The following is a 144179-nucleotide window of genomic DNA, read 5'->3' as shown; positions in this document are numbered from 1 at the left end:
CAGTCACAAACACATAGACAGACAGACAGACAGACACACACACACACACACACACACACACACACACATTACTGTCAGGTCTGGTAGTACAGCATATGGTGAAAGCTAGGGCTGTCTGGGGTCTGTGGGCATGAGAGCTGCTGCCTTACAATCTCTACAAGCCAGCTTTGAACCTGTCATCAATGAACACAGTGTAGGAGGTATTTGAATTCTGAGAAACTGAAGAGGGAGAGGTTTTTGCCCCGAGGCTTGCACTGGGAACTACCAGATGCACTGTGTCTGTTGCCAGACTAGGAAACTTGTGGTGGCTGTACATGTGGAGAGTCTCCTTGATGAGTTCCTTCTCGAGCCGTTTTCGCTATGTCCCATTGGAGCTGCTTATAGCTAATGATTTTGAGATTCTAATCCTTTGGACAAATCTTTTCCTGATGCACAGTTTCTCTCCATGTTTTAGCATTCAACTGTCTGAATGTCATATTGAATCCATTGTAGAAAATGACTACATCAGTCTCTCTCTCCCTCTCTCTCTCTCTCTCTCTCTCTCTCTCTCTATATATATATATATATATATATATATATATATATATATACATGTAACATGTATAGTTCTGAAAATATTTTTAGCTAGAGACCTGCACAGCTCTGGATTAGGGTAGTAAAGTGGATACACCTGGGCCTTCTGAGCCACAGTCATGAGAGACATCTCACAGATCCATATCGTTTATCACTCTACAAATCTCTCTCAGCACAAACTACCTCTGCCAGATCATCTACTTCCCTCTTGCTCATTTTGTCCACGGAGTCCTATCCCAAAACTGGAAATCAAAGAAGAAATAGACATAGTGCAGTTCCCTGCACACAAGTCAGGCTGAGGCTGGACCAGGAAGATGCAATACGCCAGCCTGCATCTTGGCTAGAGCATCACTAAGACTACTTCCAATTTGGAGACGCAGGGACAGTTTTTGAGAGTGGGCTTCAGCCAAGTGTTGCTTCTCAGAGTGGCTAAGACCTAGATGTTCTAAGTGTTACCTTTCCTCAAAAACATAAAATAGCAATGCCACTTGTAAGAAGTATGCATGGGCATGGCTGGTTTGTCTTCAGTGCTCTGGCACTGATTAACACAGGGCCAGAATTTCAGTCCTTTTTTGTCTCTGTCATTCTGTCTCTCTGACTGTCTTTATGTGCCTTCTTCCCTGGGCTCTTACTGGAAGTCAGTGCATGCATCATGAACTCAGTCATCCTGGTGTTGAAATTTTCGTTTCTTTGCCCTTTGCATTATTTAGTCTCCTGCACATGGTGTAGTACAGAGGGGAACTGCGGAAACAGTGTTGCTACTGCAGGTTTAAGGCATATGTCCATTTTGAGCTGCAGCTGTCCAGGCCCTCTATGCTTGACTTCCATTCTCCAGGGCCTTGAGGCTGACACTCAGCCTAAATGAAGCCCTCCTCACCTTCCTGCACAGTGTCCTTGTCCTTATTTCATGAGAGCCCAGGTGAAGAGAAGTGAAACTCTATCCCCCTGGCAAACACATTGTGCTTTCCCTCTATTAAGCCAAATGTAAAGTATCTGTGGTACTGATGGACACACCAGTGTCCAGACTTTCCACGCAAAGCAGAAGCTTCCAGGGTTCAGAAAGAGGGTGTTATGATGGCTGTGAAATGTGTTTTCCAAGTGCCTCATGGGGTTTCAAATCCTTTTGAAACCTGAAGTTCTTTCTTGTATAAGGGAATATTCTCACCTCTGGCCAGAAGGGCTGCCCAACTCAGAGCACAGCTATCCCAGGTCAGGAGGTCTGCCAGCATGCTAGCTCAAGGAGGGATTCCTTAGTATGTCCTTAGGGCCCATGTGGTAACAGGTGTTTCCAATTGCCTTTATTAGCAGCAGCCAGGCCCTCAGGTGAGGTGCGGGGCTCTGATCTCCACTGGAAACTCTGAATTCAGCCAATGGAGGCATCCATCATTCTTTTGTCTGTCCATAGCAAGGGCCCGGGGAGTTTGTGATTCCTGCAAGCAGAGCGACTTTGTATGGGACACTCATGCATGCCTACTTCTGGGAATCTCTCTGAGTGTGATGAGTGGACACCAGTACACCATGATCAGGTATTGTGAGGCCACAGGAACAATTGCCTTAGCCGGACCCAATGGGTAGGTGTAAGGGACCAGGTTCATTCACTATTGCTGGGTCGAACACAGTTCCCATCTATGTTGAAACACAGCTCTTTCTGGGTACTTTCTGTGCTTGTAAACTGCTGCCCTGAGCAGTGGATGAGAGCCTGGAGGCTGACTATGCAGCCAAACATGACTGGACAGGGTCCTGCCCCTGAATTCTGAGGGGTGCCCCAGCTTCCCCCGTTGGCAGTGTTTGGATGATAGATAGTGAGGCATGGGATTGAATAGGGAACTCAGGAGAGCTAGACATGAGAGACCCTTTGCATATGCATTCTTGCTTAGCCAGAATCTGGGCTAGCTGGCTTGCCTTGACCAGCTAAGTTCTCTGTACATAAGTTGCAGGTGAGGCTGGCTACCTTGACACCCATTCTCTGAGACTACTACAGGTGAGCTCTGAGCACACACAGTCAGACAGACAGACAGACACACACACATTACTGTCAGGTCTGGTAGTACAGCATATGATGAAGACTGGGGCTGTCTCGGGTCTGTGGGCATGAGAGCTGCTGCCTTACAATCTCTACAAGCCAGGTTTGATCCTGTCATCAATGAACACATTGTAGGAGGTTTTTGAATTCTGAGACACTGAAGAGGGAGAGGTTTTTGCCCTGAGGCTTGCACTGGGAATTAGCAGCTGCCCTGTGTGTGTTGCCAGACTAGGAAACTTGTGGTTCCTGTCCATGTAGAGAGACTCCTGTATGAGTTCCTTCTGGAGCATTTTTCAATCGGTACCGATGGAGCTGCATATAGCTAATGATTTGGAGATTTTACTCCTTTGGACAATTCTTTTCATAATGCACAGTTTCTCTCCAGGTTTTAGCAATCAATTGTCTGAATGTCATATCGAATCCATTGTAGAAAATGACTACATCAGTCTCTCTCTCTCTCTCTCTCTCTATATATATATATATATATATATATATATATATATATATATAACATGTAGAGGTCTGAAAATATTTTTTCGCTAGAGACCTGCAAAGCTCTGGATTAGTGTAGAAAAGTGCATACACCTGGCCCTTCTGAGCCAGAGTCATGAGAGACATCTCACAGAGCCATTCATATACCTCTTATCACTCTAGAAATCTATCTCAGCACAAATTACAGCTGCCAAATCATCTACTTCCCACTTGCTCTTTTCGTCCACGGAGTCCTATCCCAAAACTGTAAATCAAAGAAGAAATAGACATAGTGCAGTTCCCTGCACACAGGACAGGCTGAGGCTGGAACAGGGAGATGAGATACTCCAGCCTGCATCTTGGCTGGAGCATCACTAAGATTACTTCCAATTTGGAGAGGCGAGGGCAGTTTTGGAGAGTGGGTTGCAGCCGTGTTGTTTCTCAGAGTGGGCTAAGACCTCGATGTTCTAAGTGTAACCTTTCCTCACAAACATAAAATAACAATGTCACTTGTAAGAAGTGTGCATGGGCATGGAGGGTTTGTCTTCAGTGCTCTGGCACTGATCAAAAGCGGGCCAGAATTTCAGTCCATTTCTGTCTCTGTCATTCTGTCTCTCTGACTGTCTCTACGTGCCTTCCTCACTGGGCCCTTACTGGAAGTCAGTGCATACATTGTAGACTCAGTCTTACTGGAGTTGAAATTTTCCATTCTTTGCCATTTTGGATTATTTAGTCTCATGGATATGGCATAGTACAGAGAGGAACTGAGAAGAAAGCGATCCTGCTGCAGGTAACAGGCATATGTCCATCTCCAGCTGCAGCTGTCCAGGCCCTCTGTGCTTGACTTCCATTCTCCAGGGGCCTGAGGCTGACACTCAGCCTAAATATAGCCCTCCTCAATTGCCTGCACCACACTTGTCCTTATTCCATGAGAGCCCAGGTCAAGAGAAGTGAAACTCTATCCACCTGGCACACACATTGTGCTTTCCGTCTATTGGGTCGAATGTAAAGGATCTGTGGTACTGATGGCCACAGCAGTGTCCATATTTTCCACGCAAAACAGAAGCTTTTAGGGTTCAGAAAGAGGTTGTTTTGATGGCTGTGCAATGTCTTTTCCAAGTGCCTCATGGGGTTTCAAAACCTTTTGAAACCTGAAGTTCTTTCTTGTATCTAGGGAATATTCTCGCCTCTGGCCAGAAGGGCTTCCCAACTAGGAGCACACCTATCCCGGGGTCAGGAGGTCTGCCAGCCTGCTAGCTCCTGGAGGGATTCCTGAGTATGTCCTCAGGGCCCAAGTGGTAACAACTGTTTCCAATTGCCTTTATTAGCAGCATCCAGGCCCTCAGATGAGGAGCGGGACTGTTATCTCCACTGGAAACCCTAATTCAGCCAATGGAGGCATCCATCATTCTTTTGTCTCTCCATAGCAAGGGCCCGGGGAGTTTGTGCTTCCTGTAAGCAGAGGGACTTTGTATGGGACACTCATGCATGCCTACTTCTGGGAATCTCTCTGAGTGTGATGAGTGGAAACCAGTACACCATGATCAGGGATTGTGAGGCCACAGGAGCAATTGCCTTAGCCGGACCCAAAGGGTAGGTGTAAGGGACCGGGTTCATTCACTATTGTTTGGTCGAACACAGTTCACATCTATGTTGAAACACAGCTATTTCTGGGTACTTTCTGTGCTTGTAATCTGCTGACATGAGCAGTGGACTGAGAGCCTGGAGGCTGAGTAGGCAGCCAAACATGACTGGACAGGCTCATGCCCCTGAATTCTGAGGGTTGCCCCAGCTTCCCACGTTGGCAGTGTTTGATTAATCGTGAAGCATGGGATTGAACGGGGAACTCAGGAGAGCGAGACATGAGGGCCCCTTTGCTTATGCATTCTTGCTTAGCCAGAGTCTGGGATAGCTGGCTTGCTGTGACCAGCTAGGTTCTCTGTGCATAAGTTGCAGGTGAGGCTGGCTAACTTGACACCCATGCTCTGAGACTACTATAGGTGAGCCCAGAGCACACACAGACACACACAGATAGACAGACAGACACACACACACACACACACACACACATTACTGTCAGGTTTGGTAGTACAGCATATGGTGAAGGCTGGGGCTGTCTGGGGTCTGTGGGCATGAGAGCTGCTGCCTTACAATCTAAAAGCAAGCTTTGAACCTGTCATCAATGAACACAGTGTAGGAGGTTTTTGAATTTGGTCTCTTTCCAAATCATGTATTTATCTTCTCACCTTCTCTAACTCTCACATGCTCTCATACACTCTGTATTCACTCATTTATATTTTACTTATATACATATTTTACTGACAGTCCCAGATATACAAAGAGAGTTACCAGAGCACTGCTGAGCTCTGGTTTGTTGTGTTGGCGATTTCATCTAGGCTACTGGAGCATCAGTTTGTAAGTCTTTCTGACACAATCCCTATGCTGTCTCCTCATTTCCATGCCAGTATCAAACAGAGTTTATAATAACGAGATACATATATATATATATATATATATATATATATATACAGATATATTTATATATCTGTCATTTTTTGAATTGTTGACCTATGTATTTGACCTTAATTTAGAATTACCACATTTATAACAGCCTAGTTTTTCAGAAATAATTGGCCATATAGTTGGAGCAGGATTCAATACAATTATAAATAATAGAACCTTCCAGTAGCATTTCTAATCCTGTTTCTATCAGCATCCTTATTGTAATTATCATAGCCCAGAAATTCCCTCCTTTTTCTAGTTTAACCTTCAATACGTATGTGTTTGTTTTCTTTTTCCGGAAATCTTAATTTCCTTGGACACTGAAGTGTTATGGAATTTTTGAAGCAGCCCTCTGTTTCTCAGCAGATGGTTTCTATGTTTCTGCTGTAATCAGTCTTCTTGTGGTTTTTGTTTTCATTCTTTTTTTATTTTTTCAAGTCCTCCTAAATCATCTCCATTTATTTGCATATTTATTTATTTAGTCAGGTATCACATGAGGGTCATTTCTTCTGCTTGATATATTTTCTCTTATAATTGAAGCGAATTTTGACGCACAATACATTTCCTGGTGTAAATACTACACACATATGGTGAAGGCTGAGGCTGTCTGGGGTCTGTGGGTATTAGAGCTGCTGCCTTACAATCTCTACAACCCAGGTTTGAACCTGTCATGAATGAACACAGTCTAGGGGGTTTTTGGCTTCTGGTCAATTTCCAACTCCTCTATTTCTTTTGTCGCCTTCTCTGTCTCTGACTCTCACAGGCTCTCACTCACTCTGTCTGCACTCAGTAATATTTTAATTATATCCTTATTTTATTGTCTGACCCAGATATACAAAGAGAGTTGCCATAGCACTGCTGAGCTCTGGCTTGTTTTGTTGGTGATTTTACCTAGGCTACTGGAGACTCAGCTTTGTAAGTCTCTCTGACACAAGCCATATTCTGTCTCCTCATATCCATGGCAGTATCTCTCAGACTTTATAATAAAGATATATATCAATATACATATATAAATATACATATATATCTGTCATTTTTAGAATTGTCGACCTATGACCTATGGTCTTCCTGTAGTTTTTATTATTTTTTATGTTTTCAAATCCTAATAGATCATCCCCATATATTTGCATATTCATTTATATATTTATTCCAATATCACATGAGGGGTCATTTCTTCTGCCTGATAGATTTTCTATTATAATTGAAGGGAACTTTGGACACACAATACATTTCCTTTTGCAGATGCTACACACTACTACAACTACTACTGCACTGTTTTTGACAGTGACATCCAATGCACAATGGATTAGTATTGCAAGGCTCTAAATGATGTTTCCTATTTAACGTACAAAGTTTTTACCTCACAAATATTTATTATGTTCTTTCATGGGGGATGAATGGTTTACAGTCAGCAGTTACATGTAATAGTGGCTACAGGGGTAATTTTTACCACTTTCCCTGTATTTCTGTACATCATTAGTGACTTTCCTATTGAGGAGAAGGAAACAGTCATAAATTGAGAGAGCAGGGCCGAAGCAGGAAGAGAGACAGAGAGACAGCTGAACCTCTGATTTGCCACTAGACCAGCTTTTCCCTAATTGTGTAAGTGGTGACCAAGGGCTAAAAATGGGGTCTTGGGCTTCCACATAGTTCTCTGGCATTCTTGCTTAGCCAGAACTTGGCTAGCTGGCTTGCCCTGATCAGATAGGTTCTCTGTACATAAGTTGCAGGTGAGGCTGGCTACCTTGCCACCCATGCTCTGAGACTACTAGGTGAGCTCTGAGCACACACAGACACAGATAGACAGACAGACACACACACACACATTACTGTCAGGTCTGGTAGTACAGCATATGGTGAAGGCTGGGGCTGTCTGGGGTCTGTGGGCATGAGAGATGCTGCCTTACAATCTCTACAAGCCAGCTTTGAACCTGTCATCTATGAACACTGTGTAGGAGGTTTTTGAATTCTCATCTTTCCATCAGAAGTGGCTGGTGGGCGGGCATTCCAGAGGCTGCCCAATGAGCGTGCTGCACGGCCGTGTGGTGGGTGCTCAAGGTTGCTGGCCAATCACTGACTAGGGGCCTTGACACTCCTGGGCAAGTCCTAGCACACTGGCCAATGATATTGCTGGCAGGGGTTCTGGGCGTGGCCGAGACCTCTGGCATATCAGAGCATGGCTGGTACCCTGTCTGTGGGCCTTCTGAAGTAAGCCCGACAATGGGAGCTCAGAGCAAGCCTTAAAAGGCTGGGCGTGCTTGCAGGAAGTGCGAAGCAGGATTCACCCAGGGCCCTGCCTTGCAGAAGCTGTCCAGTGTGCATGTGTATAACTCCATTTGTGCCTGTGCCACTGTGGATGTGTGCTTGTGTGTAACTGTGAGAGTGTGTGTTTGTGTGTGTTTGTGTGTGTGTGAGGGAGGGAGAGAGAGAGCGAACAACAGAATCACTATGGTACAGGTGATTTTGTGCAAAACACTTGGCACATTCTGATTTACAGCTCAATATTGACACCATTGTAGCTCTCCTTGGCCCTTGGTCACTTTTATTCTTTTCAGATGTAAAGACACTGAAGAGGGAAAGGTTTTTGCCCTAAGGCTTGCACTGGGAACTACCAGATGCACTGTGTGTGTTGCCAGACTAGGAAACTTGTGGTGCCTGTCCATGTGGAGAGTCTCCTTGATGAGTTCCTTCTCGAGCCTTTTTCGCCAGGTTCCGTTGGAGCTGCAAATAGCTAATGATTTGGAGATTTTACTCCCTTGGACAATTTTTTTCCTCATGTACAGTTTCTCTCCAGGTTTTAGCAATCAATTGTCTGAATGTCATATCACATCCATTGTAGAAAATGACTACATCAGTGTCTCGCTTTCTCTCTCTCTCTCTCTCTCTCTATATATATATATATATATATATATATATATATATGTAACATGTAGAGATCTGAAAATATATTTTAGCTAGAGACCTGCACAGCTCTGTTTTAGGGTAGTAATGCGGATACACCTTGCACTTCTGAGCCACAGTCATGAGAGACATCTCACAGAGCCATTGTTTACCTCTTGTCACTCTACAAATCTCTCTCAGCACAAACTACAGCAGCCAAATCATCTACTTCCCTCTTGCTCTTATTGTCCACCGATTACTATCCAAAAACTTTAAATCAAGGAAGAAATAGACATAGTGCAGTTCCCTGCACACAGGAAAGGATGAGGCTGGACCGGGGAGATGAAATATGCCAGCCTGGATTTGGCTGGTGCATCACTAAAACTACTTCCAATTTTTAGAGGCGGGGGCAGTTTTGTTGAGTGGGCTGCCAGCCAAGTGTTGCTTCTCAGAGTGGCTAAGACCTAGATTTTCTAAGTATAACCTTTCCTCACAAACATAAAATAGCAATTCCACTTGTAAGAAGTATGCATGGGCATGGAGGGTTTCTCTTCAGTGCTCTGGAACTGATCAACACAGGGCCAGAATTTCTGTCCTTTTCATTCACTGTCATTATGTCTCTCTGACTGTCTCTACGTGCCTTCTTAACTGGACCCTTCGTGGAAGTCAGTGCATGCATCGTGAACTCCGTCTTCCTGGTGTTGAAATTTTCCTTTCTTTGCCCTATGGATTACTTTGTCTCGTGCATATGGCGTAGTACAGAGGGGAACTTAGGAGACAGCGTTCCTGCTGCAGGTAACAGGCATATGTCCATCTCCAGCTGCAGCTGTCCAGGCCCTCTGTGCTTGACTCCCATTCTCCAAGGCCTTGTGGATGACACTCAGCCTAAATGCAGCCCTCCTCAATTTCCTGCACTGCATCCTTGTCCTTATTCCATGAGAGCCCAGTTCAAGAGAAGTGAAATTCTAACACCCTGGCACACACATTGTGCTTTCCCTCTATTGGGCAGAATGTAAAGTATCTGTGGTACTGATGGCCACACCAGTGTCCAGATTTTCCATGCAAAACGGAAGCTTCCAGGGATAGAAAGAGGGTTTTTTCATGGCTGTGAAATGTCTTTTCCCAGTGCCTCCTGGGGTTTCAAATCCTTTTTAAACCTGAAGTTCTATCTTGTATCTAGGGAAGATTCTCACCTCCGGCCCGAAGTCCCTCCCAACTAGGTGTACAGCTATCCCAGGGTCAGGAAGTCTGCCAGCCTGCTAGCTCCTGGAGGGATTCCAGAGTATGTCCTTAGTCCCCAAGTGGTAACAGGTGTTTCCAATTGCCTTTATTAGCAGGATCCAGGCCCTCAGGTGAGGGCCGGGGCTGTGTTCTCCACTGGAAGCAACTAATTCAGCCAATGTAGGCATCCATATTAATTATGTCTCTCCATAGCAAGGGCCCAGGGAGTTTGTGCTTCCTGCAAGCAGAGCGATTTTGTATGGGACACTAATGCATGCCTACTTCTGGGAATCTCTCTGAGTGTGATGTGTGGACACCAGGACCATGATCAGGGATTGTGAGGCCACAGGAGCAATTGCCTTAGCCGGACCCAAAGGGTAGGTGTGAGGGGCCGGGTTCATCCACTATTGTTTGGTCAAACACAGTTCCCATCTTTGTTGAAACACAGCTCTTTCGGGGTTCATTCTGGGCTTGTAATCTGCTGCCCTGAGCAGTGGACTGAAAGTATGGAGGCTGATTAGGCAGCCAAATGTTACTGGACAGGCTCCTGCCCCTGAATTCTGATGGGAGCACCAGCTTACACCGTTGGCAGTGTTTGGATGAAAGTGAGGCATGAGATTGAATCGGGAACTGAGGAGAGGGAGACATGAGAGTCCCTTTGCATGTGCATTCTTGCTTAGCCAGAATCTGGGCTAGCTGGCTTAAACTGACTCATAGTTGAGCTGTAGGCAGTATCTCTTTATTCATGCAGGACGCAGCAAAATCTAAGCCGAGCTAAGCTAAACTCAAGGTAAAGTACAGTACTCTAAAACTCACAATGCTGTCTTTATATATACTTCCCAAGTAGGGTGGAAACAGGATGTGACATAGAGTGGGTAGAGAGAAAAGTGACTGGCGAAAATCAGAGTGTGACAAGGAAGGGGGTGGAGCAGGTGAGAATCCTATCACTGAACCACAAATGCCCTGGAGGGAAGGTGGTACTTGCTAACAGTGGTTATGTAAATAGAATGAAGTGTTATGTAAATAGAATAGTGTTAAGCAGGGGGGATTTAAACCAAATGAAACAGAAGGGGTCTCATGCATACCAACAATTCCCCCTTTCTTTTTAACTAAAGGCCATTGCGGGGTGAACAGAAATGTATATTGTACAGGCATTTTCAAAAGAACTGGCATATGACATGGAAAACAAAATAGGCGAGCAGCAATAACCAGTGTGATGCCAAGTGGAGCTTTTCTTGCCTCAAAGGGCAAGGCCTAGCAGACGAAAGGGCATTTCTTGCCTCTGGGAGTGCTTCATGCCTCTGGGGGCATCTCTTGCCTCAAAGGGCGATTCCTGCCTCTGTGGGCATCTCTTGCCTCTTGGGGCGCTTCATGCCTTTGTGGGCATAACCTAATAAGGAGGGGGAGCTTTCTGCCTCTGGGACAGAGCCTGCAGGCGAGGGGACATGGTCTATAAAGTTTCAAGGCAACTGGCTGAAGTTAGTCTTTGAGAAACACAGCAGTGTGTACCAGTAAGTCCGATGGAGGTGTCAGTCCAAAGTAGCTGACCACAGAAGAAAATGCCGGAGGATGAAACGCTGCACGTCTGTCTCGATGGGGAATGTTGGCCACCAGAATTCTGCTTTTCTGTAGAGAGTGAGCTTTCGAGTCTGTGAATCTGTTTCTTCAGGTCGTGCCAGGTCACATTATTGGTTTCCGGGGGCGATGTCAGAGAACAGGGGTCCAAATGGATTTCCGGGAATTCCATTTGAGTAGATGCTTTTTCATGTGAAGACTTGACAGCTTAAATTCACTTACTTGTCAAACAAAACTTGTAGCAGATTAGAAGTTTACTATCATTGATAACTCCATTATAATTGGAAGTCCTTTCTAGTATCATTTCAAGGTTGTTAAAACACTTTAAACTCAATAAAATGTGGAAAGGTAAACAGAAGAACCACGGTTAAAAGCCTTAGGCATGAGAATAATTAACATAATCGTTGCACTATCTGCCCCACCCATAACTCATACAGTTTTCAGGATTAAACGTTTCAGATTCATGTCAAGACGTAAAAGAGAAATCAAAGGAGGGAAAAAATAATTTTTTGGATTGTTTCTGGATGTCTCTAGAAATAATGGCTGTGTCCAGCATTTTTTTAAGTCAATGTCAAACAAAAATTCAGTCATTCAAATCATTCTCTTATGAAACGCAACTTGAACCAGATTATCAAGATCTCACCATGTAGGATTAAGAATCCCTGGAGGGCGACCTAGTCCAAAAAGGTCCTCGAAATTCCATTTAGGGTGTTTCGGACTGTTCCTGCTGGATTGCTTCAGGCACCCATTTTTCAAAGTGTCTTCCCATCGAAGAAAGAATCCAATCAGGAGAGTAGAACTAACCACGTGTCTCCACACTTGGGAACTGCCAGGGTACTGGAGAATGCTCCTCAAACTAGAGTAGTCCTTCTCCATGGGAAACATTCGAGAAGAAGTCCAGAAAGTCCCAGGGGAAATCCCCATGCATATCCCAAGGTCTACGATCACGGTCATAAAGAACAAAATTATGGCCTGGAGCGAAATGTAGTCCTTTTCCTCGGGAAACATGAGAGAGGGAATCCAGAAAGTCCAAGGAGAAATCTCCGTGCATCTCCCAAGCTCTATGATCCCGGTCATAAGAAACCAAAGTTCCCGGTGAGGGAACCGAAGTGTGGCCCAGAGTAAAATGTTCCAGAGACAGAGAAACTGTCTCATAATGAAACAGTAGAGGCTTTGGCAAACCTCTTCGTAAGTAGAAGAGAAGACCATAGTGCATGGGTAGGCAAAGTCTTCACTTATCTGGGAGTTGCACAGGTCTGATACCACATTGTTGCGCCATATGTCGTTTTCGACGGGTTAGGTTGTTTTCTCCGGGCTGGCTTCACGGGCGGGTAACAGACGACCAGGGACTCATAGTTGAGCTGTAGGCAGTATCTCTTTATTCATGCAGGACTCAGCACAATCTAAGCTGAGCTAAGCTAAACTCAAGGTAAAGTACTCTAAAACTCACAATGCTGTCTTTATATATACTTGCCAAGTAGGGTGGAAACAGGGTGTGACATAGAGAGGGTGGAGAGAAAAGTGACTGGTGACAATCAGAGTGTGACAAGGAGAGGATCAGGGTGTGACAAGGAGGGGGGGTGGAGCAAAAACATATCATGAAACAGTGGGGATTGAACCAATGCCCTGGAGGGAGGTACTTGTTAACAGCGGTTATATAAATAGAATGAAGTGGTTATGTAAATAGAATTGTGTTAAGCAGGGGGGATTTAAACCAAATGAAACAGAAGGGGTCTCATGCATACCAACACCCGTGAAGCCAGCCCGGCGAAAACAACCTAACCCGTCGAAAACGACACAGATAAGTTCTCTGTTCATAAGTTGCAGGTGAGGCTGGCTACCTTCCCACCCATCCTCTGAGACTACTATAGGTGAGCTCTGAGCACACACAGACAGAGACAGACAGACAGACAGACAGACAGACAGACACACACACACACACACATTAATGTCAGGTCTGGTAGTACAGCATCAGGTGAAGGCTGGGACTGTCTGGGGTCTGTGGGCATGAGAGCTGCTGCCTTAGAATCTCTACAAGCCAGCTTTGAACCTGTCATCAAAGAACACAGTGTAGGAGGTTTTTGAATTCTGGTCTCTTTCCAACTCATGTATTTCTCTTCTTGCCTTCTCTGTCTCTAACTCACATGCTATCACACACTGTCTTCACTCATTGATATTTTACTTAATACTTATTTTACTGACAGGCCCAGATATACAAAGAGAGTTACCAGAGCACTGCTGAGCTCTGGCTTGTTTTGTTGGTGATATCACATTGGTTACTGGAGCCACAGCTTTGTAAGTCTCTCTGACACAAGCCATATTCTGTCTCCTCATTTCCATGGCAGTATCTCTCAGACTTTATAATAAACATATACATATATATATACGCATATATATACATATATATATATATCTGTCATTTTTAGAATTGTCGACCTATGTTGATCTTTAGCAGAATTAACACATTTATAACAGCTTCCTTTTTCATTAATAATTGGCCACCTATTGAAGCAGGATTCAATACAATTATAAATAATAGAACCTTAAAGTAGCATTTCTAATAGCATTTCCTTCAGCATCCTTATTGTAACTATCATAGTACAGAACTTGCCTCCTTTCTCTAGTGTAAGCTTCAGTACATATGAGTTTCTTTTCATTCTCCTGAAATCTTAATTTCCCTGGACTCTGAAGTGTCTCGGAATTTTTGAAGCAGCCCTCTGTTTCTCAGCAGATGGTTTCCATTTTCTGCTGTAATCAGATCTTCTTGTGCTTTTTGTTTTTATTTTTCATTTTTTTCAAATCCTCCTACATCATCCCCATTTATTTGCATATTTATTTATTTATTTAGTCCTATATTACATGAGGGGTCATTTCTTCTGCTTGATAGATTTTTTCTTATAATTGAAGGGAAGTTTACACTCACAATACATTTCGTGTCATAAATACTACACACATATGGTGAAGGCTGTGTGGTTTGGGGTCTGTGGACGTGAGACTGCTGCCTTACAATCTTGACAACCCAGGGCCTCAGCTTTGTAAGTCTCTCTGGCACAAGCCATGCTCTGTGTCCTCATAGCCATGCCAGTATCCCTCAGAGTTTACAATAAAGATTCACATACGTAAATGTACATATATATACATATATATCAGTCATTTTTAGAATTTTTGAACTTTTTATTTGATCTTAATGAAGAATTACCACATTTATAACAGCCTACTTATTCATAAATAATTGGTCACATAGTTGGAGCAGGATTCACCACAATTATAAATTATAAGCCTTCCAGGAGCATTTCCATTAGCCTTTCTATCAGTATCCTCATTGTAATTATCATAGCACAGAACTTGCCTCCATTTTCTAGTGTAAGCTTCAATACGTATGCCTTTCTTTTCATTCTCGGGAATTCTTAATTTGCCTGGACCATGCAGTGTCAGGGAAGTTTTGAAGCAGCCCTCTGTTTATCAGCAGACGTTTTCTATATTTCTGCTGTAATCAGGTCTTCCTGTGGTTTTTGTTTTTATTTTTTTCAAATCCTCCTAGATCATCCCCATTCATTTGCATATTTATTTATTTATTTAGTCCCATATCACATGACTGGTCATTTCTTCTGCCTGATAGATTTTCTCTTATAATTGAAGGGAACTTTTGACACACAATAGATTTCCTTTTGCAGATACTACACACTACTAAAACTACTACTGCACTGTTTTTGACAGTGACATCCAATGCACAATGGATTAGTATTGCATGGCTCTAAAGTATGTTCACAATTTAACCTACAATGTTTTTAACCTCACAAATATTTATTCTGTTCTTTCTTTGGGGATGAATGGTTTACCATCAACAGTTACATGTAATAGTGGGCAAGGGGGTAATTTTCCCACTTTCCCTGTATTTCTGTACATCATTTGTAACTTTCTTACTGAGTAGAAGGAAACAGTCATAAATTGAGAGAGCAGGGCCCAAGCAGGAACAGAGACAGAGAAACAGCTGCACTTCTGTCAACTAGCCCAGCTTTTCCCTAGCTGGGTAAGTGGTGAGCAGGGGTTCAAAATGAGGTCCTGGGCTTCCACATAGTTCCCTGGCATCTCCACCAGCTGTGTCTCCAACCCATGCTCCTTTCCTTGTCCATGTAACTATCGATCTGTTCTAGACACTTCTCACCTTCATATTCCAGAAACTTAACATTTCTCCCCTCCACCCATGAAACTTTGACCTTTTAATTGAGTGTTCTTTTCCTGATGCACAGTTTCTCTCCAGGTTTTCACAATCAATTGTCTGAATGTCGTATCGCATCCAATGTAGAAAATGACTACATCAGTGTCTTGCTCTTTAACTCTCTCTCTCTGTCTCTCTCTATGTATATGTATATATATATATATATATATATATATATATATATATATATATATATAAAACATGTAGAGGTCTGAAAATATAGTTTAGCTAGAGACTGCACAGCTCTGGATTTGGGTAGTAATGCGGATACCCGTGGCCCTTCTGAGCCACAGTCATGAGAGACATCTCACAGAGCCATTCGTTTACCTCTTGTCACTCTACAAATCTCTCTCAGCACAAACTACAGTTGCCAAATCATCTACTTCCCTCTTGCTCTTTTGGTCCACCGAGTCCTATCCCAAAACTGTAAATCAAAGAAGAAATAGACATTGTGCAGTTCCCTGTACACAGGACAGGCTGAGGCTGACCAGGGAGATGAAATACACCAGCCTGCATTTGGTTGGAGCATCACTAAAACTACTTCCAATTTGGAGAGGCAAGGACAGTTTTGGAGAGTGGGCTGCAGACCAAGTGTTGTTTCTCAGAGTGGGCTAAGACCTCGATGTTCTAAGTGTACCCTTTCCTCACAAACATAAAATAACAATGCCACTTGTAAGAAGTATGCATGGGCATGGAGGGTTTGTCTTCAGTGCTCTGGCACTGATCAACACAGGGCCAGAATTTCAGTCCATTTCTGTCACAGTCATTCTGTCTCTCAGTCTGTCTCTGTGTGCCTTCTTCCCTGGACCCTTCCTGGAAGTCAGTGCATGAATCGTGAACTCGGTCTTCCCAGTGTTTAAATTTTCCTTTCTTTGCCCTTTGGATTATTTAGTCTCGTGCATATGGCATAGTACAGAGGGGAACTCAGGAGACAGCGTTCCTGCTGCAGGTAACAGGCATATGTCCATCTCCAGCTGCAGCTGTCCAGGCCCTCTGTGCTTGACTCCCATTCTCCAGCGCCCTGGGGCTGACACTCAGCCTAAATGCAGCCCTCCTCAATTTCCTGCACCGCATCCTTGTCCTTATTCCATGAGAGCGCAGGTGAAGAGAAGTGAAACTCTACCACCCTGGCACACACATTGTGCATTCCCTCTATTGGGCAGAATAAAAAGGATCTGTGGTACTGATGGCCACACCAGTGTCCAGATTTTGAATGCAAAACGGAAGCTTCCAGGGTTCAGAAAGAGGGTGTTTTGGTGGCTGTGCCTCCTGTGGTTTCAAATCCTTTTGAAACCTGAAGTTCTTCCTTGTATCTAGGGAATATTCTCACCTCTTGCCTGAAGGCCCTCCCAACTAGTAGCACAGCTATCCCGGGGTCAGGAGGTCTGCCAGCCTGCTAGCTCCTGGAGGGATTCCTGAGTATGTCCTCAGGACCCATGTGGTAACAGGGGTTTCCAATTGCCTTTATTAGCAGCAGTCAGGCCCTCAGGTGAGGGGCTGGGCTGTGATCTCCACTGGAAGCTCCTAAATCAGCCAATGGAGGCATCCATCTTCCTTTTGTCTCTCCATAGCAAGGGCCCAGGGAGTTTGTGCTTCCTGCAAGCAGAGCGGCTTTGTGTGGGACACTCATGCATGCCTACTTCTGGGAATCTCTCTGAGTGTGATGTGTGGACACCAGGACACTATGATCACAGATTGTGAGGCCACAGGAGCAATTGTCTTAGCCAGACCCAAAGGGTAGGTGTAAGGGGCCGGGTTCATTCACTATTATTTGGTCAAACACAGTTCCCATCTATGTTGAAAGACAGCTCTCTCTGGGTTCTTTCAGGGCTTGTTATCTGCTGTCCTGAGCAGTGGCCTGAGATTCAGGATGCTGAGTAGCCAGCCAAACGTGACTGGACAGGCTCATGCCCCTGAATTCTGAGGTGTGTCCCAGCTTACCCAGTTGTCAGTGTTTGGATGATAGTGAGACAAGGGATTGAATGGGGTACTCAGGAGAGGGAGACATGAGAGTCCCTTTGCATATGCATTCTTGATTAGCCAGAAATTGGGCTAGCTGGCTTGCCCTGTCCAGCTAGGTTCTCTGTACATAAGTTGCAGGTGAGGCTGGCTACCTTGACACCCATGGTCTGAGACTACTATAGGAGAGCTCTGAGCACACACAGACACACACAGACAGACAGACAGACACACACTCACACACACATTACTGTCAGGTCTGATAGTACAGCATATGGTGAAGGATGGGGCTGTATGGGGTCTGTGAGCATGAGAGCTGCTGCCTTACAATCTGTACAAGCCAGGTTTGAACCTGTTATCAATGAACACAGTGTAGGAGGTTTTTGACTTCTGGTCACTTTCCAACTCATTTATTTCTTTTCTCTCCTTCTCTGTCTCTGACTCTCACAGGCTCTCACTCATTCTGTCTGCACTCAGTAATATTTTACTTATATCCTTATTTTGTTGACAGGCCCAGATATACAAAGAGAGTTGCCAGAGCACTGCTGAGCTCTGGCTTGTTCTGCTGGTGATTTCACCTAGGCTACTGGAGCCTCAGCTTTGTAAGTCTCTCTGACACAAGCAATATTCTCTCTCTTCATATCCATGGCAGTATCTCTCAGACTTTTTAATAAACATATACATATATATATATATATATATGTTATTTTTAGAATTATCGACCTATGTAATTGATCTTTAGCAGAATTAACACATTTATAACAGCTTCCTTTTTCATTAATAATTGGCCACCTAGTTGGAGCAGGATTCAATACAATTATAATTAATAGAACCTTCCAGTAGCATTTCTAATAGCATTTCTATCAGCATCCTTATTGTAATTATCATAGTACAGAAATTGTCTCCTTTCTCTAGTGCAAGCTTCAGTACATATGAGTTTCTTTTCATTCTCCTGAAATCTTAATTTCCCTGGACTCTGAAGTGTCTCGGAATTTTTTAAGCAGGCCTCTGTTTCTCAGCAGATGGTTTTCATTTTCTGCTGTAATCAGGTCTTCTTGTGCTTTTTGTTTTTATTTTTCATTTTTCTCAAATCCTCCTAGATCATCCCCATTTATTTGCATATTTATGTTTTTATTTACTCCTATATTACATGAGGGGTCATTTCTTCTGCTCGATAGATTTTTCTCTTATAATTGAATGGAAGTTTACAATCACAATACATTTAGTGTGGTAAATACTACAGACATATGGTGAAGGCTGGGGTGGTCTGGGTTCTGTGGACTTGAGACTTCTGCCTTACAATCTCTACAACCCAGGTTTGCACCTCTCATGTATGAACACAGTGTGGGAGGTTCTTGACTTCTGGTCTCTTTCCCACTCTTCTATTTCTCTTCTTGCCTTCTCTGTCTCTGACTCTCACAGGCTCTCACTCACTCTGTCGGCACTCATTAATATTTTACTTATACATTATTTTACTGACAGGCCCAGATATACAAAGGGAATCACCAGGACACTGCTGATCTCTGGCTGTTTTGTTGGCGATTTCATCTAGGTTTCTGGAGCCTCAGCTTTGTAAGTCTCTCTGGCACAAGTCATACTCTGTCTCCTCATAGCCATGCCAGTATCCCTCAGAGTCTATAATAAAGATACACTTACATATATGTTCATATATATATACATATATATATATATTAGTCATTTTTAGAATTGTTGACCTTTTTATCTGATCTTAATGCAGAATTACCACATTTATAACAGCCTCCTTAATCATAAATAATTGGTCACAAGTTGGAGCAGGAGTCACTACAATTATAAATTATAAGCCTTCCAGGAACATTTCCAATAGCCTTTCTATCAGTATCCTCATTGTAATTATCATAGCACAGAACTTGCCTCCATTTTCTAGTGTAAGCTTCAATACATATGCCTTTCTTTTCATTCTCGAGAATTCTTAATTTGCCTGGACCCTGAAGTGTCAGGGAAGTTTTAAAGCAGCCCTCTGTTTATCAGCAGACATTTTCTATATTTCTGCTGTAATCAGGTCTTCCTGTGGTTTTTGTTTTTATTTTTTTCAAATCCTCCTAGATCATCCCCATTCATTTGCATATTTATTTATTTATTTATTCCCATATCGCATGACTGCTCATTTCTTCTGCCTAATAGATTTTCTCTTATAATTGAAAGGAACTTTTGACACACAATAGATTTCCTTTTGCAGATACTACACACTACTAAAACTACTACTGCACTGTTTTTGACAGTGACATCCAATGCACAATGGATTAGTATTGCATGGCTCTAAAGAATGTTCACTATTTAACCTACAATGTTTTTAACCTCACAAATATTTATTCTGTTCTTTCTTGGGGGATGAATGGTTTACCGTCAACAGTTACATGTAATAGTGGGCAAGGGGGTAATTTTCCCATTTTCCCTGTATTTCTGTACATCATTTGTAACTTTTTTACTGAGGATAAGGAAACAGTCATAAATTGAGAGAGCAGGTCCCAAGCAGGAAGAGAGACAGAGAAACAGCTGCAGTTCTGATTTGACACTAGCCCAGCTTTTCCCTAGCTGGGTAAGTGGTGAGCAGGGGCTCAAAACGGGGTCCTAGGCTTCCACATAGTTCCCTGGCATCTCCATCAGCTCTGCCTCCAACCCATGCTTCCTTCGTTGTCCATGTAACTGTTGATCTGCTGTAGGCACTTCTCACCTTCCTATGCCAGAAACTTAACACTTCTCCCCTCCACCCCTGAAACTTTGACCTTTTACTTGAGTGCAAAACAGCAACGCCAATCCACGTTATTTCAGGGAAAAGTGTGTGCGTCTCTGTGGGAGGGTGTGTGTGTGTGTGTGTGTAAGTGTACATAACTGTGTTTCAGTTTGATTACCACTGTTGTTTCTTAATTCCTGACACAGATTCTTAGGAACTGGGTTGTGCTATGACAAAAAAGTTTCCACTGCACAAGTGGTTTTTCAAATATGAATGGCACATTGGATATTCTGGACAATGTTGTGCATTCTACCAGGTGGTCCTCAGATGGGTTCTTTCCTTTGCTATTCCCATTCTCTGTAATTTTCTGTGTAGACTCAAAGAGGAGTGGCAGGTGGAAGCTCAGCTGCATTCTACTGTGTGTCCACAAGGTGGCAGCAAAGCCCATAGTTGAGTGTAGTGATTCTGTGGAATGAGGAGAACTCTGGGATTTGTGGCCCATGGACAGCAAGGTTGAAATTGACGTAGAGTGCACTAGACATCTGTTCTTTTCTGTGGGGTGGGGGGATCCCCTGTTTGGCTTTGCAAGTGGAAGGGGTTTCTCTCTTTTTCTGGGATATCTCTACTGGGAGCTTGTGAATCCCTGTGCTCAGCTGCATTCTGCTGGGTGTCCACAAGAGGGAAGCACCAGTGCGGGACTAAGGCTCCATGGGGCAAGTGCCCTGAGGCACTGGGCTAAGAGAGTGGAGACAGTGTTTCTGGGTGTGCCCCAAGAGCATGGCCAGCCTAGCTCAAGCAGGCAGTGTACTAAGGACGGGACCAGACTGGAGCTGTGTGGGCCGTGTTGGCAGAAACAGGGCCTTCAGAGGATGGCAGACAGTCCCCGTGTGCGGGTCTAAGAGACCGTGCCCTCTGAGCCTGAGGGCAGGGCCCAGTGTGTATTCATAGAGACAGCTGGCCAATTAGAGAAGAACATCACCCTCAGGGGCGTGAACCAAGCGCTGACCAATGAGAACAGAGGAGAATTTGTGAGGGCGGGACTCAGAGAGCAGCCTTCTGAAGGAAGCCCGCCAATGGGAGCTCAGAGCTGGCCTTAAAAGGCTGGGCGTGCTTCCAGGAAGTGCGAAGCAGGGTTCAGCCCAGCCCTGCCTTGCAGAAGCTGTCCAGTGTGCAAGTGTATAACTCCATTTGTGCCTGTGCCTCTGTGGATGTGTGCGTGCGTGGCTGTGAGAGTGTGTGTTTGTGTTTGTTTGTGTGTGTGTATGTGTGTGGTAGGGAGAGAGAGGACAACAGAATCACTGTGGCACAGGTGATTTTGTGCAAAACACTTGGCACATTCTGATTTACAGCTCAATATTGACACCATTGTAGCTCGCCTTGGCCCTTGGACACTTTTTTCTTTTCAGATGTAAAGACACTGAAGAGGGAGAGGTTTTTGGCCTGAGGCTTGCTCTGGGAACTAGCAGCTGCCCTGTGTGTGTTGCCAGACTAGGAAACTTGTGGTGCCTGTCCATGTGGAGAGTCTCCTGGATGAGTTCCTTCTCGATCCTTTTTTGCTAGGTCCCGTTGGAGCTGCATATAGCTAATGATTTGGAGATTTTACTCCTTTGGACAATTCTTTTCCTGATGCATGGTTTCTCTCCAGGTTTTAGCAATCAATTGTCTGAATGTCATATCGCATCCATTGTAGAAAATGACTACATCAGTGTCTTGCTCTCTCTTTCTCTCTCTCTCTCTTTCTCTCTCTCTCACTCTCTCTCTCTCTCTCTCTCTCTCTATATATATATATATATATATATATATATATATATATATATATATATATAAAAGATGTAGAGGTCTGAAACTATATTTTAGCTCGAGACCTGCACAGCTCTGGATTCGGGTGGTAATGCGGATACACCTGGCCCTTCAGAGCCACAGTCATGAGAGACATCTCACAGAACATTCGTTTACCTCTTGTCACTCTACAAATTTCTCTCAGCACAAACTACAGCTGCTAAATCATCTACTTCCCTCTTGCTCTATTTGTCCACAGAGTCCTATCCCAAAACTGTAAATCAAACAAGAAATAGACATTGTGCAGTTCCCTGCACACAGGACAGGCTGAGGCTTGACCAGGGAGATGAAATACTCCAGCCTGCATCTTGGCTGGAACATCACAAAAACTACTTCCAATTTGTAGAGGCAAGGGCAGTTTTGGAAAGTGGGCTGCAGGCCTAGTGTTGCTTCTCAGAGTGGGCTAAGACCTAGATGTTCTAAGTGTAAGCTTTCCTCACAAACATAAAATAACAATGCCACTTGTAAGAAGTATGCATGGGCATGGAGGGTTTGTCTTCGGTGCTCTGGCACTGATCAACACAGGGCCAGAATTTCTGTCCTTTTCCGTCACTGTCATTCTGTCTCTCTGACTGTCTCTGTGAGCCTTCTTCCCTGGACCCTTCGTGGAAGTCAGTGCATGCATAGTGAACTCCGTCTTCCTGGTGTTGCAATTATCCTTTCTTTGCCCTTTGGATTACTTAGTCTTGTGCATATGGCGTAGTACAGAGGGGAACTGAGGAGACAGCTTTCCTGCTGCAGGTAACAGGCATATGACCATCTCCAGCTGCAGCTGTCCAGGCCCTCTTTGCTTTACTCCCATTACCCAGGGCCCTGTGGCTGACAGTCAGCCTAAATGCAGCCCTCCTCAATTTCCTGCACGACATCCTTGTCCTTATTCCATGAGAGCCCAGGTGAAGAGAAGTGAAACTCTATCACCCTGGCACACACATTGTGCTTTCCCTCTATTAAGCCAATGTAAAGGATCTGTGGTACTGTTGGCCACACCAGTGTCCAGATTTTGAATGCAAAACGGAAGCTTCCAGGGTTCTGAAACTGATCAACACAGGGCCAGAATTTCAGTCCTTTTCTGTTGCTGTCATTCTCTCTCTCTGACTGTCTCTACGTGCCTTCTTCACTGGGCCCTTATTGGAAGTCAGTGCATGAATCGTGATCTCGAAATTCCTGGTGTTGAAACTTTCCTTTCTTTGCTCTTTGGATTATTTAGTCTCCTGCATATGGCGTAGTACATTTGGGAACTGAGGAGACAGCGATCCTGCTGCAGGTAACAGGCATATGTCCATCTCCAGCTTCAGCTGTCCAGGCCCTCTGTGCTTGACTCCCATTCTCCAGGGCCCTGAGGCTGACACTCAGCCTAAATGCAGCATTCCTCAATTTCCTGCACCGCATCCTTGTCCTTATTCCATGAGAGCCCAGGTCAAGAGAAGTGAAATTCTATCCCCCTGGCACACACATTGTGCTTTCCCTCTATTGGGCCGAATGTAAAGGATCTGTGGCACTGATGGCCACACCAGTGTCCAGATTTTCCACGCGAAACGGAAGATTCCAGGGTTCTGAAAGAGGGTGTTTTGATGGCTGCGAAAAGTATTTTCCAAGTGCCTCATGGGGCTTCAAATCCTTTTGAAACCTGAAGTTCTTTCTTGTATCTAGGGAATATTCTCACCTCTAGCCAGAAGGCCCTCCCAACTAGGAGGACAGCTATCCCGGTGTCAGGAGGTCTGCCAGCCAGCTAGCTTCTGGAGGGACTCCTGAATATTATGTCCTCTAGTCCAAAGTGGTAACAGGTGTTTCCAATTGCCTTTATTAGCAGCAGCCAGGCCCTCACGTGAGGGGCGGGGCTGTCATCTCCACTGGAAACTCCTAATTCAGCCAATGGAGGCATCCATGTTCCTTTTGTCTCCTCATAGCAAGGGCCCAGGGAGTTTGTGCTACCTGCAAGCAGAGCAACTTTGTATGGGACACTCATTGATGCCTACTTCTGGGAATCTCTCTGAGTGTGATGTGTGGACACCAGGACACCATGATCAGGGATTGTGAGGCCACAGGTGCAATTGCCTTAGCTGGACCCAAAGGGGAGGTGTAACGGGTCGGGTTCAACCACTATTGTTTGGTCAAACTGAGTTCCCATCTATGTAGGAACTCTTTCTGGGTTCTTTCTGGGCTTGTAATCGGCTGCTCTGAGAAGTGGACTAGGATCATGGAGGCTGAGTATGCAACCAAACGTGACTGGACAAGGTCCTTCCCCAGAATACTTAGGGGTGCCCCAGCTTCCCCCGTTGGCAGTGTTTGAATGATAGTGAGGCATGAGATTGAATCGGGAACTCAGGAGAGCAAGACATGAGAGTCCCTTTGCATATGCATTCTTGCTTAGTCAGAATCTGGGCTATCTGGCTTTCCCTAACCAGCTAGGTTCTCTGTACATAAGTTGCAGGTGAGGCTGGCAACCTTGCCACCCATGCTCTGAGACTACTATAACTGAGTTCTGAGCACACACAGACACACAGAGACAGACAGACAGACACAAACACACATTTATTACTGTCAGGTCATGTAGTACAGCATATGGTGAAGGCTGGTGCTGTCTGGGGTCTGTGGCATGAGAGCTGCTGCCTTACATTCTCTACAAGCCAGGTTTGAACCTGTCATCAATGAACACAGTGTAGGAGGTTTTTGAATTCTGGTCTCTTTCCAACTCATCTATTTCTCTTCTCGCCTTCTCTGTCTCTAACTCTCACATGCTCTCACACACTCTGTCTTAACTCATTAATATTTTACTTATATACTTATTTTACTGACAAGCCCAGATATACAAAGAGAGTTACCAGAGCACTGCTGAGCTCTGGCTTGTTGTGTTGGCGATTCCGCCAAGGCTACTGGAGCCTCAGTTTGTAAGTCATTCTGACAAAGGCCCTATTCTGTCTCCTCATTTCCATGCCAGTGTTACTCAGAGTTTATAATAAGGTGATTTTTTGCAAAACACTTGGTACATTCTGATTTACAGCTCAATATTGACACCATTGTAGCTCTCTTTGGCGCTTGGTCACTTTTCTTCTTTTCAAATAAAAAAACACTGAATAGGGAGAGGTTTTTGCCCTGAGGCTTGCACTGGGATCTACCGGATGCACTGTGTCTGTTGCTGGACTAGGAAACTTGTGGTGCCTGTCCATGTGGAGAGTCTCCTTGATGAGTTCCTTCTCAAGTCTTTTTCGCTCTGTCCCATTGGAGCTGCATATAGTTAATGATTTTGAGATTTTACTTCTTTGGACAATTCTTTCATGATGCACAGTTTCTCTCCAGGTTTTAGCAATCAATTGTCTGAATGTCATCAAATCCATTTTAGAAAATGACTACATCTGTCTCTCTCTCTCTCTCTCTCTCTATATATATATATATATATATATATATATATATGTAACATGTAGAGATCTGAAAATATTTTTTAGCAAGAGACCTGCACAGCTCTGGATTAGGGTAGTATGCGGATACACCTGGCCCTTCTGAGCCACTGTCATGAGAAACATCTCACAGAGCCATTTGTATACCTCTATCACTCTACAAATCTCTCTCAGCACAAACTACTGCTACCAAATCATCTACTTCCCTCTTGCTATTTTGTCCACCGAGTCCTATCCCAAAACTTTAAATCAAAGAAGAAATAGACATAGTGGAGTTCCCTGCACACAGGACAGTCTGAGGCTGGACCAGGGAGATGCAATATACCAGCCTGCATCTTGGCAGGAGCAACACTAAGACTACTTCCAAATTGGAGAGGCGAGGGCAGTTTTGGAGAGTGGGCTGCAGGCCAAATGTTGCTTCTCAGAGTGCGCTAAACCTAGATGTTCTAAGCGTAAACTTTCCTCACAAACATAAAATAACAATGCCACTTGTAAGAAGTATGCATGTACATGGAGGGTTTGTCTTCAGTGCTCTGGCACTGATCAACACAGGGCCAGAATATCAGTCCTTTTCTGTCTCTGTCATCCTGTGTCTCTTTGACTGTCTCTACATGCATTCTTCACTGGGCCCTTATGGAAGTCAGTGCATGCATCGTGAACTCGGACTTCCTGTTGTTGAAATTTTCCTTTCTTTGCCCTTTGGATTATTTAGTCTCCTGCATACGGTGTAGTACATTGGGGAACTGAGGAGACAGTGATCCTGCTGCTGGTGAAAGGCATATGTCCATCTCCAGCTGCAGCTGTCCAGGCCCTCTGTGCTTGACTCCCATTCTCCAGGGCCCTGAGGCTGACACTCAGCCTAAATGCAGCCCTCCAAAATTTCCTGCACCGCATCCTTGTCCTTATTCCTTGAGAGCCCAGGTCAAGAAAAGTGAAACTCTATCCACCTGGCACACACATTGTGCTTTCCCTCTATTGGGCCGAATGTAAAGGATCTTTGGTACTTATGGCCACACCAGTTTCCAGATTTTCCACGCAAAATGGAAGCTTCCTAGGTTCTGAAAGAGGGTGTTTGGATAGCAGTGAAAAGTCTTTTCCAAGGGCCTCATGGGGTTTGAAATCCTTTTGAAACCTGAAGTTCTTTCCTGTATCTCGGGAATATTCTCACTTCTGGCCAGAAGGCTCTCCCAACTAGGAGCACAGCTATCCTGGGCTCAGGAGGTCTGCCAACCTGCTAGTTCCTGGAGGGATTCCTGAGTATTATGTCCTCATGTCCCAAGTGGTAACAGATGTTTCCAACTACCTTTATTAGCAGCAGCCAGGCTCTCAGGTGAGGGGCGGGGCTGTGATATCCAATGGAATCTCCTAATTCAGCCAATGGAGGCATCCATCTTCCTTTTGTCTCTCCATAGCAAGGGCCCAGGGAGTTTGTGCTTCCTGCAAGCAGAGCGACTTTGTATGGGACATTCATGGATGCCCACTTCTGGAGCAATTGCCTTAGCAGGACCCAAAGGGTAGGTGTAAAGGGTTGGGTTCATCCACTATTGTTTGGTCAAACACAGTTCCCATCTATGTTGAGACACAGCTCTTTCTGGGTTCTTGCAGGGCTTGTAATCTGCTATCCACCAACAAGTGGACTGGAAGCCTGGAGGCTCAGGATGCAGCCAAACGTGACTGGACAGGGTCCTGCCCCTGAATTCTGAGGGGTACCGCAGCTTCCACATTGGCAGTGTTTGGATGATAGGGAGGCATGAGATTGAATCGGGAACTCAGGAGAGCAAGACATGAGAGTCCCTTTGCATATGCATTCTTGCTTAGCCAGAATCTGGGCTAGCTGGCTTTCCCTAAACAGCTAGGTTCTCTGTACATAAGTTGCAGGTGAGGCTGGCTACCTTGCCACCCATGCTCTGAGACTACTATATGTGAGTTCTGAGCACACACAGACAGACACACACACACACACACACACACACACACACACATACACATTACTGTCAGGTCTGGTAGTACAGCATATGGTGAAGGCTGAGGCTGTCTGGGGTCTGTGGGCATGAGAGCTGCTGCCTTACATTCTCTACAAGCCAGGTTTGAACCTGTCATCAATGAACACAGTGTAGGAGTTTTTGAATTCTGGTCTCTTTCCAACTCATCTATTTCTCTTCTTGCCTTCTCTGTCTCTAACTCTCACATGCTCTCACACTGCCTGTATTCACTCATTAATATTTTACTTATATAATTATTTTACTGACAGGCCCAGATATACAAAGAGAGTTACCAGAGCACTGCTGATCTCTGGCTTGTTGTGTTGGAGATTTCACCTAGGCTACTGGAGCCTCAGTTTGTAAGTCTTTCTGACACAAGACATATTCTGTCTCCTCATTTCCATGCCAGTATCACTCACAGTTTATAATAAAGTGATTTTTTGCAGAACACTTGGTACATTCTGATTTACAGATCAATATTGACACCATTGTAGCTCTCTTTTGCCCTTGGTCAGTTTGCTTCATTTCAGATGTAAAAACACTGAAGAGGGAGAGGTTTTTGCCCTGAGGCTTACACTGTGAACTATCAGCTGCCCTGTGTCTGTTGGCAGAATAGGAAACTTGTGGTGCCTGTCCATGTGGAGAGTCTCCTTGATGAGTTCCTTCTCAAGCGTTTTTTGCTCTGTCCCATTGGAGCTGCATATAGGTAATGATTTTGAGATTTTACTGCTTTGGACAATTATTTTCCTGCTTCACAGATTCTCTCCAGGTTTTAGCAATCAATTGTCTGAATGTCATATCGAATCCATTGTAGAAAATGACTACATCAGTCTTTCTCTCCATATATATATATATATATATATATATATGTAACATGAATTGATTTGAAAATATTTTTTAGCTAGAGACCTGAACAGCTCTGGATTAGGGTAGTAATGAGGATACACCTGGCCCTTCTGAGCCACAGTCATGAGAGACATCTCACAGAGCCATTTGTATACCTCTTATCACTCTACAAATCTCTCTCAGCACAAACTACCACTGCCAAATCATCTACTTCCCTCTTGCTCTTTTTGTCCACCTAGTCCTATCCCAAAACTGTAAATCGAAGAAGAAGTAGACATAGTGCAGATCCCTGCACACAGGACAGTCTGAGCCTGGAGCAGGGAGATGCAATAAACCAGCCTGCATCTTGGCTGGAGCATCACTAAGACTACTTCCAAATTGGAGAGGCGAGAGCAGTTTTGGAGAGTGGGCTGCAGGCCAAGTGTTGCTTCTCAGAGTGGGCTAAGACCTAGATGTTCTAAGTGTAACCTTTCCTCATAAACATAAAATAACAATGCCACTTGTAAGAAGTATGCATGTACATGGAGGGTTTGTCTTCAGTGCTCTGGCACTGATCAACCCGGGGCCAGAATTTCAGACCTTTTCTGTCTCTGTGATCCTGTCTCTCTGACTGTCTCTATGTGTCTTCTTCACTGGGCCCTTATGGAAGTCAGTGCATGCATCGTGAAGTTGGACTTCCTGGTGTTGAAATTTTCCTTTCTTTGCCCTTTGAAAGTATGGTCCACACTGGTTACATCCAGTTCATTCATTCATCCATTCATTCATTCTCCTTACAAAAACACTATCTGTTTCTAGAAAGGACACACCTCCTGCTCTCCATCTCCCCAACTTGTGGTCAGTGGTCATTTCCCCATGAAAAATAAAATAAATGAATAAAAGAAATTTCTTCCACGGGGGAGGGGGAACCAGAGGCTACAGATGCAGCGGAGGCTGAGGAGGCGGAGCCATGAACAAGCTCTTTGCTTCCAGCATTGAAATACTAATGAGGCAAAGATGTCAGTCTGTCATCTATGGCATGGAAGTAACAGACTCTGGGGTTGGGGTCGGGGTCGGTGGGGGGAGTGTTCAGCATTTGGGACATGATGGGAGAGGAGAACCTAGAGGGGGTTGAAGAGTTATGTGGAAAGATAAGACATGTTGTGCATGTACAAACTGTTGTATTTTTCTGTCGACTGTAAACCATTAACAACACCCCCCATGAAGGAAGGAAGGGAGGGAGGAAGGAAGGAAACATAGAAAGAGAGAGAGAGAGAGGTCTCCTGTGAGCCTGCTGCATACCACCATGCCTTTTCTGGCTAGAGACCCCAGCTGTCCCAAGGCAAAGCACACCACTGTCAAACCAGAAAAGACCAGTGTTCCCATCTGCCTATTTCAGTGCCTCCGTTCCTATGATTGAAATATATATATATATATATATATTATATCTATCTTTCTCCTCCTTCTCCTTCTCCTTCTCCTTCTCCTTCTTCTTCTCCTTCTTATCCCTCCAGAGTTATTGCTGGGCTCCGTGCCTGCACCATGAATCCACAGCTCCCGGGGTCCATTTTTCCCCCTTTTGTTGCCCTTGTTTATCCTCCTTCTTGCCCCCCACCCCAGCACTGCTCAACTCTCCTTTATGTTGGGGGGGTGGATAATCGAACCTGGTACTTGGGAGACTCAGGCATGAGAGTCTCTGTGATAAACCTATTCCTTTGTTAATGGTGAAAAGTGTGGAAGAGGGTGACCTTCCAAAAGACAGGCATATACACAACTCTCTCCTCTCTCTCTCTCTCTCTCTCTCTCTCTCTCTCACACACACACACACACACACACACACACACACACACACTTTTTTGTTCTAAGTCGCATCTCTAATAAAATACTTTGGGAGGGCAGGGAGGGAGGGAGGGAGAGAGAGAGAGATGGATGAGAGTAACCCGGAAAAATGCCATTTCTTTGCATATGATCAGAAAAGGTTCAGACTAAAATATCATTTTATATTTAAAATGAGAACATCCAAGAGTGTACGAGACAGCAAGAAAGATGAAAATAGGTGGAACTCCACAGATGTTGGTGCGTGTGTGCACGTGTGTGTGCATGTGTGTATAAAGGCTATTTACACATTGACATCCCCCCACACACACAGGCATACACACACAGAAAAGGTGGAGGGATTAGGCCTCTCCTTTCTTTTCTAAGAATTCACCCCTCTCCCCTTTGAGTTGGGTATATAGTTTCCTAAATACACCTACCCCGAGCCCGGAAAAAAATTGATTTTTGAGTAATTAATTAATTGACTGCCTCACTTTAATTCATTGACTGTTCCCCCCCCTTACTCCTCCTCCTCCTCTATCACCACCACTACCATCCCTTTTTAAATTATTTATTTTCTCACTCTCTCCCTTCTTGCCTTCAGTCCCCTCACCACGTGACACATGCCCTCTGATGGAGGCATCACTAAAACGATCCATTTACATGGTGATAGGGTTCAGGACACAAAGGTTTGTCACTTTATTTTCATTTAATTTTATTTTATTTAAGATTGTACTTATTTCTGAAGCAGAAAGATACGATGGGAGACAGAGAAAGAGCCAGACATCACTCTGGTACATGTGCTGCCAGGGGTCAAACTCAGGACCTCCTCATCGTTGAAAGTCCAATACTTTGTTTATCCACCTCGCAACCTTCTGGACCGCCACAATGTAACTTTTCATTTCATAGGAAGAAATCTAAGAAACCACAGTGAGAACCACTGAGGATGAAAAGAGATGGAACTGGGAGTCGGGCTGTAGAGCAGTGGGTTAAGCGCAGGTGGCGCAAAGCACAAGGACCTGCATAAGGATCCCGGTTAGAATCCCGGCTCCCCACCTGCAGGGGAGTCACTTCACAGGCTTCACAGGTGGTGAAGCAGGTCTGCAGGTGTCTATCTTTCTCTCCTCCTCTCTGTCTTCCCCATCCTCTCTCCATTTCCCTCTGTCCTATCCAACAACGACAACAACAATAATAACTACAACAATAAAAAAACAAGGGCAACAAAAGGGAATAAATAAAATAAATATTAAAAAAAAGAAAAGAGATGGAACTCCAAAGGCAGTGGTGTGTTGTTTTCATGTCTTTCTCACACCCTGTACTCTGTCTCTGTCTCTCTCTGTCTCTCTGTCTCTGTCTCTCTCTCTCTCTGGAAATAATGGAGGGACTGGGGAGGCCCGGGTGGTAGTGCAGAGGGTTAAGTACACATGGCAGGGAGCAGACCTGCAGACCCGCTTCACCGCTTATTCGAGCCTCCCCCCACCCCCACCACCATGCGAGAGGCTCTCAACCTGGAATGCCCACCCTGGTCCTTGCACTTTGTACCATGAGCTCCCAAATCACAGCGCTACAGTCTAGCCCCCTCCCAACCCCCACCCCAAGGTGTCTATCTTTCTCTCCCCCTCTCTGTCTTCCCCTCCTCTCCGGATTTCTCTCTGTCCTATCTGACAACAAGGACAGCAATAATAACAAAGGTAATGATGAACAACCATGGCCATACAAAGTGGGGGGGTGGGGATGGCCTCTAGGAGCAGTGGATTCGTACTGTAGGCATGGAACCACAGACATAAACCTGGGTGCGGGGCGGGGGGGAGAGGAAGGATGCTTAGGTCTACTTTTCCTTTCCTAGAACACTCCCCCTGCACTGCTGTTGCTGTTGCTGTTGTTGCCATTCTAGGAGGGTGTTCACCACCTGTGAAGTGACTCCCCTGCAGGTGGGGATCCTGGGGCTCGAACCGGGATTCTTCCTCCCATCCTTGAGCTTTGCATCAAGCGTGCTTAACGTGCTGCGCTATTGCCGGACTCCCACTAATGTTATGTTTTAATTTTTACCAGAGCACTGCTGAGCTCTTGTTTTCTTTACTTTTCTCTTTCTTGTTTTTTTTTTTCTTCTTTTTTTGCCTGTTTGTTTGTATTATGGCTGGCGCTCAGTGCCTGCTTGCACTACAAATCCACTGCTCCTGGAGGTTGTTTTTTTCCTTTTTTTGCCCTTGTTGTTACCGTTGTTGTTGTTGTTAATGTTATTCTTGTCAATGCTGTCTCAGCTCTTGTTGTTTTATGGAAAAAATAAGACCCTGGTGGGGGGGAGAAGGAAAGGGGGGGCAGTGGTGGGGGTTTGGTTTATACAAAAGAAGTTGTATAACATTTGTTATACAAAAGACCTTCACTTTTTCCCCTGACGCCTCAAAGTGCCAGCCAGATTCATTCCACAATAGGCCACAAACCAGAGCTGAGTAGTGCTCTGGTTGGTCTCTGTATGTAGATTTCTCTCTCTCTCTCTCTCTCTCTCTCTCTCAATCTCTCTCTGTCACCAGATGGTGGTTGGGGGGGATATGGTGTCCAGTCATTGAACCTGAAACTTTTGAAACCTCAGGCATGAGAGTCTCTTTCTATAACCATTATGCTATTTATTCCCACCCCGGCCCTGTAGATTTCTCCTTTCTAACAAATACATAATTTCTTAATGCCAGGAGCCATTTCTCTGCTTTATAGATGATAAGCTTTGAGACAAGGGAACCCCTCAAGACAAATGTTAATTCCCCCCTGGGCAGACCATTTCCCCTTAGGTAAACCATTTATCAGTAATCAAGTGAGTTAACACAACTGAGTCAACACACAGTTTGGTTCCTGCCATATGTTGCAAGGAACATTCCTCTTTGAAGTTTGCTCCCCCTTCCCCTCCTCCAGCATTCCCTCTCCTTCCCCAAAGCTGTATAATGCCTGTATTCTCAATAAAAATTTACAGCTTGATCAGAAACTTGACTTGCTGTCGTTCTTCATGTCTCTTGTCCCTATCATTTCAGGTCTCATTGGGTTCCTATCCGCTGTTCACCGCCCTGCTGGTCGGGGCATTCTGGCGCCTGGAACGTGGGGCAAAGAAGCCTTCTGGACCTAGAAACTCCGCTGATAGAGAGGGTAGGCCTACCCGAATTCACTGAGTCACCACTGCCCGAGGGGGGTAACGCAAAGACTCGCATAGATTGCCATGGAAATACCCGACCATGAGACGCATCTGGAGGAGAGTGTCACAGCGGCTGAGGTAAGCAATACCATGGGACATGAATTCAGCAAACTATTTATTCATTGAAGGACTCAAGGAGTCAATCAAGACACGAAGAAATAGGGTTAAAAAAAGAATTAAAGAAGTTTTTAGATTATATTAAAAATATTTGCCCCTGGTTCCCCCAGGAAGGCACTATAGATGAGAAGCATTGGAGGAGAATTGTTGATTGTCTTAATGATCACTATCAGTCTTTTGGTCCTGAACGTGTACCTGTTTCTGCCTTTTGTTACTGGAATTTAATTAATGATATCTTAAAAATCTATAATAATCACCCTGATATTAAAAACCTTATTACAGAGGGTGAAAAGGTCCTCTGGCAACTTTGTAGTCCACCGTCCAGGACAAAGTCCCCATCCCCATGCCCTTCTGTGATTATTGATCTTGATCCCCCAGTACCCAGTCAAAATAAAAGCCTACCAGCACCCATTGAAAGTAAAAGCCCTGTTCCCCTCCCTACAGGTCCCACTGCACTTACTAAAGTTCCCTTCATTGACCCTCCTATTGCTAATTCACATGAGAATGAAACCCAGCATTCTTTCCCCCAGCCTCTATCCAGTTTTACAAAACCCTCCCTCTCCTGAAGCACTTCCCGTGGAGAATGAGGCTTTGCTAGAAAAAGAGGCTGCCAGATACTACAATCCCGATTGGTGTCCTCCTGCCTTTAATTCCCCTCCCTATATCCGTGCCCCTGCTCTCCAGCCTGACCCTCTCCTTGACAATCCCTCTGTCAGGCGGGCATGCTCAGGAGCCCTTACAGGAATTTCCACCCTCCGCAAGGTCCTTACTGACCGGAGAGAGCAGCTTCAATTAATGAAAGAAATAGCTGCAGTTACAGAAGAGCTTACATTTTTAGCCTCACCAAAAAACCTAAACCCAATCCCTAAAATTAAGACTAAACCATCCAAATCAAACCCGGTTTTGGCTTTCCCTGTTACTTGGAGCCAGACTCAAACTGGCTAACCCTAACCCCTATGCTCTTCCTTGTCCAGACTGCCTCCCTACACCACCGCCCCTCCGTTTTGTGCTGCGGTCCTTGACTTGGCCAATAATACTGATTAGACCACTTTCTTTAAAACTGTAAAATGTACCTTAGCCCAGAAAAAGAATTCCAAAGATTTTTCTCTGCAAGGCAGCAGTAAACTAAGCCCACCTGTTCTGCCCGCACAGCCAATCACGGCACAGAACCCCTGCTCCACAGATGGCAGACTGCAGTCAGTCATTCCCCTGAGTCACAAAGGCCCCTCCTTGGGGGGGGAATAGAGAGTCTGTGAATTAAGAATCCAAAATCCAAAGCGGTTTTTCAAAGGGAAAATTTTCCTTTCACCAAGAATGTATGTTTTAAGTCTGTGCTAACCTTGTTTTCATTAATGTGTGTTAACCCCTAAGTAACTAAAGTTTGTTTTAAGTTTTAAATAATATTTAGTTAAGATAAATGTGGTTTTAAAGATCCAGACTCATAGAGTTGTCACACCTTTACCAGAGTAAAATATAGGACAATTTCGTCCTTCTGATAGCTAATATCAACATCAATTCATTAGTTAAAAAGATTTTCTGAGATATCTAGGCATGGTAAAATGCCTCTGAAGTCTCTCTCACTCTTGTGAAAATTGTAGATATTACCAGAACCTCAATACCAACTGCCACTGTTTGTTAATTTAATTCCATCCTTGAACTGACTTTCTAATAACCCAGTCAGTGTAGAGCAGTGGCCTTGCCAAGAAAAAAAGGGATAAACGTGATATTCCTGGCCTGATTAAAAAAAAATTATTCAACAGATTTGATTCAACAAAATTATTTAGTGTAAAATGGTCATCTAAAAGAAATGTTAACAGTAAAAATTTATTTTAACATTTCAGCTATAAGGTTTATCTTAGCTTTTTAAGTTACCTATCCAAATCAAAGTGAAAGATCAATTAAGTTGTGTACCCACCCTTGTTCATAGCTGCCCTAAGGGTGTGATAGCTTTGTGATAAACAAAGATCCTAACAAAGTTTAACATTTTACTTAAAATCGTTTAAGTGATTTCAAAAAAAAAAAAAAGCTTTTAAAATACTTTCTCAACTAAACAGGCAAAACTGGCTTGGGTTAGTAAAAGATAACACAATGGTTATGTTAATTATTTACATGCCAGAGGCTTTTGCTCTGGTTTTCCTCTTTATATCTTTCTGCTTTTAAAAATTATCTGGTTTGTTTTAAGAGACTGCCAGAGGTTTATTCTTGATAAATTAAGGTAATACATTGTGTTTTTGGTCTGATAGAAGATTTGTTTTGGCAAATCCTGATTTAACAAAATTAATATTTTGAATATTTAAACTATGAGGTTTTATTTTACCCTTTTAAGTTGCCATATTAGAGTTCTAAGGAACAAAATCTATTAAGAGTTTTATATCTATGCTTACTCATGATAGCCTTGTGATGAGTAAAGATCTTAGTAAACTAAAGGCATAATAGTGTGCTTAAACTGTCTAATCAGTTTAAAATAATGCTAAAATGGTAAACATTTTATCATGTCAATACATTAGGTATTGACTTTCTATAACATATTGTTATATTCTAATAAAGAGCATTCTAAAATCATAGAAAAAACATCAAGTCAATTCTAATCATTAGATCATCAATTAACTTGGTACAAGTTCTCTCCCTAAGTAAATAATTATAGGCACATCTGCACATGAAGAACTGACTGCTCATATGGTAAGATTTAAAATTAAACATTTTTAATTTTTTATTTATGGGTGTGTGATGACTCCTAAAGTCACTCATATCCTAAATTTTTTTTATCATTTTTTACAAGCCTCTTAAAAAATTTTAACGTTTGACCTGCCATAGTGAGAGCACTTTACTGGCTCCTGCATTATTTAATTAAGATCTTGCTATTCAGACTTTTAAGATTCATCTCCATTGATAAAAGCCAATGCTCTCTGATAGATTGATGTAATTCACCTGCCCATGTTTAGTAAACAAAAAAAACTTTTTTCTCAGTTGATATTTTTTCTAAATTTATGTGGGCTACAGCTCAAACAAGAAAAACTAAAACCCTTAAGCTTAATTAATAATAAAAAAGGAAGGGAAATGCACCCCCCAGTATTCAGTTGGCTAAAGTGTCAATGAAGTAACATACTAAATCTTTTTAATATTTACAAAAATTCGAATTGTCCATTTATTGTATCTCATTGACAAAGCCACCCACTTTTCCAGTCACAGAGACATATTTCCTTTTTCTCTTTTTTCAACACTGGGTTTCCATGTTTGTTTTCCTTTTATTATGGTGGATGACATTGCTCTTGCAAAATCCACAGAGTCCCTGTTGGCAAGTCCTTACCACAAAGGACGCCATGACAGTATATACTCCAGCTAACCTCACCAGCTTATCAAAGTCTTCTCTTTCTGCTGACCTACCACTGCTGACTTCATCTTTGCATGCTTATTGACTGCTCACTTTTCTCAAAATGTTCCTTGATGTTCAAGGAACCTCACCTTGACTTCTAATGTGTATGTACCTCCTCTGTGTTTTGATAAACACCATCCTATATTTTCATGTCAATTCTTCTCTACCTGGTCCTTGCCTCCTAGTTTTGCTTGTTCCACAGCTGACCAGAAGAAGAAAATTTCATCAGTTGGCACTGACCGGACCAGACGTGCTGTGTTTCTTCCCCTGGACATCACATCCACTGACTGCTTCCCTTAGACTTGCTGGTGGCATGCTAGGACACTCTATATATTCCTCCCAGAAATTTTCTGACAAATTAAAACAGGTTATAGACTCCACCACAAATAGTCTTGAGTCACTACAGAGCCCCTTATGAGACCCTTATTAGTCTTTTGTTAATGGTTACCTTAGGACCCTTTATTTTTAATAAGATTACTGATTTTATAAAATGGCAGATTGACTCCTTGGCATCAAAACCTTTGCAAATACATTATCACAGACTTGATTTGACTGACAGAGGCCTGGCTGAACCTGAGGATGACAGACCCCCTTTTCGGATGGCATAAAACTCAGAATTATGCATCGAGACATCCAACCTTGGCAGGGCAAGGACACCAGTAAGGGGTGCAAGGCAAAGCACTGCAGGGGGAGGACCCTATTGTCCACCTCTGAGTCCCCAGTGAAGCAAACCTGATTTGCATGGAGGTTGGTGTCAGCAACAAAAATTGTTTTCCTAGAAACTGTGGCTCTGCCTCCCCTCCCCAAAAAGGCACCGAGAGCCTTATAAGATGCAGGAAGGTTGGTTTTGCACCCACCCCGTGGGAGGAATCAGGTCAATACTTCCCTCCTCTGGTAATGCCCACCAAACCTGCTGTTAGGGTCTCTGCTCCTCACCCACATTGCCTGCCTCAATTTTAAAATTATAACAAAGGGAGGATATGCCAGGAGCCATTTCTCTGCTTTATAGATGATAAGCTTTGAGACAATGGAACCCCTCAAGACAAATGTTAATTCCCCCCTGGGCAGGCCATTTCCCCTTAGGTAAACCATTTATCAGTAATCAAGTGAGTCAACACAAGTGAATCAACACACAGTTTGGTTCCTGCCATTTGTTGCAAGGAGCATTTCGCTTTGAAGTTTGCTCCCCCTTCCCCTCCTCCAGCATTCCATCTCCTTCCCCAAAGCCTTATAATGCCTGTATTCTCAATAAAAATTTACAGCTTGATCAGAAACTTGACTTGCTATCATTCTTAGTGTCTCTTGTCCCTATCATTTCAGGTCTCATAGGGTTCCTAGCCCCTGTTCACCGCCCTGCTGGTCGGGGCATCTTAAGTTTTATTTATAAAATGGAATAAATATAATTTTTAAAAGCATTTATTTTTGATTGATTGACTGACTTTTTTAAAATATATATAAACAAGGGTAACGAAACTGAGAGGGGGAAGAAAAAAAAGGCCTCCAGGAGCAGTGGAATCCTGGTGCAGGCACCGAGCCCCAGCAATAATTTGGGAGGGGAATATGTATGTGTGTGTGTGTGTGTATTTTTTTTCCCATTGCATACTATGTGTTCCTAACCCAGTGTGCCACGCCACCACCCAACCCCCACCTCTATCTATATATCTATCTATCTATCATATATTTTCATTTGAGAGAGGGAGCTGAGGTCTCAGGTGGGATCCCCACAGACCAAGACCAGTTGCCAGAACTCAGCAATATTCTGGACTGTCCCTCCTGCCTTCCCCCCTCCTTTTTTTTAAATCTAATCTTCAATATAACAATCCGGATACATTGTAAGGGGTTCATCATAAACCATAACTTTTCCTTTAAAAGAAAGAAATCCAATAAACCATAGGGAAGTGAAGGGTGAAGGGTGGCAGTGAGCAGAGTGTTGGGGTTTCCTCAGAGAAAGGGTACCTGGTAGGTAGCCACTGCCCCCAATTTCCTTTCCCTCACCCCCCGCCATTTTTTATTCACTGGATTTATATATCTATATGGAGCAGAAAAGAAATGTCTGTATATAAAATGTATCATGTCTGTCCAAGACCACACACATATTCCTTTAGAAAATAAAACTGGGGGAGGGGAACTACACACATTGCTTGCTTGCTTGCTTGCTTGCTGAATGTATGAATGAATAAAGATGGGGGTTGTGTGTCACAAAGCCTTATTTCTGCTGTTGTTCATCTCAAGAGCTACTGAGGAACAGGATTCCTGTCTTGCACCTACAGGTTTTGTGAAGGCACCAGGGACTGACTGAAGTTGTAACCTCAGAGGAGTCCAATACATGAAAGTCTTTTGCATAATCTTGGTATCACTGGGGTCCCTTTCTCTTGTGTCTGATTCTATTTTAGTATATTCATTGTCTATTACATGCCTGAGAGAGCTTAACAGATTGTTTGTGTGTGTGTGTGTTTGTTGGGGGGGTGGGGAATCAGGGGAGAAGAGAAGGCTGTGCATCTCTCTCTCTCTCAAGATAAACAAATTATCTTTTAAAAATATTTTATTTATTTACTTATTTATGCCCTTTTGTTGTCTTTGGTTTATTTTTGTCGCCATTGTTGGATAGGACAGAGAGGAGGGGAAGACAGAGAGAAAGATAGACATCTGCAGACAGCCCTGCTTCACTGCTGCTTGCTTGTGAATCAACTAACTCCCCTGCAGGTGGGGAGCCAGGTGCTTGAACCTGGATCCTCACACTGGTGGTCCTTGCCCTTTGTGCCAAGTGCATGCTTGACCTGCTGTGCTCACGCCCTACTCACTCCCTTATTTATTTATTTATTTATTTATTTATTTATTTATTTATGAGAATGACAGGAGGAGACAGAAAGAACCAGACATCACACTGGTACATATGTTACTGGGGAGTTGAACTCGGGGGCCTCATGCTTGAGAGTTCAGTGCTCTATCCATCACGCCACCTCCCCGATCACTAAATTATCTTTATGTCTTGGATAGAGATAGCCAGAAATTGAGAGGGAAGGGGTGTGGGGAGTGGGGGAGAGAAAGAGAGACTCCTGCAGCCCTGCTTCACTACTTGTGAAAGAAGAGGAAAGAATACAGAAAGTAGGGTGTGTCCTTCTCCAACTTCTCCTTCACCTCCTCCTCCTCTCCTCCTCCTCCTCCTCCTTCTCCTTCTCCTTCTCCCAACAGCACTGCTCAGCTGTGGCTTATGGTGGTGTGGGGGCTGAAACCTGGGACCTTGGAGTCTCAGTGCTTGAGTCTGTTTGCATAAACATTATGCTCTTTCACTCACCCTTTCTTTGCTTGCTTGCTTGCTTGCTTTCTCTTTTAATTTTTCCTTCTCCTCCCTCTACAAACACCCACCCCCCACTAAATTTCATGCTGGACTACTTTGGCCTCAGGAAAACAGTTCGAGCTACCTCAACTTGAAAACAACAACAAAACAAAACAAAACAAAAAAGAAAGAAAAGAAAAAAGAAAGCACATTTCATTCCCCCCTCCCCCCTCTCTCTGCAGCTTGGAAACAACAACAACAACTGTTGAGTGTTGAGCCAAGATAAAAAAGACCATCAGCCCCAAAGCTGGGACTATCTGCATCTGAATGAAGCCTTTAAGGATGGTCCACACTGGAGAGATTCAGTTCTTTCATTCATTCTCCTTACAAAAACAATGTTTCTAGAAAGGACACACCTCCTGCTCTCCATCTCCCCAACTTGTGGTCAGTGGTCATTTCCCCATGAAAAATAAAATAAATGAATAAAAGAAATTTCTTCCGCGGGGGAGGGGGAACCCAAGGCTACAGACACAGGCAGAGGCGGAGGAGGCGGAGCCATGAACAAGCTCTTTGCTTCCAGCATTGAAATACTAATGAGAAAAAGATGTCAGTCTGTCATCTATGGCAAGGAAGTAACAGACTCTGGGGTGGGGGTCGGGGTCGGGGGGGGGGTGGAGTGTTCAGCTCTTGGGACATGATGGGAGAGGAGGACCTAGAGGGGGTTGAAGAGTTATGTGGAAAGATAAGACATGTTGTGCATGTACAAACTGCTGTATTTTTCTGTGGACTGTAAACCATTAACAACACCCCCCATGAAGGAAGGAAGGAAGGAAGGAAGGAAGGAAACAGAGAAAGAGAGAGAGAGAGAAAGGTCTCCTGTAAGCCTGCTGCATACCACCATGCCTTTTCTGGCTAGAGGCCCCAGATGTCCCAAGGCAAAGCACACCACTGTCAAACCAGAAAAGACCAGTGTTCCCATCTGCCTATTTCAGTGCCTCCGTTCCTATGATTGAAATATATATATATATATGATATCTATTTATCTTTCTCCTCCTCCTTCTCCTCCTCCTCCTCCTCCTCCTCCTCCTCCTCCTTCTTCTTCTTCTTCTTCTTCTTATCCCTCCAGGGTTATTGCTGGGCTCCATGCCTGCACCATGAATCCACTGCTCCCTGGGGCCATTTTTCCCCCTTTTGTTGCCCTTGTTTATCCTCCTTCTTGCCCCCCACCCCAGCACTGCTCAACTCTACTTTATGTTGGGGTGGGTGGAGAATCGAACCTGGTACTTGGGAGACTCAGGCATGAGAGTCTCTGTGATAAACCTATTCCTTTGTTAATGTTGAAAAGTGTGGAAGAGGGTGACCTACCAAAAGACAGGCATATACACAACTCTCCTCTCTCTCTCTCTCTCTCTCTCTCACACACACACACACACACACACACACACACACACACACACACACACTTTTTTGTTCTAAGTCCCATCTCTAATAAAATACTTTGGGGGGGCAGGGAGGGAGAGAGAGAGAGAGATGGATGAGAGTAACCCGGAAAAATGCCATTTCTTTGCATGTGATCAGAAAAGGTTCAGACTAAAATATCATTTTATATTCAAAATGAGAACATCCAAGAGTGTATGAGACAGCAACAAAGATGAAAATAGGTGGAACTCCACAGATGTTGGTGCGTGTGTGCACGTGTGTTTGCATGTGTGTATAAAGGCCATTTACACATTGACATCCCCCTACACACATAGGCATACACACACAGAAAAGGTGGAGGGATTAGGCCTCTTCTTTCTTTTCTAAGAATTCACCCCTCTCCCCTTTGGGAGGGGTATATAGTTTCCTAAATACACCTACCCCGAGCTCGGAAAAAAATTGATTTTTGAGTAATTAATTAATTGACTGCCTCACTTTAATTCATTGACTGGGCGCCCCTTCCTCCTCCTGCTCCTCCACCTCCTCCTCCACCACCACCACTACCATCCCTTTATAAATTATTTATTTTCTCACTCTCTCCCTTCTTGCCTTCAGTCCCCTCACCATGTGACACATGCCCTCTGATGGAGGCATCACTAAAACTATCCATTTACATGGTGATAGGGTTCAGGACACAAAGGTTTGTCACTTTATTTTCATTTAATTTAATTTTTTTTAAGATTGTACTTATTTCTGAAGCAGAAAGATATGACGGGAGACAGAGAAAGAGTCAGACATCACTCTGGTACATGTGCTGCCAGGGGTCAAACTCAGGACCTCCTCGTCTTTGAAAGTCCAATACTTTATTTATCCACCGCACAACCTTCTGGACCGCCACAATGTAACTTTTCATTTCATAGGAAGAAATCTAAGAAACCACAGTGAGAACCACTGAGGATGAAAAGAGATGGAACTCCAAAGGCAGTGGTGTGTTGTTTTCATGTCTTTCTCACACCCTGTACTCTGTCTCTGTCTCTCTCTCTGGAAAGAATGGAGGGACTGGGGAGGCCCGGGTGGTAGTGCAGAGGGTTAAGTACACATGGCAGGGAGCAGACCTGCAGACCTGCTTCACTGCTTCTTTGAGCCTCCCCCCACCCCCACCCACCACACCAGAGGCTCTCCACCTGGGATGCCCACCCTGGTCCTTGCACTTTGTACCATGAGCTCCCAAACCACAGCGCTACAGTCAAGCTCCCCCCCAAACCCTCATCTTTCTCTCTCCCCATCCTTCTCCTCCTCTCAGGATTTCTCTCTGTCCTATCTGACAACAATGACAGCAATAATAACAATGGTAATGATGAACAACTAGGGCCATACAAAGCGGGGGGGGGAGGGGAGATGGCCTCTAGGATTAGTACTGTAGGCATGGAACCACAGACATAAACCTGGGTGGGGGGCGGGGGGGGGGAGAGGAAGGATACTTAGGTCTACTTTTCCTTTCCTAGAACACTCCCCCTGTGCTGCTGTTGCTGTTGTTGCTGTTGCCATTCTAGGAGGGTGTTCACAGCCTGTGAAGTGACTACCCTGCAGGTGGGGATCTGTAGGCTGGAACCGGGATCCTTGGAACCAGGGTCCGCAGGTCCTTGAGCTTTGCATCAAGCGCGCTTAACCCGCTGTGCTACTGCTGGACTCCCACTAATGTTATGTTTTGATTTTTACCAGAGCACTGCTCAGCTCTTGTTTTCTTTACTTTTCTCTTTTTCTTTTTTTTTTCTTCTTTTGCCTGTTTGTTTGTATTATGGCTGGCGCTCAGTGCCTGCTTGCACTACAAATCCACTGCTCCTGGATCTTGTTTTTCCCATTTATTTGCCCTTGTTGTTACCGTCGTTGTTGTTGTTAATGTTATTCTTGTCAATGCTGTCTCAGCTCTTGTTGTTTTATGGAAAAAACAAGACCCTGATGGGGGGGAGAAGAAAAGGGGGGCAGGGGTGTGGGTTTGGTTTATACAAAAGAAGTTGTATTATCTTTGATTGTACAAAAGACCTTCACTTTTTCCCCTGAGGCCTCAAAGTGCCAGTCAGATTCATTCCACAACAGGCCACAAACCAGAGCTGAGTAGTGCTCTGGTTGGTCTCTGTGTGTAGATTTCTCTCTCTCTCTCTATCTCTCTCTCTTTCACCAGTTGGTGGCTGGGGGGGTTATGGTGTCGAGTGATTGAACCTGAGACTTTTGAAACCTCAGGCATGAGAGTCTCTTTCTATAACCATTATGCTATTTACCCCCACCCCAGCCCTGTAGATTTCTCCTTTCTCACAAATACATAATTTCTTAAGTTTTATTTATAAAATGGAATAAATACAATTTTTAAAAGCATTTATTTTTGATTGATTGACTGACTTTTCTTTTTTTAAAAAAATATATATGAACAAGGGCAACAAAACTGAGAGGGGGGAAGAAAAAAAAGGCCTCCAGGAGCAGTGGAATCCCGGTGCAGGCACCAAGCCCCAGCAATAACTCGGGAGGGGAATATGTGTGTGTGTGTGTGTGTGTGTGTGTGTGTGTGTGTGTATTTTTTTCCATTGCATACTATGTGTGCCTAACCCAGTGTGCCAAGCCACCACCCAACCCCCGACTCTATCTATCTATCTATTTTCATTTGAGAGAGGGAGCTGAGGTCTCAGGTGGGATCCCCACAGACCAAGACCAGTTGCCAGAACTCAGCAATATTCTGGACTGTCCCTCCTGCCTTCCCCCCTCCTTTTTGTTTTTTAAATCTACTCTTCAATATAACAATCTGGATACATTGTAAGGGGTTCAGCATAAACTGTAACTTTTCATTTAAAAGAAAGAAATCCAATAAACCATAGGGATCTCCAAAGGTGTCCTTCCCACACCCCTCTTCTCTCTCTTTCTCTCTCTCCATAGAGGGACTAACTACCTAGACCCCCCCAACACTTACTGTTCCCTCTCCCCCAAACACACTTTAGGGGTAGGGATGTACAGTTTTCTAAATACACCTCCCCCTAGTTCAGAAAGAAAGATTGGGGGGCCTGGTGTCGGTGCACCCGGTTAAGCACACAGAGAAAGAAATGCAAGGAGCCAGGTTCCTGCCTGGGTCCTGCCACCACTGCCCTCACCGCTGCTTTAGTCACTAACCTTTGCTCCTGGACTCCCTCCCACCTGGGTCCCTCCCTCCCTCCTCCCCCGTTTCCCTGCCCTCCATGCACTCCCTCCCTCTGTCACTCAGTCACGCACTCAGGAATGCATTTCCGGCTTGGTCGTGTGTGTGTGTGTGTGTGTGTGTGTGTGTGTGTGTGTGTGTGTGTGTGTGAGTGTGTGTGTGTGTGCGCGCGCGCGCCCTGATCGTGCCGGGGGCCGCCGTCTCGGCGATCCTCCCGGGTTCCGGCTTGGCCGTGTGTGTGTGTGTGTGTGTGTGCGCGCGCGCGTCCTGATCCTGCCGGGGGCCGCCGTCTCAGCGATCCTGCCGGGGTCCGCGGGCTTCCTCCGCCGCCGCCGCCGCGGGCGGCCTTTCACTTTCTCGGCTCAAGGGGATGAGTGTAGGGTGCCCCCTGGCAGCCGCTTCTATATTGCCGCCGCCTCCTCTCGAGTTCCGGCTGCAGAGGCAGAGGGGAGAGATCTGGCTGCGCTTGGCCGGGCGAGAGTTCCAGGAGCCAGGCTGTCGAGCCTGCCTGTCGCGCCCCCGGTGGCCTGTGCGCATACCACTCTCTGGACGCATGCCATAGTGCAGTTTACTAGGGGAGTGAGTGTTGCCGGCCTGGCGACACCGCCGCGGCGCTGCCTGGGCAGGCGCGCGGGCGGGCGTCTTGATGCCAGCCGGTCAGGCCTGCCGGAGCCTCCGCCCGCGGAAGTGGTTCTGGTCTGGTCTGGGCCGGGCCGGGCCGTGCCGGGCCGGGCCGAGCCGCGGGGCTACCCGGGCAGGCGCGCGGGCGGGCAGCTTGAGGCCAGCCGGTCGACCGGTCGGTCGCCGCTGCCGCCGCGGCCGCGCGTTCGGGACCGTGGCCCGGTGCGGATAGCCGCTCGTCCTGGGAAGCGGGGCGCGGCCGGAAAGGCGGCCGCCCCCTCGCCTGTCATGCACCGCATGTTCGTGGGGAACCTGGTGCTAAACCATTCGTAGACGACCTGCTTCTGGGACAGTGTTTCATAAGTAGCAGAGCAGCTCCCTCGCTGAGATCTATTGAAAGTCAGCCCTTGACACAAGGGTTTGTCTCGCTCTAGCTCTCTCCCACCCTCTGGGGGGGGAGGTGCAGGGGCGGGGTCGGTCCATCCATCCATCCCGTCCGGCCCCTGCCCTGCCCTACCTTCTCCCATCCATCTTTGCCTGGGTGTCAGGGCTCAGGAGGAGGGGGGGAGACGCGGCGCACTCCACGAGTGCGGCGACTCGTTCGCGGGAACGCCCGCCGCCGGGCCCTCGCCGGCGCTCTTGCCCGCCCGCCCACCCTCTGCCCCGGAGGCGGGTGTGGGGGGGTGGCAAAGCGCCTCGAGTCTTCGGCGCGGTGCTCGCGCCCTTCCTCCCAGACCGGCCGTGGGGTCGACCAGCAGCCCGCTCCCGAGATGGCGGCAGAGTCCGCTGTCGCAGCGCGGCCACCAGATGGATCATCGGGCCGCGGTTGTGGAGGTGGCGGGTCGACCAGCAGTCCCTTGGGACTTGGTCGCTGACGCAGCGGCTCGAGGGTCCACCGTGCTTCTGGATGAAGTCCGCCGTGGCACCCCCGGACACCGGACACCGGACCCCGGACCGCCTTCGTTGTGGAGCCGGTGGGTCGACCATCAGTCCCTTGGGACTTGGTCGCTGGCAGAGCGGCTCGCGGGTCGACCAGCACTCTCTTGGGACTTGGTCGCTGGTGGAGCGAGCCGCGGATCAACAGGGCATCTGGATGAAGTCCGCCGTGGCACCCCTGGATCCCGAATCTCAGACTGCCTTCGTTGTGGAGCCGGCGGGTCGACCAGAACTCCCTTGGGACTTAATCGCTGGATGAAGTCCGCCTTAGGATCCCGCCACCGTGCCACACCGCCACCCCGCCACCCGTTTCCTGGACTGCAGCTTTGTGGAGCAGGCGGGTCGACCAGCACTCCCCTGGGACTTAGTCTCTGGCAGAAGAATTTGTGAGTTGGAACAGAAGTCTGAATGATGTTGCACTCTGGCTCCTTGAATCTCCACAGGCTTCCTGGCCATGGTTGTTGAGCCTCAGGAATGAGGGTCTCTTAGCATAACCATTATCCTCTCTACCCCTGCTAGGCAACACTTTGTATCTTTCTGGCCATAAATTTGCATTGTAAATGAGTGGGTGGGTTGCGGTGGAGTGGAGTGAAGTGAAGGGTGAAGGGTGGTGGTGAGCAGAGTGTTGGGGATTCCTCAGAGAAAGGGTACCTGGTAGGTAGCCACCGCCCCCAATTTCCTTTCCCTCACCCCCGCCATTTTTTATTCACTGGATTTATATATCTATATATTTTTATATATGAGCAGAAAAGAAATGTCTGTATATAATATGTATCATGTCTGTCCAAGACCACACACACATTCCTTTAGAAAATAAAACTGGGGGAGGGGAACAACACACATTGCTTGCTTGCTTGCTTGCTTGCTGAATGTATGAATAAATAAAGCTGGGGGTTGTGTGTCACAAAGCCTTATTTCTGCTGTTGTTCATCTCAAGAGCTACTGAGGAACAGGATTCCCTGTCTTGCACCTACAGGTTTTGTGAAGGCACCAGGGACTGACTGAAGTTGTAACCTCAGAGGAGTCCAATACATGAAAGTCTTTTGCATAATCTTGCTATCACCGGGGTCCCTTTCTCTTGTGTCTGATTGTATTTTAGTATATTCATTGTCTATTAAACGCCTGAGAGAGATTAACAGATAGTGTGTGTGTGTGTGTGTTGGGGGGTGGGGTGTCAGGGGAGAAGAGAAGGCTGTGCATCTCTCTCTCTCTCTCAAGATAAACAAATTATCTTTTAAAAATATTTTATTTATTTACTTATTTATTCCCTTTTGTTGTCTTTGGTTTATTTTCGTCGCCATTGTTGGATAGTACAGAGAGGAGGGGAAGACAGAGAGAAAGATAGACATCTGCAGACAGACCTGCTTCACCACTGCTTGCTTGTGAAGCAACTAACTCCCCTGCAGGTGGGGAGCCAGGTGCTTGAACCGGGATCCTCACACTGGTGGTCCTTGCCCTTTGTGCCACGTGCACGCTTGACCTGCTGTGCTCATGCCCGACTGACTCCTTTATTTATTTATTTATTTATTTATTTATTTATTAGAATGACAGGAGGAGACAGAAAGAACCAGATATCACCCTGGTACATATGTTACTGGGGGGTTGAACTCGGGGGCCTCATGCTCTATCCATCAGGCCACCTCCCAGATCACTTAATTATCTTTATGTCTTGGATAGAGATAGCCAGAAATTGAGAGGGAAGGGGTGGGGGAGTGGGGGAGAGAAAGAGAGACACCTGAAGCCCTGCTTCACTACTTATAAAAGAAGAGGAAATAATACAGAAAGCAGGGTGTGTCCTTCTCCTCCTCCTCCTACTCCTCCTCCTTTTCCCAACAGCACTGCTCAGCTGTGTCTTATGGTGGTGTGGGGGCTGGAACCTGGGACCTTGGAGTCTCAGTGCTTGAGTCTGTTTGCATAAACATTATGCTCTTTCACTCACCCTTTCTTTGCTTGCTTGCTTGCTTGCTTACTTTCTCTTTTAATTTTTCTTCTCCTCCCTCTACAAACACCCACCCCCCACTAAATTTCATGCTGGACTACTTTGGCTGCAGGAAAACAGTTCGCGCTACCTCAACTTGAAAACAACAACAAAACAAACAAACAAACAAAAAACAAAAAAAAGAAAGAAAAGAAAAAAGAAAGCACATTTCATCCCCCCTCTCTCTGCAGCTTGGAAACAACAACAACAACAACAGTTGAGTGTTGAGGGAAGATAAAAAACACCATCCCACCCCAAAGCTGGGACTATCTGTATCTGAATGAAGCCTTTGAAAGGATGGTCCACACTGGTGAGATCCAGTTCCTTCCTTCCTTCCTTCCTTCCTTCCTTCCTTCCTTCCTTCCTTCATTCATTCATTCTCCTTACAAAAACACTATCTGTTTCTAGAAAGGACACACCTCCTGCTCTCCATCTCCCCAACTTGTGGTCAGTGGTCATTTCCCCATGAAAAATAAAATAAATGAATAAAAGAAATTTCTTCCGCAGGGGAGGGGAAACCAGAGGCTACAGATGCAGGCGGAGGCAGAGGCGGAGGCGGAGGAGGCGGAGCCATGAACAAGCTCTTTGCTTCCAGCATTGAAATACTAATGAGAGAAATATGTCAGTCTGTCATCTATGGCAGGGAAGTAACAGACTCTGGGGGAGGTCGGGGTCGGGGGGGCAGTCTTCAGCTCTTGGGACATGATGGGAGAGGAGAACCTAGAGGGGGTTGAAGAGTTATGTGGAAAGATGAGACATGTTGTGCATGTACAAACTGTTGTATTTTTCTATCGACTGTAAACCATTAACAACACCCCCCATGAAGGAAGGAAGGAAGGGAGGAAGGAAGGAAACAGAGAAAGAGAGAGAGAGAGAGAGAGAGAGAGAGAAAGGTCTCCTGTGAGCCTGCTGCATACCACCATGCCTTTTCTGGCTAGAGGCCCCAGATGTCCCAAGGCAAAGCACACCACTGTCAAACCAGAAAAGACCAGTGTTCCCATCTGCCTATTTCAGTGCCTCCGTTCCTATGATTGAAATGAAATATATATATATATATATATATATATATATATATATATATATATATTATATCTATTTATCTTTCTCCTCCTTCTCCTTCTCCTCCTCCTCCTTCTCCTTCTCCTTCTCCTTCTCCTCCTTCTCCTTCTCCTTCTTATCCCTCCAGGGTTATTGCTGGGCTCCTTGCCTGCACCATGAATCTCTGCTCCCGGGGCCCATTTTTCCCCCTTTTGTTGCCCTTGTTTATCCTCCTTCTTGCCCCCCACCCCAGCACTGTTCAACTCTCCTTTATGTTGGGGTGGGTGGAGAATCGAACCTGGTACTTGGGAGACTCAGGCATGAGAGTCTCTGTGATAAACCTATTCCTTTGTTAATGGTGAAAAGTGTGGAAGACATGTATATACACAACTCTCTCTTCTCTCTCTCTCTCTCTCTCTCTCTCTCTCTCACACACACACACACACACACACACACTTTTTTGTTCTAAGTCCCATCTCTAATAAAATACTTTGGGGGGGCAGGGAGGGAGAGAGAGAGATGGATGAGAGTAACCCGGAAAAATGCCATTTCTTTGCATGTGTTCAGAAAAGGCTCAGACTAAAATATCATTTTATATTTAAAATGAGAACATCCAAGAGTGTATGAGACAGCAACAAAGATGAAAATAGGTGGAACTCCACAGATGTTGGTGCGTGTATGTGCATGTGTGTATAAAGGCCATTTACACATTGACATCCCCCCCCAAACACAGGCATACACACACATAAAAGGTGGAGGGATTAGGCCTCTCCTTTCTTTTCTAAGAATTCACCCCTCTCCCCTTTGGGAGGGGTATATAGTTTCCTAAATACACCTACCCCGTGCCCGGAAAAAAATTGATTTTTGAGAAATTAATTAATTGACTGCCTCACTTTAATTCATTGACTGGGCCCCCCCCTTCCTCCTCCTTCTCCTCCTCCTCTACCACCACCACTACCATCCCTTTTTAAATTATTTATTTTCTCACTCTCTCCCTTCTTGCCTTCAGTCCCCTCACCACGTGACACATGCCCTCTGATGGAGGCATCACTAAAACTATCCATTTACATGGTGATAGGGTTCAGGACACAAAGGTTTGTCACTTTATTTTCATTTAATTTTTTTTTTTTTAAGATTGTACTTATTTCTGAAGCAGAAAGATACGACGGGAGACAGAGAAAGAGCCAGACATCACTCTGGTACATGTGCTGCCAGGGGTCAAACTCAGGACCTCCTCGTCGTTGAAAGTCCAATACTTTATCCACCTCGCAACCTTCTGGACTGCCACAATGTAACTTTTCATTTCATAGGAAGAAATCTAAGAAACCACAGTGAGAACCACTGAGGATGAAAAGAGATGGAACTGGGAGTCGGGCTGTAGCGCAGTGGGTTAAGCACAGGTGGCGCAAAGCACAAGGACCTGCATAAGGATCCCGGTTCGAACCCTGGCTCCCCACCTGCAGGCGAGTCTCTTCACAGGAGGTGAAGCAGGTCTGCAGGTTTCTATCTTTCTCTCCTCCTCTCTGTCTTCCCCTCCTCTCTCCATTTCCCTCTGTCCTATCCAACAACGACAACAACAATAATAACTACAACAATAAAACAACAAGAGCAACAAAAGGGAATAAATAAATAAAATAAATATTAAAAAAAAAAAAAAGAGATGGAACTCCAAAGGCAGTGGCGTGTTGTTTTCATGTCTTTCTCACACCCTGTACTCGTCTCTATCTCTCTCTGTCTCTCTGTCTCTGTCTCTGTCTCTTTCTCTCTCTGGAAAGAATGGAGGGACTGGGGAGGCCCGGGTGGTAGTGCAGAGGGTTAAGTACACATGGCAGGGAGCAGACCTGCAGACCCGCTTCACCGCTTATTCGAGCCTCCCCCCACCCCCACCGCCAAGTGAGAGGCTCTCGACCTGGGATGCCCACCCTGGTCCTTGCACTTTGTACCATGTGCTCCCAAACCACAGCGCTACAGTCAAGCCCCCTCCCAACCCCTACCCCAACATGTCTATCTTTCTCTCCCCATCTCTGTCTTCCCCTCCTCTCCGGATTTCTCTCTGTCCTATCCGACAACAATGACAGCATTAATAACAATGGTAATGAAGAACAATCAGGGCCATACAAAGTGGGGGGGGGCGGGGATGGCCTCTAGGAGCAGTGGATTCATACTGTAGGCACGGAACCACAGGCATAAACCTGGGTGGGGGGGTGGGGGGGGGAGAGAAAGGACGCTTAGGTCTACTTTTCCTTTCCTAGAACACTCCCCCTGCACTGCTGTTGCTGTTGCTGTTGCTGTTGTTGCCATTCTAGGAGGGTGTTCACTGCCTGTGAAGCGACTCCCCTGCAGGTGGGGATCTGGGGGCTCGAACCGGCATCCTTCCTCCCGTCCTTGAGCTTTGCATCAAGCACGCTTAACTTGCTACGCTATTGCCGGACTCCCACTAATGTTATGTTTTAATTTTTACCAGAGCACTGCTCAGCTCTTGTTTTCTTTACTTTTCTCTTTTTCTTTTTTTTTCTTCTTTTTTTGCCTATTTGTTTGTATTATGGCTGGCGCTCAGTGCCTGCTTGCACTACATATCCACTGCTCCTGGAGGTTGTTTTTCCCATTTTTTGCCCTTGTTGTTACCGTTGTTGTTGTTAATGTTATTCTTGTCAATGTTGTCTCAGCTCTTGTTGTTTTATGGAAAAAACAAGACCCTGATGGGGGGAGAAGGAAAGGGGGGGCCGGGGTGGCGGTTTGGTTTATACAAAAGAAGTTGTATAACATTTGGTTATACAAAAGACCTTCACTTTTTCCCCTGAGGCCTCAAATTGCCAGCCAGATTCATTCTACAAGGCCACAAACCAGAGCTGAGTAGTGCTCTGGTTAGTCTCTGTGTGTAGATTTCTCTCTCTCTCTCTCTCTCTCTCTCTCTCTCAATCTCTCTCTGTCACCGGATGGTGGTTGGGGGGGATATGGTGTCGAGTGATTGAACCTGAGACTTTTGAAACCTCAGGCATGAGAGTCTCTTTCTATAAAAATTATGCTATTTACCCCCACCTCGGCCCTGTAGATTTCTCCTTTCTTGGTGGTGCCACACCCAGTTAAGCACTCATGTTACAAAGCTGGATGACTGGGCTTCAAGAACCTGGTACCCACATGCCAGGGGAAATCTTTACAAGTGGTGCAGAAGTGCTGCAGGTGTCTCTCTCTGTGTCTCAAACTCTCTATCCCTCACTTCCCTCTAAATTCCTGTATATTTATTCCAATAAATAATCAAGAAAATAGAAAGTCAAAAAAGAAAAAGGAAAAGGAAATATTCCACTACTTCAAAGGGGCTACTCAGGACAATGCTTTCCTTGTTAAGATCCTCACAGCATACCAAATGTAGAAAGGCAAAGACGCCATGTATTTTTTAACCAGGTTTTTATATTTATTTATTTATTTATGTGCTTATTCATTTTTGTTATTGATGAATTCATGTTTTACATTTGACATAGACTATGACTCTGACACCAGCAGTCTGAAGTACCCCTAGATGGTACTCTGCCTCTACAAAACCAATCCATTGACCTGTCCATCCATCCATCCACCCATCCAACTATCCATCCAGCTATCCATCCAGCTATCCATCCAGCTATCCATCCATCCATCCATCCATCCACCAGTCAACCAAGCTAAGTACAAAAGGAGATTGCTCCTAGAATGATGAAGACAAACAATGATGCATAGGTAGGTTGCAAAGGGGCCAGTTTGGCTGAATAGGGCAGAGAGGCTGAACCAGGGAATGTGTTGGTGGGTGTGGGTGTGGGTGGGGTAAGCAGGAGACCCTGTGAGCTGGGTCACGTCAAGGGCAGGGAGGGGGTGGAAGGGGTTGCGAACAGCTGTCACTGGAGAACCATCACAAGTGCTGGAGCTGTTGAGCAGGGCACCCAGAAGAGAGGACAGAGAAAGGAGAGAAGCAAAGTGCAGAGGAGAGGAGAGGGGAGTGGATGGTGAGGACAGGAGAGGACAGGAGAGGACAGGAGTGGAGGGGACGTGACAAACCTACCTGGACAAAGGCAGCATACAGACATCCAGGAAGGCAGGCAGGCATGCAGGCAGCTCTGGCCTGGGCTCCCTGGATCCCGGGCAAACCTCCACCTGTCTTCTCTTGGCTGCCAGAGGTCCCTGAGGTCCCTCGTCGGTCAGCACTGTCTTCCCATCCTTACGTCCCTCTGTGCCAGGGCCTAGGCGTCTGGGCCCTGCTGGCTGACCTAGTGGCAGAGCAGTTGGGCTGCCCAGTGCCAGTGTGGCCAGCACAGAATGCCAGGGGCTAGGACATCACAGAGGGCTCCTGTGGTTGCTAGGCCACGGGGACCCTGCCCATCCAGTTGACCAGCAGCCATGACCCCCACCCTGAACTTGACCTGAGGGGTGGTGGCCAGCCACCAGAGCCAGAGCCCCAGGCCAAAGCAGGTGCTGGTCGGCCGGGCCAAGGGGCTATGGGCAGATTGGTGTGTGTCTGGGCATGGGGCTGGCATCTGACAGTCCAGGGCGGGGGACCAAGGTCCGCCAGGCCCCTGTCCCACCATGTGCACTGACACACCGTCTTGCTGACTGACTGACAGTCCCCGCCCCAGAGATACCCACACCAGGTCCCTGGGTGCCCTGAGCTGCCCCTGAGGGTTGGTGGGTGCCTGCCTGGACACATGCCTCCGTAATGGAGGCCTCTATTAATCCCGTTGCCTACTGACAGCTGCTCTCCTGCTCCTCCTCCTCCTCTTCTGCCTCCTCCTCTTGCTCCTCCTCCTACTCCAACCCCTCCACCTCCTCCTCCTCTTCCGCATCCTCAGAGGGACTCACTCAGGGCCCTTGGCCTAGGCAAGCCAGGGCTGCTGCTCTGGCTACTGCAGCTTCTATACAGTGGGTGGGTGCAGGAATCTGTTCCTGTCAGTCCCTGGTTCCTGGGACCTTCCATGCCTCCAGCTCCCCCCACTCTCTAGTCCAGACCCCTCCTCAAGGATGCCCCCTTTCCCCTTGCCCTCTGTCCCCCAGCTCCCCAACTAACATCTACTGTGTGCCTCCCTGCGCTACTTTACTGCCACCCTGCTTCTGCCCTTCAGCCCTGGGGGCCCAGGGCCAGCCCAGCTGCCATCTCACCATCCAGTAGAAGGACCTGCCCTAACCCCCTGCCACCAAACCCACACAGAGCCCTGCACACACTCACGGGCTCCCCTGCCTGCAGCTTGCCTCTCAAACAGTCTCCTTCTGCCCCCTATCCCCCTTACAGCCTCTGCCACGGACCCCACAGACACCTGGGATTGAGCAGCGCAGACATGCTACCAGCTCCCCTCGCCACCACTCCATTTGCTTCAAGGTTGTCAAGAGTCTTTTTTTCATGCTGTATGGGAGGGAGTTGATGCAGTCCAATGTCCTGGGGAGCAAGAACTGCAAACAGTCCATCTACAATGTAACATTTGGGTCTCAAGCCGCCCAATCCCTAGTGCGCTGTGCAGACCTTTGACTGGCAAAAACACCACATCGGAGCGTGAGATCTGGCTGGGCTAGTGGCTCTTTCTGTGGACTAGGACACAGACAGACAGAGTTTTCAGGTTCAAAACCTGTACTTCCCAGAAGATGGTCATTCACTATGGTTAAAAAGAAAAAAAAAGAGCTTTTTATTTATTTTTTCCCCTGCCTGGGTAACCTGTCTGCTGCCTGTTTCTCAGTGAAAAAAGGTTTCCCGCCCAGGTTTCAGCTCTGCCTGAGGTTTCTGCGTCCCTGAACCCGCCCCCGGCCCAGGTTTCAGCTCTGACTGAGGTTTCTGCATCCCTGAACCCGCCCCCAGCCCCTGTCTCCCCGGTTTCAGTTTCCCCTGAGGTTTCTGCCTCCCTGAACCCCCCCTGGCCCCTGTCTCCCCGGTTTCAGCTCCGCCTGCAGCTTCCGTTTTCCTCACCCTGCCCCCGGCCCCTGCTGCCGCGGTTTCAGCTCCACCTGAGGTTTCTGCGACCCTGAACCCCCCTGCCTCCCCGGTTTCAGCTCTGCCTGTAGCTTCCATGTTCCTGACCCTGCCCCTAGCCCATGCCACCCTTGTTTCAGTTCTGCCTGAGGCTTCCTCGTCCCTGACCCCGCCCCCTCTTGATACGTCACTATTAAGGGACCTAGTGGCTGAGATACGAGAGCTAAAGGATATTTTTTCAGCATTTAAGGATTTGAAACAATGTGCAGTCCACCCTGGGAGCTCTGTACCCGTAGATATGCGTTTATTCTCCCCTGCAGCCACTACAGCAGTTTCTACGGCACTTTCCACTTCTGTAGCACCCTCTCCCGCACCATCGGATCAAATCCACACATTCCAGGTAAACTTGGCCCCTTCTAAACAAAATCCTCAGCCATGGCAGCCATATTCCTCTAAAAACTTTGCAACACTCAGAAAAGCAGTCAGGGAGGACGGAATGCAATCTCCATGGACCTAGTCCGTCTTGAGGAGTTTTTACCAACATTTAAATACACCACAAGACTGGAAATATCTGGCTCGTGCTGCACTCCCAGACCCACTCTATCTTCAGTGGCAGGCATGCTTCCGCGATGATTGCTCTAGGCAATCGCAGGAAAATAGTAACAAACAGGTAGAATGGAATTCTGATGCTTTGTTTGGAGCAGGAGCTTATGAATCTGGAGCTCAGCAGGCAGAAGCCAGGTTTCCAACCGGTTATTTTGAACAGGTACGAATCTGTGCAACACAAGCATGGGAAAGGGTTTCCACACCAGATGTAGATCCGTCAGCTCCCATTAACTCTTTTCATCAAGGCTCTGATGAATCATTGGCAAGCTTCATCTCAAGGGTGAAGAGAAGCTTAGAGACAAAGGTTTATAATCCTGACGTCCGCACACTACTCCTGCGCTCTATTGTCTGGGAAGGCATGACACCGCAGTTCCGTCAGGTATGCCTTAATCTTAAACACCTACACCCAGATAATTGTATTCTAGCGACACAGGAACTTACATCAGGCAATTATGGGGCACCCGCTATGAAGCAGGTCTATGCAGTTGCCCCACGTAAGCAAAACGGGGCCTGCTTTCAGGGCGGTCGCCAAGGACATTGGTGTAACCAATGTCCTGATAAGTTGCTACCACGCCTCCAGTCAGGGAAACCACGCCTCCAGCCAGAGCATCCCCCTTTCACTCAGGGAGCCAGATACCACGTACTGTTTGTCCAAAATGTCGTAAGGGGTTTCATTGGAAGAGAGATTGTTGGTCCCAATTTCATAAAGATGGTTCGCCCCTGAATGTTACAAATTCGGGGCCTGAGATTTTGTGGACCACTCCTGTTTTAGAACAAGGTCACCCTTCTATGAGAGTAAAGATTGGCAATATTCCTTTTAAATTTTTGATTGACATGGGGGCAGCAAAGACGATTTTAAGGCAAGAAGAGGTTCCCCAAGATTGGGAACTCATCCCTTGATCCAGTTTATATGGAATAGGAGGGATGACAAGAGCATTTTGCACACGAGACTCCCTTATGTGGGAAGACCCAGAAGGTTCTACTGGACACTTCCAGCATTTGGTAGCTAACATTAGCACCAACTTACTGGGCAGGGATCTTCTGGAATGTCTTAATGTTAGGATATCCACAGACGCCTCTGCAGAGCGTAAAACTCATTCCCGCGATACCAGGTCTATTCAGCACGCCCAATACTAAATGCCACTGTTCGTAGCCAAACACCCCGCTTAAGCTGGCTTTCTAATGAGCCTGTCTGGGTGGAACAGTGGCCTTTACCTAGGGATAAGCTAAAAATTTTAAAAGAGCTCGTCCGAGAGCAGTTGTCCTTGGGACACATTCGTCATTCTGGAAGCCCATTGAATACTCCTGTCTTTGTGATTAAAAAGCACTCAGAAAAATGGCGCCTCCTTCAAGATCTCCATGCAGTAAATAAAACCATGCTGGTCTGGGGCTCCCCCCAAAGGGGTTTGCCTCTTGCTTCTGCAATTCCCACGGGAATTCCAGTCATAGCTATTGATATACAAGATTGTTTTTTCTCTATCCCCTTGCATCCGCGAGATTGTAAATGTTTTGCCTTCTCTGTTCCGTCTATTAGTAATGCCAGCCCTGTTGATAGATTTGAATGGGTGGTGCTGCCCCGGGGTATGGCCAATAGTCCTACAATTTGTCAGGAGGTTGTTAAATCTGCCCTTGTCCCATATATTCATAAGGGCCTTAATATTTTTCATTATACAGATGATATTTTAATATGGGGAAACTCAGATACAGATCTCTATGCCTTACGTGATTTTCTCACTCCTGCATTAAAGAAAAGCGGCCTTAATGTAGCCCCTGCGAAGATACAGCTAATCCCTCCAATATACTTCCTAGGTTCAGAGATTTCTCTAACGCAAATTCGTCCCTTAAAACCTAATGTTACCTTCCCTTCTAACCTTGCTCTTGCTTCTTTACAAAGTTTTCTAGGAAATTTAAATTGGCTTAGGCAGTATCTCTATCTGCCCACAAGCTGTCTCCAACCACTGTTTGACCTGTTGAAAGTAAGCAAACAGCCCTCTTCAAAACATAAGTTAACTCCTGAGGGCTCCTTGGCACTGGAAAGGGTTAACCAGGCCCTCCAGGACATGCACCTTGTTCGATTCTCCCCTCCTCTCCAGTAAACCTTCTAATCTTCAACTCCACCCCCACAATAGTAGGGGCACTGTGGCAAGACCATGGGGTTCTCGAATGGCTTCACACACCAGTAGGAGGAGCTCCAAGACTCCTCACTGAGATAGACGCATTAGCATTCATGGTTCGCAAAGGGAGAAATAGGTTTGTGCAGGTCTTAGGGAAAGAACCGGATTTAATCATTCTGCCCTTTTCTCTCACAAAATCAGAGTGGCTTATATGCCATCATTCCCGCTTTGCCATAAGCTTCATGGGGTTTCCAGGAGAAATAGATAACCATTTTCCTTCTAATAAATTGATAGCTTCTTTACCTCTTCTGCCTCTACTAGCACCTAAACTTTTCTCTCAGGATCCCATTCCCTCTGCTCCTACAATCTTTACTGATGGCGGAAAAAGGGGAGCTGCTGCCCTTATATATTACCCAGACAAACAATCTCCTAAACCTCTCTTTACTGAGCTTCCTGATAATTCCCCTCAGTACAAAGAACTTTATGCTGTTTTTCTTGCACTAAAAGCTGTACCAGAATCCTTCAACCTTTTTTCTGACAGTGTGTATAATGTTAACTTACTTCCATGGCTTGCTCGTTCTTATGTGAAAATTGATGACAACCCACTTTCCCCTCTTTTGATTCAAATCGCCTCTATGCTCTGTTCTCAACCCAACCACTGTATATTCAACACCTTTGTTCCCACAGCCCTCTTCCTGGTTCCCTGTCCGAAGGGAATGCTGCAGTTGATTGCCTTGCCTCCATGGGAACTTTCCCAGTCTCTGTCTCTGATCCTGCTAATTTTCATTCTCTAACCCATGTTAATCTTAAAGGCCTTCGAGCTCCATTCCCTGATGTTCCTGTACCACAGTTAAAACATATCCTCGCTACATGCTCTTCTTGTGCAAGTCTCATAAAGACACCTGCTATCCAGACCCTTGGGGTTAACCCCCGAGGTTTAAAAGCTAATGCTATTTGGCAAATTGATGTCACCCACATACCAAACTTTGGCAAACAAAAATATGTGTTTGTCTCAATTGATACCTTTTCTAAATTTATGTGGGCTACACCTCAGACAGGAGAAAGTGCTAAAAAGCTTGTAAGCCATATGCTCTCTTGTTTTGCCGTTATGGGGGTCCAATTATTTTTGAAAACAGGCAATGCACCTATGTTTACAAGCAAACAATTTAAATATTTTTGTTCCCTCTGGAATATTACTCATACCACGGGCATTCCCTACAATCCACAGGGACAAGGCATTGTCGAGAGGGCCCATCAAACTCTGAAGGCTCAACTAAAGAAAGATAAAGGATGAACATATCCCCCCAATATCCAGCTAGCAAAAGTCTTAACTACGTTAAATCTGTTTTATATTTACAATAACTCGGCCTTAGCCCCTATTATTCTTCACTGGCAAACACCATCTACCCTCCCATCTATTAAGGTCAAATGGAGAGACCCACTCGATAAAATTTGGAAAGGGCCTGACCCATTATTGACCATGGGAAGGGGTTTTGCATGCATTTTTCCTCAAAATTTCTCTAAACCTGTCTGGGTTCCTGCCCGCCATGTCCGACTATACCCGCAGGATGGCACTGTTATTTCTGAAGAACAAGAAATACTACAAGAGGACCAGATGCAGGATACATCCCAGGACCCGTAATACGACATGGCAGAACCTAGAAAATCTGGCTCACAGAGACCTCTCTCCTACCCTTTCCCTGTATGTCTTATGTTATTACTGGCCAGTTGTTTTTGTGAGTGAGTGTGTTTAATGACAAAAAAACCCACTTTTTTTTTTGCATGACCCATCTGCTTGGAGTACTCTAAAAGGTAATTGGCTTTATATAAAAATGCTGGATGCAGCCAAAGTTTCTGGAGACGTCCAGAAACATTCCAAAAATTTTTTTTTCTTTCTCCCTCTTTTGAATTTTATATATAGTTTTGGTATATATGTAAGTGTTTAGTCTAAAACTGTGTGACTAATGACAGATTTAAATTTGTTTTTAAATAATGTGTTTTTATAACAAAAGTTCTTTTTCCTCCAGTTTGTTATAACTAAATGTTCATGGGTATGTCTCATGTTTGGTAACACTATATTAACGGTCCAAAGTGTAACCCTACAGCTACACTTTTACCAGACAAGGTAAAAATTAATTTGTTAAGTAACTTACTATTTAGGTAAAAGTCTAAATGTTCAATGTGACTATTCATTCCCAAAACTAAACTATATAAATTTTATATACAGGACACCTTTGAAGGGCCCCGAAGGTGCCCTGTAAACTGTCTTTTGGAAATTAATCCACAACAGATCTGGCATCAATCTGGCACTGTAAACGTTAAAATCATTGTCACGAATATGTGTTAACACTTTAAGCAATTTGAGTCTGTTTAAAATACATATTTTAGCTAAAATTGGTCTCAAGATCCTGCGGTAGAGGCTGCAACAGGAAGTCACATTAGATGACCTTTAAATAAAATCATAAAGAGATTCTAAATCAATTATAAACATCAAGGTATAAACAATAACAAACCTATAACTTGTTACAAGTTCAAATTAACCACGAGAAGCAGATTGTTTGTGTTTCTTTCTCAGGAATCCCGAAAAAACCATCCGAACCCCTGCACATCCTGACGTCACCCACTAGATGGCACAACTACCGTTGTACACCCCCCGAAACCCTAGATGTCAGTCAACGTTATCTGAAGAACCTGATACACAGACTCCAAGGACAGAACTTTCTTCATGCCTGGTTACCGTTCCTGCTCCTGACCTGCTTGTCACGTGTTGGCAGTTCCAGCTGGGTATCTACAGAAAAGCAACATTCCAGCGGCTGACCTCCCTCATGCAGTGGTGCATCCCCTGCCAATTCTTTCCCTAGCCATCTACTTCGGACTGAGACTTGTGTCGGACATTCTGACATACCCTATATACATTTTACACAATTTTGAAGCAGCTTATTTCCCTTCACGCTGCTGGTTTTTCATAGACTGATCCTGAGTAATTCATAGACTTTACTGACTATTGCCTTGAGGACTATACAATGCCAAATACCCCCTCTGTTTGGTGGGTCATGCCTCCCGCCTCCCCCTCATTATGTGCCCTTGCCCCTATCCCCACCCAAGCAGGGAATGTTCCTTTACACACCAATCCTTCCCTTCACATCACACTGCCTTTTACTACTCCCCTACTTGTCCCTTCCTATTTTGTTATATCATTTAGGCTTATGCCCAAAAGGTTTCTGCCCGATGATAGTCTTTTACAGACTTTGTACATCTTATGCAATGACTAGATAGAAAGATAGAAAAGATGTAGAGATATTGTGAAGAGATGGTTGAGCAGGGTGCACTTAAACCTATGAGATGAGTCTCTCCAGGTAAGTCTCTCTCTCTAAAGAGGGGTTGAGCACAGGAGGACGCATAAATCTCACAAGGTTTGCAGCCATTTAAGCCTTCCCTCCTCCACAGAAAGTCCTACATCTTCCCACCTGAGCATGGCGTTCCTCTAAAACATTTAAGCCTGCTCCATTCCATTTTTCTTTACTGTGTCCATTTAGATATAAAGGGATAGGAGGAGATGTTGCTGAGGAGTTATTCTGATGCAGTCTCCGCCCCCAGGTTTTTCTACGCCCCGCAAACTCGTAGAGTGCCCCCTTTCAACCAATCCTGGCCCTAAACGTCACCCCTGATTGTCGCCCAATAAAAAGCCCCCTCACCCCCCATCTCTCTCTGGGCTCTCAGCTCTCCCTCTCTGAGGTCTGGCTCCTGCTCTCCCCCCCCGTGGTCAGATAGTGGTCACGGCCATTGTCGGCTGGCTCCATGTGGTCTGAACCAAAACCCCCCCATCCTATAATAAAGATTTGTGTACCCATTTGCTCTGGACGTCAGCTCTCTTATCCGCAGTGCAGCAGGAAAACAGACCACCACAAATATAATTTATTTAGTCCGATATCACATATATATTTAGTCCAATATCACATAAGGGGTCATTTCTTCTGCCTGATAGATTTTATTTTATAATTGAAGGGAACTTTGGACACACAATACATTTCCTTTTGCAAATACTACACACTACTACAACTACTACTGCACTGTTTTTGACAGTGACATCCAATGCACAATGGATTAGTATTGCATGGCTCAAAGAATGTTCCCTATTTAACCTACAATGTTTTTAACCTAACAAATATTTATTCTGTTCTTTCTTGGGGGATGAATGATTTACAGTCAACAGTTACATGTAATAGTGGCTATGGGGGTAATTTTTCACACTTTCCCTGTATTTCTGTATGTCATTTGTAACTTTCCTATTAAGGAGGAGGAAACAGTCATAAATTGAGAGAGCAGGGCCCAAGCAGGAAAAGAGATAGAGAGACAGCTGCAGCTCTGATTTGCCACTAGCCCAGCTATTCCCTAATTGGGTAAGTGGAGACCAGGGGCTCAAAATGGGTTCTTGGGCTTCCACATAGTTTTCTGGCATTCTTGCTTAGCCAGAAAATGGGCTAGCTGGCTTGCCCTGACCAGCGAGGTTTTCTGTACATAAGTTGCAGGTGAGGCTGGCTACCTTGACACCCATGCTCTGATACTACTACAGGTGAGTTCTGAGCACACACAGACACACACAGACAGACACACACACACACACACACACACATTATTGTCAGGTCTGGTAGTACAGTATATGGTGAAGACTGGAGCTGTCTGGTGTCTGTAGGCATGACAGCTGCTGCCTTACAATCTGTACAAGCCAGGTTTGAACCTGTCATCAATGAACACAGTGTAGGAGGTTTTAGAATTCTGGTCTCTTTCCAATTCATCTACTTCTCTTCTCACCTTCTCTAACTCTCACATTCTCTGGCTGGCTGGGGGCGTGTCCCTGGGACAAAAAGCCAATCAGACTCGAGCTGATGTGGCTCTGGGCGGGCCTTCCAGAGGCTGCCCAATGAGCATACTCCAAGGCAGTGGTGGTGGTGCTCAAGGCCGCTGTCCAATCAATCACTAGGAGCGCAGACCCTCCTGGGCGTGTCCAAGCACACTGGTCAATGAGATTGCTGGCAGGGATTCTGGATGTGGCCTAGGCCTCTGGCCTATGAAAGCATGACTGGCGCCCTGTGGGCGGGCCTTTTGAAGGAAGCCCAACTATGGGAGCTCAGAGCTGGCCTTTAAAGGCTGGGCGTGCTTCCAGGAAGTGCGAAGCAGGGTTCAGCCCAGGGCCTGCCTTGCAGAAGCTGTCCAGTGTGCATGTGTATAACTCCCTTTGTGCCTGTGCATCTGTGGATGTGTGCGTGTGTGTGACTGTGAGAGTGTGTGTTTGTGTGTGTGTGTGAGGGAGGGAGAGACAGAGAACAACAGAATCACTGTGGCACAGGTGATTTTGTGCAAAACACTTGGCACATTCTGATTTACAGCTCAGTATTGACACCAATGTAGCTCTCCTTGGCCCTTTGTCACTTTTCTTATTTTCAGATGTAAAGACACTGAAGAGGGAGAGGTTTTTGCACTGAGGCTTGCACTGAGTACTAGCAGCTGCCCTGTGTGTGTGCCAGACTAGGAAACTTGTGGTGCCTGTCCATGTGGAGAGTCTCCTGGATGAGTTCTTTCTCGAGCCTATTTCGCTTGGTACACTTGGAACTGCATATAGCTAATGATTTGGAAATTTTACTCCTTTGGACAATTCTTTTCCTGATGCACAGTTTCTCTCCAGGTTTTAGCAATCAATTGTTTGAATGTCATATCGAATCTATTATAGAAAATAAATACATCAGTCTCTCTCTCTCTCTCTCTCTCTCTCTCTCTCTATATATATATATATATATATATATATATGTAGAGGTCTGAAAATATTTTTAGCTAGAGACCTGAACCACCTCTGGATTACTGTGAGTATTCGGATACACCTGGCCCTTCTGAGCCACAGTCATGAGAGACATCTCACAGAGCCATTCCTATATGTATTATCAGTCTACAAATCTCTTCCAGCACAAACGACCGCTGCCAAATGATCTACTTCCCTCTTGCTCTTTTTCTCCACCGAGTCCTATCCCAAAACTGTAAGTCAAAGAAGAAATAAACATAGTGCAGTTCCCTGCACACAGGACAGGCTGAGGCTGGACCAGAGAGATGCAATACGCCAGCCTGCTTCTTGGCTGAAGCCTCACTAAGGCTACTTCCAATTTGGAGAGGTGAGGGCAGTTTTGGAGAGTTGCCTGCAGGCCAAATGTTGCTTCTCAGAGTGGGGTAAGACCTAGATGTTCTAAGTGTAACCTTTCCTCACAAACATAAAATAACAATGCCACTTGTAAGAAGTATGCATGGGCATGGAGGATTTGTCTTCAGTGCTCTGGCACTGATCAACACAGGTCCAGAATTTCTATACTTTTCTGTCACTGTCATTCTGTCTCTCTGACTGTCTCTATATGCGTTCTTCACTGGGACCTTACTGGAAGTCAGTGCATGCATCATTAACTCGGTCTTCCTGGTGTTGAAATTTTCCTTTCTTTGCCCTTTGGATTATTTAATCTCGTGCATATGGCGTAGTACAGTGGGTAACTGTGGAGGCAGCAATCCTACTGCAGGTAACAGGCATGTGTCCATCACCAGCTGCAGCTATCCAGGCCCTCTGTGCTTGACTCCCATTCTCCAGGGCCCTGAGGCTGACACTCAGCCTAAAGGCAGCCCTCTTCACCTTCCTGCACAGCATCCTAGTCCTTATTCCATGAGAGCCCAGGTTAAGAGAATTGAAACTCTATCCTGCTGGCACACACATTGTGCTTTCCCTCTATTGGGCCGAATATAAAGGATGTGTGGTAGTGATGGCCACACCAGTGTCCAGATTTTCCACGCAAAACGGAAGCTTCCAGGGTTTTTTAAGTGGGTGTTTTGATGGCTGTGAAATGTCTTTTCCAAGTGCCTCATGGGGTTTTCAAATCCTTTTGAAACCTGAAGTTCTTTCTTGTATCTAGGGAATATTCTCACCTCTGGCCAGAAGGGCCGCCCAACTCGGAGCACAACTATCCCGGGGTCAGGAGGTCTGCCAGCCTGCTAGCTCCTGGAGGGATTCCTGAGTATTTCCTCAGGCCCCAAGTGGTAACAGGTGTTTCCAATTGCCTGTATTAGCAGCAGCCGGGTCCTCAGGTGAGGTTTGGGGCTGTGATCTCCACTGGAAGCTCCGAATTCAGCCAATGGAGGCATCCATCTTTCTTTTGTCTGTCCATAGCAAGTACCCAGGGATTTTGTGCTTCCAGCAATCAGAGCTACATTGTATGGGACACTCATGCATGCCTACTTCTGGGAATCTCTATGAGTGTGATGTGTGGACACCAGGACACCATGATCAGTGATGTGAGGCCACAGGAGCAATTGCCTTAGCAGGACCCAAAGGGTAGGTATAAGGGTCCGGGTTCATCCACTAATGTTTGGTCTAACACAGTTCCCATATATGTTGAAACACAGCTATTTCTGGGTTCTTTCTGTGCTTGTAATCTGCTGCCCTGAGAAGTGGACTGAGAGCCTGGAGGCTGAGGAGGCAGCCAAACGTGACTGGACAGGCTCATGACCCTGAATTCTGAGGAGTTCCCCAGCTTCCCCCGGTGGCAGTGTTTGGATGATAGATAGTGAGACATGGGATTGAATAGGGAACTCAGGAGATTTAGACATGAGAGTCCCTTTGCATATGCATTCTTGCTTAGCCAGAATCTGGGCTAGCTGGCTTGTCCTGACCAGTTGGTTCTCTGTACATCAGTAGTAGTTGAGGTTGGCTACCTTGACACCCATGCTCTGAGACTACTACAGTGAGCTCTAAGCACACACAACACAAACAGTCAGACAGAAAGACAGACACACACACATTACTGTCAGGACTTTTAGTACAGCATATGGTGAAGGCTGGGGCTGTCTGGGGTCTGTGGGCATGAGAGCTGCTGCCTTACAATCTCTACAAGCCAGGTTTGATCCTGTCATCAATGAATACAGTGTAGGAGGTTTTTGAATTCTGAGACACTGAAGAGGGAGAGGTTTCTGCCCTGAGGCTTGCACTGGGAACTAGCAGCTGCCCTGTGTGTGTGGCCAGACTAGGAAACTAGTGGTGCCTGTCCATGTGGAGAGTCTCCTGGATGAATTCCTCCTCGAGCCTTTTTCGATCTGTCCCGTTGGAGCTGCATATAGCTAATGATTTGGAGTTTTTACTCCTTTGGACAATTCTTTTCCTGACACACAGTTTCTCTCCAGGTTTTAGCAATCAATTGTCAGAATGTCATATCGAATCCATTGTAGAAAATGGCTACAATGACTATATTAGTGCCTCTCTCTCTCTCTCTCTCTCTCTATATATATATATATATATATATATATATATATATATATATATATGTAACTTGTAGAAGTCTTAAAATATTTTTTAGCTAGAGACCTGCACAGCTCTGTATTAGGGTAGTAAAGTGGATACACCTGGCCATTCTGAGCCACAGTAATGAGAGACATCTCACAGAGCCATGTCATTTATCACTCTACAAATCTCTCTCAGCACAAACTACAGCCACCAAATCATCTACTTTCCTCTTGCTCGTTTTGTCCACGGAGTCCTATCCCAAAACTGTAAATCAAAGAAGAAATAGACATAGTGCAGTTCCCTGTACACAAGACAGGATGATGCTGGACCAAGGAGATGCAATAAGCCAGCCTGCATCTTGGCTGGAGCATCACTAAGACTACTTCCATATTCGAGAGGAAGGGGCAGTTTTGGAGAGTGGGCTGCCGGCCAAGTGTTGCTTCTCAGAGTGGCTAAGACCTAGATGTTCTAAGTGTTACCTTTCCTCAAAAACATAAAATAGCAATGCCACTTGTAAGAAGTATGCATAGGCATGGGGTGTTTGTCTTCAGTGCTCTGGCACTGATCAACACAGGACCAGAATTTCAGTCCTTTTCTGTCTCTGTCATTCTGTCTCTCTGACTGTCTCTATGTGCCTCCTTCCCTGGGCCCTTACTAGAAGTCAGTGCATGCATCGTGAACTCAGTCATCCTGGTGTTGAAATTTTCCTTTCTTTGCCCATTGGATTATTTAGTCTCCTGCACATGTTGCAGTACAGAGGGGAACTGAGGAAACAGCGTCCTACTTCAGGTTCAAGGCATATGTCCATCTGCAGCTGCAGCTGTCCAGGCCCTCTGTGCTTGACTCCAATACTCCAGGGCCCTGAGGCTGACACTCAGCCTAAATGCAGCCCTCCTCACCTTCCTGCACAGCGTCCTTGTCCTTATTCCATGAGAGCTCAGGTGAAGAGAAGTGAAACTCTATCCCCCTGGTACACATATTGTGCTTTCCCTCTATTAAGCCGAATATAAAGGATGTGTGGTACTGATGGCCACACCAGTTTCCAGATTTTCCATGCAAAACGGAAGCTTCCAGGGTTCTGAAAGAGGGTGTTTTGATGGTTGTGAAATGTCTTTTCCAAGTGCCTCATGGGGTTTTCAAATCCTTTTGAAACCTGAAGTTCTTTCTTGTATCTAGGGAATATTCTCACCTCTGGCCAGAAGTGCCACCCAACTCAGAGCACACCTATCCCGGGGTCAGGAGGTCTGCCAGCCTGCTAGCTCCTGGAGGGATTCCTGAGTATGTCCTCAGGCCCCAAGTGGTAACAGGTGTTTCCAATTGCCTGTATTAGCTGCAGCCAGGCCCTCAGGTGAGGGGCAGGGCTGTGATCTCCACTGGAATCTCTGAATTCAGCCAATGGAGGCATCCATCTTTCTTTTGTCTGTCCATAGCAAGGGCCCGGGGAGTTTGTGCTTCCTGCAAGCAGAGAGACATTGTATAGGACACTCATGCATGCCTACTTGTGGGAATATCTCTGGGTGTGATGTGTGGACACCAGGACACCATGATCAGGGATGTGAGGCCACAGGAGCAATTGCCTTAGCCGGACCCAAAGGGTATGTTTAAGGGACCGGGTTCATCCACTATTGTTTGGTCGAACACAGTTCCCATCTGTGTTGAAACACAGCTCTTTCTGGGTACTTACTGTGCTTGTAATCTGCTGCCCTGAGAAGTGGACTGAGAGCCTGGAGGTTGAGTAGGCAGCCAAATGTGACTGGACAGTCTCATGCCCCTGAGTTCTGAGGGGTGCCCCAGCTTCCCCTGTTGGCAGTATTTGGATGATAGATAGTGAGGCATGGGATTGAATAGTGAACTCAGGAGATTTAGACATGAGAGTCCCTTTGCATATGCATTTTTGCTTAGCCAGAATCCGGGCTAGCTGGCTTGCCCTGACCAGCTATGTTCTCAGTACATAAGTTGCAGGTGAGGCTGGCTACCTTGCCACCCATGCTCTGAGACTACTACAGGTGAGTTCTGAGCACACACAGACACACAAAGTCAGAAAGACAGACAGACAGACAGACAGACAAACACACACACACACACATTACTGTCAGGTCTGGTAGTACAGCATATGGTGAAGGCTGGGGCTGTCTGGGTCTGTGGGCATGAGAGCTGCTGCCTTACAATCTCTACAACCCAGGTTTGATCCTGTCATCAATGAACACAGTGTAGGAGGTTTTTGAATTCTGAGACACTGAAGAGGGAGAGGTTTTTGCCCTGAGGCTTGCACTGGGAACCAGCAGCTGCCCTGTGTGTGTTGCCAGACTAGGAAACTTGTGGTTCCTGTCCATGTGGAGAGTCTCCTGGATGAGTTCCTTCTCGAGCCTTTTTCAATCAGTCCCACTGAGCTGCATATAGCTAATGTATTGGAGATTTTACTCCTTTGGACAATTCTTTTCCTGACACACAGTTTCTCTCCAGGTTTTAGCAATCAATTGTCTGAATGTCATATCTAATCCATTGTAGGAAATGACTACATCAGTGTCTCTCTCTCTATCTCTCTCTCTATATATATGTAACTTGTATATGTCTGAAAATATTTTTTAGCTAGAGACCTGCACAGCTCTGGATTAGTGTAGTAAAGTGGATACACTTGGCCCTTCTGAGCCACAGTCATTAGAGACATCTCACAGAGCTATATCGTTTATCACTCTACAAATCTCTCTCAGCACAAACTACTGCTGCCAAACCATCTACTTCCCTCTTGATCATTTTGTCCACCGAGTCCTATCCCAAAACTGTAAATCAAGAAGAAATAGACATAGTGCAGTTCCCTGCACACAGGATAGGCGGAAGCTGGACCAGGGAGATGAAAGACGCCAGCCTGCATCTTGGATGGAGCATCACTAAGACTACTTCCAATTTGGAGAGGCTGGGGTAGTTTTGGAGATTGGGCTGCCGGCCAAGTGTTGCTTCTCAGAGTGGCTAAGACCTAGATGTTCTAAGTGTTACCTTTCCTCACAAAAATTAAATAACAATGCCACTTGTTAGAAGTATTCATGGGAATGGAGGTTTTGTCTTCAGTGCTCTGGCACTCATCAACACAGGGCCAGAATTTCAGTCCTTTTCTGTCTCTGTCATCCTGTCTCTCTGACTGTCTCTATGTGCCTTCTTCACTGGGCCATTATGGAAGTCAGTGCCTGCATCATGAACTCGGACTTCCTGGTGTTGAAATTTTTCTTTCTTTGCCCTTTGGATTATTCAGTCTCCTGCATATGGCGTAGTACATTGGGCAACTGAGGAGACAGTCATCCTGCTGCAGGTAACAGGCATATGTCCATCTCCAGCTCTAGCTGTCTAGGACCTCTCTGCTTGACTCCCATTCTCCAGGGCCCTGAGGGTGACACTCTGCCTAAATGCAGCCCTCCTCAATTTTCTGCACCGCATCCTTGTCCTTATTCCATGAGAGCTCAGGTCAAGAGAAGTGAAAGTCTATCCCCCTGGCACACATATTGTGCTTTCCCTCTATTGGGCCGAATGTAAAGGATGTGGGGTACTGATGGCCACACCAGTGTCCAGATTTTCCATGCAAAACGGAAGCTTCCAGGGTTCAGATAAAGGGTTTTTTGATGGCTGTGAAATGTCTTTTCCAAGTGCCTCATGGGGTTTCAAATCCTTTTGAAACCTAAAGTTCTTTCTTGTATCTAGGGAATATTCTCACCTCTGGCCAGAATGCCCTCCCAACTAGGAGCACAGCTATCCTGGGGTCAGGAGGTCTGCCAGCCTGCTATCTACTGAGTATGTCCTCAGGTCCCAACTGGTAACAGGTGTTTCCAATTGCTTGTATTAGCAGCAGACAAGCCCTCTGGTGAGGGGCGGGGCTGTGATCTCCACTGGAAACTCCTAATTCAGCCAATGGAGGAATCCATCTAACTTTTGTCTCTCCATAGCAAGGGCCCAGGGAGTTTGTGCTTCCTGCAAGCAGAGCGACTTTGTATGGGACACTCATAGATGCTTACTTCTGGGAATCTCTCTGAGTGTGATGTGTGGACACCAGGACACCATGATCAGGGATTGTGAGGCCACAGGAGCAATTCCCTTAGCTGGACCCAAAGGGGAGGCGTAAGGGGCTGGGTTCATCCACTATTATTTTGTCAAACACAGTTCCCATCTATGTTGGAACTCTTTCTAGGTTCTTTCTGGGCTTGTAATCTGCTGCCCTGAGAACTGGACTGGGAGCCTGGAGGCTGAGTATGCAGACAAATGTGACTGGACAGGGTCCTGCCCCTGAATTCTGAGTGGTTCCCCAGCTTCCCCCATTGGCAGTGTTTGGATGATAGTGAGGCATGAGACTGAATAGGGAACTCAGGAGAGCAAGACATGAGAGTCCCTTTGCATATGCATTCTTTCTTAGCCAGAATCTGGGCTAGCTGGCTTTCCCTAACCAGCTAGGTTCTCTGTACATAAGTTGCAGGTGAGGCTGGCTGCCTTGCCACCGATGCTCTGAGACTACTATAGGTGAGTTCTGAGCATACACAGAAACACACTGACAGACAGACAGACAGACACACACACACACATACACACACACACATTAGTGTCAGTTCTGGTAGTACAGCATATGGTGAAGGCTGGGGCTGTCTGGGGTATGAGAGCTGCTGCCTTACAATCTCTACAAGCCAGGTTTGAACCTGTCATCAATGAACACAGTGTAGGAGGTTTTTGAATTCTGGTCTCTTTCCAACTCATCTATTTCTCTTCTCGCCTTCTCTGTCTCTAACTCTCACATGCTCTCACACACTCTGTCTTCACTCATTAATATTTTACTTATATACTTATTTTACTGACAGGCCCAGATATACAAAGAGAGTTACCAGAGCACTGCTGACCTCTGGCTTTTTGTGTTGGCGATTTCACCGAGGCTACTGGAGCCTCAGTTTGTAAGTCTTTCTGATACAAGCCATATTCTGTCTCCTCATTTCCATGCCAGTATCACTTACAGTTTATAATAAAGTGATTTTTTTGTGAAACACATGGTACATTCTGATTTACAGCTCAATATTGACACCATTGTAGCTCTCTTTGGACCTTGTTCACTTTGCTTCTTTTCAGATGTAAAAACACTGAAGAGGGAGAGGTTTTTACCCTGAGGCTTGCACTGGGAACTACCAGCTGCCCTGTGTCTGTTGCCAGACTAGGAAACTTGTGGTGCCTGTCCATGTGGAGAGTCTCCTTGATGAGTTCCTTCTCAAGCCTTTTTCGCTCTGTCCCGTTGGAGCTGCATATAGCTAATGATTTGGAGATTTTACTCCTTTGGACAATTCTTTTCTTGATGCACAGTTTCTCTCCAGGTTTTAGCAATCAATTGTCTGAATGTCATATCAAATCCATTCTAGAAAATGACTACATCAGCGTCTCTCTCTCTCTCTCTCTCTCTGTCTATATATATATATATATATATATATATATATATATATATGTAACATGTAGAGGTCTGAAAATATTTGTTAGCTAGAGACCTGCTCAGCTCTGGATTAGGGTAAGAATGCGGATACATTTGGCCCTTCTGAGCCACAGTCATGGGAGACATCTCACAGAGCCATTCGTATACCTCTTATCACTCTACAAATCTCTCTCAGCACAAACTACCACTGCCAAATCATCTACTTCCCTCTTGCTCTTTTTGTCCACCGAGTCCTATAACAAAACTGTAAATCAAAGAAGAAATAGATACAGTTCAGTTCCCTGCACACAGCACAGTCTGAGGCTGGACCAGGGAGATGCAATACACCAGCCTGCATCTTGGCTGGACCATCACTAAGACTATTTCCAAATGGAGAGGCGAGGGCAGTTTTGGAGATTGGCCTACAGGCCAACTGTTGCTTCTCAGAGTGGGCTAAGACCTAGATGTTCTAAGTGTAACCTTTCCTCACAAATATAAAATAACAATGCCACTTGTAATAAGTATGCATGGGCATGGAAGGTTTGTCTTCAGTGCTCTGGCTCTGATCAACACAGGGCCAGAATTTCAGTCCTTTTCTGTCACTGTCATTCTGTCTCTCTGACTGTCTCTATGTGCCTTCTTCACTGGGCCCTTATTGGAAGTCATAGCATGCATCGTGATCTCGGACTTCCTGGTGTTGAAATTTTTCTTTCTTTGCCCTTTGGATTATTCAGTCTCCTGCATATGGTGTAGTACATTGGGCAACTGAGGAGACAGTGATCCTGCTGCAGGTAAAAGGCATATGTCCATCTCCAGCTCTAGCTGTCTAGGACCTCTCTGCTTGACTCCCATTCTCCAGGGCCCTGAGGGTGACACTCTGCCTAAATGCAGCCCTCCTCAATTTCCTGCACCGCATCCTTGTCCTTATTCCATGAGAGCGCAGGTCAAGAGAAGTGAAAGTCTATCCCCCTGGCACACATATTGTGCTTTCCCTCTATTGGGCCGAATGTAAAGGATGTGGGGTACTGATGGCCACACCAGTGTCCAGATTTTCCATGCAAAACGGAAGCTTCCAGGGTTCAGATAAAGGGTTTTTTGATGGCTGTGAAATGTCTTTTCCAAGTGCCTCATGGGGTTTCAAATCCTTTTGAAACCTGAAGTTCTTTCTTGTATCTAGGGAATATTCTCACCTCTGGCCAGAATGCTCTCCCAACTAGGAGCACAGCTATCCTGGGGTCAGGAGGTCTGCCAGCCTGCTATCTCCTGGAGGGATTCCTGAGTATGTACTCAGGTCCCAACTGGTAACAGGTGTTTCCAATTGCTTGTATTAGCAGCAGACAGGCCCTCTGGTGAGGGGCGGGGCTGTGATCTCCACTGGAAACTCCTAATTCAGCCAATGGAGGAATCCATCTAACTTTTGTCTCTCCATAGCAAGGGCCCGGGGAGTTTGTGCTTCCTGCAAGCAGAGCGACTTTGTATGGGACACACATGGATGCCTACTTCTGGGAATCTCTCTGAGTGTCATGTGCGGACACCAGGACACCGTGATCAGGGATTCTGAGGCCACAGAAGCAATTGCCTTAGCAGGACCCAAAGGGGGAGGTGTAAGGGCCGGGTTCATCCACAATTATTTGGTCGAAAACAGTTCCCATACATGTTGAGACACAGTTCTTTCTGGGCTTGTAATCTGCTGTCCACTGAGAAGTAGACTGGGAACTTGGAGGCTGAGTATGCAGCCAAACGTGACTGGACACGGTCCTGCCCCTGAATTCTGAGGGGTGCCCCAGCTTCCCCCATTGGCAGTATTTGGATGAGAGTGAGGCATGAGATTGAATCGGGAACTTAGGAGAGCAAGACATGAGAGTCCCTTTGCATATGCATTCTTTCTTAGCCAGAATCTGGGCTAGCTGGCTTTCCCTAACCAGCTAGGTTCTCTGTACATAAGTTGCAGGTGAGGCTGGTGCCTTGCCACCCATGCTCTGAGACTACAATAGGTGAGTTCTGAGCACACGCAGACACACACAGACAGACAGACCGACACACACACACACACACACACACACACACACACATATTACTGTCAGGTCTGGTAGTAGAGCATATGGTGAAGGCTGGGGCTGTTTCCCAGCAGATGGTTTCTATGTTTCTGCAGTAATCAGGTCTTCTTGTGGTTTTGGTTTCCTTTTTTATTTTCTCAAGTCCTCCTAGATCATCCCCATTGATTTGCATATTTATTTATTTATTCGGGTATCACATGAGGGGTCATTTCTTCTGCTTGATAGATTTTCTCTTATAATTGAAGGGAACTTTTGACACACAATACATTTCCTTGGGCAAATACTACACACATATGGTGAAGGCTGGGGTTGTCTGGGTTCTGTGGGCATGAGAGCTGTTGCCTTACAATCTCTACAACCCAGGTTTGAACCTGTCATGAATGAACACAGTCTAGGGGTTTTTTGACTTCTGGTCTATTTCCAACTCTTATATTTCTCTTCTCGCCTTCTCTGTCTCTGACTCTCACAGGCTCTCACTCACTCTGTCTGCACTAATTAATATTTTACCTATTTATTATTTTACTGACAGGCCCAGATATACAAAGAGAGTCACTAGGGTACTGCTGAGCTCTGGCTTGTTTTGTTGGCGATGTCACCTATGTTTCTGGAGCCTCAGCTTTGTAAGTCTCTCTGGCACAAGCCATACTCTGTCTCCTCATAGCCATGCCAGTATATCTCATAGTTTATAATAAAGAAACACATACATATATGTATATATATATATATATATATATATCAGTCATTTTTAGAATTGTTGACCTTTTATTTGGTCTTAATGCAGAATTACCACATTATAACAGCCTCCTTATTCATAAATAATTGGTCATATAGTTGGAGCAGGATTCACTACAATTATAAATTATAAACCTTCCAGGAGCATTTCCAATATCCTTTCTATCAGTATCCTTATTGTAATTATCATAGCACAGAACTTGCCACCATTTTCTAGTGTAAGCTTCAATATGTATGTGTTTCTTTTCTTTCACAGGGATTCTTAATTTGCCTGGACCCTGAACTATCAAGGAATATTTGAAGCAGCCCTCTGTTTCTCAGCAGACGTTTTCTAAATTTCTGCTGTAATCAGGTCTTCCTGTGGTTTTTGTTTTTATTTTTTATTTTTTTCAAATACTCCTAGATCATCTCCATATATTTGCATATTTATTTATATATTTTCTCCGATATCACATGAGGGGTCATTTCTTCTGCCTGATAGATTTTTCTCTTATAATTGAAGGGAACTTCTGACGCACAATACATTTTTTTTTGCAGATACTAAACACTTCTGCAGCTACTACTACACTGTTTTTGACAGTGACATCCAATGCACAATGGATTAGTATTGCATGGCTCTAAAGAGTGTTCCCTATTTAACTTACAGTGGTTTAACCTCACAAATATTTATTCTGTTCTTTCTTGGCGGATGAATGATTTACAGTCAACAGTTACATGTAATAGTGCCTAAGGGGGTAATTTTTCCCACGTTACCTGTATTTCTTTACATCATTTGTAACTTTCCTATTGAGGAGAAGGAAACAGTCATGAATTGAGAGAGCAGGGCCCAAGCAGGAAGAGAGACAGAGAGACAGCTGCAGCTCTGATTTGCCACTAGCCCAGATTTTCTCTAGCTGGGTAAGTGGTTACTAGGGGCTCAAAATGGGGTCCTGGGCTTCCACATAGTTCTCTGGCATTCTTGCTTAGCCAGAATCTGGGCTACTCGCTTTCCCTGACCAGCTAGGTTCTCTATACATAAGTTGCAGATGAGGCTGGCTACCTTGACACCCATGCTCTGAGACTATTACAGGTGAGCTCTGAGCACACACAGACACACACATACAGACAGACACACACACACACACACACACACACACACACATACACATTATTGTCAGGTCTTGTAGTACAGCATATGGTGAAGGCTGGGGATGTCTGGGGTCTGTGGGCATGAGAGCTGCTGCCTTACAATCTCAACAAGCCAGGTTTGAACCTTTCATCAATGAACACAGTGTAGGAGGTTTTTGAATTCTGGTCTCTTTCCAAATCATTTGGAGATTTTACTCCTTGGGACAATTCTTTTATTGATGCACAGTTTCTCTCCAGGTTTTAGCAATCAATTGTCTGAATGTCATATTGAATCCATTGTCGAAAATGACTACATCAGTGTCTCTCTCTCTTTATCTCTGTCTCACTCTCTCTCTCTCTCTCTCTCATGAGAGACATCTCACAGAGCCATTTGTATACCTCTTATCACTCTACAAATCTCTCTTAGCACAAACTACCACTGCCAAATCATCTACTTCCCTCTTGCACTATTTGTCCACCGAGTCCTATCCCAAAATTGTAATTCAAAGAAAAAATAGACAGTGCACTTCCCTGCACACAGGACAGTCTGAGGCTGGACCAGGGAGATGCATTACGCCAGCCTTCATCTTGGCTGGAGCATCACTATGTCTACTTCCAAATTGGAGAGGCAAGGGCAGTTTTGGAGAGTAGGCTGCAGGCCAAGTGTTGCTTCTCAGAGTGGGCTAACACCTAGATGTTCTAAGTGTAATCTTTCCTCACAAACATAAAATAGCAATGCCACTTTTAAGAAGTATGCATGGGCATGGAGGGCCAAAATTTCTGTCCTTTTCAGTCACTGTCATTCATCTTTCTGACTGTCTCTACATGCCTTCTTCACTGGGACCTTATTGGAAGTCAGTGCATGCATCATGAACTCGGTCTTCCTGATGTTGAAAATTTTCTTTCTTTGCCCTTTGGATTATATGGTCTCGTGCATATGGCTTAGTACAGAGGGGAACTGAGGAGACAGCGATCCTGATGCAGGTAATAGTCATATGTCCATCCCCAACTGCAGCTGTCCAGGCCCTCTGTGCTTGACTCCCATTCTCCAGGGCCCTGAGGCTGACACTCAGCCTAAATGCAGCCTTCCTCAATTTCCTGCACCACATCCTTGTCCTTATTCCATGATAGCCTAGGTCAAGAGTAGTGAAACTCTATCCTCCTGGCACACACATTGTTTTTTCCCTCTAATGGGCCGAATGTAAGGGATCTGTGGTACTGATGGCCACACCAGTGTCCAGATTTTCCATGCAAAACGGAAGCTTCCAGGGTTCAGAAAGAGGGTGTTTTGATGGCTGTGAAATGTCTTTTCCAAGTGCCTCATGGGGTTTCATATCCTTTAGAAATCTGAAGTTCTTTCTTGTATCTAGGGAATATTCTCACCTCTGGCCAGAAGGCCCTCCCAACTAGGAGCACAGATATCCTGGCGTCAGGAGGTCTGCCAGCCTGCTAGCTCCTGGAGGGATTCCTGAATATTATGTCCTCAGGTCCCAAGTGATAACAGGTGTTTCCAATTGCCTGTATTAGCAGCATCCAGGCCCTCATGTGAGGGGCGGGGATGTGATCTCCACTGGAAACTCCTAATTCAGCCAATGGAGGCATCCATCTTCCTTTTGTCTCTCCATAGCAAGGGCCCGGGGAGTTTGTGCTTCCTGCAAGCAGAGCGACTTTGTATGGGACACTCATGGATGCCTACTTCTGGGAATCTCTCTGATTATGATGTGTGGACACCAGGACACCATGATCAGGGATTGTGAGACCACAGGAGCAATTGCCTTAGTCGGACCCAAAGGGTAGGTGTAAGGGCCTGGGTTCATCCACTATTGCTTGGTCAAACACAGTTCCCATCTATGATGAAACACAGCTCTTTCTGGGTTCTTTCTGGGCTTGTAACCTGCTGCCCTGAGCAGTGGACTGAGAGCCTGGAGGCTGAGTAGGTAGCCAAATGTGATTGTACAGCGTCCTGCCCCTGAATTCTGAGGGGTGCGCAGCTTCCTCCGTTGGCAGTGTTTGGATGATAGCGAGGCATGAGATTGAATCTGGAACTCAGGAGAGCGGGAAATGCGAGTCCCTTTGCATATGCATTCTTGCTTAGCCAGAATATGGGCTAGCTGGCTGGCCCTGACCAGGTAGTTTTTCTGTAAATAAGTTGCAGGTGAGGATGGCTACCTTGTCACCCTTTCTCTGAGACTACTATAGGAGCTCTGAGCACACACAGACACACACAGACAGACAGACAGACAAACACACACACATTACTGTCAGGTCTGGTAGTACAGCATATGGTAAAGGCTGGGGCTGTCTGGGGTCTCTGGGCATGAGAGCTGCTGCCTTACAATCTCTACAAACCAGGTTTGAACTTTTCATCAATGAACACAGTGTAGGAGGTTTTTGAATTCTGGTCTCTTTCCAACTAATCTATTCCTCTTATAGCATTCTTTGTCTCTAACTCTCACATGCTCTCACACACTCTGTCTTCACTCATTAATATTTTACTTACATACTTATTTTACTGACAGGCCCAGATATACAAAGAGAGATACCAGAGCACTGCTGAGCTCTGGCTTTCTGGGTTGGCGATTTCACCTATGCTACTGGAGCCTCAGTTTGTAAGTCTTTCTGACACAAGCCATATTCTGTCTCCTCATTTACATGCCAGTATCACTCAGAGTTTATAATAAAGTGATTTTTTGCAAAACACTTGGTACATTCTGATATACAGATCAATATTGACACCATTGTAGCTCTCTTTGGCCCTTGGTCACTTTTCTTCTTTTCAGATGTAAAAACACTGAAGAGAGAGAGGTTTTTGCCCTGAGGCTTGAACTGGGAACTAGCAGCTGCCCTGTGTGTGTTTCCAGACTCGGAAACTTGTGGTGCCTGTCTATCTGGAGAGTCTCCTTGATGAGTTCCTTCTCAAGCCTTTTTCGCTCTGTCCCGTTGGAGCTGCATATAGCTAATGATTTGGAGATTTTACTCCTTTGCAAAATCTCTTCCTGATGCACAGTTTCTCTCCAGGTTTTAGCAATCAATTCTTTGAGTGTCCTATAGAATCCATTGTAGAAAATGACTACATCAGTGTCTTACACTCTCTCTATATATATATGTAACATGTAGAGGTCTCAAAATATTTTTTATCTAGAGACCTGCACAAATCTGGATTAGGGTAGTAATGCGGATACACCTGGCCCTTTTGAACCACAGTCATGAGAGACATCACACAGAGCCATTCCTATACCTCTTATCACTCTACAAATCTCTCTCAGCACAAACTACAGCTGCCAAAACATCTACTTCCCTCTTGCTCTTTTTGTCCACCAAGTCCTATCCCAAATCTGTAAATCAAAGAAGTAATAGAAATTGTGTAGTTCCCTGCAGACAGGACAGGTAAGGGTGGACCAGGGAGATGCAATACGCCAGCCTGCATCTTGGCTGGAGCATCACTAAGACTACTTCCAAATTGGAGAGGCGACGGAAGTTTTGGAGAGTGGGCTGCCAGTCAAGTGTTGCTTCTCAGAGTGCCTAAATCCTAGATGTCCTAAGTGTTACCTTTCCTCACAAACATAAAATAGCAATGCCACTTGTAAGAAGTATGCATGGGCATGGAGGGTTTGTCTTTAGTGCTCTGGCACTGATCAACACAGGGCCAGAATTTCAGTCCTTTTCTGTCTCTGTCATCCTGTCTCTCTGACTGTCTCTATGTGACTTCTTCACTGGACCCTTACTGGAAGAAGTCAATGCATGCATCCTGAACTCAGACTTTCTGGTGTTGAAATTTTCCTTTCTTTGCCCTTTGGATTATTCAGTCTCCTGCATATGGCTTAGTATAGAGGGGAACTGAGGAGACAGCGATCCTGATGCAGGTAAAAGTCATATGTCCATCTCCAGCTGCAGCTGTCCAGGCCCTCTGTGCTTGACTCCCATTCTCCAGGGCCCTGAGGCTGACACTCAGCCTAAATGCAGCCCTCCTCAATTTCCTGCACCACATCCTTGTCCTTATTCCATGAGAGCCCAGATCAAGAGAAGTGAAACTCTATCCCCCTGGCACACACATTTTGCTTTCCCTCTATTGGGCCAAATGTAAAGGATCTGTGGTACTGATGTCCACACCAGTGTCCAGATTTTCCACGCAAAATGGAAGCTTCCAGTGTTCAGAAAGAGGGTGTTTTGATGGCTGTGAAATGTCTTTTCCAAGGGCCTCATGGGGTTTCAAATCCTTTTGAAACCTGAAGTTCTTTCTTGTATCTAGGGAATATTCTCATCTTGAACCAGAAGGGCCACCCAACTAGGAGCACATCTATGCTTGGGTCAGGAGGTCTGCCAGCCTGCTAGCTCCTGGAGGGATTCCTGAGTATGTTCTCAGGGCCCAAGTGGTAACAGGTGTTTCCAATTGCCTGTATTAGAAGCAGCCAGGCCCTCAGGTGAGGGGCGGGGCTGTGATCTCCACTGGAAGCTCCTAATTCAGCCAATGGAGGCATCCATCTTCCTTTTGTCTCTGCATAGCAAGGGCCCGGGAGTTTGTGCTTCCTGCAAGCAGAGCAACTTTGTATGGGACAATCATGGATGCCTACTTCTGGGAATCTCTCTGAGTGTGATGTGTGGACACCAGGACACCATCATCAGGGATGTGAGGCAACAGGAGCAATTGCCTTATCTGGACCCAAAGGGTAGTTGTAAGGGGCCGGGTTCATTCACTAATGTTTGGTCGAACACAGTTCCCATCTATGTTGAAACACAGCTCTGGGTACTTTCTGGGCTTGTAGTCTTCTTCTCTGAGCACTGGACTGAGAACCTGGAGGCTGAGTAGGCAGCGAAATGTGACTGGACAGGTTCATGCGCCTGAATTATGATGGGTGCCCCAGCTTCTCCCCTTGGCAGTGTTTGGATGATAGTGGGTCATGGGATTGAATCTGGAACTCAGGAGAGCAAGACATGAGAGTCCCTTTGCATATGCATTCTTGCTTAGCCAGAATCTGGGCTATCTGGCTTTCCCTGGCCAGCTAGGTTCTCTTTACATAAGTTGCTTGTGAGGCTGGCTACCTTGACACCCATGCTCTGAGACTAATACAGGTGAGCTCTGAGCACGCACAGACACACACAGACAGACAGACACACACACACACATTACTCTCAGGTCTGGTAGTACAGCAAATGGTGAAGGCTGGGGCTGTCTGGGGTCTGTGGGAATGAGAGCTGCTGCCTTACAATCTCTACAAGCCAGATTAGAACCTGTTATCAATGAACACAGTGTAGGAGGTTTTTGAATTCTGGTCTCTTTCCAACTCATCTATTTCTCTTCTTGCCTTCTCTGTCCCTAACTCTCACATGGTCTCACACACTCTGTCTTCACTCATTAATATTTTACTCATATACTTATTTTACTGACAGGCCCACAAATACAAAGAGAGTTACCAGAGCACTGCTGAGCTCTGGATTGTTGTGTTGGTGATTTCCCCTAGGCTAATGGAGTTTCAGTTTGTAAGTCTTTCTGACACAAGCCATATTCTGTCTCCTTATTTACATGCCAGTATCACTCAGAGTTTATAATAAAGATATACATATATATATATACATATATATTTATATATCTGTCATTTTTAGAATTGTCGACCTATGTATTTGACCTTAATTCAGAATTACCACATTTATAACAGCCTAGTTTTTAAGAAATAATTGGCCATATAGTTGGAGCAGCATTAAATACAAATATAAATAATAGAACCTTTCAGTAGCATTTCTTTCTTTTAGTTTTTTAATTAAGAAAGGATTAATGAACAAAAACATAAGGTAGGAGGGGTACAACTCCACACAATTCCCACCACCCAATCCCCATAATCCCCCCCATGGTAGCTTTCCCATTCTCTAGCCCTCTGGGAGCATGGACCCAGGGTCATTGAGGGTTGCAGAAGGTAGAAGTTCTGGCTTCTGTAATTGCTTCCCCACTGAACATGGGCATTGACTGGTCAGTCCATACTCCCAGTCTGCCTTTCTCTTTCCCTAGTAAGGTGTGTCTCTGGGGAAGCAGAGCTCCAGGACACATTGGTGGGGTCTTCAATCCAGGGAAGCCTGGCCAGCATCCTGGTCGCTTCTGGAACCTGGTGATTGAAAAGAGAGTTAACATACGAAGCCAAACAGTTTGTTGAGCAATCATTGATCCCAAGCTTGGAATAGTGGAGAGGAAGTGTTATGGAGGTACTCACTGCAAACTCTAGTGTACTTCTGCTTTCAGGTATATATTTTGCAGTAGTTTATGGATACGTGTTCACATAAGCTCTCTCTCACAGAAACTGGTGTATATCTAGGTTATGGGACTTTTTTAGAAAGTGAACTACCTGAGATGAAATTAGAGTGTACTATAAAAGGAAAGCTCTCACCCGAGTAATGAAGCTGAAGGGTTGTCATTCCACACGTGAATTCTCTGGATACAGTCTGAGGTGAAGCATGTTGAGGTGTCAATCATTGCGTTGGTTAGGTTGTGATCGGCGGATGCAATATTATTTGATTTTGATTGGGAGATGAATACGGTAAAGTGGGCCCTATCCAAGGGTTCCAGGACTGGGGGAATTAGGGGCTCTATAGTGGAGATGTGAGGTTCCTGCTGTCTTAGGGTTCAAAAGGACAATCAATAGTTAATATTATCATCACATTATTTGTTAATTGGGTTAACTTTGAAAAGTCCCTTTGTTAGGGTTTGCTGTACAGTATCCAGTATCTTGTATATAGCTGTGCTATTGGATGCTTCTCATCTACTTGGTCTAGGCTTTTGAGAGAGTCCGCATATCAAATACATAGCCTATATATTAAAAAGATTCAGTTTGTCTTTTGAGAAACTTTGAGACATACAATTGATTTCCCCCGTCATATTAATTAACTACTGATTTATATGTCTACATTTTGCTAGGAGTGTACATAAACACCATTCCCACCACCAAAGGACTGTGACCCATACCTCCCGCCCACTCCCACCCCCCACTGGCCCAGGAAGCTGCATGTCTACCCCTCACCACTGGGTTTTTACTTTGGTGCCCTACTTACAATTTGATCAGGTCCTGCTTTTAGTTTCCCTTTCAGATATTCTTAGTCAGCTTCTGTTGATGAGTGGGATCATCCCATACTCATCTTTATCTTTCTGACTTAGTTCACTTAACATAATTCCTTCTAGCTCTGTCCAAGATGGGTCAGAGAAGGTGGGTTCATTGTTTTTTATAGCTGCATAGTATTCCATTGTGTATATATACCACAGTTTTCTCAGCCACTCATCTGTTCTTGGGCACCTGGGTTGCTTCCAGGTTTTAGCTATTATGAATTGTGCTGCTATGAACATAGGAGTACACACCTCTTTTTGGTTGGGTGTTATGGAGTCCTTGGGGTATAACCCCAGGAGAGGAATTGCTGGATCATATGGAAGGTCCATGTCTAGCCTTCTGAGAGTTTTCCAGACTGCTCTCCACAGAGGCTGTACCAATTTACATTCCCACCAGCAATGTAAAAGGGTTCCTCTGTCCCCACATCCTCTCCAGCATTTGTTGCTGCTGTCCTTTTTGATGTATGCCATTCTTACAGGAGTGAGGTGGTATCTTAGTGTTGTCTTAATTTGCATTTCTCTGACAATTAGTGACCTAGAGCAGTTTTTCATATGTTTGTTAGCCTTTTGGATCTCCTCTGAGGTGAATGTTTTGTTCATTTCCTCTGCCCATTTTTGGATGGGGTCATTTGCTTTTTTGCGGCTAAGTTTGCTGAGCTCTTTATATATTTTGGTTATTAGTTTCTTGTCAGATGTCTGGCATGTGAAGATATTCTCACATTCTGTGAGGGGTCTCTCTGTTTGTTTAGTACTTTCTTTGGATGTGCAGAAGCTTTTCAATTTGATGTAGTCCCATTGGTTTTTTTTCTGCGTTAGTCTTCCTTGCAATTGGGTTTGATTCATCAAAGATGTCTTTGAGGTGTATGTGGGAAAGTGTTTTACCAATGTTTTCCTCTAAGTATTGGATTGTTTCTGGTCTGACATCTAGGTCTTTGATCCATTTGGAGTTGATTTTTGTTTCTGGTGAGATAAAGGGGTTCAATTCCATTCTTCTCCATATTTCAACCCAGTTTTCCCAGCACCATTTATTGAAGAGAGCCTTTCTATCAGTATCCTTATTTTAATTATCAGAGCACAGAACTTGCCTCCAATTTCTAGTGTAAGCTTCAATACGTATGCGTTTCTTTTCATTCTCAGGAATTCTTAATTTGCCAGGATCCTGAAGTGTCAGGGAATTTTTGAAGCAGCCCTCTGTTTCTCAGCAGACGTTTTTCTATATTTCTGCTGTAATCAGGTCTTCCTGTGGTTTTTGTTTTCATTTTTTATTTTTTTCAAATCCTCCTAGATCATCCCCATATATTTGCATATTTATTTATATATTTAGTGTGATATCACATGAGGGGTCATTTCTTCTGCCTGATAGATTTTCTCTTATAATTGAAGGGAATTTTGGACACACAATACATTTCCTTTTGCAGATACTACACACTACTACAACTACTACTGCACTGTTTTTGACAGTGACATCCAATGCACAATGGTTTAGTATTGCATGGCTCTAAAGAATGTTCCCTATGTAACCTACAATGTTTTTAACGTCACAAATATTTATTCTGTTATTTCTTGCGGGGTGAATGGTTTACAGTCAACAGTTACATGTAATAGTTGCTACGGGGGTAATTTTTCCCACTTTCGCTGTATTTCTTTACATCATTTGTAACTTTCTTATTGAGGAGAAGGAAACAGTCATAAATTGAGAGAGCAGGGCCCAAGCAGGAAGAGAGACGGAGAGACAGCTGCAGCTCTGATTTGCCACTAGCCCAGCTTTTCCCTAGCTGGGTAAGTGGTGACCAGGGTTCAAAACGGGGTCCTGGGCTTCCACAGAGTTCTCTGGAATTCTTGCTTAGCCAGAATCTGGGCTAGCTGGCTTGCCCTGACGGCTAGGTTCTCTGTACATAAGTTGCAGGTGAGGCTGGCTACCTTGACACCCATGCTCTGAGACAACTACAGGTGAGCTCTGAGCACACACAGACACACACAGACAGACAGACACACACAAGCACACACACACACACACACACACACACACACACACACACATTACTGTCAGGTCTGGTAGTACAGCATATGCTGAAGGCTGGGGAGGTCTGGGGTGTGTGGGCATGAGAGCTGCTGCCTTACAATCTCTACAACCCAAGTTTTAACCTGTCATGAATGAACACAGTGTAGGAGGTTTTTGAATTCTGGTCTCTTTCCAACTCCTCTATTTCTCTTCTCGCCTTCTCTGTCCCTAACTCTCACATGCTCTCACACACTCTGTCTTCACTCATTAATATTTTACTTATATACTTATTTTACTGACAGGCCCAGATATACAAAGAGAGTTACCAGAGCACTGCTGAGCTGTGGCTTGTTGTGTTGGCGATTTCACCTAGGCTACTGGAGCCTCAGTTTGTAAGTCTTTCTGACACAAGCCATATTCTGTCTCCTCATACCCGTGGCAGTATCTCTCAGACTTTATAAAAAATATATGTATCCATATACATATATAAATATACATATATAAATATACATATATACATATCTGTCATTTTTGGAATTGTCAACCTATGTAATTGATCTTAATCCGAATTAACACATTTATAACAGCTTCCTTTTTCATTAATAATTGGCCACATAGCTGGAGCAGGATTCAATATAATTATAAATAATAGAACCTTCCAGTAGCATTTCTAATAGCATTTCTATCAGCATCCTTATTGTAATTATCATAGTACAGAACTTGCCTCCTTTCTCTAGTGTAAGCTTCAATACATATGAGTTTCTTTTCATTCTCCTGAAATATTAATTTCCCTTGACTCTGAAGTGTCTCAGAATTTTTGAAGCAGCCCTCTGTTTCTCAGCAGATGGTTTCTATGTTTCTGCTGTAATCAGGTCTTCTTGTGCTTTTTGTTTTTATTTTTTATTTTTTTTCAAATCCTCCTAGATCATCCCCATTTATTTGCATATTTATTTATTTATTTAGTTCTATATTCCATGAGGGGTCATTTCTTCCGCATGATAGAATTTTCTCTTATAATTGAAGGGAAGCTTACACTCACAATACATTTCCTGTCATAAATACTACACACATATGTTGAAGGCTGGGGTTGTCTGGGGTCTGTGGACATGAGACTGCTGCCTTACAATCTCTACAACCCAGGTTTGAACCTGTCATGAATGAACACCGTCTAGGGGGGTTTTGACTTCTGGTCTATTTCCAACTATTCTATTTCTCTTCTTGCCTTCTCTGTCTCTGACTCTCACAGGCTCTCACTCACTCTATCTGCACTCAATATTTTACTTATATATTATTTTAATGACAGACCCAGATATACACAGAGAGTCACCCGGGCGCTGCTGAGCTCTGGCTTGTTTTGTTGGCGATTTCAGCTAGGTTTCTGGAGCCTCAGCTTTGTATGTCTCTCTGGCACAAGCCATACTCAGTCTCCTCATAGCCATGCCAGTATACCTCATAGTTTATAATAAAGAAACACATACATATATGTAAATATATAATATATATATCAGTCATTTTTAGAATTGTTGACCTTTTATTTGATCTTAATGCAGAATTACCACATTTATAACAGCCTCCTTATTCATAAATAATTGGTCACATAGTTGGAGCAGGATTCAGTATAATTATAAATTATAAACCTTCCAGAAGCATTTCCAATAGCCTTTCTATCAGTATCCTTATTGTAATTATCATAGCACAGATCTTGCCTCCATTTTCTAGTGTAAGCTTCAATAGGTATGCATTTCTTTTCATTCTTGGGAATTCTTAATTTGCCTGGACCCTGAAGTGTCAGGGAATTTTTGAAGCAGCCCTCTGTTTCTCAGCACACGTTTTCTATATTTCTGCTGTAATCAGGTCTTCCTGTGGTTTCTGTTTTTATTTTTTCAAATCCTCCTAGATCATCCCCATATATTTGCATATTTATTTATATATTTAGTGTGATATCACATGAGGGGTCATTTCTTCTGCCTGATAGATTTTCTCTTATAATTGAAGGGACTTTTTGACACACAATACATTTCCTTTTGCAGATACTACACACTACTACAACTACTACTGCACTGTTTTTGACAATGACATTCAATGCACAATGGATTAGTATTGCATGGCTCTAAAGAGTGTTCCCTATTTAACCTACAGTGTTTTTAACCTCACAAATATTTATTATGTTCTTTCTTGGGGGGATGAATGGTTTACAGTCAACAGTTATATGTAATAGTGGCTACGGGGGTGATTTTCCCACTTTCCCTGTATTTCTGTACATCATTTGTAACTTTCTTATTGAGGAGAAGGAAACAGTAATGAGGAAACAGTCTGAGAGTTCTCCATACTGTTCTCTGCAGAGGTTGGACCAATTGACATTCCCACCAGCAGTGTAGGCGGGTTCCTTTGACCCCACACCCTCTCCAGCATTTGCTGCTGTTACCTTTTCTGATGTGTGACATTCTCACAGGAGTGAAGTGATATCTCATTGTTGTCTTGATTTGCATTTCTCTGACAATCAGAGACTTGGAGCATTTTTTCATGTGTTTCTCGGCCTTTTGGATCTCTTCTGTGGTGAATATTCTGTCCAAGTCCTCCCCCCATTTTTGGATGGGGTTATTTGTTGTCTTGTTGTTGAGTCTGGCAAGCTCTTTATATATGTTGGTTATTAAACTCTTATCTGATGTATGGCATGTAAAGATCTTCTCCCATTATGTGAGGGGTCTCTTGATTTGGGTAGTGGTTTCTTTTGTTGTGAAGAAGCTTTTTAATTTGATGTAGTCCCATAGGTTTATACTTGCCTTAGTCTTCCTTGTAATTGTATTCGTTTCATTGAAAATGTCTTTAAAATTTATGCGGAAAAAAGTTCTTCCAATATTTTCCTCTAAGTATCTGATAGTTTCTGGTCTAACATCCAAGTCCTTGATCCACTTGGAATTTACTTTTGTATTTGGTGAAATATAGTGATTCAGTTTCATTCTTCTGCATGTTTCAACCCATTGTTTCCAACACCATTTGTTGAAGAGACTCTGCTTCCCCCATATAATAGTCTGGGCCCCTTTGTCAAAGATTACATGTCCTTACATGTGGGGCCTCATTTCTGGGCTCTCAGTTCTATTCCACTGTCTCAATTCTAGCCCTGACTAGTACCTGATCTGAGGGGAAATGCTTCCAGTTTTTCACCATTGAGTATGATGTTGGCTGTAGGTTTGCTATATATAGACTCCACTATCTTCAGGAATTTTCCATCTATTCCTATTTTTGTAGTGTTTTGATCATAAAGGGATGTTGTATTTTGTCAAAGGCTTTCTCTGCATCTATTGATATGACCATGCGGTTTTTGGTCTTGCTTTTGTTGATGTGGTGGATCACATTGATTGATTTACGTATATTAAACCAACCTTGCATGCCTGGGATAAACCCCACTTGGTCATGATGAACATTTTTTTTTGATATACTGCTGTATCCGGTTGGCTAGAATTTTGTTCAATATTTTTGCATCTATGTTCTTCAGAGATATTGGTCTGTAGTTTTCTTTTTTGGTTGTGTCCCTGTCTGCTTTTGGTATCAGGGTGATGTTGGCTTCATAGAAGCTGGCAGGGAGTATTCCAGTGTCTTCAATCTTCTGGAAGACTTTTAAAAGTAGAGGTATTAGTTCTTCTTTGAAAGTTTTGTAGAATTCATTTGTAAAACCATCTGGTCCAGGACTTTTATTTTTGGGAAGATTTTTGATAACTGTTTCAATTTCATTAGCTGTGATGGGCCTGTTCATTTTATCCACTTCCTTTTTACTTAGTTTTGGAAGTTGGTAGGTATCTAGGAAATCATTCATTTGTTGGTGAAAACACCAACAAAACAAGCCAGAGCTCAGCAGTGCTCTGGCAACTCTTTTAGTATATCTGGGTCTATCAATAAAATAAGGATATAAGTAAAATATTACTGAGTGCAGACAGAGTGAGTGAGAGCCTGTGAGAGTCAGAGACAGAGAACGCTAGAAGAGAAATAGAAGAGTTGGAAATAGACCAGAAGTAAAAAAACCCCTAGACTGTGTTCATTCATGACAGGTTCAAACCTGGGTTGTGAAGATTGTAAGGCAGCAGTTCTCATGCCCACAGACCCCAGACAGCCCCAGCATTCACGATATGCTGTACTACCAGACCTGACACTAATGTGTGTGTGTGCCTGTGTGTGTGTGTGTGTGTGTGTGTGTCTGTCTGTCTGTGTGTGCTCAGAGATCACCTGTAGTAGTCTCAGAGCATGGGTGTCAAGGTAGCCAGCCTCACCTGAAACTTATATACAGAGAACCTAGCTGGTCAGGGCAAGCCAGCTATCCCAGATTCTGGCTAAGCAAGAATGCCAGAGAACTATGTGGAAGCCCAAGACCCAATTTTGAGCCCCTGGTCACCATTTACCCAGCTAGGGAAAAGCTGGGCTAGTGGCAAATCAGAGCTGCAGCTGTCTCTCTGTCTCTCTTCCTGCTTGGGCCCTGCTCTCTCAATTTATGACTGTTTCCTTCTCCTCAATAAGAAAGTTACAAATGATGTACAGAAATACAGGGAAAGTGGGAAAAATCACCCCGTAGCCACTATTACATGTAACTGTTGACTGTAAACCATTCATCCCCCAAGAAAGAACAGAATAAATATTTGTGAGGTTAAAAACACTGTAGGTTAAATAGGGAACATTTATTAGAGCAATGCAATACTAATCCATTGTGCATTGGATGTCACTGTCAAAAACAGTGCAGTAGTAGTTGTAGTAGTGTGTAGTATCTGCAAAAGGAAATGTATTGTGTGTCCAAAGTTCCCTTCAATTATAAGAGAAAATCTATCAGGCAGAAGAAATGACCCCTCATGTGATATCAGACTAAATATATAAATAAATATTCAAATATATGGGGATGATCTAGGAGGATTTGAAAAAAATAAAAAATAAAAACAAAAACCACAGGAAGACCTGATTACAGCAGAAATATAGAAAACGTCTGCTGAGAAACAGAGGGCTGCTTCAAAAATTCCCTGACAATTCAGGGTCCAGGCAAATTAAGAATTCCCGTGAATGAAAAGAAACACATACATATTGAAACTTACACTAGAAATTGGAGGCAAGTTCTGTGCTATGATAATTACAATAAGGATTCTGATAGAAAGGCTATTGGAAATGCTCCTGGAAGGTTTATAATTTATAATTCTATTGAAACCTGATCCAACTATCTGACCAACTATTTATAAATAATTAGACTGTTATAAATGTGGTAATTCTGCATTAAGATCAAATAAAAAGGTCAACAATTCAAAAATGACTGATATATATATATATGTATTTATGTACATATATGTATGTGTTTCTTTATTATAAACTATGAGGTATACTGGCATGGCTATGAGGAGACAGAGTATGGCTTGTGCCAGAGAGACTTACAAAGCTGAGACTCCAGAAACCTAGGTGAAATCGCCAACACAACAAGCCAGAGCTCATCAGTGCCCTGGTGACTCTCTTTGTATATCTGGGCCTGTCAGTAAAATAATATATAAGTAAAATATTAATGAGTGCAGACAAGAGTGAGAGCCTGTAAGAGTCAGAGACAGAGAAGGCAAGAAGAGAAATAGAAGAGTTGGAAAGAGACCAGAAGTCCAATACCTCCCACACTGTGTTCATACATGACAGGTTCAAACCTGGGTTGTAAAGATTGTAAGGAAGCAGTCTCATGTCCATAGACCCCAGACAACCCCAGCCTTCACCATATGTGTGTAGTATTTACCACAGGAAATGTATTGTGAGTGTAAACTTCCCTTCAATTATAAGAGAAAAATCTATCAAACAAAATAAATGACCCCTCATGTAATATAGGACTAAATAAATAAATAAATATGCAAATAAATTTGGATGATCTAGGAGGATTTGAAAAAAATGAAAAATAAATACAAAAAGCACAAGAAGACCTGATTAGAGCAGAAACATAGAAACCATCTGCTGAGAAACAGAGGGCTGCTTCAAAAATTCCGAGACACTTCAGAGTCCAGGGAAATAAAGACTTCAGGAGATTGAAAAGAAACTCATATGTACAAAAGCTTACACTAGAGAAAGGAGGCAAGTTCTGTACTATAATAAGTATAATAAGGATGCTGATAGAAATTCTATTAGAAATGCTACTGAAGGTTCTATTATTTATAATTGTATTGAATCCTGCTTCAACTATGTGGCCAATTATTAATGAAAAAGGAAGATGTTATAAATGTGTTAATTCTGATTAAGATCAATTACATAGGTTGACAATTCCAAAAATGACGGATATATATATATATATATATGTATATTTATATATGTATATATATGTATATGGATTTATATCTTTATTATAAAGTTTGAGACATACTGCCATGGATATGAGGAGACAGAATATGGCTTTTGTCAGAGAGACTTACAAAGCTGAGGCTCCAGTAGCCTAGGTGAAATCACCAACAAAACAAGCCAGAGCTCAGCGGTGCCCTGGAAACTCTCTTTGTATATCTGGGCCTGTCAATAAAATAAGGATATAAGTAAAATACTACTGAGTGCAGACAGAGTGAGAGAGAGCCTGTGAGTGTCAGAGACAGAGATGGCGAGAAGAGAAACAGATGAGTTGGAAAGAGCCAAGAAGACAAACCCCCCCTAGACTGTGTTCATTCATGACAGGTTCAAACCTGGGTTGTAGAGATTGTAAGGCAGCACCTCTAATGTCCACAGACCCCAGACAACCCCAGCCTTCACCATATGTGTGTAATATTTTCCCCAGGAAATGTATTGTGCGTCAAATCTTCCCTTCAATTATAAGAGAAAATTTATCAAGCAGAAGAAATGACCCCTCATGTGATACCTGACCAAATAAATAAATATGCAAATAAATGGGGATGATCTAGGAGGACTTCAAAAAATTAAAAAAATGAAAACAAAAACCACAAGAAGACCTGATTACAGCAGAAACATAGAAACCATCTGTTGAGAAACAGAGGGCTGCTTCAAAAATTCCCTAACACTTCAGGATCCAGGGAAATTAAGATTTCCAGAAAAAGAAAACAAACAGATATGTATTGAGGCTTACACTAGAAAAAGAAGGGAAGTTCTGGGCTATGATAATTACAATAAGGATGCTGATAGAAACACTATTAGAAATGCTACTGGAAGGTTCTATTATAATATTTATATTGAATGCTGCTCCAACTATATGGCCAAATATTTCTGAAAAACTAGGCTGTTATAAATGTGGTATTTCTGAATTAAGGTCAAATACATATGTCAACAATTCTAAAAATGAAAGATATATAAATATATATGTATATATATTTATAAATGTATACATATATCTTTAATATAAACTCTGAGTGATACTTGCATGGAAATGAGGAGACAGAATATGGCTTGTGTCAGAAAGACTTACAAACTGAGGCTCCAGTAGCCTCAGTGAAATCGCCAACACAAAAAGCCAGAGGTCAGCAGTGCTCTGGTAACTCTTTGTATATCTGGGCCTGTCAGAAAAATAAGTATATAAGTAAAATATTAATGAGAGAAGACAGAGTGTGTGAGAGCATGTGAGAGTTAGAGACAGAGAAGGCAAGAAGAGGAATAGATGAGTTGGAAAGAGACCAGAATTCAAAAACCTCCTACATTGTGTTCATTGATGACAGGTTCAAACCTGGATTGTAGAGATTGTAAAGCAGCAGCTCTCATGTCCATAGACCCCAGATGCCCCAGCCTTCACCATATGCTGAACTACCAGAACTGACAGTAATGTGTGTGTGTGTGTGTGTGTGTGTGTGTGTGTGTCTGTCTGTCTGTCTGTCTGTGTGTGTCTGTGTTTTCTCAGAACTCACCTATAGTAGTCGTGGAAAATTTGGACACTGGTGTGGCCATCAGTACCACAGATCCTTTACATTTGGCCCAATAGAGGGAAAGAACAATGTGTGTGCCAGGGGGATAGAGTTTCACTTCTCTTGACCTGGGCTCTCATGGAATAAGGACAAGGATGCAGTGCAGAAAATTGAGGAGGGCTGCATTTAGGCTGAGTGTCAGCCTCAGGGCCCTGGAGAATGGGATTCAAGCACAGAGGGCCAGGACAGCTGCAGCTGGAGATGGACATATTCCTGTTACCTGCGGCAGGATCGCTGTCTCCTCAGTTCCCCAATGTACTAGGACATATGCAGGAGACGGAATAATCCAAAGGGCAAAGAAAGGAAAATTTCAACACCAGGAAGTCCGAGATCCCGATGCATGCTCTGACTTCCAATAAGGGCCCAGTGAAGAATGCACATAGAGACAGTCAGAGAGACAGAATGACAGTGACAGAAAAGGACTGAAATTCTGGCCCTGTGTTGATCAGAGCCAGAGCACTGAAGACAAACCCTCCATGCCCATGCATACTTCTTACAAGTGGCATTGTTATTTTATGTTTTTGAGGAAAGGTTACACTTAGAACATCTAGGTCTTAGCCCACTCTGAGAAGCAACACCTTGCCTGCAGCCCAGTCTGCAAAACTTCCCTCGCCTCTCCAATTTGGAAGTAGTCTTAGTGATGCTCCAGCCAAGATGCAGGCTGGCGTATTACATATCCCTGGTCCAGCCTCAGCCTTTCCTGTGTGGAGGGAACTGCACTATGTTTATTTCTTCTTTGATTTACAGTTTTGGGACAGGACTCGGTGGCAAAAAAGAGCAAGAGGGAAATATATCATTTGGCAGCGGTAGTTTGTGCGGAGAGAGATTTGTAGACTGATAAGAGGTATAGGAATGCTGTTTTGATTATGATGGCTTTATAATATTGTTTAAGGTCTGGGAGTGTGATGCCTCCATTTCTGTTTCTTTTCCTTAATATGGTTTTGGTAATTCTAGGTGTTTTCAGGTTCCAGATAAATGATTGTAGTGTCTGTTCTATTCTCTTAAAGATGCTTGGTGGAACTTTGATGGGTATTGCATTAAATTTGTATATGGCTCTGGGGAGAATATTCATTTTGATGATATTTATTCTTCCAATCCATGAGCATGGGATATCTTTCCATTTCTTGGTATCAGTTTCTATTTTCTTGAGTAGCGACTCATAGTTTTCAGTACACAAGTCTTTCACTTCTTTGGTCAACTTTATTCCTAGGTATTTGATTGATTTTGCTGAAACAGTAAATGGGAGTGATTTCTGGATGTCTTCTTCTTCAGATTTAGTGTTTGCATAAAGAAATGCCGCTGATTTTTGTACATTGATTTTGTAACATGATACCTTGCTATATTGCCTAATAACTTCCAGTAATTTTTGCCAGGAGCCATTTCTCTGCTTCATAGATGATAAGCTTTGAGACAACAGAACCCCTCAAGACAAATGTTAATTCCCCCCTGTTCAGGCCATTTCCCCTTAGGTAAACCATTTATCAGTAATCAAGTGAGTCAACACAAGTGAGTCAACACACAGTTTGGTTCCTGCCATTTGTTGCAAGGAACATTCTGCTTTGAAGTCTGCTCCCCCTTTCCCTCCTCCAGCATCCCCTCTCCTTCCCCAAAGGCTTATAATGCCTGTATTCAAAATAAAATTTTACAGCTTGATCAGAAACTTAACTTGCTGTCATTCTTCGTGTCTCATGTTCCTTAATTTCAGGTCTCATTGGGTTCCTAGCCCCTGTTCACCGCCCTGCTGGTCGGGGCATTCTGGTACCCAGAACTTGGGGTGAATAAGCCTTCTGGACCTAGAAACTCCGCTGATCAAGAGGGTAGGCCTACCCGAATTCACTGAGTCACTGCGGCCCGAGGGGGTAACGCAAAGACTCGCATAGATCGCCACGGAGATGCCCGACCATGAGTCGCATCTGGAGAAGAGTGTCACAGAGGCTGAGGTAAGCAATACCATGGGACATGAATTCAGCAAACTATTTATTCATTAAAGGACTCAAGGAGTCACTCCGGACACGAAGAAATAGTGTTAAAATGAAAGAATTAAAGAAGTTTTTAGATTATATTGGAAATATTTGCCCCTGGTTTCCCCAGGAAGGCACTATAGATGAGAAGCGTTGGAGGAGAATTGGTGACTGTCTTAAGGATCACTATCAGTCTTTTGGTCCTGAACGTGTACCTGTTTCTGCCTTTTGATACTGGAATTTAATTAATGATATCTTAAAAATCTATAATAACCACCCTGATATTAAAAACCTTATTACAGAGGGTGAAAAGGTCCTCCGGCAACTTTCTAGTCTGCTGTCCAGGACAAAGTCCCCATCCCCATGCCCTTCTGTGATTATTGATCTTGATCCCCCAGTACCCAGTCAAAATAAAAGCCTCCCAGCACCCATTGAAAGTAAAATCCCTGTTACCCACCCTACAGGTTCCACCTCACTCACTAAAGTTCCCTCCATTGACCCTCCTATTGCTAATTCAAATGAGAATGAAACCCAGCATTCTTTCCCCCGCCTCTATCCAGTTTTACAAAAACCCACCTCTTCTGAAACACTTCCCATGGAGAATGAGGCTTTGCTAGAAAAAGAGGCTGCCAGATACTACAATCCTGATTGGTGTCCTCCTCCCTTTAATTCCCCTCCCTATATCCATGCCCCTGCACTCCAGCCTGACCCTCTCCTTGACAATCCTTCTGTCAGGTGGGCACGCTCAGGAGCCCTTACAGGAATTTCCACCCTCTGCAAGGTCCTTGCTGACTGGAGAGAGCAGCTTCAATTAATGAAAGAAATAGCTGCAGTTACAGAAGAGCTTACATTTTTAGCCTCACCAAAAAACCTAAACCCAATCCCTAAAATTAAGACTAAACCATCCAAATCAAACCCGGTTTTGGCTTTCCCTGTTACTTGGAGCCAGACTCAAACTGGCTAACCCTAACCCTTATGCTCTTCCTTGTCCAGACTGCCTCCCTACACCACCGCCCCTCCGTTTTGTGCTGCGGTCCTTGACTTGGCCAATAATACTGATTAGACCACTTTCTTTAAAACTGTAAAATGTACCTTAGCCCAGAAAAAAATTTTCAAATATTTTTCTCTGCGTGGCGATGCAGCGGTAAACTAAGCCTGCCTGTACCACCCTCACAGCCAATCACGGCACAGAGCCCCTGCTCCACAGATTGGCAAAGAGTGCAGTCAATCATTCCCTAGCCACTAACGCCCCTCCTGCATAGATAGGCTGTGAGTTAGGAATCCAAAAACCAAAGCGGTTTTTCAAAGGGAAAATTTTTCTCTTCACCAAAAATGTATGTTTTAGGTCTGTGCTAACCTTGTTTTCATTAATGTGTGTTAACCCCTAAGTAACTAAAGGTTGTTTTAAGTTTTAAATAAGATTTAGTTAAGCTAAATGTGGTTTTAAATATCCAGACTCATAGAGTTGGCACACCTTTACCAGAGTAAAATATAGGAGAGTTTTGTCCTTCTGATAGCTAATATCAGCATCAATTCATTAGTTTAAAAGATTTTCTGAGATATCTAGGCATGGTAAAATGCCTCTGTAGTCTCTCTCACTCTTGTGAAAATTGTAGATATTACCAGCACCCCAATATCAACTGCCACTGTTTGTTAATTTAATTCCATGCTTGAACTGACTTTCTAATAACCCAGTCAGTGTAGAGCAGTGGCCTTGCCAGGAAAAAAAGGGTTAAACGTGCTATTCCTGGTCTGATAAAAAAATTTTTACTCAACAGATGTGATTCAACAAAATTATTTAGTGTAAAATGGTCATCTAAAAAAATGTTAACAGTAAAAATTTATTTTAACATTTCAGCTATAAGGTTTATCTTAGCTTTTTAAGTTACCTATCCAAATCAAAGTGAAAGATCAATTAAGTTGTGTACCCACCCTTGTTCATAGCTGCCCTAAGGGTGTGATAGATTTGTGATAAACACAGGTCCTAGCAAACAAAGTATAACATTTTACTTAAAATTGTTATTAAGACTGGCTTGGGTTAGTAAAAGATAACACATAGTTATGTTAATCATTTACATGCCAGAGGCTCTTGTGCTGGTTTTCCTCTTTATATCTTTCTGCTTTTAAAAATTATCTGGTTTGTTTTAAGACACTGCCAGAGGTTTATTCTTGATAAATTAAGGTAATACATTGTGTTTTTGGTCTGTTAGAAGATTTGTTTTGGCAAATCCTGATTTAACAAAATTAAAATTTTGAACATTTAAACTATGAGGTTATATTTTAGCCTTTTAAGTTGCCATATTAGAGTTCTAAAGAGTAAAATCTATTTAGATCTATGCTTACTCATGATAGCCTTGTGATGAGTAAAGATCTTAATAAACTAAAGGTATAATAGTGTGCTTAAACTGTCTAATCAGTTTAAAATAACGCCAAAAAACAGGTAAACATTTCATCATGTCAACACATTAGGTATAGACTTTCTATAACATATTGGTATATTCTAATAAAGAGCCTTCTAAAATCATAGAAAAAAAACAAGTCAATTCTAACCATTAGATCATCAATTAACTTGGTACAAGTTCTCTCCCTAAGTAAATAATTATAGGTACATCTGCACATGAAGAACTGACTGCTCATATTTTAAGATTTAAAACTAAACATTTTTAATTTTTTATTTATGGGTGTGTGATGACTCCTAAAGTCACTCATATCCTAACATTTTTCTCATTTTTTTACAAGCCTCTTAAAATTTTTATGCTTGACCTTCCATAGTGAGAGCACTTTACTGGCTCCTGCATTATTTAATTAAGATCTTGCTATTCAGACTTTTAAGATTCATCTCCATTGATAAAAGCCAATGCTCTCTGACAGATTGATGTAATTCACCTGCCCATGTTTAGTAAACAAAAACTTTTTTTTCTCTCAGTTGATATTTTTTCTAAATTTATGTGGGCTACAGCTCAAACAAGAAAAACTAAAACCCTTAAGCTTAATTAATTAAAAAAGGGGGGAATGCACCCCCCAGTATTCAGTTGGCTAAAGTGTCAATGAAGTAACATACTAAACCTTTTTAATATTTACAAAAATTCCAATTGTCCATTTATTATATCTCATTGACAAAGCCACCCACTTTTACAGTTAGAGACATATTTCTCTTTCCTCTTTTTTCAACACTGGATGTTCATGTTTGTTTTCCTTTTACTACGGTGGATGACATTGCTCTTGCAAAATCCACAGAGTTCCTGTTGGTAAGTCCTTACCACAAAGTATGCCACACAGTATATAGTCCAGCTAACCTCACCAGATTATCCAAGTCTTCTCTTTATGCTGACCTACCACTGCTGACTTCATCTTTGCATGTTTATTGACTGCTCACTTTTCTCAAAATATTCCTCGATGTTCAAGGAACCTCACCTTGACTTCTAATGTGTATGTACCTCCTCTGTGTTTTGGTACAAAACCATCCTATATTTTCATGTCAATTCTTCTCTACCTGGTCCTTGCCTCCTAGTTTTGCTTGTTCCACAGCTGACCCTCTATGAAGAAGAAAAATTTCATCAGTTGGCGCTGACCAGAAGACCAGACGTGCTGTGTTTCTTCCCCTGGACATCACATCCACTGACTGCTTCCCTTAGACTTGCTGGTGGCATGCTAGGACACTCTATATATTCATCCCATGAATTTTTTGACAGATCACAACAGGTTATAGACTCCACCACAAATAGTCTTGAGTCACTACAGAGCCCCTTATGAGACCCTTATTAGTATTTTGTTAATGATTACCTTAAGACCCTTTATTTTTAATAAGATTACTGATTTTATATAACGGCAGATTGACTCCTTGGCATCAAAACCTTTGCAAATACATTATCACAGACTTGATTTGGCTGACAGAGGCCTGGCTGAACCTGAGGATGACAGACCCCCTTTTCGGATGGCATAAAACTCAGAATTATGCATTGATACATCCAACCTTGGCAGGGCAAGGACACCAGTAAGGGGTGCAAGGCAAAGCACTGCAGTGAGAGGACCCTATCGTCCGCCTCTAAGTCCCCCGTGAAGCAAACCTGATTTGCATGGAGGTTGGTGTCAGCAACAAAAATTGTTTCCCTAGAAACTGTGGCTCTGCCTCCCCTCCCCAAAAAGACAACAAAAACCCTTATAAGATGCGGAAATGTTGGTTTTCCACCCACTCCGCAGGAGGAATCAGGTCAATACATCCCTCCTCTGGTTACTCCCACCAAACCTGCTGTTAGGGTCTCTGCTCCTCACCCCCATTGCCTGCCTACATTTAAAATTATAACAAAGGGAGGATATGCCAGGAGCCATTTCTCTGTTTGATAGATGATAAGCTTTGAAACAATGGAACCCCTCAAGACAAGTGTTAATTGACCCCTGGGCAGGCCATTTCCCCTTAGGTAAACCATTTATCAGTAATCAAGTGAGTCAACACAAGTGAGTCAACACACAGTTTGGTTCCTGCCATTTGTTGCAAGGAACATTCCTCTTTGAAGTTTGCTACCCCTCCCCGCTCCTCCAGCATGCCCTCTCCTTCCCCAAAGAATTATAATGCCTGTATTCACAATAAAATCTTACAGCTTGATCAGAAACTTGACTTGCTTTCATTCTTCATGTCTCATGTTCCTTTATTTCAGGTCTCATTGGGTTCCTAACCCATGTTCACCGCCCTGCTGGTCGGGGCACATCGTGATCTCGGACTTCCTGGTGTTGAAATTTTCCTTTCTTTGCCCTTTGAATTATTTAGTATCCTGCATATGGCGTAGTACATTGGGGAACTGACGAGACAGCGATCCTGCTGCATATAACAGGCATATGTCCACCTCCAGCTGTAGCTGTCCAGGCCCTCTGTACTTGACTCCCATTCTCCAGGGCCCTGAGGCTGACACTCAGCCTAAATGCAGCCCTCCTCAATTTCCTGCACCGCATACTTGTCCTTATTCCATGAGATCCCAGGTCAAGAGAAGTGAAACTATCCCACTGGCACACACATTGTGCTTTCCCTCTATTGGGCCGAATTTAAAGGATCTGTGGTACTGATGGCCACATCAGAGTCCAGATTTTCGAAGCAAAACGGAAACTTCCAGGGTTCTGAAAGAGGGTGTTTGATGGCTGTGAAAAACCTTTTCCAAGTGCCTCATGGGGTTTCAAATTCTTTTGAAACCTGAAGTTCTTTCTTGTATCTATGGAATATTCTCACTTCTGGCCAAAGGCCCGCCCAAAAGGAGCACGGCTATCCTGGGGTCAGGACATCTGCCAGCCTGCTAGCTCCTGGAGTGATTCCTGAGAATTATGTCCTCAGGTCCCAAGTTGTAACAAGTGTTTCCAATTGCCTTTATTAGAGCATCCAGGCCCTCAGGTGAGGGGCGGGGATGTGATCTCCACTGGAAACTCCTAATTCAGCCAATGGAGGCATCCATCTTCCTTTTGTCTCTCCATAGCAAGGGCCCGGGGAGTTTGTGCTTCCTGCAAGCAGAGCGACTTTGTATGGGACACTCATGGATGCCTACTTCTGGGAATCTCTCTGAGTGTGATGTGTGGACACCAGGACACCGTGATCAGGGATTGTGAGGCCACAGGAGCAATTGCCTTAACCAGAACCAAAGGGAAGGTGTAAGGGGCCGGGTTCATCCACTATTGTTTGGTCAAACACAGTCCCCATCTATGTTGGAACACTTTCTGGGTTCTTACTGGGCTTGTAATCTGCTGCCCTGAGAAGTGGACTGGGAGGCTGGAGGCTGAGTATGCAGCCAAACGTGACTGGGCAGGGTCCTGCCCCTGAATTCTGAGGGGGTGCCCCAGCATCCCCTGTTGGCAGTGTTTGGATGATAGTGAGGCATGAGATTGAATCTGGAACTCAGGAGAGCGAGCCATGAGAGTCTCTTTGCATATGCATTCTTGTTGAGCCAGAATCTGGGCTAGCTGGCTTTCCCTAACCAGCTAGGTTCTCTGTAGACAAGTTGCAGGTGAGGCTGGCTACCTTGCCACCCATGCTCTGAGACTACTATAGGTGAGTTATGAGCACACACAGACACACACTGACAGACACACACACACACACACACACACACAAACACACATTACTGTCAGGTCTGGTAGTACAGCATATGGTGAAGGCTCAGGCTGCCTGGGGTCTGTGGGAATGAGAGTTGCTGCCTTACAATCTCTAAAGCCAGGTTTGAACCTGTCATCAATGAACACAGTGTAGGAGGTTTTTGAATTCTGGTCTCTTTCCAACTCATCTATTTCTCTTCTCGCCTTCTCTGTCTCTAACTCTCACATGCTCTCACACACTCTGTCTTCAATCATTCATATTTTACTTATATACTTATTTTACTGACAGGCAAATATATACAAAGAGAGTTACCAGAGCACTGCTGAGCTCTGGCTTGTTGTTTTGGCGATTTCACCTAGGCTACTGGAGCCTCAGTTTGTAAGTCTTTCTGACACAAGCCATATTCTGCCTCCTCATTTCCATGCCAGTATCACTCACAGTTTATAATAAAGTGATTTTTTTTTAAAACACTTGGTACATTCTGAATTACAACTCCATATTGACACCAATGTAGCTCTCTTTGGCCCTTGGTCACTTTGCTTCTTTTCAGACGTAAAAACACTGAAGAGGAATAGGTTTTTGCCCTGAGGCTTGCACTGGGAACTACCAGATGCACTGTGTCTGTTGCCAGACTAGGAAACTTGTGGGGCCTTTCTTGTGGAGTCTCCTGGATGAGTTCCTTCTCAAGCCTTTTTCGCACTGTCCTGTTGGAGCTGCATATAGCTAATGATTTTGAGATTTTACTCCTTTGGACAATTCTTTTCTTGATGCACAGTTTCTCTCCAGGTTTTAGCAATCAATTGTCTGAATGTCATATCGAATCCATTGTAGAAAATGACTACATCAGTCTCTCTCTCTCTCTCTCTCTCTCTCTCTCTCTCTCTCTCTATATATATATATATATATATATATATATATATATGTAACATGTAGAGATCTGAAAATATTTTTTATCTAGATACCTGCACAGCTCTGGATTAGGGTAGTAATGAGGATAAACCTGGCCCTCTGAGCCACAGTCATGAGAGACGTCTCACAGAGCCATTCATATACCTCTTATCACTCTACAAAACTTTCTCAGCACAAACTACCGCTGGCAAATCATCTATATCCCTTGTACTCTTTTTGTCCACAGAGTCCATTCCCAAAACTGTAAATCAAAGAAGAAATAGACATAGTGCAGTTCCCTGCACACAGGACAGTCTGAGGTTGGACCAGGGAGATGCAATATGCCAGCCTGCATCTTGGCTGGAGCATCACTAAGACTACTTCCAAATTGGAGAGGCGAGGGCAGTTTTGGAGAGTGGGCTGCAGGCCAAGTGTTGCTTCTTAGAGTGGGCGAAGACCTAGATGTTCTAAGTGTAACCTTTCCTCACAAACATAAAATAACAATGCCACTTGTTATAAGTATGCATGGGCATGGAGGGTTTGTCTTCAGGGCTCTGGCACTGATCAACACAGGGCCAGAATTTGTCCTTTTCAGTCACTGTCATTCTGTCTCTCTGACTGTCTCTACGTGCCTTCTTCCATGGACCCTTCGTGGAAGTCAGTGCATGCATCGTGAACTTGGTCTTCCTGGTGATGAAATTTTCCTTTCTTTGCCCTTTGGTTTAGTTCGTTTCGTGCATATGGTGTAGTACAGAGGAGAACTTAGGAGACAGCATTCCTGCTGCAGCTAACAGGCATATGTCCAACTCCACCTGCAGCAGTTCAGGCCCTCTGTGCTTGACTCCCATTCTCCAGGGCCCTGTGGCTGACACTCAGCCTAAATGCAGCACTCCTCAATTTCTTGCACCACATCCTTGTCCTTATTCCATGAGAGCCCAGGTCAAAGAAGTGTAACTCTACCACCCTGGCACACACATTGTGCTTTCCCTCTATTGGGCCTAATGTAAAGGATCTGTGGTACTGATGGCCACACCAGTGTTCAGATTTTCCACGCAAAACGGAAGCTTCCAGGGTTCAGAAAGAGGGTGTTTTGATGGCTGTGAAATGTCTTTTCCAGGTGCCTCCTGGGGTTTCAAATCCTTTTGAAACCTGAAGTTCTTTCTTGTATCTAGGGAATATTCTCACTTCTGTCCAGAAGGCCCTCCCAACTAGGAGCACAACTATCCTGGGTTCAGGATGTCTGCCAGCCTGCTAGGTCCTGGAGGGATTCCTGAGTATGTCCTCAGGCCCCAAGTGGTAACAGGTGTTTCCAATTGCCTTTATTAGCAGCAGCCAGGCCCTCAGTTGAGGTACGGGTCTGTGATCTCCACTGGAATCTCCTAATTCAGCCAATGGAGGCATCCATCCTCTAGGAGTAGTGGATTCGTACTGTAGGCATGGAACCACAGACATAAACCTGGGTGGGGGGCGGGGGGGAGAGGAAGGATGCTTAGGTCTACTTTTCCTTTCCTAGAACACTCCCCCTGCAATGATGTTGCTGTTGCTGTTGCTGTTGTTGCCATTCTAGGAGGGTGTTCACCGCCTGTGAAGCGACTCCCCTGTAGGTGGGGATCCGCGGGCTCGAACCAGGGTCATTCCTCCCGTCCTTGAGCTTTGCATCAAGCGCGCTTAACCTGCTGTGCTATTGTCGGACTCCCACTAATGTTATGTTTTAATCTTTACCAGAGCACTGCTCAGCTCTTGTTTTCTTTACTTTTCTCTTTATTCTTTTTTTCTTCTTTTTTTGCCTGTTTGTTTGTATTATGGCTGGCGCTCAGTGCCTGCTTGCACTACAAATCCACTGCTCCTGAGGGTTGTTTTTCCCATTTTCTGCCCTTGTTGTTACCGTTGTTGCTGTTGTTAATGTTATTCTTGTCAATGCTGTCTCAGCTCTTGTTGTTTTATGGAAAAAACAAGACCCTGATGGGGGGGGAGAAGGAAAGGGGAGGCAGGGGTGGGGTTCGGTTTATACAAAATAAGTTGTATAACCTTTGGTTATACAAAATACCTTCACTTTTTCCCCTAAGGCCTCAAATTGCCAGCCAGATTCATTCCACAATAGGCCACAAACCAGAGCTGAGTAGTGCTCTGGTTGGTCTCTGTGTGTAGATTTCTCTCTCTCTCTCTCTCTCAATCTCTCTCTGTCACCAGATGGTGGTTGGGGGGGATATGGTGTTGAGTGTTTGAACCTGAGACTTTTGAAACCTCAGGCATGAGAGTCTCTTTCAATAACCATTATGCTATTTACCCCCACCACGGCCCTGTAGATTTCTCCTTTCTTGTTGGTGCCACACCCAGTTAAGCACTCATGTTACAATGCAGGAGGACTGGGCTTCAAGACGCTGGTCCCCACCTGCCGGGAGAAATCTTTAAAGTGTGCAGAAGTGAAAGAGGTGTCTCTCTCTGAGTCTCAAACTCTCTATCCCTCCCTTCCTCTCAATTCCTGTCTATTTATTCCAGTAAATAATCAAGAAAATAGAAAGTCAATCCCATCACCTATGGGCATCTAATCTTTGATAAGGGGGCCCAAAGGATTAAATGGAAAAAGGAGGCTCTCTTTAATAAATGGTGCTGGGAAAACTGGGTTGAAACATACAGAAGAATGAAATTGAACCACTTTATCTCACCAGAAACAAAAATCAACTCCAAATGGATCAAAGACCTAGATGTCAGACCAGAAACAATCAAATACTTAGAGGAAAACATTGGTAAAACACTTTCCCACATACACCTCAAGGACATCTTTGATGAATCAAACCCAATTGCAAAGAAGACCAAAGCAGAAACAAACCAATGGGACTATATCAAATTGAAAAGCTTCTGCACATCCAAAGAAACTATTAAACAAACAGAGAGACCCCTCACAGAATGGGAGAAGATCTTCACATGCCAGACATCAGACAAGAAACTAATCACCAAAATATATAAAGAGCTCAGCAAACTTAGCCGCAAAAAAGCAAATGACCCCATCCAAAAATGGGCAGAGGAAATGAACAAAACATTCACCACAGAGGAGATCCAAAAGGCTAACAAACATATGAAAAACTGCTCTAGGTCACTGATTATCAGAGAAATGCAAATCAAGACAACACTAAGATACCACCTCACTCCTGTAAGAATGGCATACATCAAAAAGGACAGCAGCAACAAATGCTGGAGAGGATGTGGGGAAAGAGGAACCCTTTTACATTGCTGGTGGGAATGTAAATTGGTACAGCCTCTGTGGAGAGCAGTCTGGAAAACTCTCAGAAGGCTAGACATGGACCTTCCATATGACCCAATAATTCCTCTCCTGGGGTTATACCCCAAGGACTCCATAACACCCAACCAAAAAGAGGTGTGTACTCCTATGTTCATAGCAGCACAATTCATAATAACTAAAACCTGGAAGCAACCCAGGTGCCCAACACCAGATGAGTGGCTGAGAAAGCTGTGGTATATATACACAATGGAATACTATGCAGCTATCAAGAACAATGAACCCACCTTCTCTGACCCATCTTGGACAGAGCTAGAAGGAATTATGTTAAGTGAACTAAGTCAGAAAGATAAAGATGAGTATGGGATGATCCCACTCATCAACAGAAGCTGACTAAGAATATCTGAAAGGGAAACTAAAAGCAGGACCTGATCAAATTGTAAGTAGGGCACCAAAGTAAAAACCCAGTGGTGAGGGGTAGGCATGTAGCTTCCTGGGCCAGTGGGGGGTGGGAGTGGGCGGGAGGGGTGGGTCACAGTCCTTTGGTGGTGGGAATGGTGTTTATGTACACTCCTAGAAAAATGTAGACATATAAATCAGTAGCTAATTAATATGAGAGGGGGAAATCAATTGTATGTCTCAAAATTTCTCAAAAGACAAACTGAATCTTTTTAATATATAGGCTATGTATTTGATATGCGGACTCTCTCAAAAGCCTAGACCAAGTAGATTAGAAGCTTCCAATAGCATAGCTATATACAAGATACTGGGTACTGTCCAGCAAACCATAACAAAGGGACTTTTCAAAGTTAACCCAATTAACAAATAATGTGATGATAATATTAACTATTGATTGTCCTTTTGAACCCTAAGACAGCAGGAACCTCACATATTCACTATAGAGCCCCTACTTCCCCCAGTCCTGGAACCCTTGGATAGGGCCCACTTTCCCGTATGCATCTCCCAATCCAAACCAAATAACATTGCATCTGCCGATCACAACCTAACCAAAGCAATGATTGCTACCTCAACATGCTTCACCTCAGAATGTATCCAGAGACTTCACGTGTGGAATGACAACCCTTCAGCTTCATTACTCAGGTGAGACCTTTCCTTTAATAGTACACTCTAATTTCATCTCAGGTAGTTCACTTTCCAACAAAGTCCCATAACCTAGATATACACCAGTTTCTGTGAGAGAGAGCTTATGTGCACACGTATCCATAAACTACTGCAAAATATATACCTGAAAGCAGAAATACACTAGAGTTTGCAGTGAGTACCTCCCTAACACTTCCTCTCCACTATTCCAAGCTTGGGATCCATGATTGCTCAACAAACTGTTTGGCCTCATATGTTAACTCTCTTTTCAATCACCAGGTTCCAGATGCCACCAGGATGCTGGCTAGGCTTCCCTGGATTGAAGACCCCACCTATGTGTCCTGGAGCTCAGCTTCCCCAGAGTCACACCCTAATAGGGAAAGAGAGAGGCAGACTGGGGGTATGTATCGAGCAGTCAACGCCCATGTTCAGCGGGGAAGCAATTACAGAAGCCAGACCTTCTACCTTCTGCAACCCTCAAAGACCCTGGGTCCATGATCCCAGAGGGATAGAGAATGGGAAAGCTACCATGGGAGGGGGTGGGTTATGGGGATTGGGTGTTGGGAATTTTGTGGAGTTGTACCCCTCCTACCTTATGCTTTTGTTCACTAATCATTTCTTAAATAAAAAATTAAAATAAAAAAAAAGAAAATAGAAAGTCAAAAAAGAAAAAGGAAAATGAAATATTCTACTACTTCAAAGGGGCTACTCAGGACAATGCTTTCCTTGTTAAGATCCTCACAGCATACCATATGCAGAAAGGCAAAGACGGCATGTATTTTTTAACCAGGTTTTTATATTTATTTATTTATTTATTTATTTATTTAGGTGCTTATTCATTTTTGTTAATGATGAATTCATGTTTTCCATTTGACATAGACTAGGGCTCTGAGAGCAGCGGTCTCAAGTACCCCTAGATGGTACTCTGCCTCTACAAAACCAATCCATTGACCTATCCATCCATCCAGCTATCCATCCAGCTATCCATCCATCCATCGATCCATCCATCCACCAGTCAACCAAGCTAAGTACAAAAGGAGATATCTCCTTGAATGGTGAAGACAAACCAGGATGCATAGGTAGGTTGCAAAGGGGCCAGTTCGGCTGAATAGGGCATAGGGGCTGAACCAGGGAATGTGTTGGGGGGTGTGGGTGTGGGTGGGAGAGCCGGAGACCCTGTGAGCTGGGTCACATCAGGGGCAGGGAGGGGGTGGAAGGGGTTGCGAACAGCTGTCACTGGAGAACCATCACAAGTGCTGGAGCTGTTGAGCAGGGCACCTGGAAGAGAGGACAGAAAAAGGAGAGAAGCAAAGTGCAGAGGAGAGGAGAGGGGAGTGGATGGTGAAGACAGGAGAGGACAGGAGAGGACAGGAGGGGAGGGGACCTGAGAAACCTACCTGGACAAAGGCAGCATACAGACATCCAGGAATGCAGGCAGGCATGCAGGCAGCTCTGGACTGGGCTCCCTGGATCCTGGGCACACCTCCACCTGTCTTCTCTTGGCTGCCAGCCCTGAGATCCCTCTTCGGTCAGCACTGTCTTCCCATCCTTCTGTCCCTCTGTTCAAGGGCCCAGGCGTTGGCCCAGCTGGCTGACCGAGTGGCAGGGCAGTTGGGCTGCCAAGTGTCAGTGTGGCCAGCACAGAATGCCAGGGGCTATGACATCACAGAGGACTCCTGTGGTTGCTAGGCCACGGGGACCCCGCCCATCCAGTTGACCAGCAGCCATGACCCCCACGCTGAACTTGACCTGAGGGGTGGTGGCCAGCCACCAGAGCTAGAGCCCCAGGCCAAAGCAGGTGCTGGTCGGCCGGGCCAAGGGGCTATGGGCAGATTGGTGTGTGTCTGGGCAAGGGGCTGGCATCTGACAGCCCAGGGCTGGGGACCAAGTTCCGCCAGGCCCCTGTCCCACCATGTGCACTGACACACAGTCTTGCTGACTGACTGACAGTGCCTGCCCTGAGATACCCACACCAGGTTCCTGGGTGCCCTGAGCTGCCCGTGAGGGTTGGTGGGTGCCTGCCTAAACACATGCCTCTGTAATGGGGGCCTCTATTAATCCCATTGCCTACTGAATGCTACCCTCCTGCCCCTCCTCCTACTCCTCCTCCTCTTCTTCCTCCTCCTCCTCCTACTCCTCTTCCTCCACCTCCTACTCCTCTTCCTCATCCTCAGAAGGACTCACTCAAGGCCCTTGGCCTAGGCAAGCCAGGGCTGCTGCTCTGGCTGTTGCAGCTTCTATCCAGTGGGTGGGTGAAGGAATCTGTTCCTGTCAGTCCCTGGTTCCTGGGACTTTCCATGCCTCCAGTTCCCCCCACTCTCTAGTCCAGACCTGTCCTCAAGGATGCCCCCTTTCCCCTTGCCTTCTGTCCCCCAGCTCCCCAACTAACATCTACTGTGTGCCTCCCTGTGATACTTTACTGCTATCCTGATTCTGCCCTTCAGCCCTGGGTGCCCAGGGCCAGCCCAGCTGCCATCTCACCATCCAGCAGGAGGACCTGCCCTAACCCCCTGCCACCACACCCACACACACAGCCCTGCACACACTCACGGGATCCCCTGCCTGCAGCCTGCCTCTCAAACAGTCTCCTTCTGGCCGCTAGCCCCCTTAAAGCCTCTGCTACGGCCCCCCACAGATACCTGGGCTTGAGCAGCACAGACATGCAACCAGCATGAGGGGTCATTTCTTCTGCTTGATAGATTTTTCTCTTATAATTGAAGGGAAGTTTACACTCACAATGCATTTCTTGTGGTAAATACTACACACATATGGTGAAGGCTGGGGTTGTCTGGGGTCTGTGGACATGAGACTGCTGCCTTACAATCTCTACAACCCAGGATTGAACCTGTCATGTATGAAAACAGTGTGAGAGGTTTTGGACTTCTGGTCTGCTGGGATAGCCTGAGGGTACTTCTTCCCGAGCTAGTGCTCTCTGGGTTGGAGAGAACTCAACTGGAGCTGATATAGGCTGCTGTGTGGGAGAGGGATCAGGAACTCGTGCTGCACCAACTTCCGCAGGAGATACACTCTGGAACTCTTGGAGCCGGAAAGCAATTTCCAAGTGTCTTTAATCAGAAGAGCAGCTGTTTTTATACTCTCCAAGTAGGGTGGAAACAGGATGTGATATAGAGAGGGTGGAGAGAAAGTGACTGGTGAAAATCAGAGTGTGATGAAGAAGGGATCAGTGTGTGACAAGGAGGGGGTGGAGCAGGAGAGAATCCTATCATAGAACCACCAATGCCCTGGAGTGCTTTATGTAAAAGTGATTTATGTAAATAGACCAAAGCTTTGGATCAGTAAAATCCCTATATAGGCATATGGTTAAGCAGAAGCCAGGGGGAGGTGGCAACTACCCAACATCTCCCCCTTTCTTTTTAACTTTTTGCCATAGTATCAGGAGTGCGGGGCTCTTTGTGAAGCAGGGAGACTGATAAGAGGCACACCTTTTTTGGGGGTTCTACTGTCCCTCCTTGCTCAACCTCTCCGTGGAGAGAGAGACTAACAGGATTGACACACCCCTCAGGCTCAAGCCCTTCCAAGCTCAACCATATCCTCACAATTCCCCAACATCTTCCTCTTACTTAATGGCCATATATAACTGGGTCAATGTCTGTAAAAGGCTTCATCTCTGTCAGGGGAATAGCAGTGTAGGGGTGAATGGAAACCTGTTGGGAAGAAAGCAGAATGATAGTGTGTAAGTGTCTTCAAAAAGAACTAGCACAAGACAGGGAGGGATAAGTAAGAGTAGCAAGAGACAGAGTGAGCCTGATGGGTGGAGGAGTGGAGGCCTGATAAGCCGAGGGGCTAGAGGGGTGATCTGGCATTGCAAAATCCTGAGTCAGCTGGCGGTAAGTTCTATGAACTGCTACAGTCATTCTTCAAGAAGTCCAGCAGTATAAAAGGAGTGTCCAGCAAGTTCTATAGAAGCATCAGTCCAATGTCAAAGGCCAGGAAATAAATGCCACACGTCTATCTTGATGGAGGAGGACGGCCACTGGAACTTTTCTTCTCTGTAGAGAGTGACCTGGAACCGCCAAAACATGATGGGCGAAACAGAAGCAGGAAGAGCAGACACCAATGGTTGAGAGAAAGCCAGTAGGAAAGTCTTGTCCTTCGGAGTCTGTGAATCAGGTTCTCTAGATCGTGTCAGGTCACATCATGGGTTTCGGGGGATGGCTGTAACTGTGGGTGATGTCAGAGGTCAGGGGTCCAAGATGGATTTCTGGGGATTCTATATGAGCAGATGCTTCTTTATGCGAAGGCTTGTCATAGCTGTAGTCAATTACTTATGAAAAAACTTTGTAACAAATTAGAAGTTTACTACAATTGATAACTCAATGATTATAACTGGTTTAGGTATCTTTATAATTTCGTGTAAAGGTCATCATACGTGACCTCATGTAGCAGTCTTTATATAGCAAAGTTTTCATACCGAATTTAAGTTACATATATTGATTCTTAACTATTTTTACATTGGGTTTTTAAGCAAACTCGGGTTACTAGAGTTAACACATTTTAGTGACAATTTTTTTTGGTACATTTACAATATCAGATTGATGCCAAATTTTGTGGATTAATTTCCACAAGATAGCTTACAGGACATTTTTGGGGGCCCTCCAAAAATGTCCTGTATAGAGAATCTGTATTTTAACTTAGGAGATGATGAATTGTCACATTGAATATTTAGAGTTTTACCTTAAACACTCAGTTACTTAAATGAATTGATTTTACCTCTTCTCGTAAAAATGTAGCTTCGAAGTTACAATTTAACTGTTAAGTTAATGTTTACCAAACTTGAAACACGCATATTAAACATATAGTTTATAACACACAGGTGGAGAAAAACTTGTAAATAAGATATATCATTTCAAATGTGAATTTAGAACTACTGTCATAGTTGAACCATCTTTACTCACACAGTTTAAGACTAAACATTTCATATTGATATCAAGACTTAAAAAAGAAATCAAAAGGGGGAATGAACAGTTTTTGGACTGTTTCTGGACGTCTCCAGAAACCATGGCTGCGGCCAGTCGTATTATATAAAGTCAGTTAACTTTCAGAGTACTCTGAGCACAATGTGTCATACAAAAATTTTGGTCACTCAACTCACTCAATTTTTTTTTCACTCACTCACTCACTCACAAAACACAACTGGCCAGTCATAGCATAAGACATTCATTCAGGGGGGGGAAAGTTCTGTGAAACAGATTTTTTTTTTGATTCTGCCATGCTGTATTATGGATCCTGGGATGCATCCTGTAGCCAGTCCTCTTGCAGCCAGTCTTCTTGCAGTGTTTCTTGTTCTTCAGGGATATCAGCGCCATCATGTGGGTATTGCCGGACATGGCGGGCAGGAACCCAAACAGGCTTGGAGTAATTTTGTGGAAAAATACATGCAAAACCCCTCCCCATAGTCAACAGGGGGTCAGGTCCTTTCCAAATTTTATCAAGTGGGTCTTTCCATTTGACTTTAATAGCTGGGAGGGTGGGTGGTGTTTGCCAATGAAGAATTATAGGAGGTTGGTCAGAGTTTTTGTAAATATTAAAGAGATTTAATGTAGTTAAGGCTTTTGCCAGCTGGATATTAGGGGGGTACATTTCCCCTTTTTCTTTATTTAATTGAGCCTTAAGAGTTTGATGGGCCCTCTCAACAATGCCTTGTCCCTGTGGATTATACGGAATGCCTGTAGTATGAGTAATGTTCCAGAGGGAACAAAAATCTTTAAATTGTTTGCTGGTAAAAGCAGGTCCATTATCCGTTTTAAGTTGAAGAGTTAAGCCCATTACAGCAAAACAGGAGAGCATATGGCTTATAAGCTTTTTTGAGTTTTCTCCAGTCTGAGCTGTAGCCCACATAAACTTAGAGAAGGTATCAATTGAGACGAACACATATTTTTGTTTGCCAAAGTTAGGTATGTGGGTAACGTCAATTTGCCAAAGAGCGTTGGCTTTTAAACCTCAAGGATTAACCCCTAGAGTCTGAATAGCAGGTGTTTTGATTAGACCTGCATAGGAGGAACATGCAGCAAGAATACGTTTTAACTGTGGCAGAGGAATATCAGGACATCGAGCTCGAAGACCTTTAAGATTAACATGGGTTAGGGAATTAAAGTCAGCAGGATTAGAGACAGAGTCTAGGAGAATTCCTGTGGAGGCAAGGCGGTCAGCTGCAGCATTCCCTTCGGACAGGGGACCAGGAAGAGGGCTGTGGGAACGTAGGTGCTGAACATACAGTGGATGGGTTCGAGAACAGAGCATAGAGGCAATTTGAATTAAAAGAGGAGAAAGTGGGTTGTCATCAATTCTTACATAAGATCGAGCAAGCCATGGAAGTAAGTTAACAGTATACACACTGTCAGAAAAAAGGTTGAAGGATTCTGGTACAGCTTTTAATGCAAGGAAAACAGCATAAAGTTCTTTGTACTGAGGGGAATTATCAGGTAGTTCAGTAAAGAGAGGTTTGGGGTATTGCTGGTCTGGATAATATATAAGGGCAGCAGCTCCCTTTTTTCCACCATCAGTGAACACTGTAGGAGCATAGGGGATGGGATCTCGAGAGAAAAGTTTAGGTACTAGTAGAGGCAACAGAGGTAAAGAAGCTATCAAATTATTAGAGGGAAAATGATTATCTAATTGTCCTGGAAAACCCATTAAACTTATGGCAAAACGAGAATGGTGGCGTATGAGCCATTCTGTATCTGTGAGAGAAAAGGGAAGAATGATTGAATCTGGTTCCCTTCCTAAGACCTGAACCGATCTGTTTCTTCCTTGGCCAACCACAAATGCTAAGGCATCAATCTCGGTAAGGAGTCTTGGAGCTCCACCTACTGGCGTATGAAGCCATTCGAGAACGCCATGTTTCTGCCACAATGCCCCCACTACCGTGGGGGTGGAGTTAAATATTAGAAGATTTACTGGAGAGGAGGGGGAGAACCGAACGAGGTGCATGTCCTGGAGAGCCTGGTTAACTTTTTCCAGAGCCAAGGATGCTTCGGGGGTTAACATACGCTTTGAGGAGGGCTGTTTGTTTCCTTTTAACAGATCGAACAGTGGTTGCAGACAGCTTGTAGGCATATACTGCCTAAGCCAATTCAAATTTCCAAGAAAACTTTGTAAAGAAGCAAGAGTGAGATTAGAAGGAAAAGTAACACAAGGTTTTAAAGGACGAATCTGTGTTAGGGAAATCTCTGAGCCTAAGAAAGATATTGGAGGGATTAGCTGTATCTATCTTCTCAGGAGCTACATTAAGTCCACTTCTCTTTAAGGCAGGGATTAGAAAATCACGTAGGGCAGAGAGATCTGTATCTAATTCTCCCCATATTAACACGTCATCCATATAATGAAAAACCTTAAGGCCCTTATGAATATATGGAAAAAGGGCAGATTTAACAACCTCTTGACAAATAGTAGGACTATTAGCCATGCCCTGGGGCAGTACCACCCATTCAAATCTATCGGCAGGGCTGGCATTATTAATAGAAGGAACAGAGAAAGCAAAACGTTTACAATCTTGTGGGTGTAAGGGAATAGAGAAAAAACAATCCTGTATATCAATAGCTATGATTGGAATTCCTGTGGGAATTGCGGAAGCAAGAGGCAAACCCCTTTGGGGGGAGCCCCAAACCTGCATGGTTTTATTAACTGCACGAAGATCTTGGAGGAGGCGCCATTTTCCTGAGCGCTTTTTAATTACAAAGACTGGAGTATTCCATGGGCTCCAAGAATGACGAATGACGAATGTGTCCCAAAGATAACTGCTCTTGGACGAGTTTTTTTTTAAAATTTCTAGCTTCTCCCTAGGCAAAGGCCACTGTTCCACCCAGACAGGCTCATTAGAAAGCCAATCTAAGCGGGGAGTTCTGTTACGAACAGTGGCAGTTTTGTATTGGGGGTGCTGGTTGGGTCTAGCACTCTCACAGGAGTGAGTGTGGTGTCCTGCAGAGGTGTCTGAGGATATCACTACATCTAAAGATTCCAGCAAGTCTCTTCCCAATAAATTGGTGCTTATATCATCTATTAAAGGCTGAAAGCGTCCGGTAGTCCCTTCTGGATCTTCCCACACAAGGGAATCTAGTGTGCGGAATGCCTGAGTCAATCCTCCAACACCATGTAAGCGTGGTCCTGGGAGGAGTTACCAACTCTGGGGAACCTCTGCTTGTCTTAATATTGTCTTATCTGCTCCCGTGTCAATCAAACACTTGGAATATTACCAATCTTTACTGTCATAGTTGGGTGACCCCTTTCTAAAACAGGGTGGTCCATAAAATCTCAGGCTCCGAATTCGAGCTGTTCTCTTGCTCCAGCCGGTTATTTCTATGCTGGAAGTTCCTACATACCACGGGTTCCTCCTTCTGCTCACCCTCTGTTATTGTTACTTGACATGGTGGGTATAGCGACGGATAGGGTCCCAAGCTGGGCTTCTGTTTGTGGAAGAAGGGCACAGCACCAAGCGGGCGACCTGCTTCCTTCCCTCTTGGGGGCGGGGCTAAGGGAAGCCCCACACCTAGTTTAAATCCCTGTTTACATTTGGCAGAGGCGTGCCGTTCCTATGGAACCTTGACCAACAATCTCTCCTCCAGTGAAATCCTTTCTGGCATCTGGGACAAGGCATTCGTGGTCTCTGATTCCCTGTCTGGAGGCGGGGTTGCCCTGATTGGAGGTGGGGTCTCCCTGACTGGAGGTGGGGTCGCCCTGACTGGAGGCAGGGTCGCGGTCTATTTTCTGGACATTGGTTACGCCAATGCCCTTGGCGACCGCACTGAAAGCAAGCTCCTTTTTGCTTATGTAAGGTAGCTGCATAGGCCTGTAACATAGGTCCTTGAAAAGAGCTTGATCTGAGATCCTGTGTAGCTAGAATCCAAGTATCTGGGTGTTCGTTTTTAAGAGTGATACAGGCCTGTCGAAAATGCGGAAGCATTCCATCCCAGACTATGGATCGCAGGAGAAAACGAGCGTCAGGATTATAAATCTTCCTTTCCAAACTCGACTGGACCCTGGCAATGAATTTAGCGAAGGATTCATCAGGTTCTTGTTGCAGGGAGAGAATGGGGGCTGAGGCTTCTCCCATGGGTGGTGTTAATCGCTCCCATGCTTTTAATGCACACAGGCGTACTTGATCAAAATACCCCGCTGGAAACTTGGCTTCCGCCTGTTGAATCCCTGTTTCTAATTGGCCTGTTCCAAACAATGCATCAAAATTACCCTCTGGCTGATTTTTAATATTTTTCCGCGATTGTTGTAAACATTCGTCGCGAAAGAATGCCTCCCATTGCAGGAAGAGGGGGCCTGGGAGCGTAGCACGAGTCACATCTCTCCAATCTTGAGGGGTATTAAGGTTCTGAAGCAGGCCTTGTAAAATGGACCTGGTCCATGGGGCATGAACACCGTCATCTTTGATAGCCTGGCGTAGTTCCTTCAGGTCTGTGGTGGAATATGGATACCAGGCCTGAGGTTTTTTGTCTATTGGGGGCAACATTGACCAGAAATGTGTGGACTTGCTCTGATAAGTGTGTAGCGGTAGGAGGAGTCATCGAAGTGGAAGCTTCTGGACAAGTAGCCGAAGAAGTGGTTTTGGAGGCTACAGGAGAATTCGGACATGTGTCTATCAAAACAGGGGTGGGTGAAGAAGCAGCCGTGGAGGCAGCAGGAGGTTCCGGACACGTTTCTGCCAAAATGGGGGTGGAAAAGAAGTGGCTGTGGAGTCCAAAGGAGAATTCGGACACGTGTCTGACAAAATAGGGGCCTCAGGGCAAGATGCCAAAATAGGGGCCTCAGGGCAAGATGCAGAGGAATTAGGGTGGGTCAAGATCACGACAGGCCTTTGCTTCTTCTTGTTTTTAAGGTGCTGGTTAAGTTCTATGATTACTTCCTTTATCTCTTGGACCTCAGCCTCTAGGTCCTTAAGCCTTTTGAGAGGTTGCCCTATATATCCCTTAAAAGCTGCTATGATGATCAACAGGATATAAGGTGAAGCCCCGAGAAAAATGTCCCAGATATATAAAAATTGTATACTGGAAAAAGAATGCAGGATTTGGAAAAGATTTTCCATGGTGGAGAGATCTCAGGAAAACAATAAGAAAGAAAAAAAATCACAGTGCCTTAACACAATATTGCAGATACCCAAAAGGTGTGTACTTATCTAAGATGTCTTCTTGTAAATCTGCTGCTTACATGTCCCTGTTCCGGGCGCCAGATGCCGGATAGCCTGAGGGTACTTCTTCCCGAGCTAGTGCTCTCTGGGTTGGAGAGAACTCAACTGGAGCTGATCTAGGCTGCTGTGTGGGAGAGGTATCAGGTACTCGTGCTGCACCAACTTCCGCAGGAGATACACTCTGGAACTCTCGGAGCCGGAAAGCAATTTCCAAGTGTCTTTAATCAGAAGAGCAGCTGTTTTTATACTCTCCAAGTAGGGTGGAAACAGGATGTGATATAGAGAGGGTGGAGAGAAAAGTGACTGGTGAAAATCAGAGTGTGACAAAGAAGGGATCAGTGTGTGACAAGGAAGGGATGGAGCAGGAGAGAATCCTATCATAGAACCACCAATGCCCTGGAGTGCTTTATGTAAAAGTGATTTATGTAAATAGACCAAAGCTTTGGATCAGTAAAATCCCTATATAGGCATATGGTTAAGCAGAAGCCAGGGGGAGGTGGCAACTACCCAACACTGGTCTCTTTCCAACTCTTCTATTTCTCTTCTTGCCTTCTCTGTCTCTGACTCTCACAGGCTCTCACTCACTCTGTCTGCACTCATTAATATTTTACTTATATATTATTTTACTGACAGGCCCAGATATACAAAGGGAGTCACCAGGGCACTGCTGAGCTCTGTCTTGTTTTGTTGGCGATTTCACCTAGGTTTCTGGAGCCTCAGCTTTGTAAGTCTCTCTGGCACAAGCCATACTCTGTCTCCTCATAGCCATGCCAGTATCCCTCATAGTTGATAATAAAGATACACATACATATATGTACATATATATATATACATATATATATATCAGTTATTTTTAAAATTGTTGACCTTTTTATTTGATCTTAACGCAGAATTACCACATTTATAACAGCCTCCTTATTCATAAATAATTGGCCACATATTTGGAGCAGGATTTACTACAATTTTAAATTAGAATCCTTCCAGGATCCTTTCAGGATCAGTATCCTTATTGTAATTATCATAGCACAGAACTTGCCTCCATTTTCTAGTGTAAGCTTCAATAAGTATGCATTTCTTTACATTCTTGGGAATTCTTAATATGCCTGGACCCTGAAGTGTCAGGGAAGTTTTGAAGCAGCCCTCTGTTTCTCAGGAGACGTTTTCTATATTTCTCCTGTAATCAGGTCTTCCTGTGGTCTTTGTTTTTATTTTTTTTTTAAATCCTACTAGATCATCCCCATTTATTTGCATATTTATTTATTTATTTAGTCCAATATCACATAAGGGGTCATTTCTTCTGCCTGATAGATTTATAATTGAAGGGAACTTCTGACACACAATACACTTCCTTTTGCAGAAACTACAAACTACTACAACTACTACTGCACTGTTTTTGACAGTGACACCCAATGCACAATGGATTAGTATTGCATGGCTCTAGAGAATGCTCACTATTTAACCTACAATGTTTCTAACCTCGCAAATATTTATTCTGTTGTTTCTTGGGGGATGAATGGTTTACAGTCAACAGTTACATGTAATAGTGGGCAAGGGGGGTGATTTTTCCCACTTTCCCTGTATTTCTGTACATCACTTGTAACTTTCTTATTGAGGAGAAGGAAACAGTCGTAAATTGAGAGAGCAGGGCCCAAGCAGGAAGAGAGACAGAGAGACAGCTGCAGCTCAGATTTTCCACTAGCCGAGCTTTTCCCTAGCTGGGAAAGTGGTGACCAGGGGCTCAAAATGGGGTCCTGGGCTTCCACATAATTCTCTGGCATTCTTGCTTAGCCAGAATCTGGGCTATCTTGCTTGCCATGACCAGCTAGTTTCTCTGTATATAAGTTGCAGTTGGTGTTGGCTACCTTGACACCCATGCTTGAGACTACTACAGGTGAGCTCTGAACACACACAGACACACACAGAGAGAGAGACCGACACACACACACACACACACACACACACACACATTACTGTCAGATCTGGTAGTACAGCATAAGGTGAAAGCTGGGGCTTTTGGGGTCTGTGGGCATGAGAGCTGCTGCCTTACAATCTGACAAGCCTGGTTTGAACCTGTCATCAATGAACACAGTGTAGGAGGTTTTTGAATTCTGGTCTCTTTCCAACTCTTCTATTTCTCTTCTTGCCTTCTCTGTCCCTAACTCTCACATGCTCTCAGACACTCTGTCTTCTCTCATGGTACTCAAAGCTGCTGGCCTATCACTGATTAGGGGCCCTGACCCTCCTGGGCGTGTCCAAGCACACTGGCCAATGAGATTGCTGGCAGGGGTTCTGGGCGTGGCCTAGGACTCTGGCCTATCAGAGCATGGCTGGCGCCCTGTGTGGGGGCCTTCTGATGGAAGCCCGCCTATGAGAGCTCAGAGATGGCCTTAAAAGGCTGGGCATGCTTCCAGTAAGTGCGATGCAGGGTTCAGCCCAGTGCCCTGCCTTGCAGAAGCTGTCCAGTGTGCATGTGTATAACTCCGTTTGTGCCTGCGCCTCTGTGGATGTGTGCGTGTGTGTGACTGTGAGAGTGTGTGTTTGTGTGTGTGTGAGGGAGGGAGAGAGAGAGAACAACAGAATCATGTGGCACAGGTGATTTTGTGCAAAACAGTTGGCACATTCTGATTTACAGCTCAATATGACACCATTATAGCTCTCCTTGGCAATTGGCCACTTTTCTTCTGTTCAGATGTGAAGACACTGAAGAGGGAGAGGTTTTTCCCTGTGGCTTGCACTGGGAACTAGCAGCTGCCCTGTGTGTGTTGCCAGAGTAGGAAACTTGTGAGCTTGTCCATGTGGAGTGTCTCCTGGATGAGTTCCTACTCGAGCCTTTTTTCCTCAGTCCCTTTGGAGCTGCATATAGCTAATGATTTGGAGATTTTACTTCTTTGGACAATTCTTTTCCTGATGCACAGTTTCCCTCCAGGTTTTAGCAATCAATTGTTTGAATGTCATATCGAATCCATTGTAGAAAATGACTACATCAGTATCTCACTCTCTCTATATATATGTAACATGTAGAGGTCTGAAAATATATTTTAGCTAGAGACATGCAGAGCTCTGGATTAGGGTAGTAATGTGGAAACCCCTAGCCCTTCTGAGCCACAGTCATGAGATACATCTCGCAGAGCCATTTGTATACCTCTTATCACTCTAAAAATCTCTCTCAGCACAAACTACATCTGCCAAATAATCTATTCCCTCTTGCTCTTTTTGTCCACTGAATCCTATCCCAAAACTGTAAATCAAAGTACTAATAAACATAGTGCAGCTTTCTGCACACAGAACAGGCTGAGGCTGGACAAAGGAGATGCAATAGGTCAGCCTGCATCTTGGCTGGAGCATCACTAAGACTACTAATTTGGAGAGGCAAGGGCAGTTTTGGAGAGTGGGCTGCAGGCCAAGTGTTGCTTCTCAGAGTGGCTAAGATCTAGATGTTCTAAGTGTTACTTTCCTCACAAACATAAAATAGCAATGCCACTTGTAAGAAGTATGCATGGGCATGGAGGGTTTGTCTTCAGAGCTCTGGCACTGATCAACACAGGGCCAGAATTTAAGTCCTTTTCTGTTTCTGTCATTCTGTCTCTCTGACTGTCTCTACGTGCCTTCTTCACTGGGCCCTTACTGGAAGTCAGTGCATGCATCGTGAACTCCGTCTTCCTGCTGTTGAAATTTTCCTTTCTTTGCCCTTTGGATTATTGAGTCTAGTGCATATGGTGTAAAACAGAGGGGAACTGCGGAGACAGCGATCCTGCTGCAGGTAACAGGCATATGACCATCTCCGGCTGCAACTGTCCAGGCCCTCTGTGCTTGCCACCCATTCTACAGGGCCCTAAGGCTGACACTCAGCCTAAATGCAGCCCTCCTCACCTCCTGAACTGCATCCTTGCCCTTATTCCATGAGAGGTCAGGTCAAGAGAAGTGAAACTCTATCCCCCTGGCACACACTTTGTGCTTTCCCTCTATTCGCCCAAATATAAAGGATCTGTCGTACCAATGGCCACACCAATGTTCATGGAAAATGGAAGATTCCAGGGTTCAGTCAGAGGATGTTTTGATTGCTGTGAAATCTCTTTTCGAAGTGCCTCATTGGGTTTCAAATCCTTTTGAAACCTGAAGTTTTTTCTTGTATCTAGGGAATATTCTCACCTCTGGGCAGAAGGCCCGCCCAACTAGGAGCACAGCTATCCAGGGGTCAGGAGGTCTGCCAGCCTGCTAGCTCCTTGAGGGATTTCTGAGTTTGTCCTCAGAGCTCAAGTGGTAACAGGTGTTTCCAATTGCCTTTATTAGCAGCAGCCAGGCCTAGAGGTGAGGGGCTAGGCTGTGATCTCCACTGGAAGCTCCTAATTCAGCCAATGGAGGCATCCATCTTCCTTTTGTCTCTCCATAGCAAGGGCCCAGGGAGTTTGTGCTTCCTGCAAGCAGAGCGACTTTGTATGGGACACTCATGCTTGCCTACTTCTGGGAATCTCTCTGAGTGTTATGTGTGGACACCAGGACACCATGATCAGGGATTGAGAGGCCAAAGAAGCAATTGCCTTAGCCGGACCCCAAGGGTAGGTGTAAGATGCCGGGTTCATTCACCATTGTTTAGTCGACACAGTTCCCATCTATGTTGAAACACAGCTCTTTCTGGGTTCATTATGGGCTTGTAATCTGCTGCCCTGAGCACTGGACTAAGAGCCTGGAGGCTGAGTAGGCAGCCAAACGTGACTGGAAAGGCTCATGCCCATGAATAGTGAGGGATGCCCCAGCATCCCCCATTGGCAGTGTTAGGATGATAGTGAGGCATGGGACTGAATGGGGAACTCAGGAGAGTGACACATGAGAGACGCTTTGCATATGCATTCTTGCTTAGCCAGAATAGGCTACATGGCTTGCCCTGAGCATCTAGGTTCTCTGTACATAAGTGGCAGGTGAGGCTGGCTACCTTTCCACCCATGCTCTGAGACTACTATAGGTGAGTTCTGACCCCACAGAGACACACACAGACAGACACACAAACACAAACACACACACACACACACACACACACACATTACTGTCAGGTCTGGTAGTACAGCATATGGTGAAGGCTAGGGCAGTCTAGGGTCTGTGGGCATGAGAGCTGCTGCCTTACAATTTCTACAAGCCAGGTTTGAACCTGTCATCAATGAACACAGTGTAGGAGGTTTTTGAATTCTGGTCTCTTTCCAACTCATCTATTTCTCTTCTCGACTTCTGTGTCTCTAACTCTCACATGCTCTCACACACTCTGTCTTCTCTCATTAATAATTTACTAATATAATTATTTTAATCACAGGCCCAGATATACAGAGAGAGTTACCAGAGCACTGCTGAGCTCTGGCTTGTTGTGTTGGCGATTTCACCTAGGCTACTGGAGCCTCAGTTTGTAAGTTTCTGAAACAAGCCATATTCTGTCTCCTCATTTCCATGCCAGTATCACTCAGAGTTTATAATAAAGTGGTTTTTTGGCAAAAAAAATGGTACATTCTGATTTACAGCTCAATTTTGACACCATCGTAGCTCTCTTTGGCCCTTGGTCACTTTGCTTCTTTTCAGATTTAAAAACACTGAAGGGGGAGAGATGTTTGCCCTGAGGCTTCCACTGGGAACTACCAGCTGTCCTGTGTCTGTTGCCAGACTAGGAATCTTGTGGTGCCTGTCCATGTCGAGAATCTCCTTGATGAGTTCCTTCTCAAGCCTTTTTCGCTCGTCCAGTTGGAGCTGCATATAGCTAATGATTTTGAGATTTTACTACTTTAGACAATTCTTTCCCTGATGCACAGTTTATCTCCAGGTTTTAGCAATCAATTGTCCAAATGTCATATCGAATCCATTGTAGAAAATGACTACATCAGTCTCTCTCTCTCTCTCTCTCTCTCTCTCTATATATATATATATATATATATATATATATATATATGTAACATGTAGAGATCTGAAAATTTTTTTTAGATAGAGACCTGCACAGCTCAGGATTAGGATAGTAATGAGGATACACCTGGCTCTGCTGACCCGCAGTCATGAGAGACATCTCACAGAGCCATACATATACCTCTTATCACTCTACAAATCTTTCTCAGCACAAACTACTGCTGGGAAATCATCTACTTCCCTCTTCCTCTTTTTGTTCACCGATTACTATCCCAAAACTGTAAATCAAAGAAGAAATAGACATAGTGCTGTTCCTTGCACACAGGACAGTCTGAGGCTGGACCAGGGAGATGCAATACGCCAGCCTGCATCTTGGCTGGAGCATCACTAAGACTAGTTCCAAATTGGAGAGGCGAGGGGAGTTTTGGAGAGTGGGCTGCAGGCCAAGTGTTGCTTCCCTGAGTGGGCTAAGACCTAGATGTTTTAAGTGTAACCTTTCCTCATAAACATAAAATAATAATGCCACTTGTAATAAGTATGCATAGGCATGGAGGATTTGTCTTCATTTCTCTGGCACTGATCAACACAGTGCCAGAATTTCAGTCCTTTTCTGTCTCTGTTATCCTGTCTCTCTGACTGTCTCTACATGCCTTCTTCACTAGACCCTTATGGAAGTCAGTGCATGCATCATGAACTCGGACTTCCTGGTGTTGAATTTTTCATTTCTTTGCCCTTTGGATTATTCAGTTTCCTGCATATGGCGTAGTACATTGGGGAACTGAGGACACAGCGATCCTGCTGCAGGTAACAGGCATATGTCCATCTCCAGGTGCAGCTGTCCAGGCCCTCTGTGCTTGACTCCCATTCTCCAGGGCCCTGAGGCTGACACTCAGCCTAAATGCAGCCCTCCTCAATTTCCTGCACCATATCCTTGTCCTTATTCCATGAGAGCCCAGGTCAAAGAAGTGTAACTCTACCACCCTGGCACACACATTGTGCTTTCCCTCTATTGGGCCAAATGTAAAGGATCTGTGGTACTGATGGCCACACCAGTGTCCAGATTTTCCATGCAAAACGGAAGCTTCCAGGGTTCAGAAAGAGGGTGTCTTGATGGCTGTAAAATGTCTTTTCCAAGTGCCTCCTGGGTTTCAAATCCTTTTGAAACCTGAAGTTCATTCTTGTATCTAGGGAATATTCTCACCTATGGCCAGAATGCCCTCCCAACTAGGAGCACAGTTATCCTGGGGTCAGGAGGTCTGCCAGCCTGCTAGCTTCTGGAGGGATTTTTGAGTATGTCCTCAGGCCCCAAGTGGTAACAGGTGTTTCCACTGGAAACACTGGACAGGGTCCTGCCCCTGAATTTTGACGGGTGCCCCAGCTTTCCCCATTGGCAGTGTTTGCATGATAGTGAGGCATGAGATTGAATCTGGAACTCAGGAGAGCGAGACATGAGAGTTCTTTGCTTATGCATTCTTGCTTAGCCTGAATCAGGGCCTGCTGGCTTTCCCTAACCAGCTAGGTTCTCTGTACATAAGTTGCAGGTGAGGCTGGCTACCTTGCCACCCATGCTCTGAGACTACCATAGGTGAGTTCTGAGCACAAATAGACACAATCTGACAGACAGACAGACACACACATACAAACATTACTGTCAGGTCTTGTAGTACAGCATATGGTGAAGACTGGGGCTCTCTGGGGTCTGTGTTCATGAGAGTTGCTGCCTTATAATCTCTGCAAGCCAGGTTTAAACCTTTCATCAATGAACACAGTGTAGGAGGTTTTTGAATTCTGTTCTCTTTCCAAATCATCTATTTCTCTTCTTGCCTTCTCTGTCTCTAACTCTCACATGCTCTCACACACTCTGTCTTCACTCATTAATATTTTACTTATATACTTATTTTATTGACTGGCCCACATATCCAAATAGAGTTACCAGAGCACTGCTGAGCTCTGGCTTGTTGTGTTGGCGATTTCACCTAGGTTACTGGAGCCTCAGTTTGTAAGTCTTTCTGACACAAGCCATATTTTGTCTCCTCATTTCCATGCCAGTATCACTCAGAGTTTATAATTAAGTGATTTTTTTTGCAAAACACTTGGTCCATTCTGATTTACAGCTCAATATTGACACCATTGTAGCTCTCTTTGTCCCTTGGTCACTTTTCTTCTTTTCAGATGTAAAAACACTGAAGAGGGAGAAGTTTTTGCACTGAGGCTTGCACTGGGAACTTCCAGATGCACTGTGTCTCTTGCCAGACTAGGAAACTTGTGGTGCCTGTCCATGTGGAGAGTCTCCTTGATGATTGCCTTCTCAAGCCTTTTTCGCTATGTCACGTTGGAGGTGCATATAGCTAATGATTTTGAGATTTTACTCATTTGGACAATTCTTTTCCTGATGCACAGTTTCTATCCAAGTTTTAGCAATCAATTGTCTGAATGTCATATCGAATCCATTGTAGAAAATGACTACATCAGTGTGTCGCTCTCTCTCTCTGTCTCTCTCTCTCTCTCTATATATATATATATGTAACATGCAGAGTTCTGAAAATATTTTTAGGTATAGACCTGCACAGCTCTGGATTAGGGTATTAATGTGGATACACTTGGCCCTTCTGAGCCACAGTCATGAGAGACATCTCACAGAGCCATTCGTATACCTCTTGTCACTCTACAAATCTCTCTCATCACAACTACTGCTACCAATCATCTACTTCCCTCTTGCTCTTTTTGTCCACCGAGTCCTATCCCAAAACTGTAAATCAAAGAAGAATTAGAAATAGTGCAGTTCCCTGCACACAGGACAGTCTGAGGCTGGACCAGGTATATGCAATATGCCAGCCTGCATCTTGGCTGGAGCATCACTAAGACTACTTCCAAATTGCAGAGGCGAGGGCAGTTTTGGAGAGTGGGCTGCAGGCCAAGTGTTGCTTCTCTAAGACCTAGATGTTCTAAGTGTAACCTTTCCTCAAAAACATAAAATAACAATGCCACTTGTAAGAAGTATGCATGGGCATGGAGGGTTTGTCTTCAATGCTCTGCCACTGATCAACACAGGGCAATTATTTCAGTCCTTTTCTGTCTCTATCATCCTGTCTCTCTGTCTGTACGTGCCTTCTTCTTTGGACCCTTATGGAAGTCATTGGATGCATACTGAACTCGGACTCCCTGGTGTTGAAATTTATCTTTCTTTGCCCTTTGGTTTAGTTAGTCTCGTGCATATGGCGTAGTACATTGGGGAACTGAGGAGACAGCGATCCTGCTGCCGTTAACAGGCATATTTCCATCTCCAGGTGCAGCTGTCCAGGCCCTCTGTGCTTGACTCCCATTCTCCAGGGCCCTGAGGGTGACACTCAGCCTAAATGCAGCCCTCCTCAATTTCCTGCACCGCATCGCATTGTGTCCTTATTCCATGAGAGCCCAGGTCAAGAGAAGTGAAACTCTATCCCCCTGGTACACACATTGTGCTTTCCCTCTATTGGGCTGAATGTAAAGGATTTGTGGTACTGATGGCCACACCAGTGTCCAGATTTTCCATGCAAAACAGAAGCTTCCAGTGTTCAGAAAGAGGGTGTTTTGATGGCTGTGAAATGTCTTTTCCAAGTGCCTCATGGGGTTTCAAATCTTTTTGAAACCTGAAGTTCTTTCTTGTATCTAGGGAATATTCTAACCTATGGCCAGAATGCCCTCCCAACTAGGAGCACAGCTATCCTGGGGTCTGGCGGTCTGCCAGCCTGCTAGCTCCTGGAGGGATTCCTGAGTATGTCCTCAGGTCCCAAGTGGTAACAGGTGTTTCCAATTGCCTTTATTAGCAGCAGCCTGGCCCTCAGGTGAGGTGCTGGGCTGTGATCTCCACTGGAAGCTCCTTATTCAGCCAGTGGAGCATCCATGTTCCTTTTGTCTCTCTATAGCAAGGGCCCAGGGAGTTTGTGCTTACTGCAAGCAGAGCGACTTTGTATGGGACACTCATGCATGCCTACTTCTGGGAATCTCTCTGAGTGTTATGTGTGGACACCAGGACACCATGATCAGGGATTGTGAGGCCAAAGAAGCAGTTGCCTTAGCCAGACCCAAAGGGTAGGTGTAAGGGGCCGGGTTAATCCACTATTGTTTGGTTGAACATATTTCCCATCTATGTTGAGACACAGCTCTTTCTGGGTTCTTTCTGGGCTTGTAATCTGCTGCCCTGATCCGTGGACTGAGAGCCTGTAGTCTGAGTAGGCAGCCAAAAGTGACCGGACAGGGTCCTGCCCCTGAATTCTGAGGGGTGTCCCAGCTTCCCCCATAGGCAGTGTTTGGATTATAGTGAGGCATGGGATTGAATGGGGAACTCAGGAGAGCGACACATGAGAGTCCCTTTGCATATGCATTCTTGCTTAGCCAGAATGGGCTATGTGGCTTGCCCTGAGCATCTAGGTTCTCAGTACATAAGTGGCAGGTGAGGCTGGATACCTTTCCACCCATGCTCTGAGACTACTATAGGTGAGTTATGACCACACAGAGACACACACAGACAGACACACATACACAAACACACACGCACACACACACACACACACACACATTACTGTCAGGTCTGGTAGTACAGCATATGGTGAAGGCTGGGGCAGTCTAGGGTCTGTGGGCATGAGAGCTGCTGCCTTACAATTTCTACAAGCCAGGTTTGAACCTGTCATGAATGAACACAGTTTAGGAGGTTTTTGAATTCTGGTCTCTTTCCAACTCATCTATTTCTCTTCTTGCCATCTCTGTCTCTAACTCTCACATGCTCTCACACACTCTGTCTTCCCTCATTAATAATTTACTTATATAATTATTTTAATCACAAGCCCAGATATACAAAGAGAGTTACCAGAGCACTGCTGAGCTCTGCCTGGTTGTGTTGGCGATTTCACCTAGGCTACTTGAGCCTCAGTTTGTAAGTTTCTGAAACAAGCCATATTCTTTCTCCTCATTTCCATGCCAGTATCACTCAGAGTTTATCGTAAAGTGTTTTTTTTGCAAAAAAAAAAATGGTACATTCTGATTTACAGCTCAATATTGACACCATCATAGCTCTCTTTGGCCCTTGGTCACTTTGCTTCTTTTCAGATTTAAAAATGCTGAAGTGGGAATGGTGTTTGCCCTGAGGCTTCCACTGGGAACTACCAGCTGCCCTGTGTCTGTTGCCAGACTAGGAATCTTGTGGTGCCTGTCCATGTGGAGAGTCTCCTTGATGAGTTCCTTCTCAAGCCTTTTTCGCTCTGTCCAGTTGGAGCTGCATATAGCTAATGATTTTGAGATTTTACTACTTTAGACAATTGTTTTCCTGATGCACAGTTTCTCTCCAGGTTTTAGCAATCAAGTGTCTGAATGTCATATTGAATCCATTGTAGAAAATGACTACATCAGTGTCCCTCTCTCTCTCTCTCTCTCTCTGTCTATATATATATATATATATATATATATATATATATATATATATATGTAACATGTAGAGATCTGAAAATTTTTTTTAGATAGAGACCTGCACAGCTCAGGATTAGGGTAGCAATGAGGATACACCTGGCTCTGCTGAACCGCAGTCATGAGAGACATTTCACAGAGCCATACATATACCTCTTATCACTCTACATATCTTTCTCAGCACAAACTACCGCTGGGATCATCTACTTCCCTCTTGCTCTTTTTGTTCACCGAGTCCTATCCCAAAACTGTAAATCAAAGAAGAAATAGACATAGTGCTGTTCCCTGCACACAGGACAGTCTGAGGCAACACCAGGGAGATGCAATACGCCAGCCTGCATCTTGGCTGGAGCATCACTAAGACTAGTTCCAAATTGGAGAGGCGAGGGCAGTTTTGGAGAGGGGGCTGCAGGCCAAGTGTTGCTTCCCTGAGTGTGCTAAGACCTAGATGTTCTAAGTGTAACCTTTCCTCACAAACATAAAATAATAATGCCACTTGTAAGAAGTATGCATGGGCATGGAGGATTTGTCTACATTTCTCTGGCACTGATCAACACGGTGCCAGAATTTCAGTCCTTTTCTGTCTCTGTCATCCTGTCCCTCTGACTGTCTCTATGTGCCTTCTTCACTAGACCCTTATGGAAGTCAGTGCATGCATCATGAACTCGGACTTCCTGGTGTTGAATTTTTCATTTCTTTGCCCTTTGGATTATTCAGTCCCCTGCATATGGCGTAGTACATTGAGGAACTGAGGAGACAGCGATCCTGCTGCAGGTAACAGGCATTTGTCCATCTCCAGGTGCAGCTGTCCAGGCCCTCTGTGCTTGACTCCCATTCTCCAGGGCCCTGAGGCTGACACTCAGCCTAAATGCAGCCCTCCTCAATTTCCTGCACCACATCCTTGTCCTTATTCCATGAGAGCCCAGGTCAAAGAAGTGTAACTCTACCACCCTGGCACACATATTGTGCTTTCCCTCTATTGGGCCGAATGTAAAGGATCTGTGGTACTGATGGCCACACCAGTGTCCAGATTTTCTATGCAAAACGGAAGCTTCCAGGGTTCAGAAAGAGGGTGTCTTGATGGCTGTGAAATGTCTTTTCCAAGTGCCTCCTGGGTTTCAAATCCTTTTGAAACCTGAAGTTCATTCTTGTATCTAGGGAATATTCTCACCTCTGTCCAGAGTGCCCTCCCAACTAGGAGCACAGCTATCCTGGGGTCAGGAGGTCTGCCAGCCTGCTAGCTTCTGGAGGGATTTCTGAGTATGTCCTCAGGCCCCAAGTGGTAACAGGTGTTTCCACTGGAAACACTGGACAGGGTCCTGCCCCTGAATTTTGACGGGTGCCCCAGCTTTCCCCATTGGCAGTGTTTGCATGATAGTGAGGCATGAGATTGAATCTGGAACTCAGGAGAGCAAGACATGAGAGTCCCTTTGCATATTCATTCTTGCTTAGCCAGAATCTGGGCTAGCTTGCTTTCCCTAAACAGCTAGGTTCTCTGTATATAAGTTGCAGGTGAGGCTGGATACCTTTCCACCCATGCTCTGAGACTACTATAGGTGATATCTGACCACACAGAGACACACACAGACAGACACACAAACACAAACACACACACACATTACTGTCAGGTCTGGTAGTACAGCATATGGTGAAGGCTGGGGCAGTCTAGGGTCTGTGGGCATGAGAGCTGCTGCCTTACAATTTCTACAAGCCAGGTTTGAACCTGTCATCAATGAACACAGTGTAGCAGGTTTTTGAATTCTGGTCTTTTTCCAACTCATCTATTTCTCTTCTCGCCTTCTCTGTCTCTAACTCTTATATGCTCACACACACTCTGTCTTCTCTCATTAATAATTTACTTATATAATTATTTTAATCACAAGCCCAGATATACAAAGAGAGTTACCAGAGCACTGCTGAGCTCTGGCTTGTTGTGTTGGCGATTTCACCTAGGCTACTTGAGCCTCAGTTTGTAAGTTTCTGAAACAAGCCATATTCTGTCTCCTCATTTCCATGCCAGTATCACTCAGAGTTTATAATAAAGTGTTTTTTTTTGCAAAAAAAATGGTACATTATGATTTACAGCTCAATATTGACACCATCGTAGCTCTCTTTGCCTCTTGGTCACTTTGCTTCTTTTCAGATTTAAAAACACTGAAGAAGGAGAGGTGTTTGCCCTAAGGCTTCCACTGGGAACTACCAGCTGCCCTGTGTCTGTTGCCAGACTAGGAATCTTGTGGTGCCTGTCCATGTGGAGAGTCTCCTTGATGAGTTCCTTCTCAAGCCTTTTTCACTCTGTCCAGTTGGAGCTGCATATAGCTAATGATTTTGAGATTTTACTACTTTAGACAATTGTTTTCCTGATGCACAGTTTCTCTCCAGGTTTTAGTAATCAATTGTCTGAATGTCATATCGAATCCATTATAGAAAATGACTACATCAGTCTCTCTCTCTCTCTCTCTCTCTCTCTCTATATATATATATATATATATATATATATATATATAACATGTAGAGATCTTAAAAAATTTTTTAGATAGAGACCTGAACAGCTCAGGATGAGGATAGTAATGAGGATACACCTGGCTCTGCTGAGCCGAAGTCATGAGAGACATCTCACAGAGCCATACATATACCTCTTATCACTCTACAAATCTTTCTCAGCACAAACTACCGCTGGGAAATTATCTACTTCCCTCTAGCTCTTTTTGTCCACCGAGTCCTATCCCAAAACTGTAAATCAAAGAAGAAATAGACATAGTGCTGTTCCCTGCACACAGGACAGTCTGAGGCTGGACCAGGGAGATGCAATACGAAAGCCAGCATCTTGGCTGGAGCACCACTAAGACTAGTTCCAAATTGGAGAGGCGAGGGCAGTTTTGGAAAGTGGACTGCAGGCCAAGTGTTGCTTCCCTGAGTGGGATAAGACCTATATGTTTTAAGTGTAACCTTTCCTCACAAACATAAAATAATAATGCCACTTGTAAGAAGTATGCATGGGCATGGAGGATTTGTCTTCATTTCTCTGGCACTGATCAACACGGTGCCAGAATTTCAGTCCTTTTCTGTCTCTGTCATCCTGTCTCTCTGACTGTCTCTATGTGCCTTCTTCACTAGACCCTTATGGAAGTCAGTGCATGCATCATGAACTCGGACTTCCTGGTGTTGAATTTTTCATTTCTTTGCCCTTTGGATTATTCAGTCCCCTGCATATGGCGTAGTACATTGAGGAACTGAGGAGACAGCGATCCTGCTGCAGGTAACAGGCATTTGTCCATCTCCAGGTGCAGCTGTCCAGGCCCTCTGTGCTTGACTCCCATTCTCCAGGGCCCTGAGGCTGACACTCAGCCTAAATGCAGCCCTCCTCAATTTCCTGCACCACATCCTTGTCCTTATTCCATGAGAGCCCAGGTCAAAGAAGTGTAACTCTACCACCCTGGCACACATATTGTGCTTTCCCTCTATTGGGCCGAATGTAAAAGATCTGTGGTACTGATGGCCACACCAGTGTCCAGATTTTCTATGCAAAACGGAAGCTTCCAGGGTTCAGAAAGAGGGTGTCTTGATGGCTGTGAAATGTCTTTTCCAAGTGCCTCCTGGGTTTCAAATCCTTTTGAAACCTGAAGTTCATTCTTGTATCTAGGGAATATTCTCACCTCTGTCCAGAGTGCCCTCCCAACTAGGAGCACAGCTATCCTGGGGTCAGGAGGTCTGCCAGCCTGCTAGCTTCTGGAGGGATTTCTGAGTATGTCCTCAGGCCCCAAGTGGTAACAGGTGTTTCCACTGGAAACACTGGACAGGGTCCTGCCCCTGAATTTTGACGGGTGCCCCAGCTTTCCCCATTGGCAGTGTTTGCATGATAGTGAGGCATGAGATTGAATCTGGAACTCAGGAGAGCAAGACATGAGAGTCCCTTTGCATATTCATTCTTGCTTAGCCAGAATCTGGGCTAGCTTGCTTTCCCTAAACAGCTAGGTTCTCTGTATATAAGTTGCAGGTGAGGCTGGATACCTTTCCACCCATGCTCTGAGACTACTATAGGTGATATCTGACCACACAGAGACACACACAGACAGACACACAAACACAAACACACACACACATTACTGTCAGGTCTGGTAGTACAGCATATGGTGAAGGCTGGGGCAGTCTAGGGTCTGTGGGCATGAGAGCTGCTGCCTTACAATTTCTACAAGCCAGGTTTGAACCTGTCATCAATGAACACAGTGTAGCAGGTTTTTGAATTCTGGTCTTTTTCCAACTCATCTATTTCTCTTCTCGCCTTCTCTGTCTCTAACTCTTATATGCTCTCACACACTCTGTCTTCTCTCATTAATAATTTACTTATATAATTATTTTAATCACAAGCCCAGATATACAAAGAGAGTTACCAGAGCACTGCTGAGCTCTGGCTTGTTGTGTTGGCGATTTCACCTAGGCTACTTGAGCCTCAGTTTGTAAGTTTCTGAAACAAGCCATATTCTGTCTCCTCATTTCCATGCCAGTATCACTCAGAGTTTATAATAAAGTGTTTTTTTTTGCAAAAAAAATGGTACATTATGATTTACAGCTCAATATTGACACCATCGTAGCTCTCTTTGCCTCTTGGTCACTTTGCTTCTTTTCAGATTTAAAAACACTGAAGAAGGAGAGGTGTTTGCCCTAAGGCTTCCACTGGGAACTACCAGCTGCCCTGTGTCTGTTGCCAGACTAGGAATCTTGTGGTGCCTGTCCATGTGGAGAGTCTCCTTGATGAGTTCCTTCTCAAGCCTTTTTCACTCTGTCCAGTTGGAGCTGCATATAGCTAATGATTTTGAGATTTTACTACTTTAGACAATTGTTTTCCTGATGCACAGTTTCTCTCCAGGTTTTAGTAATCAATTGTCTGAATGTCATATCGAATCCATTATAGAAAATGACTACATCAGTCTCTCTCTCTCTCTCTCTCTCTCTCTCTCTCTCTATATATATATATATATATATATATATATATATATATATAACATGTAGAGATCTTAAAAAATTTTTTAGATAGAGACCTGAACAGCTCAGGATGAGGATAGTAATGAGGATACACCTGGCTCTGCTGAGCCGAAGTCATGAGAGACATCTCACAGAGCCATACATATACCTCTTATCACTCTACAAATCTTTCTCAGCACAAACTACCGCTGGGAAATTATCTACTTCCCTCTAGCTCTTTTTGTCCACCGAGTCCTATCCTAAAACTGTAAATCAAAGAAGAAATAGACATAGTGCTGTTCCCTGCACACAGGACAGTCTGAGGCTGGACCAGGGAGATGCAATACGAAAGCCAGCATCTTGGCTGGAGCACCACTAAGACTAGTTCCAAATTGGAGAGGCGAGGGCAGTTTTGGAAAGTGGACTGCAGGCCAAGTGTTGCTTCCCTGAGTGGGATAAGACCTATATGTTTTAAGTGTAACCTTTCCTCACAAACATAAAATAATAATGCCACTTGTAAGAAGTATGCATGGGCATGGAGGATTTGTCTTCATTTCTCTGGCACTGATCAACACGGTGCCAGAATTTCAGTCCTTTTCTGTCTCTGTCATCCTGTCTCTCTGACTGTCTCTATGTGCCTTCTTCACTAGACCCTTATGGAAGTCAGTGCATGCATCATGAACTCGGACTTCCTGGTGTTGAATTTTTCATTTCTTTGCCCTTTGGATTATTCAGTCCCCTGCATATGGCGTAGTACATTGAGGAACTGAGGAGACAGCGATCCTGCTGCAGGTAACAGGCATTTGTCCATCTCCAGGTGCAGCTGTCCAGGCCCTCTGTGCTTGACTCCCATTCTCCAGGGCCCTGAGGCTGACACTCAGCCTAAATGCAGCCCTCCTCAATTTCCTGCACCACATCCTTGTCCTTATTCCATGAGAGCCCAGGTCAAAGAAGTGTAACTCAACCACCCTGGCACACATATTGTGCTTTCCCTCTATTGGGCCGAATGTAAAAGATCTGTGGTACTGATGGCCACACCAGTGTCCAGATTTTCTATGCAAAACGGAAGCTTCCAGGGTTCAGAAAGAGGGTGTCTTGATGGCTGTGAAATGTCTTTTCCAAGTGCCTCCTGGGTTTCAAATCCTTTTGAAACCTGAAGTTCATTCTTGTATCTAGGGAATATTCTCACCTCTGGCCAGAGTGCCCTCCCAACTAGGAGCACAGCTATCCTGGGGTCAGGAGGTCTGCCAGCCTGCTAGCTTCTGGAGGGATTTCTGAGTATGTCCTCAGGCCCCAAGTGGTAACAGGTGTTTCCACTGGAAACACTGGACAGGGTCCTGCCCCTGAATTTTGACGGGTGCCCCAGCTTTCCCCATTGGCAGTGTTTGCATGATAGTGAGGCATGAGATTGAATCTGGAACTCAGGAGAGCGAGACATGAGAGTCCCTTTGCATATGCATTCTTGCTTAGCCAGAATCTGGGCTAGCTTGCTTTCCCTAAACAGCTAGGTTCTCTGTATATAAGTTGCAGGTGAGGCTGGATACCTTTCCACCCATGCTCTGAGACTACTATAGGTGATATCTGACCACACAGAGACACACACAGACAGACACACAAACACAAACACACACACACATTACTGTCAGGTCTGGTAGTACAGCATATGGTGAAGGCTGGGGCAGTCTAGGGTCTGTGGGCATGAGAGCTGCTGCCTTACAATTTCTACAAGCCAGGTTTGAACCTGTCATCAATGAACACAGTGTAGCAGGTTTTTGAATTCTGGTCTTTTTCCAACTCATCTATTTCTCTTCTCGCCTTCTCTGTCTCTAACTCTTACATGCTCTCACACACTCTGTCTTCTCTCATTAATAATTTACTTATATAATTATTTTAATCACAAGCCCAGATATACAAAGAGAGTTACCAGAGCACTGCTGAGCTCTGGCTTGTTGTGTTGGCGATTTCACCTAGGCTACTTGAGCCTCAGTTTGTAAGTTTCTGAAACAAGCCATATTCTGTCTCCTCATTTCCATGCCAGTATCACTCAGAGTTTATAATAAAGTGTTTTTTTTGCAAAAAAAATGGTACATTATGATTTACAGCTCAATATTGACACCATCGTAGCTCTCTTTGCCTCTTGGTCACTTTGCTTCTTTTCAGATTTAGAAACACTGAAGAGGGAGAGGTGTTTGCCCTAAGGCTTCCACTGGGAACTACCAGCTGCCCTGTGTCTGTTGCCAGACTAGGAATCTTGTGGTGCCTGTCCATGTGGAGAGTCTCCTTGATGAGTTCCTTCTCAAGCCTTTTTCACTCTGTCCAGTTGGAGCTGCATATAGCTAATGATTTTGAGATTTTACTACTTTAGACAATTGTTTTCCTGATGCACAGTTTCTCTCCAGGTTTTAGTAATCAATTGTCTGAATGTCATATCGAATCCATTGTAGAAAATGACTACATCAGTGTCTCTCTCTCTCTCTCTCTCTCTCTCTCTCTCTATATATATATATATATATATATATATATATATATATATATATATGTAACATGTAGAGATCTTAAAAAATTTTTTAGATAGAGACCTGCACAGCTCAGGATTAGGATAGTAATGAGGATACACCTGGCTCTGCTGAGCCGCAGTCATGAGAGACATCTCACAGAGCCATACATATACCTCTTATCACTCTACAAATCTTTCTCAGCACAAACTACAGCTGGGAAATTATCTACTTCCCTCTAGCTCTTTTTGTCCACAGAGTCCTATCCCAAAACTGTAAATCAAAGAAGAAATAGACATAGTGCTGTTCCCTGCACACAGGACAGTCTGAGGCTGGACCAGGGAGATGCAATACGAAAGCCAGCATCTTGGCTGGAGCACCACTAAGACTAGTTCCAAATTGGAGAGGCGAGGGCAGTTTTGGAAAGTGGACTGCAGGCCAAGTATTGCTTCCCTGAGTGGGATAAGACCTATATGTTTTAAGTGTAACCTTTCCTCACAAACATAAAATAATAATGCCACTTGTAAGAAGTATGCATGGGCATGGAGGATTTGTCTTCATTTCTCTGGCACTGATCAACACGGTGCTAGAATTTCAGTCCTTTTCTGTCTCTGTCATCCTGTCTCTCTGACTGTCTCTATGTGCCTTCTTCACTAGACCCTTATGGAAGTCAGTGCATGCATCATGAACTCGGACTTCCTGGTGTTGAATTTTTCATTTCTTTGCCCTTTGGATTATTCAGTCCCCTGCATATGGCGTAGTACATTGGGGAACTGAGGAGACAGCGATCCTGCTGCAGGTAACAGGCATTTGTCCATCTCCAGGTACAGCTGTCCAGGCCCTCTGTGCTTGACTCCCATTCTCCAGGGCCCTGAGGCTGACACTCAGCCTAAATGCAGCCCTCCTCAATTTCCTGCAGCACATCCTTGTCCTTATTCCATGAGAGCCCAGGTCAAAGAAGTGTAACTCTACCACCCTGGCACACACATTGTGCTTTCCCTCTATTGGGCCGAATGTAAAGGATCTGTGGTACTGATGGCCACACCAGTGTCCAGATTTTCCATGCAAAACGGAAGCTTCCAGGGTTCAGAAAGAGGGTGTCTTGATGGCTGTGAAATGTCTTTTCCAAGTGCCTCCTGGGTTTCAAATCCTTTTGAAACCTGAAGTTCATTCTTGTATCTAGGGAATATTCTCACCTCTGTCCAGAATGCCCTCCTAACTAGGAGCACAGCTATCCTGGGGTCAGGAGGTCTGCCAGCCTGCTAGATTCTGGAGGGATTTCTGAGTATGTCCTCCGGCCCCATGTGGTAACAGGTGTTTCCACTGGAAACACTGGACAGGGTCTTGCCCCTGAATTTTGATGGGTGCCCCAGCTTTCCCCATTGGCAGTGTTTGCATGATAGTGAGGCATGAGATTGAATCTGGAACTCAGGAGAGCGAGACATGAGAGTCCCTTTGCTTATGCATTCTTGCTTAGCCAGAATCAGGGCCTGCTGGCTTTCCCTATGCAGCAAGGTTCTCTGTACATAAGTTGCAGTTGAGGCTGGCTACCTTGCCACCCATGCTCTGAGACTATCATAGGTGAGTTCTGAGCACACACAGACACAAACTGACAGACAGACACACACACATACAAACATTACTGTCAGGTCTTGTAGTACAGCATATGGTGAAGACTGGGGCTCTCTGGGGTCTGTGGGCATGAGAGTTGCTGCCTTACAATCTTTGCAAGCCAGGTTTAAACCTGTCATCAATGAACACAGTGTAGGAGGTTTTTGAATTCTGTTCTCTTTCCAAATCATCTATTTCTCTTCTCACCTTCTCTGACTCTAACTCTCACATGCTCTCACACACTCTGTCTTCACTCATTAATGTTTTACTTATATACTTATTTTATTGACTGGCCCAGATATCCAAATAGAGTTACCAGAGCACTGCTGAGCTCTGGCTTGTTGTGTTGTCGATTTCACCTAGCTTACTGGAGCCTCAGTTTGTAAGTCTTTCTGACACAAGCCATATTTTGTCTCCTCATTTCCATGCCAGTATCACTCAGAGTTTATAATTAAGTGATTTTTTTTGCAAAACACTTGGTACATTCTGATTTACAGATCAATATTGACACCATTCTAGCTCTCTTTGTCCCTTGGACACCTTTCTACTTTTCAGAGGTAAAAACACTGAAGAGGGAGAAGTTTTTGCCCTGAGGCTTGCACTGGGAACTTCCAGATGCACTGTGTCTCTTGCCAGACTAGGAAACTTCTGGTGCCTGTCCATGTGGAGAGTCTCCTTGATGAGTTCCTTCTCAAGCCTTTTTCGCTATGTCACGTTGGAGGTGCATATAGCTAATGATTTTGAGATTTTACTCCTTTGGACAATTCTTTTCCTGATGCACATTTTCTCTCCAAGTTTTAGCAATCAATTGTCTGAATTTCATATCGAATCCATTATAGAAAATGACTACATCAGTGTCTCGCTCTCTCTCTCCCTCCCTCTCTCTCTCTCTCTCTCTCTCTCTCTCTATATATATATATATATATATATATATATATATGTAACATGTAGAGTTCTGAAAATATTTTTAGGTATAGACCTGCACAGCTCTGGATTAGGGTATTAATGTGGATACACCTGGCCCTTCTGAGCCACAGTCATGAGAGATATCTCACAGAGCCATTCGTATACATCTTATCACTCTACAAATCTCTCTAAGCACAAACTACTGCTACCCTATCATCTACTTCCCTCTTGCTCTTTTTGTCCACCGAGTCCTATCCCAAAACTGTAAATCAAAGAAGAAATAGACATAGTGCTGTTCCCTGCACACAGGACAGTCTGAGGCTGGACCAGGGAGATGCAATACGCCAGTCTGAATCTTGGCTGGAGCATCACTAAGACTACTTCCAAATTGGAGAGGCGAGGGCAGTTTTGGAGAGTGGGCTGCAGGCCAAGTGTTGCTTCTCAGAGTGGGCTAAGACCTAGATGTTCTAAGTGTAACCTTTCCTCAAAAACATCAAATAACAATGCCTCTTGTAAGAAGTACACATGGACATGGAGGGTTTGTCTTCAGTGCTCTGGCACTGATCAACACAGGGCAATTATTTCATTGCTTTTCTGTCTCTGTCATCCTGTCTCTCTGACTGTCTGTACGTGCCTTCTTCATTGGGCCCTTATGGAAGTCATTGCATGCATCCTGAACTCGGACTTCCTGGTGTTGAAATTTATCTTTCTTTGCCCTTTGGTTTAGTTAGTCTCGTGCATATGGCGTAGTACATTGGGGAACTGAGGAGATAGCGATCCTGCTGCCATTAACAGGCATGTGTCCATCTCCAGGTGCAGCTGTTCAGGCCCTCTGTGCTTGACTCCCATTCTCCAGGGCCCTGAGGCTGACACTCAGCCTAAATGCAGCCCTCCTCAATTTCCTGCACCGCATCGTGTCCTTATTCCATGAGAGCCCAGGTCAAGAGAAGTGAAATTCTATCCCCCTGGCACACACATTGTGCTTTCCCTCTATTGGGCTGAATGTAAAGGATTTGTGGTACTGATGGCCACACAAGTGTCCAGATTTTCCACGCAAAATGGAAGCTTCCAGTGTTCAGAAAGAGGGTGTTTTGATGGCTGTGAAATGTATTTTCCAAGTGCCTCATGGGGTTTCAAATCTTTTTGAAACCTGAAGTTACTTCTTGTATCTAGGGAATATTCTCACCTATGGCCAGAATGCCCTCCCAACTAGGAGCACAGCTATCCTGGGGTCTGGCGGTCTGCCAGCCTGCTAGCTCCTGGAGAGATTCTTGAGTATGTCCTCAGGTCCCAAATGGTAACAGGTGTTTCCAATTGCCTTTATTAGCAGCAGCCGGGCCCTCAGGTGAGGTGCGGGGCTGTGATCTCCACTGGAAGCTCCTAATTAATCCAAAGGAGCATCCATGTTCCTTTTGTCTCTCCATAGCAAGGGCCCAGGGAGTTTGTGCTTCCTTCAAGCAGAGCGACTTTGTATGGGACACTCATGCATGCCTACTTCTGGGAATCTCTCTGAGTGTGATGTGTGGACACCAGGACACCATTATCAGGGTTTGTGAGGCCAGAGAAACAGTTGCCTTAGCCAGACCCAAAGGGTAGGTGTAAGGGGCCGGGTTCGTCCACTATTGTTTGGTCGAACACATTTCCCATCTATGTGGAGACACAGCTCTTTCTGGGTTCTTTCTGGGCTTGTAATCTGCTGCCCTGATCTGTGGACTGAGAGGATGGAGTCTGAGTAGGCAGCCAAAAGTGACCGGACAGGGTCCTGCCCCTGAATTCTGAGGGGTGCCCCAGCTTCCCCCATTGGCAGTGATTGGATGATAGTGAGGCAGGGGATTGAATGGGGAACTCAGGAGAGCGACACAAGAGAGTCCCTTCTCATATGCATTCTTGCTTAGCCAGAATGGGCTATGTGGCTTGCCCTGAGCATCTAGGTTTCTGTACATAAGTGGCAGGTGAGACTGACTACATTTCCACCCATGCTCTGAGACTACTATAGGTGAGTTCTGACCACACAGAGACACCCACAGACAGACACACAAACACAAACCACACACACATTACTGTCAGGTCTGGTAGTACAGCATATGGTGAAGGCTGGGGCAGTCTAGGGTCTGTGGGCATGAGAGCTGCTGCCTTACAATTTCTACAAGCCAGGTTTGAACCTGTCATCAATGAACACAATGTAGGAGGTTTTTGAATTCTGGTCTCTTTCCAACTCATCTATTCCTCTTCTCGCCTTCTCTGTCTCTAACTCTCACATGCTCTCACACACTCTGTCTTCTCTCATTAATAATTTACTTATATAATTATTTTAATCACAGGCCCAGATATACAAAGAGAGTTACCAGAGCACTGCTGAGCTCTGGCTTGTTGTGTTGGCGATTTCACCTAGGCTACTTGAGCCTCAGTTTGTAAGTTTCTGAAACAAGCCATATTCTGTCTCCTCATTTCCATGCCAGTATCACTCAGAGTTTATAATAAAGTGTTTTTTTTGCAAAAAAAAAATGGTACATTATGATTTACAGCTCAATATTGACACCATCGTAGCTCTCTTTGGCCCTTGGTCACTTTGCTTCTTTTCAAATTTAAAAACACTGAAGAGGGAGAGGTATTTGCCCTGAGGTTTCCACTGGGAACTACCAGCTGCCCTGTGTCTGTTGTCAGACTAGGAATCTTGTGGTGCCTGTCCATGTGGAGAGTCTCCTTGATGAGTTCCTTCTCAAGCCTTTTTCGCTCTGTCCAGTTGGAGCTGCATATAGCTAATGATTTTGAGATTTTACTACTTTAGACAATTCTTTTCCTGATGCACAGTTTCTGTCCAGGTTTTAGCAATCAATTGTCTGAATGTCACATCGAATCCATTGTAGAAAATGACTACATCAGTGTCTCTCTCTCTCTCTCTCTCTCTCTCTCTCTCTCTCTCTATATATATATATATATATATATATATATATGTAACATGTAGAGATCTGAAAATTTTTTTTAGATAGAGACCTGCACAGCTCAGGATTAGGGTAGTTGAGGATACACCTGGCTCTGCTGAGCCGCAGTCATGAGAGACATCTCACAGAGCCATAGATATACCTCTTATCACTCTACTAATCTTTCTCAGCACAAACTACCGCTGGGAAATCATCTACTTCCCTCTTGCTCTTTTTGTCCACTGAGTCCTATCCCAAAATTGTAAATCATGAATAAATAGACATAGTGCTGTTCCCTGCACACAGGACAGTCTGAGGCTGGAGCAGGGAGATGCAATAAGCCAGCCTGCATCTTGGCTGGAGCATCACTAAGACTAGTTCCAAATTGGAGAGGTGAGGGCAGTTTTGGAGAGTGGGATGCAGGCCAAGTGTTGCTTCTCAGAGTGGGCTAAGACCTAGATGTTCTAAGTGTAACCTTTCCTCACAAACATAAAATAACAATGCCAATTGTAAGAATTATGCATGGTCATGGAGGGATTGACTTCAGTGCTCTGGCAATGATCAACACAGTGCCAGAATTTCAGTCCTTTTCTGTCTCTGTCATCCTGTATCTCTGACTGTCTCTACGTGCCTTCTTTCCTGGACCCTTCGTGTAAGTCAGTGCATGCATCATGAACTCGGACTTCCTGGTGTTGAAATTTTCCTTTCTTTGTCCTTAGGATTATTCAGTCTCCTGCATATGGCTTAGTACATTGCGGAACTGAGGAGACAACGATCATGCTGCAGGTAACAGGCATATGTCCATCTCCAGCTGAAGCTGTCCAGGCCATTGTGCTTGACCCCCATTCTCCAGGGCCCTGAGGCAGACAATCTGCCTAAATGAAGCACTCCTCAATTTCCTGCACCGCATTCTTGTCATTATTCCATGAGAGTACAGGTCAAGCGAAGTGTAAATCTACCACCCTGGCACACACATTGTGCTTTCCCTCTATTGGTCCGAATGTAAAGGATCTGTGGTACTGATGGCCAAACCAGTGTCCAGATTTTCCACGCAAAACGGAAGCTTCCAGTGTTCAGAAAGAGGGTGTTTTGATGGCTGTGAAATGTCTTTTCCAAGTGCCTCATGGGGTTTCAAATCCCTTTGAAACCTGAAGTTCTTTCTTGTATCTAGGTAATACTCTAACCTCTGGCCAGAAGGCCTTCCCAACTAGGAGCACACCTATCCCGGGGTCAGGAGGTCTGCCAGTCTGCTAGCTCCTGGAGGGTTTTCTGAGTATTATGTCCTCAGGTCCCAAGTGGTAACAGATGTTTCCAATTGCCTTTATTAGCAGCAGCCAGGCACTCAGGTGAGGGGTGGGGCTGTGATCTCCACTGGAAACTCCTAATTCAGCCAATGGAGGCATCCATCTTCCTTTTGTCTCTCCATAGCAAGGGCCTGGGAAGTTTGTGCTTCCTGCAAACAAAGTGACTTTGTATGGAGCACTCATGCATGCCTACTTCTGGGAATCTCTCTGAGTGTGATGTGTGGACACCAGGACACCATGATCATGGATTGTGAGGCCACAGGAGCAATTGCTTTAGCCGGACCCAAATGGTAGGTGTGAGGGGCCGGGTTCACTCTATTGTTTGGTCAAACACAGTTCCCATCTATGTTGAAACACAGCTCTTTCTGGGTTCTTTCAGGGCTTGTAATCTGCTGCCCTGAGCAGTGGACTGAGAGTCTGGAGGCTGAGTAGGCAGCCAAACGTGACTGCCTACTCAGCCTCATGCCCCTGAATTCTGAGGGGTGCCCCAGCTTACCCTGTTGGCAGTGTTTGGATGATAGTGAGGCAAGAGATTGAATTGGGAACTCAGGAGAGGGAGACATGAGAGTCCCTTTGCCTGTGCATTCTTGCTTAGCCAGAATCTGGGCTAGCTGGCTTGCCCTGACCAGCTAGGTTCTCTGTACATAAGTTGCAGGTGAGGCTGGCTACCTTGCCACCCATGTCTGAGACTACTATAGGTGAGCTCTGAGCACACACAGACACACACAGACAGACAGACAGACAGACACAGACACACATTACTGTCAGGTCTGGTAGTACATCATATGGTGAAGCCTGGGGTTGTATGGGGTCTGTGTGCATGAGAGCTGCTGCCTTACAATCTCTACAAGCCAGGTTTGAACATGCCATCAATGAACACAGTGTAGGAGTTTTTGACTTCTGGTCTTTCAAACTCATCTATTTCTCTTCTCGCCTTCTCTGTCTCTAACTCTCACATGCTTTCACACACTCTGTCTTCACCGATTGATATTTTACTTATAAACTTATTTTATTGACAGGCCCAGATATACAAAGAGAGTTACCAGAGCACTGTTGAGCTCTGACTTGTTTCTTTGGTGATATCACGTAGGCTACTGGAGCCACAGCTTTGTAAGTCTCTATGACACAAGCCATATTCTGTCTCCTCTTTTCCATGGCAGTATATCTCAGACATTATAATAAACATATATCCATATATATATAAATATACATATATATCTCATTTATAGAATTGTCCACCTATGTAATTGATCTTTATCAGAAATTACCCCTCATGTAATATAAGACTAAATAAATATGCAAATAAATGGGGAAGATATAGGAGGATTTGAAAAAAATGAAAAATAAAATCAAAAAGAACAAGAAGACCTGATTACAGCAGAAAATGGAAACCATCTGCTGAGAAACAGAGGGCTGCTTCAAAAATTCCAAGAGACTTCAGATTCCAGGGAAATTAAGATTTCAGGAGAATGAAAAGAAACTCATATGTACTGAAGCTTACACTAGAGAAAGGAGGCAAGTTCTGTACTATGATATTTACAATAAGGATGCTGATAGAAATGCTATTAGAAATGCTACTGGAAGGTTCTATTATTTATAATTGTATTGAATCCTGCTCCAACTAGGTGGACAATTATTAATGAAAAAGGAAGCTGTTATACATGTGTTTACTGTCAGGTTAGGTAGTACATCATATGGTGAAGGCTCGGGTGTTCTGGAGTCTGTGGACATGAGACTGCTGCCTTACAATCTCTACAACCCAGGATTGAACCTGTCATGTATGAACACAGTGTGGGAGGCTTTGACTTCTGGTCTCTTTCCCACTCTTCTATTTCTCTTCTTGCCTTCTCTGTCTCTGACTCTCACAGGCTCTCACTCACTCTGCACTCATTAATATTTTACTTATATACTTATTTTACTGACAGGCCCTGATATACAAGAGAGTCACCAGGGCACTGCTGAGCTCTGGCTTGTTGTGTTGGCGATTTCACCTAGGTTTCTGGAGCCTCAGCTTTGTAAGTCTCTCTCTGGCACAAGCCATACTCTGTCTCCTCATAGCCATGCCAGTATCCCTCAGAGTCTATAATAAAGATACACTTAGATATATGTACATATATATATATATCAGTCATTTTTAGAATTGTTGACCTTTTATTTGATCTTAATGCAGAATTACCACATTTATAACAGCCATCTTATTCATAAATAACTGGTCACATAGTTGGAGCAGGATTCACTACAATTATAAATTATAAACCTTCTAGGACCATTTCCAATAGCCTTTCTATCAGTATCCTCATTGTAATTATCATAGCACGGACTTGGTGAAGGCTGGGGTTGTATGGGGTCTGTGGGCATGAGACCTGCTGCCTTACAATCTCTATATTCCAGGTTTGAACCTGCCATCAATGAACACAGTGTAGGTGGTTTTTGAATTCTCATCTCTTTCCAGCAGAAGTGGCTGGTGGGCTGGCCTTCCAGAGGCTGCCCAATGAGCGTGCTACAGGGCCGTGTGGGTGGTGGTCAACATTGCTGGCCAATCACTGACTAGGGGCCTTGACACTCCTGGGCATGTCATAGCACACTGGCCAATGATATTGCTGGCAGGGGTTCTGGGCATGGCCAAGGCCTCTGGCCTATCAGAACATGGCTGGTGCCCTGTCTGCAGGCCTTCTGAAGTAAACCCGACAATGTGAGCTCAGTGCTGGCCTTAAAAGGCTGGGCATGCTTCCAGGAAGTACGAAGCAGTGTTCAGCTCAGGGCCCTGCCTTGCAAAAGCTGTCCAGTGTGCATGTGTATAACTCCGTGTGTGCCTGTGCCTCTGTGGATGTGTGCGTGTGTGTAAGTGTGAGAGTGTGTGTTTGTGTGTCTTTGTGTGAGGGAGGGAGAGAGAGAGAACAAC

This window comes from Erinaceus europaeus, chromosome 13 (genome assembly GCF_950295315.1).
Source record: "Erinaceus europaeus chromosome 13, mEriEur2.1, whole genome shotgun sequence".
Classification (NCBI taxonomy): Eukaryota; Metazoa; Chordata; class Mammalia; order Eulipotyphla; family Erinaceidae; genus Erinaceus; species Erinaceus europaeus.
Note: the sequence above shows the minus strand (reverse complement) of the source record.